Source organism: Parambassis ranga, chromosome 21 (assembly GCF_900634625.1).
Source record: "Parambassis ranga chromosome 21, fParRan2.1, whole genome shotgun sequence".
NCBI lineage: Eukaryota > Metazoa > Chordata > Actinopteri > Ambassidae > Parambassis > Parambassis ranga.
Genome location: NC_041041.1, coordinates 4,696,227 through 4,829,520, shown reverse-complemented (window position 1 = coordinate 4,829,520; position 133,294 = coordinate 4,696,227). Strand labels below are relative to the sequence as shown.

Below are 133,294 nucleotides of genomic sequence, written 5' to 3'. Positions count from 1 at the left end.
TTGAAAGTGAAAAAGATACGATAGTTTCTAGAAGATTTTTATGCAGAATAGTTCAAAATGTGCTGTTAAAACAGGTGAATGTGAAAGCAAGCAAATCACAAAATCTGTGCAGCTTTTGTGGTTATGATAATATCATGGAAATTCCTGCTACTCAACATTGTCCAAGATATGTATTATGTCTGTGCACAGATATTAAAATAATTCCTCCTTCCTTAAATAAGGAACTGGATTCAAGGTTTAAGAAAACACACACCATTACAACAGCTGTTTATGCAGCTATACATATGACTGCCACAGGACAACCATTGATTTGGGTAGCTGTTACGATGTTAAGATGTGGAAATCATTGCATGAAGTCTAAAGTTTGACATATCAACACTACAGATCAGTCATGTCTGTGGATGCTCTCATGTCTGACACCACAGATCAGTTACAACAGCTGGAGTCATGTGATGGATTTCTGGTTTTATTCTGTTTTATGGCATCAAACTAAATTTTGGAGTCTATACCCTATTTTATTGTGCATTAAATATACCATAGATTATGAGATAATGTCAAACTAAAATATAGAACCGTTTTGGACAAGTATCAGTTAAAATGTTTCACCTGCCTAAACTCTCCTAAATAAATTCTGCTTCGCTTGCAGGAAGGCGGCTGGGACTCCCTCCACAGTGAGCAGATGCTGCAGCCTCCACCTCAGTGACCCGGCCTGCCTGCACTGCCTCTGCCCTCTGTGTATGTGTCATGGTCCAGGGTTAGCCCCCTTGGGGGGACCTTTATGGAAGGATGAGCTCTCCTGAGGTCAGACCCTGACCGGTCCCTGAGGGCCAGGGTTAGGGTTAGCCACACGGCTGCCATTTGCTGGCAGAGAGCCAGTCTGCCACACCAGTGACCGGCTGGGAGGGAGGGGGGGGGGGGGGGGTTGGTGGGGAGGGGAGGAGAGGGGGCACAATGAGGGGAGGGGGGAGGGGGGGGGGGGTTGGGTGCAACAGATGCCTACTGAAGCCACAGGGGACCTCCCTGAAAGCATCTTCCTCCTCCTCCTCCTCCTCCTTCTCCTCCTTCTCCTCCACCCACCTCTACTGATCCTCTCCTGCAACTGGTGGTGTCCCGCTTCACCCTCAGTGACACATATCACCACTGTCTGTCATGTGGTTTTGTACACGGGTGTTGTGGCTGACACTCACTTTCACCTCTGAGCTGTGCAGACCCACAGTTGGTTATGTCTGGTTCTGCCGCCAAAGCCCAACATCAGCAAGGTCGCAGGCTGATGTGTACATATGTGGAGATTAGACCAAGTTCTAATTAGAGTAAAATTGCTATGCTATTGCTGGAACCCTAGAGGAATCCCCCAAGCAGCCCGCACAAAGCCGATCTTAATTTCACTTTTTAAGCACAATGTGTTTCTATGAGGGGCCCAGAAAACAAATATACACTCAACCTTCCAAATGCAGAAAAATCATCACAAATATGTTGTCTAAAGTTTGAAGACAAGTGTTTTAGAGGTGGTTTTATCAATGATAAAACAAATAATACATGCAACAAAGTTACGTCTGTGTTTTCTGTGTCCTTTAACATGCAAACTGTATGTTAACACAAGCCAAACACACATGCAGAGAAAACACTTACCACACTGGGGAAACAGGAAATCGTTGAAACTGAAGAAAGAGGCAACACCTCCTACAATTTTCCTCCTTAAATGCTAATTTTGGTCATTTCAGCAGCTCAGAAAAACTTAGCACGGAGTTCCCCAATAACGGTGTTGGTGACGTTAGCCCAGAAGTTTCTTTTTAAAGGAAAAAAATGATCAGTATCCAGAAGGTAAAGCTGTCAATCCACGTGCGGGGTGAGAAAAATGAGTGTCCTGGTTGAATGTAGCAGCAATCCGAAGAGATCAGTCTCCTAAGTTCTTCCTTTTTTTTTGGTTGTAGAAGCAGAGTGCAGTGTCCTGAAGCTGCAGGTTCAGCTGTGTGACTGACACCAGATGGAGCGTAGAGCATCTACCATCCCCTCCTCACACACACACAGCCGGCTCGCTGACCAATACGATCACAGGAATCTGACCACAAACACTTTCCTGTCTTCACTGAAGCTTCTGTATACACACACACACACACACACACACACCTCCACCAATAAAAAGAGACACTGAGATGAGGTAGGATAACTCCACCCCCTGCACCCCCACCTAAAAACTCACAAACACACACCACCAGCCCATCCGCCAGCTCCAGCCATGAATGGACTAGAAGGCATGTGTTGACAATAGTGGGGAGGGTTGGGGGGTGGGGGGGCCACAAAGGAGGGCCCTCGGCAGGCAGCTGCACGCAGACACACCATGCATAGCACCATTACACACACACACACACACACACACACACACACACACATATATAGATACATGAAGAGAAAGAGCAAGTGAAAAAACTGAGCTCTGCGGAACACCTGGCTCAGTGGAGACGGCTGCTGCCTCTTTGTCACTGGGGTGGGGGGACTGGCTTGAGTCAGACAATGAGACAAATTATGTTAAAAGTAGTGTGTGCACCCTAAACAGGAGTCAGCAGTGTGTGTGTGTGTGTGTGTGTGTGTCCGATTGGAAGTTAGCAGGTGGAGAAGGAAGCTGTGAAGACAGAAAAGGCTTCAAACTAATGAGGCAAAAAAGGAGAAGCAAGGGACAGGAGAGGAAAACCTGAAAAAAATGAGAGTAGGGATTTATTGTTGACAAAATGGGTACATGTTTTTCAAAGGCCTGACTCACTCAGAGCAGGGGAACTAAGAGAATCAAAGAGTGGCTGTGTGTCACGCTGGACTTAAACAGTTCCAGGCAGCAGAGCTGGAGGATTCAGTAAAAGAGTGTGAGGACATTAGTAAACAACCTGTTACGAAAGTGAAAACTTGTCAAACGGTGCGTCAAACACCAAATAAAACCTCACGACGTAAAAGAAAGGATGATTTGTCCACAAAATCAACGTTTTAATGGGCTGAAAGCTGATGTGCTCATAAAGACGGGCCTTTCCTGTCCTGTCCTGTCCTGTCCAATAACCAGGTCAGTATTTCATGTCATGTGTCTTCTGTCCCCTGTAGTTTTGTGCTTGTCTCACTTAAAGGGGAGTTTTATATGTGTGTATATATATGTATATATGAGCTCCTGTATTTATATACAGGACAATGCTCATACAATTATGTAAAATAGTCTCATAATTTTGTGCACTCATACATTTTTTTTACTACCACAGGATGAAGTCTGTGTCAGGAGGTAGGTGTAGGTGTAGTGGTGGTTCAAGCTCCTAATGCTTCATTTTGATGAAGCACAATCTCGTTTTCAGCTCATGTTTGAGGTTTGGCATTAAAATGCAGCTTCTTAGGCGTTAGGGCAGGCATGAAGGACAATTCTCAATCAAAAGCATTAGTTTCAAATGAGTGCTGCCGGTTATGCAAACAGGATGACTCAAGTCAGTGTGAACAAAACATCGATCCACTTAAAATTCTGTGGTTATTTTACATATTGGGATAAGGCTGAGGTGCCAAATTCTGTGCTATCCATTGAGATAACTTCACTGTCAGTTATGTGTGTCATGTTTCCAGTTTAAGAGACAGTTTTTAGGCAGTTTAAGCAGAAAGGAAACACCTCCTGACAGATATGATAAGGTCCTGTTTGTATATGGTGAATCCTTGCAGGTGTGTATTTCCTGGCATCAGCTGCACCTGCTGCTCACGTGTCATCACACTCAATATTAAGCCTCTTCCTCAGGCGCTGTGCACTCGTTCGGCTGAATGTTTTTTTCCTTCAGTGTTATGTACCTTCCTTATGTAAACAATAATGTATATTTAACCTTTTTTTATGTGCATTTTTTTTCTGCTGCTTTCCCATCAGGCATAACTGCACCCACAAAACACACACAGCTCAGCATGCTCAGTAAACATGGACTGAACAAGCAATCGTCTTTTTAAAAAACATGAAATCAATAAATCGTCCTTTCCAGGTTGAAAAGCAGCCACACCCTTTTCTCCTGAAACCCCACATCATGCAAATCTACTGGCTGAGCTTAGTTCCCATTTACCTCACAAAGAGGATCATTTAATGAAGGATTGTAGTAAATATCATTGGTTATGTATATGCAAATCTGCACAGTATCTATTTCACCAACAGCATCATGTGCTAAGACCTGTTCTGGATTGGTTCACCAAACACAGCTGCAATAAATGCTATCGTCACGTGTGTTCTTTAACTACAGGGAGTTACATTAAAGGGATCGTAAATGCTTTTGTATCATATGTTTCAACACAGACAGAAAAGATTCTCATGTTCTGAGATTATTACAGTTTTTAAAATGTGAGTTTAGGTTTCTGACTTTACTCTCACATCCACCAGATACAACACAAGATTGAATTGCCCATTGGATCATGGAAACAATGCAGCTGCAGAGGTCTGAGAAACAGGAGTCTGAGGTTTGAGTCTCCCTAACACCACAGACCGCCCTGTTTTCACCCATTGTTAGGTTTTGTTTTTAGGATTTGGCCCAAAAAAACTACAGTTTAGGGTCAGGAAATAGACACAGAGTAAGAGGTTAAGTGAAAGTCATCTTAAAAAGCTATTCATTAAACAGTTCTGAGGTGAGTCCCCACGAACACAAAGAGAGACCAAAGAAATACACACACACACACGTTCCCTTTCCAAGAACTGAAATATAGACCTGTCTATAGACTACCAATCTGTGTGTGTGTGTGTGTGTGTGTTTCTTCTAAACTTTCACCTGTACAAGATCTTTCAGATGCTGTTTTTAGGAGGGTTCACTATTTCTACCTCCTGTCAGGTTACCTGACAAAACTGTATTTTTGACAAAATAGAAGATACAGAAAGCAGAAGCAACACAAAGTACACAACTGCACCACACTTAATGATCTTCTGCCGGCACAGGAGGTCGCAAAGTAGTAAAAAGACAGAAACCATACAGCTGAGAACTTAGAAAGAAAATGAATGACAGCTACAAACCAAAACTATCCATGTAGTTTGGATAAAAATGTGTGTGTGTGTAATCAAACATTACTTAAGTGCATTTATGTTGCAGCCATTTTACTTCACTACTACTTTACTTTATCAGACTGCTGTTCCTCTCCAGCCCCTGTCCTCCACCCCCTCCCCCTTTACCCCCTGCTCCTCTCTGACTCTGCACTGACTCCTTAATTGGGGCTCAGCTGACAGGTTTCCCCCCCTTGGGGAGCAGGATCCATGTGGACCATCTGCTTCTAGTCGCAGGATGAACAGGTGTCCTGCTCCCGGCTGCCTGCCTGCCTGCCTGCACCTTACCAGGCATCGTCCAGTGCAGAGCGGCCCGGGCTCGCAGAGTCTAGATGCTGTTTAGAAAAGATGGATCGAAGGACGTTTGTTCGACCTGTGAGGTGTTTAAACTTAAAGGTTTAAATGAGCTTAATGAGCTTTTCTGTTCGTTTTATTATTAATGTTCTGAAGGGAAATGATCTTCTGTGTCAGGTTAAAGGTTTTTTGGAGTTATGTGAAGATTTCAGGGGTACTGAACAGGTCTAGGAGACCTAAGAAACTATAGAAGAACATAAAACACCTCCGGTCTGAACTCAACCACACAAGGTCACAGATACATAGTTTACTACGTAAGCAATCAATAATTTTGCCCACTTTGTGCTTTACCAACACAGAATCGGTTAATCAATTGATTTCCAAAATGTCATTCGTAGACAAACAAAGTCCAAAAATAGAGGTTTGAGTTGGTGTTTGGTTTGATTTACAAAATATCAAAGTGACACTCAGTTGAGGACAGCTTGGAAACATGTTTAACAAATATGAATAAGGATGAATAAACAAGTGTTACTGTTTTAAAAAGCACATTTTATGGATAATTGTATGTGACTCTGGAGCCTGGCATTTTATAATTTTTCAGTTACCTGAAAGTAATTATAGGACTGGCAACCCCACAGATCAAATATTTCTTCCATCAGATCCATAATAACGTTTATTTCTGTGCGATTGTCTCTGACGCTGTTAGCAACTATGTGTGCTTATCTTCTATTGTTTCTGATAAGTCTGAACTGCTGCTATTATGCAGCAGTGATAGCACTTTGAATATTGTTAGGTACTATGAAGATGCACAGGTAAACCAGACAGAGGGATGGATGTGGAAGTGGCAGCAGCAGATATTCAGCCAGCACACTGGATGATAATCCCAGGCAGCAAATATTACACCAGCCCCTTAACAAGGCCAGAGGGGTGGATACAGCAGGGAGAGCAAGCAGCAGTCCAGCTGGTATCAAGCCACACAGCCATAATGCTTTCCTTACAGCCTCTACACATGCTCCTACCTATGGAGAGGGACGTCAAACACACTAGATGAGATTACATGGTGTGTGTGGAGGGGGATGGGACGGGGTCACTGAGGACTTTGAAGGCACAAAAGGTTAGCCTTAAGGCCAGTGACCTCTGGGTCACTTAAGGAGGCAAAGAAGACATGTTAGACCATATACACACACACACACACACACACACACACACACACACACACCCACCACCTGCTGTTTCCTGTAAGCTTGTGTTTGTAGTAATGGAGATGGAGTGATTCAGCAGCTACACAAAGCACAACACATTGCTGAGATTGAGCACATAGCACAGGCCAGATGAAACACTCCGCGGCAACTCAGTGGAAGTGGAAAGATTCAGTTCTGTTTAAGCCAACATATACCAACCATAAAAAGTGATTAGTGCAGCCTTTCTTCACCAGGAAAATGTAATATGACACCCATATTTCAGTGTTTGGAAATGGAACTTGTGTATATGTTTATCTGGCTGCATCTCCACATGTTCATAGGAGTGGTCAACAACGGTGACCATGTGATAAGATCAATTTTCGTTGTAAAGCGTGTTTAATGTTGTGAATTTATGTGTTTTATGATGACCTTTTCCTAACCCCTTACCTTGTCTTTAATGGTTAACTGCAAGTAGAACTAAACCTTAACAGTGAGGGGAAACAAAACCACAGAATCCAGAGTAAAAGCCCACCACAGTGCAGGAAGCCCTTCCATCCTCAACCTGCTCACTGGAAGCTTGGTACTTAGGTAAAATTAGAAGTGCTACATCAACAATCCTACTTAAGTTAAAGTCTTAAGTACTTTTGAATGTACTTAAAGTATTACAAGTAAAAGTACTCGCACAATAAGATGTCTCTCAATGCAAATGTAGCTCCTGGTGATACTTCTGCCTCTACAGATGTCTGTACTAGTAACTCCCTGCCAGCAGCTCTTCTCTTTGAGGCCGACACAGAATGCTCCACCAATCGTTTTTGGGCCCTCTAAGTTTAAATATATCTTTTAAATACATCCACAGGTGGTTCAGCTCAGTGCAGGCTGACTCCCGATCAATGTTCAATAGTAAGGTTAGCCGCAGAGGATAGGAGGACAGGGACAGTCTATCTACTGCTGTGCTGCTGCAGCTGATAGAGCCGCCTGATTGGTTCAAACTTCAGAGACAGCAACACAATCTATATTTCTGTGTAGATCGAGGAGACATTTTGCAGAAACTGTGTTCATAAAATGTAACGAGTAATGACATGTAGTCGAGTAGAAAGTATAGATAAAAAATTTAATGGAGTAAAAGTCTAAAGTATGCACTATTATTTTTACTTAAGTATAAATACTTAGTTACATTCCACCACTGACCTGCTTCCTGACACAACTTTAGCGGCTGTATGGATGACGGCAGCCATGTTCCACTACCAAAACATAATCATCATAATAAGTGTCAAATCTGGCAACAGTATTATCAATCAATTAATCAATCAAATGTAACATCATGTGACAACAATAGAGAAGGATTGGCAGTTTACAGATAGAGCTGCACTGATTATGGAAAATATGGACTTTGCATTTTGTTTTATGTTAGGATATTATTTGAATCACAGTGAGGCAGGCAGGCACACACACACACTCTCTCTCTCTCTCTCTCTGTCACATATGGACACATAAATTCACAGCTTTCTGGTTAAGTCATGATAGATCGCTCCCACAGGCCCTGGCCTATTGAACATGTGTGAGTCTGTAATGAGTTTTAGCAAACATGCACATTTATATATATGCTTGTGTGTGTGTGTGCAGCCATGTGTTTGGCTATGTGCAGGTGTGGGTGTGACATCAGGGCGAGTGCCGGGTCAGGAAGGTCAGAGGGGGACAAAAGCATGGAGCAGCTCCCAGCTGCCGGGCCAAACGTCATCCACCAAAAAAAAAACCCTGCCCCTACCATCCCCCTTTCCTTTTCAATGGGAGCGTGCCGCGGCACTGCTTCTGCTGACACATGCTCATTTACACACACACACACACACGTCCAGCTTGACAGTCCACAGTCATGTCTAGAGCTATCGCTGCAGCAGGCAAAGGGGGGTAAAGGGCACACAGGGACATATGCAGAGCATGCATGGATGCAAATGCATATCACAGACCAGCCCAGTCTCATCCCGCGACTCTGAAGGTCTGATGTGAGTTGAAGCCTTCCAACAACTTTATACTGTTTCATTCGAGGGCTTGAACGTAGGGCTAACGGACTTGTTGCAGTTCCATAGGAGACATTTCATAGCTCCTAGAGCCAGCTTCATCAATACAACAGTGTTCTCATTAGCCAGTCATTAGACAGACTGGAGCAAATTAGTTAGAATAACAAACACAGGTAGAATATTAACAGAGCCCACCCACAGAGGTCTCAGCCACAAACTAACCTGTGTTCTCTACCTAAACTGCTGCTTGGAGGAGCTGTCAAACTTGAACTTAGGGCCCATTCACACTGGAGAAAGTCATTCCAGCTAGAGAAGGATTGTATCTGGATAGTCTTTAAGCTGGATTCCATGTCGCTCCGCGTGAACCGGAAGTAGCGTGTCGCTAACCGGACGTATCATGTTGCTAGCCGGATTCGCTATCTGCATTTGGCTAGACCCACCTCCATTTGTGGTATTGTAGGAGTAGTGGATCTGCTCCACAGGCCGTGTTTCTGCTACACTCGGTGATGTAAAATCACCTGCTTGGTACATGAAGGTTCTTTCTTCTGCTTCTCTCTGGGTAAAATTAGGCCCTGTTCACACTGGAAAAAGTAATTCCAGCTAGAATAGGGATTGAGTCCAGACAGCCTTTAAGCTGGATACGACCTATTTTCAAATCTGGCTAGCACACACTTGTGTCCCCACTCAATCCGGCTTCATCCAGCGTGTTTGCTGTCCTCCAAACCACTAGGTGGCGCCTCGTAATATACAGAGTCCGTTCAGGCCGCGGTAGGGCCGCATGTACGCATGTGTCGTGCATTTTTTTTGTCCCGTGTCGCGCCCCGTGAACCGGAAGTAGCACATCGCTAGCCGGATTCGCTAGCCACATTTGCGTTCACACCTGAGCCACATTTGAGCCAATCCGGCTAGATCCACCTACGAGAGGTGGATCTAGCCGGATTGAAATCAAACTGGATACAGCGGATTCGTGGTGTTCACACTTAGACAAAAAAACATCTGGATACATCTGGATGCAGCCCTAATCCCGCTTTAGCCAGATTTATTTCCCCAGTGTGAACGGGGTATTACCCTTTGATTGAGTAAACACAAACATGTCACCGCACGGCGGCTTCAGCACAAATACCAGTGAACCATTCTAGAGGCTTATTGCTCTGGGTCATTACTAGAAACACATCTCCTCTCCTCATCCCACTCATCATGCTGTCATCATAAAAAAAGTGCAGGTTGTCGTGTGCTAAGCCAGCATGTCCAAAGCCAAATTCCTTGTTGCACAGTCAAGGCGTCCACTTTGCATATAATCACAAAGAGCTCAGAGAGTGTGTGTATATGTGTAATTTGTTAAACTAATAAAACTACATGACATTTAAACTCACTGTTAAATTCATGTTGACTTTCCTGTTAATACCATAGTAACATTTTACTTCCAGGTAATGTGCTGTTGTTGCCTCGGAATGAATGTGATGATCTGTGGTGTTACATGTTTGTATGACTTTACTGTAAACCTACACAGTAACGGTTTTGTCTTGAGCATCTGCTGCACATACTTAAATACACAAAGTTAAGTTGATTTATGTTTTTAACACATGAAGCGTGAACAAAAACAGAATTGAAAACTCACCACTTACTGTTAAACGCCTTCCATCCTGTCTTAAACCTCCAAAAGGTCAAAAGGTAACTTGACGCAGTTGCTGCTGAAGTAGTCGATGCTTTCTTTGTCTGTGTGTGTGTGTGTGTGAGTGATTGAGAGAGAGAGAGAATGCACAGTTTTTCCTTGGACATGGCTGATGTCCCCACCTAGTGGCCATAATCTGCATCTACCTGCAGCCACTTTATGCTTGTCTGCATGTTTACTACCAGCCTATACCTATAAATATCATTTATATCAGCTTCCTCAAGTTCATGCATAAAGGTTATCTTGTCATATGGTGCCTTAAATATTTATTTAGTGCCTTAAAAGTTTATTTGGCAATTTCTACATGATAGAAGAAGGTTTTTACCATTTTAATAAGGCTGAAGACTTTGAAACTTTTTGATTTTACTTTGATTCTTTTCTTCTTCTTAGAAGAAGTGCTATTGGTGCAAAGTAAAGGTTTGTGACTGAAAGTTTTCAGAAACAAGGACATTTGTCTCCCTCTACTGGAAGACAAATGTCAATCTGCAAAGTCAACAGCACTGTTTCCAGTGGTGGAGGAATTACTGAAGCTTGGTACTTAAGTAAAAGTACAAATACCCAGCAAAGACCCTCAAGTAAAAGTAGAAGTGCTACATAAACAATCCTACTTAAGTAAAAGTCTTTAAGTACTTTTGAAAGTACTTAAAGTATTAAAAGTAAAAGTACTCACACACCGAATATACTGTATATTATTGATTTCCATTGCATCTGAACAGGTTAAAATAATCAAACAAATGATCTAAAATGGACCATGTGTAGTTAATGTACATGTTTAGTCCAGAAGCAGCTATGGACAGGTCTGTGTGTCATGAGGCAGGCTGTGGGCATCAAGTGAACAGAGAGGCTGCTAATAAAAAACAGACATTCAGCATTTTTACTGTGTGAGTATTCCTGCTGTAGATTCATGTTATGATTCATGTTAATCAGACATTAATGGATGGACCTGTGTTAGCAGACAGCAGCTAACTAGTTAGCTAACTGAGCCAGAGCACCGGCATCATGACTGAGGCTCATTATAGAAACACAGCTGGCAGCGTGACACCACCTCCATGCAGAGTCTGACCTCACATCAGTCCAACTGTGTTCATAAAATGCAACAAGTAACTACAAACACTGTAGAAATGTAGTGGAGTAGAAAGTACAGATAATAACTACAAAATGTAATGGAGTAAAAGTATAAAGTATATAATATTATTTTTACTTAAGTAAAGTATAAATACATAAAAATTACTTAAGTACAATAACAAAGTACAAATACTTAGTTACTCTCTTCATTTCTTTGTTTCAAAACAACACAAAAGAAGTCTTAATCTGTACTGAACACAAAACACAGTCTTTATAAGCTGTCACTATTATTAACAGAGTTATTGGACATAAACAGAGGTATAAAACATTTATTAAATAAGTCACTTTTTGCCAGGATGGAGCAGGAGTTCAGACTTCCTCACTTACATAACTCTGAGCATGGTCCTGTTGCAAGATGCAGAAACACATTACTCACAATGCTTCACTTTCCAGCGTCTTTGTTACATATAAATACAACACATGCCTTTAATTTTACTACATCTGGATCTTTTTATCTCAAAGTCTGAGTTCGAAGTGCTCTCATACAACAGAAGACTGTGCATATTTCCTGGCAGGTGTAGCTGGCATCAGGTACCGCACTCTCTTCCAGAAGCGTGACTTCCAAGACAAAGCGTCCGGTGATCCCTTCGGCCACTTAAGCGGGGGGCTCTTACGAATCAGGTGCTGCAAACCCGGGGGAAGATGTGTGTATCCCTGCGGTCCAGTCTCTCCCAGCTGGATCAATATCACACACATGTCCCTCTGGACCAGTGCATGATGGAGCCCCACCTGGAAAATTAACCACATCATCAATATGCATTTCTTCAGTCAGATATTCTTCCTGGAGCTGAGCTGCATGTTGATTACAGATTAATCAACTTATTGTGACTCAGACTCACAAACACAGAGGATAATAACGTCAGTTTTTTTATTGCTGCTCTGCCCTAATTTTATCCATCTGTCACTCATTACTCAACCCTTGTGTGTTTAGTTGGTGTGTGTGTGTGTCTGGCGGCTCCTTATTCTGCACATTAACAACTAAACATTAACAATATATATATATATATATATATATATATATATATGGCTGTGGCTGTATATATATATATATATATATATATATATATATATATATATATATATATATATATATATATATATATATATATATACATATATATATATATATATATATATATAGAGAGAGAGAGAGAGAGAGAGAGAGAGATGGCACACATTAACTAAAAAATGCATTAGTGTAAGATAACATAGTGTAAGATAACATAGATGTATAAACTGTTACATAGTGTCATGATAAATGTGTTTTTCGGGGTTGGTTCCTAGTTACCCAGCAACACATGACTATCTGTTTATGGAGTAGGTAAATATTGACCAAATGTGCTGCTCATGTGTGACGACTTGATGATTCAGCTGGCATGAGCAGGGTTAAAATTCTATCAATCAAACTATTGCATTTCCTCAGAAGAAAAGTTCTTCACGACCGCACTGTTTATCAGCTAATAATCACACCATCACATTGTTTGAAAGACTTCATCTGATTAATCTTTCAAACAATGTGATGGTGTGATCACATTGGCTTTGCTGTTGCTCAATCAGCCCACCAAAAATCATGTTTCCACTTGTGATTGTAACACACAGATCACACATGTGTGTCAGGTGTTTGCGGGTGTCTCACCTGCCAGTCAAACTCTTCCATTGCTGAGGTTTGTGTGGTGGCGATCTCTGACTCTGAACCAGGGGTGAGAATGACGATCAGCCTCCTGCTCTTTTTGATGTATTCCTCCACCAGCTCCAGACGATCTGTTGGGTTAAATAAAATTCTTATAAACTCCTGTCTAGGTGTTAAAAAGAGACTTTTTCAACATGACATCAGAGTAAAAGGTGGTGTACCTTCTCCTGGTATGGCATCCCTCCCATGCAGGAAGAGTCTATATCCGGCCTTATCCTCGAGGACACAGGGCAAAGCCTTTGTGACGAATTCAGACAGCATGTCCTCAGTGGCTTTGTCCATGTCATGCGTTTGGTAGACCACATAGGCGTCATACACTCTTGAATCTGCGAAATAAAAGCCATGACCTAGTGTTTTGTTTAGGAGTTAACCCTTTTTCTTGGTTATGTTAGTGTATGTTGGGTTTCATGGTGTGTTTGATGATTGTTCTCTTGAGTTTCTGTTAGTTTTGGCATTTTGTATTGTCTGTTTCTGGTTCTGTTTTTAAAGGCTCTGTTTCCTGGTGTATCTGTGACTGTGTTCGAAATCACTCACTCACTCCCTACTCCCTACTCCCCATGTGGGGAGTTTAATGTAGGGCACCATACAGTGAACTCATTGTGAAAGCATTTTTGGACATTTCGGACATTACCGCCCTCATATTCTGTTGCTGTTAATGACGTCATTGCTGTCGTAAATTAAACAAGCCAATCTCTGCCGGCTAAACAATCTCTGTTGTCAGCTAATATAATTTGTGCCGTTATAGGCCAATAAACGTTTTATGGCAAAACCAGGTGACATAATTTTCATTCCTGTCCTTTAGCCGGTCTGCGCTATGCATGATGGTACATATTGCTAAAAGTAGTGACCATCGGATGGACACTACTTTTCAAGATGCATTGTGGGATATATTGAGGGCCCTATATGGGGTCTATAATTTCTCGCTTAGAATTCGGACAGAACTACAAAATGGCGAAGGCTCTATATAGGGCCATATATAGTGATTAGGGAGTGATTTCGAACAGCCTGTGTGTGTGTTACTTCCTCCTGTGTCCTCCTCCTTGTTGACTGCCTGCCCCGTCCTAGTGTGTCTCACCTGTGTCTCATTTTCCCTGCCCTTGTGGATTTAGTCTTTGTGTGCTTCAATCCTGGTCGGTTTGTCTTGTGTCGAGTCACGTTTGTCTCAGGTATGTTTAGTAGTGTGTGTTTTTGTTTTGGGTGATTTCCTAGTGTTGCCTGACTCTTGCCTGTTTTCGGACCTTGCCTTAGCTTTATGCCTATTGTTTATGACCTGTTTTTCGACTAGCTTTAGCCCTTTTATATTTTTGCTTCCTGACTGCCCACCTTGTCCCTAAATTAACAATTAAATAAATTTTTTTCTGCAAATGTAAGAAGGCAAAAGTCCAAACAACCCTTCCCTACCTTTATTGGGGCTGCTTGGCTGGCAGTATGGTCTGAAGAAAAGAGCCAGGTCGATAGCAAACCACTTGACCAGCACAACGGTGAGTGCGCACAAAACCAACACACATACTCCTCCAATGACCAATGGGATTATTGATTCTGGACAAACACAAGATTTGAATAGAATAGAATAGAATTTATTTGTCACATGTGATACAAGTACAGATATAAAGTACACAGCGAAATTAAGAGTTGGAGTACGTTGTGTTTGAAAGAAAATGTGTGTACACACACATCTAAAAGATACTTCTTCATATTGTTAGCAAAGGTCAACAACATTTGAGCACTGACCTCTCTGCTTCAGAGTCAAAGTTGTAATTTTTTGTGTGAAGAAGCCATCACCGACACATTTAAACTCTGCCTGGAAGTCTTCAACGGACACTTTATCGATGGTCAGGATGGCGGTGGAGATGGTGTTCTTTGAAGGGCTTTCGATCACCCTGACAGAGGACACGGAGGTTTAGTCAGATCATGGGTGTGGGGCACTGAATCTGAGATATGTGCTGTGCTTACATATTGGTGCTTTGACTGTAGCCTTTGCTCTGGCTGACCGGCTTTCCGTTCATAAGCCAGCTGGCATCGCACTTACTTTTCGCATTAATTCCACAGAAAATTGAGCAATTGAGCTTAATACTAGATCCTGTAAAAATAAAGAAGAAACACGTATTGTTTTGTAAGTAAACACACACTGAAGCTCGGCAGCATGAGTCAAAACAATGGGGCTGTTGTCTTCAGCCAGACATGTTGTGATTGGAGCAAATTCAGAAGAATGCATTACATAAGGGGTGGCAGCTTAAGGGTTAAAATGAACCCTTTTGCAGTGTCAAACAAAAACCTCAGTTGTTCCATGTCTCAGCTGATTGCTGAAGATGTATGCATTAATATTTCCTTAGATGTTTAACCCTGTACTGTCCCAAAAACTTCATCCAGCTGTGTTTACTTTAATTGTGGAATTACTTTGTAACAATAACAACCAAACCAACAATTCTTCTCCGATTGACCAACAATACCTCATTTATAACATCAATCAATTACAAATAGGCCTGACGTTGGTAATTCCTACCTTCATCTGCAAACTGCTCCTTATCGGTGGGAGTGAGGATTTGTATATCTTTGTGGATTACCTCTTCTGCAAGCAATCAAAACACAGACGTGAGTGCCAATACTCAAAAAATGTAAAACCCACAAGCAGTTGTTTTGTTGCTCATGTGGTTATGCGTGCAGATTGTGTTTAGATTCCAAAGCTGCAGAGCAGTAAGGTCACATAGCCCAACAATCAGTGTGATTGATAATCCTGGTGACTCAGGCACCCTAATGATCTGAAACAGTCTCCCACTCCACAGAAGTGTGACACATAACAGCAGTGTGACACATAAACATAGATTAAACTAAACTCACTGATAGAAGAACCCAGAAGTGCTCTTTCTCACCTGGAACTATGAGCTCCCTGGAGCCTGACGAGTTGTACTCTCTGTTATTGTGTGTCCAGGTACACATGCAGGTGTAGATGCCTTCATCTTTTTTAGTGGCCATATCAATCCACAGCTCCACATCATGCTCTCCTGGTAAGAACTGGAGGTCCTGCAGCGAGAGGCGACATACCTACATGACTACACAATGAAAACTGATAAATCTGTTAAAGATCGTGGCTTAGAAACAGTTTTAATAGCTCATATGTGCTGAATAAATTCATTTTTGTTCTCTCTGTGCTCGAGTTTGGACATAAAAACTGAAATTTAACTTCATATATTTGCCAGATACAGCGATATTTAATGTGTTATAGGAGCTGGAAAACCACACCAGGTGTGACACCATACCTTATACCAGGTGAAGGTTCCAGTGAATGTTTGGCATGTGTCCTTGACAGGATCTGGACAAAGGACTTTTTTTTTCTTGTCTGTGTTTTTAACCTTTCCATAAGTGAGGTTCAAGCTTCTTCGATGGCTCACGTCAAAGACTATGATGCTTACAGGATGATTAGAACAGGTCTTCTCTCCTGGGTTCATTTCCCTGGAAGGGGTGGGGGCATTTCAACAGAACAGCTCAGACATAAGAAAAGAACAAGCATGACAACAAGTTTTACTGGTGCATCTTACCGAACGCTGTATTCGCCAGAATCAGCAAGGGTGAGGTTTAGAAATAAGAGGGTCCCCCCATGGTAATGTACTCTGGCTTGCTCATCGGAGGAGATGGGCTCAACCTGGGGACTTGTTTTGTACCATGTGAACACTTTGTCAGGAAGATGAGGGTCTGATATACTGTAAGGCCAAAAATAAAAGGCTTCACCTTCAATAAGCCTGAAATGCTCCCTGGTAGAGTTCACACATTTAGTGTCATTTATCTCTGAAAATAGAGAAGAAGGTGATTAAACTGAGCAATTGTTCAGAGTGCAACAACAGAATTAAAGAGGTTATAACCATTTATAGCACACACATAGCCTATTGTTCCAAAGGACATTGCTTTGGGGTTCTTTTTACCTGAATAACATTGAGATGATGCAATCACCAGAACAGCAAAGAAAAGCCAGGAAGCATCCATGACCTGCAAGAGACACATACAGAGTGAAACCACACTGTTAAACAGCTGCCGTATAATTGTGCAATTCGTTCACTGTTTGCTGCCTCAGTGTCAGATGATAAGATCTTAGCTGTTGCTAAATAGGAACTTCTTATCAGAGGCTGTACACCGGAAGTTTGAAAGGACATCATGCTGGTGTGTCAGATGACATCAGCATCATGTGATGGATTAGATTAAATATACATCTTTGGTATTTTATAAATACTTTAAGTGTGCATCTGACAGACGTGATAAAGGTGCAGTTGACATTTAGCCTGTTGCACTTGAACGGCACGTGTTGGATTCCTGTACTTTATGCCAAACATATGAATCTCTTCAATAAGAATACACAACACCACAGCTGGTGAATCGTTTTGCACAGGAAGGGATGCTGGTGACAGAATCAGGGAGGACCTGCAGTTTTTCCGGCTGTCACAGAAGGTGACCTATAACACTAGAAACTCCAGAATCATACAGAAACCAGATACCACCACTGTCAGATTCTGGAAAAAAGTACAATCCGCTCAGCTGGGAAATCAAGTGTAGAAACACTTGGTTCCTTTCAGCCCTCTAAACGAACTCAGATCGTAGACTCTGCATTTTTTGTGCATATGTGAACACTCCAACCGTAACCAGACCTCCTTTGAAACTCACGCCATGTCTGCTTTATAGTCTCTTCAATCGCTTTTTGTGCTCATATGTAATTAATAACTCTATTTTCCCTATGAATGTGCAATTTAACCAGAAAACACAGGAGGAGGCAAGCATAGCAGCAGACATTTTGCTTTAAGTAAAAACTACCCAGAATTTAGTGCAGTGGGCGTCTGAGCACTCTAGAGGAACTGGTGTGAACAAAAAGAGGACTGAAGCCCCAAAAAAATCTGAACTGGACCAGAAAGAGAAGCCGGTCCTCTTTTGAGCCAGCCGTATGGCTCTACAGTGGAAACCTACAGTAAAATTAAGATTACAATATGACACAAAATACACTCAATAAAGCAAGAAAACATGTAACATAATGAGAATGTATGATGATATATGTAGAGTTATTGTAATAAATAATTAGGAAAATGAATGAGTGAAAATAAACAGTCTGACTAAAATTCCTCCTGTGAAATCTCCCCTCTGTTTGCACAGGATACACCCTGGAGCTAAACTTGGCATTGCGGACCCCTGAGACAGAAGAGAAACTATGAAAAATATGTTCTTTAATTGAGAAACTTCTTATTTTTTCAGTACTGAACAAGAGTTTAGACAAGCAGCATCGGTGTGGAAACGTGATGTTCTAACACTATCTACACAACAATCCTCAGTATAAACAAAGTCCCTCCCCGTGTGGGTTTCTGCAGACTTATTTCGGTCTGATAAGCTTCCAGCTTAATTCAACTCTGGAAATGCAAATAGGTTCAAGATACCAGCAGCAGGAAGAAAATGGTTTCATGTCATGGTATTTCTACAACTTGTGTTTCATCAAACAGAAAATATTATAATAACAACGGGCTGGAAGTTACCATGACTGAGAAAAGAGTTCCTGAATGAACTACACACACTCTGAATGATTCTGTCTCATAAAGACAATTTTAAAAGTTTATCAAGCAATAAACTTGATATCAACTCCTGTGGCTTGGACATAGATAAGACTACTGCACGTATGCTACTGCTGCAAAACAGAGAGCAGTGTTCTCCCTCAGCAAATGAATGGGTTAAAAACTCCTACATCAATTATTAACGGTGGGTTATGTCTTTATGAGGGTTAAGGAACACAATTACATGCAGGTATCCTTTGGTTTAAGTTATGTTTTTGCCACCCTGGCACATAGTTAAATGTCAAAATAAACCTTTACAAAGCGCCCCTGTATAGTGGTATAATATACAGCACAGTAAGCACACATAGCTACAGCAGTAGAGACAGAGGTGGCTTACCTTTCACTGGTGGGTTGACAGCTGCTGTAGATTCAGTAAAAGTGCTGCAGCGCCGCTCTCCTCTGTGTGGTTTTATATCTCCTGACTCTGAGCTCAGCACAGTGGGTGTGTTAGTTGCAACATGGCATTATACCAGGCATCATCGGGGGATGTCATTCTTTACCATGTAAAGGTTTATACAGTAGTAAATAGGTTCTCTATGGTTGGATCTGCATGTCTGTAACTCAGGGGATGAATTAAGGAATTCTGATTCTGAATTTTATCTTCACATGTTCTTTATATTGTCGGGTAAGATGAGGTCAGGAATGACTGTAATTGACTGAATAAACTCAGCTAAAGTTTATCTGCCTCTGTTTCATTCAGAACAAAAATAAATAAGGCTTGTTCAGCTGACAGCTGTGAATCACTGGTGTGCATTCCACATGTTCACTCTGCTCTGTGTTGCCTTGTGACTGGACATTTGACCATGGGAACCTCCATAGGGGATTAATATTCTATTACTTTATCTCTACAGTATAGTCAGAAACACTTACTCAGCAATAAAAGCCACATTTCAGGTGATATTCACATCCATCCATCCATTCATCATCTATTAACCTGCTTTGTCCTGCAGTGCAGGGTGACAGGGGGCTGGAGCCTATATCCCAGCTAACTACGGGTGAGCGGCGGGGCACACCCTGGACGGGTCACCGGTCCATCACAGGGCAACACACAGACAAACATCCATTCACACACACACAAGCACACCTATGGGCAATTTAGAATGACCAATTAACCTAAGCATGTCTTTAGAATGTGGGAGGAAGCTGTACTCCAAATATATCTTTCTGTCTTTCTGACATGGTTTGGTCATATTTAATAACAAAGAGTATAGGATTGATATTGGCTGATCATGGAATGAGGTGGGCTGGAGTGGGTGGTGGGACAATGCTGCAGACTTTCATCCACTTCAGTGGAAACTGAAGAGGTGTGGAATGACTATATATGACAGTTTATAACTACAGATGAAGAACTACAGATAGGTTACTGAAGAGGTAGTCCTGGAGGTTGCAGTTCAAAGATAACACACAAAATGACCTAACATTCATACGTTGGTGGTACCAGGCTGTGTAAATTTATATAATTTAGAGTATGTACTGACCTCTTTTATATGTGTCGCTAACAGCCAAGTCCAGTGAGATAACTGTGCATCTAAATCAATTAAGTCCCCCTCAAATCACATGGCAGAATTGTCTTAGTTGTGTTTTCTTAACCCTTTCCACCCAACAATAAAAACCATATAACTAACCATGTAAAAACAAAGAATCATGTTGCATATCAAAAAACAGGAGAAACTCCACTACAAGCACATATAAGCCATATTTACACACATCAAACATACACAACTCACCACCATGCAAATCAATTATCAGTCGTCCCACTTCCCCCTTTGTCATTGATAGCTCTCTGATACTTCAAGTCACACAAACAACCAAGGTGTCATATGAAAGCTGAGACTTTCACAGTTCACACTGTTACATTTGTATTTCTATATTATGAATATTTGGTAAATTAGAATATAAAGAATATAATAGTAAAAAAATCACTAGTTTACCGCAATAAACAAAAAAATCTGTCTTTCCTTTGGACGTTTGTGATGAAAAGTCATATTTGAGATCAATAAATGCTTGGTTCAGATAGACCAACATGTCTGTATTTATTCAAGACTAAAATATTAGGATTAGACATTTCTTTTGTTTGTGGAGGACTTTTTTGGGGGACAATGGTGAGTCTAGCACAAATATTGGTACTGCCCTTCAAATGTTGGTTCTGACTTTTTGATAGAGGTGTCAATCATCCTAATCCACCCGTCTATTGTGAAGTTGTGAGCCTGTATAACTGTATAATTGTCGAGGCATTACCTGCAATATCTAGGCAATGTGGATCTGCAATATACATCTTTTATAATCTATAGATGTTATACCAATAGTGACATAAAAGTGGAATATATTGTTTGGTTCATCAAAACATTTAAATTCCAAGTTCATTCAAAATTTCAAGTTTCAAAAATTCCGTCTACATAGGTCGGACGAAACTCTGTAATTTTGTTTCCCTTTCTTAAAATAAAATTGAAACTTGGCAGAGATAATGTACACAAGCTTAGCTACAGCTTGATATAACGTTGGTGCTGCAACTGCATCGTTTCAAGAAGATATTCATTGTAAAAATGTGAATTTTCAACAGACAAGAACGGAATTTATTATTTTATTTTTGCTGTGTGCCATCTGAGCAAGTCTCCCAGGTGTTATGACACCCTTTATTATGACACCAAAATTATTCATTGGTTTAATGGTTGCTGAGATATGCTCTATTTATTTTGGGCATGTCATTTTCAAACTGAGTCAAGACACTGACTAAGCACATGTGACAAATCTAGACTGAGACTGCCCTGACTAACAATACCTGAGTCAAACACACAATACGAATTCATCTGTAACCCTGGAGTTAGTAATCTGCACTGACAAAAAGAAATGCTGTTGAAGGCTATGATGCGTCATTATGGAATTGGTCATTTTGTGGTCTTTTCTTCAGGTGACGTTTAAACCAGCCCTGTGGCCAACCCTCACCACTTCCTGTAGAATACCTCTGCTCTCATGTTTCCATTACTGGAACCATAGGCGTCGCTACCATTATATCAGAGGGGGACGTGTCCCCCCCACGTTTTAAAACGCTGTTTCGATTGCTCGTGAAAAACTCCGTTCCACTTGGTTCATAAGAGAATAACCTCACCGCTGAAATCCACCCCATGTCTTCCTGGTTACCACAGCGCTGCAATACCGTTACTATAGTAACGGACCTAACAAAGCCAGTGGCTTTCTTTGAGCGAGCGTAAAACACCGCAAAGAGAACCGTCAGTGCTGGTCGAAGCTGGAGGAGGTGACGTCAGTGTCATCCCACAAAGTAGGTTGGTGTTAAATCAACTTAGAAAAGTTGGGAGGAAGCTGCTGTTTACTTTCAGTTACAGTAGACGGTTTTATTTGTCTGATGACATGTTGTTGCCTTTTCTGCTCCCTCCCCACACACAATGGACATGAGGAGATTCCTAACAAAGACACGGAGAGTTAGAGTTGTTTTCAGCATTAACCCATGTTGTAATAAGGGCCAGGTTAGCTCCTGTTAGCCTGCAAGCTTCAGCCTCGCCGAGCCAGTGCACATAGTCACCTGCTCCTATTCTTATCAGCAAGAGTAAAATACATGTGATGGACCGTCAGGACACAGTGGGGCATTATATGAACAGGGAAACACTGATGTAGCAGATGAGGCAGGGCATCATTATAAACACATCCACAAGGTTTGTATTTTTAGTGTTTCAGTATTATCTGCATTAAGCAGTTTGGTTCATTTTTCTATGGGATTTGCCAGTTTTTTGTCTCTGTAAATGAGAGAAGGCCTCAGATATGGAGGCTGTTAGTGTAGTAGCACCAGTATGTTTGACAAAACTGTTGTTTCACTTGGAATTAGTTTCTGTTTGTCACCGAGTTTTTGTTGAATCTGTCTCTGAAATAGTCATTGTTTACTTCTGTAGGTAAAATAGTTTAACAACCTGTTAAAATCCACAGGAAATATACTGATGTACTTTTTTTTTCACCACCCACCCACAGAAGGTGTCCCCCCCACATTTTTAAAGCTTCCTACGCCACTGACTGGAACTCTTAACATGCACTACAGCGGTAGAGTCCTAATGATGTGAAGCAACCAACAATAGAGTGTAAGAGATGAATCCCCTCTAAGACATGAACATACAGTAAGTGCTGCCCATATAGAAGACTCCATAAGCAGACGACTCTAAGTGCTGCTCAAAAAGGAAACACGGTGACTGGATGACCGTAAGTGCTTTCAACAGCATGCTGTAATTGCTTTTCTGCATTTTTGCTGTGCATGTTTCTTCAGAATGCAATCTGCACAGTTCAATGGTTCTAAGGGAGTGACCTGCCTTCAGCTCCAGCACATTGACCCACAGAATATATGGGCTACCAGTGAAGTGATATGGTGAGTGGTGATGTGAGTCACCACTCACCAGTCACTACTCTTAGAGTCATAACTCTCATAAATAGATTATTTTATGTACAGGCATGTTTATATCTGTTTTCTTTTTTTACATGGAGGTCTGTGGAAACTGACTCACCTTTGGTGGCTACAATGGCAATGACTTCTGGCCTCCACTCCCACGTCTTTCAGCTCACTAAAGGTATCTGCTCAACAATAAACAACACACCAAGCTAACCCGTTTACAGTAAGTTAGTAAGTCTTGAGGCAGGGCACTGACCTTTACCTAAAAAAGAAAAAAAATCAGGTTGGGCATCCTAATAACTTAATTACAGTAGATCCTACTGCCGTCAACAGCCTATGTGATTGAGAAAAAATGTTGATTCAACCACAGCTCACAATGACGCAGTTAATGAGATGCCTGACGCAGTTTATCAATTGGATCGGAACATTCCTTTCTGTGCTGGGAGCAAGTTCAGAAAACCAATCAAACCCTGTGTAAACACTGTTCACAGGATGTCCGTAGTCACACAGACTCTGAGCTGTCTTGGTTTTATCCTCACTCAGTCACAGGAAATTATGATCCTTTTTGTTATTCTACCACACCCTCCATTTTGCATGAGATTCACCAAAAGCACAGATGTTTGAGAAGGAGCTGGTTTTGTGCCATTGCTCTCACTTATTACATGAATATATTGATCTCTTCGCAATAGACCTACAGGTTTGTGTGTGTGTTTAATCTATTATTTTAGAAATAAAAAATCTGACTTGTTCTGTTTTTAATAGGGCAGGATACTGATAATTGATACATACACCCGTCCGTCCGTCCGTCCATCCATTCATCTTAAAACTGCTTATCCAGGCCGGGTTGCAGGAGCAGCAGTCTAAGCAGAGACACCCAGACCCATATAATCAAGTGGCTGATGGAACTTTCTCATAGAACTCACCTACATGCATATAAAGACCAGTAAAAATCCATAAATGGTGGGGAAAGGGTGCATGGTGGCGAAAACATTTGGTCCAGACTTGCACCCAGGAGGATGGGATTAATCTTTGCTTTGTTATAATTAATGTTGCGGTTGTCCCTTTGCTTTCATTTGCATTTGTGGTTACATATGTTTTGTTTTTTTTCAAAAGTACATCCCAGAAGCTACCCTACACTCCGTTCTGCAAAGGATATACACCATTTTTATTTTGGCCTAAGTGGTGAGGGGTTTTGGTGCCGGTAGGTGCTAGACAGGAGGCAGTGGTAAAGTTCAAGTCCTTTAATACAAGCGGGGTTCAGTACACAGGAAGGCAGAGATGCAGCAACAGTACAAAAGTGGCTATGCTAAGGCTAGTCAGACACGCTAAGGACATGCATGGAAAAACACAAGGCTTAAGCTAGGGGTTAGACAGAGTACAAGCTATGGTCAAAAGCAAGGCCGCTGGCTGGTAGACTTGGCAAAGGCACAAGACGAACTGGGAGGGAGCGACAATGAGACACAGGTGAGATATATTGGAGGAAGGCGCACACACGAGGAAGGGGAAGACAAGACATCTGAAACAGTGATTTCAAAATAAAATACAGGAAATAATACAAAATTACAAAATAAAAGCCCTGGCTCGGAGCTGAAACCCTGACACAAGATGTGTCCATTTGTGTTCATTGCTCAAATCTCACACTTGCATGAACCAGCTACCTGAGAAATCTGACGTTTACACTGAAACCCAAGCAAATCCCCTCTAATCCTTGACAAACTAACTGGAAGTTTGTGAAGCAAGATGGGATGTTTGGTAAATTTAAGCAGAGATTAGATTTTACATGTCAACACCTGTAAAAAGGTGTACACATTGAATCATTTCTCAACACGCTGGCACAGGTTGGTCTAACAGTGGCTACAGTTATTATAATGGCCGGTGTATGTTAAATAACACATTGAATAGCAAGTTAAAAAATTGTATTTGCAAGAAAAATCAAATCAGAAATGTGATGCAAATGGAACTATTTGAGTACAGACAGCAAGAATGCTACATATAGTTTATCAGGAATTAAATAAACAAAAAAAGAGACATAAAGTAACAGGATGTATGAGGTCTGACGGGAGGAGGTAGACAAGATAAGAAAACAGGAAAACAGGAAATGTTTGTACAAGAAGGTGTCAGCCTTAAGATGTTCTGTGTTAACATGTGATAAAAGTTCAAGTATTTGCCTAACAGTGATTGATTTATCAGTGTGATAAAAATGCGTGAATTATGCAAGAAGTCGTTTTCCTTCCCCTTCTCTGCTCTCCACCCACCCTGACTGGTATTTTACTGGCTACAAAATACCGACGAGGGTGGGTGGAGACATTGTGTAGGCCCTACACCAATTCTGATTTCATCTGCAGTGGTTTTTTCTCCTGCTATAGAGGTTTTCCACCATGCTTGTGCCAAGAACTTGATTTGAACTGTTGGGTTTTCTCCATAATGTGATCTTGTAATGAGATGACTCACGACTTGGCCAAGAACTGGAGTCTCGGAAATTACCACTTGAGGCTCCAACAGCGAGTCAGTCCACATGGATTCCATGGATTTCCAGTTTTACAGGAGAGGTCATGAGTCACTGTATGTTTAGCATTGTTTCATTGAAATGTTTCCTTGTGTCTCAGGGTGTTTGACCTCCTCCTGTGTTTTGTGATTGCCTGCCCCGTCCTGATTGTTCACCTCTGTCTTGTTACCCTTGTGTATTTAAAGGTAGGGTAGGAGATTTTGAAAACTCAGTGAGAGTCAGCCAGATTTGGAAAGTAAACACATGCCCCTTTCTCTCGGAGCTCACCCCGAAGCCACGCCTCCCAATCCCATGGACGCGCATCACCTGAAGACCAGCTGCGGTCTGCACGTACCTTTCTGGTGCGCGCAGAGCAGCAAGAAAGTGACAACCAGCCAATACTCCATGCAGGGTCCACCCGGAGGATTGGCTGATGTTTTTAGCATTTTATAGCTTCCACAGATTATTCATATTCTTCGTTTTCATGCAAAACTGCCAAACTAATTGGTAGCTATCAGATTGTAAAGAGAAGTTACACTAATTCAACAAAAAGTGCATCAGAATGAAATCTCCTACCCTACCTTTAAGTCTTGTGCTCCCCTTTGTCTTTGTCAGTTTGTCTGTTAAGCTACCTGTTTTACTTACCTGTGATGTCCCCCCTGTGATGTCCCCGTCTCCAAGCTGTGGTCCCTCTGTGTTCCTGGAGCTCCTGTGTGTATTCATGACAGTAGACATGCCTAGTACAACCTGAAACAGTTATTGATGTGGCTGCGTTGAGCGACAGGTGTAAATAGCATCATTTACTGTAAGTTGGACAGAGTCTGGCACGGCCAAGATAATGAAGACCAAAGCCACCACACTGAGCTTTGAAAGAGCTCTTTAGAAAACCTGAACTTTACTTAACACCACTTCTTTATTTGCAGTAGCATCCATTTGTCAAGGGGCAGGATATGTTGAACAAAAGAATGATGAAGTTGTCAGATCACCAGTCCCAGGTTTTTCTCTGCCCTTTCTTGGTTTCCTCCAGTGGCTGACAAACTGAGTTCTGATATCAACAGCATGAATGTGTCACCCAATCCATTGCTGTAACTTTATGTCTTTCAACTTTATGATCTGTGCAAGGGAGAGCACAACCTGCTGCTCGATAGTTTGCAGCTGATAAAACCCTTGATAATGTGATGATGAATTGGTTCCATCCATCATGCTGCCCACAGCTTCAAGGCATGCCAGATAAAGTCTGTAGTCTGCTTTTCTCTCATCTCACTTCCTGTGCCCCACTTGAATTCAAATAACCTTCACCAGCTTTCAAGTAACATGGTGATGGAAATCCCCTTGAATCGACCAACACAGAGCACAGTCAGTATTAAACACAGTCCGCATCACAGCTTATGTGGAGTGTTTCATTCAGACATTTATTTGCTTTTTGAATCAAAGCATACAATTATATTACTACCAGATGTTGTGCTCATCTTGTAAGGTAGTAATACTACAAACACATGACACATGCAGTCCGTGTATTCAACTAGATTTATGGTATTTGCTGTTATGTTCCCATCAGAACTTGACTTGGAGGGGTCCGAAACTCTCCGTGACTCCTATGATGAACATGAATTCCATAAAATTAAAAGTCTACAATTTAAAGTCAGTCACTATATTATTAAGGGTGAATCAAACAGAAATGGGATAAAACTAGGATCTGTCAGTCATTACAGCGTTTGAGTAAGAGCCAGATTAAAAAGCTAAGATGAAAATGAAAACAGAAGTCATCGGATACCAAACTATACTGATGTCTGTCTGTGGTCAGTCATGGCCATCACAGTCATCACAGCAGACTTCACTTACCTTAGTCACAAAGACATATAAATGAACACTTATCACATTCAGTCTCTGCGAGTCAGTTAGCAGAAGGTAAATAAAGAGGTAGTAATGGCTATGACCTAAAAGAAGCCCAGAACGTGAGAGGACACCGTAAACAGCATCCGTAACTTGTGTGAGTGCTCAGATGATGGTGGAAAAAGAAACTGCTGCACAGCACTCCCACACATCAGAGTGTTCCAAGAAACACGCATAACTGTCCTGATGGAGTCCACATGGCTTCAGGACAAGTTCAGGGTTTTCCACTTGATTTAGATAATAGTCTGGAGTCATCTTGCAGGCACTGGTGGCATGTGGTATCTCAAATTCTTCCAAAAGTTTCTGTTTGAATGCAATTTGGTGAGTTTGTGGGTTCCAAGATGCACTTTGTTCCACTTGAGAGCTCCTTGTTTTCTCCTGATATATTGCAGGGACTCTGGCAGGCGAGTGTAATCCACTGGACCACCTTTTTTTGGGTAGAAGAGAATAAATAGGTTTTTAGAAAGGAACCTATTGATACTAAGAACTATATGAGAATATTGATACCACTCTCATTTCCATCAGGCTATTCTAAGCATCCAATTAGCTTAGCATAGCTTAGCAATAGCTACTAAGAATAGGCAAAAATCTGAGAAAATGGGTGCTAGACTCAACTGGAAATATTTACTATAAACCTATTCTAAGAATCTAAATAGCTTAGTTTAGCATAAAACACATTTATGCTAAGCTAATTAGAGTTGAGACCTAAGTGAGGGAGAACGACTCTCATGTTCTTGCATTGAATATTGAATACTAATCCAAACCTCCAACTAGCTTATTTTAGTATAAATTAGACAAGATTAAATGAGACACCATCATGGCATACATTTAATATAAAACTATTTCCAATTAGCTTATTTTACCATAAAGTCTGGAAGCAGAGGAAGCAGCTGTCAGGCATGCAGTAACAGTCCTAATTTTCAACTGCAAAAATGAGCCACCATGCATTCATGAATCTGCCTTAAAGTTGCCACTCAGTGTGTTTTGTTACCTCTGGACAAAATTAGATTAGCTCTTTCCCCATATTCAGTATTTTTCTTAGCTAAACTAATTTAGAAGCTAGGTGTGTATGCTATAAACATGTTTTCCCTTTAGAAAAAAAACCCTCAGAAACCAACATACCAAATATGACATAGCAGCATATTTCTGGGAGAATTGATGGATGTCTTTTGAGGTTTACAGCTGTAATCAGACCGGTCAATACTGGCCTATTGACAACCAATTAAAATACTTGGAAACAAGGGAGACGCGGGATGTGGCTTACTCTTAGCCATATGGGACATTTTGTAGGTTTGTGTTTATTCATGGGATGGGAAGAGAGCCTCAGAATGACCTGGAACAGACTGTGTGGAATGAACACAAGCTGTGCATCACTCCTGTGCTGATGTCAGTGTGGGTGATGTGTGTACACGAAGCAGGGAGAGGCTGCTGGGGCAGGACAGATGCTACACAATGTTTCCTTACCAGTTTCCAACAGAATGACCCTGGGATCGTTGTGGATCAGAGCATCATGGAGGCCCACTTTTTGCTCATAGCACAGCTGGTACTGGTTGTTGTGTAGAGGCAAGTCCTCCTCCGTTGAGGCGTTAGACGACAGGATGATTATCAACCTGCGGCACTGTCTCACTGCTGTAGCAATGACATCATGCATCGCTGTAAGAGAGTAGAAACCAGAAACCAGTTTACAAGCCAGATCTCTGACCATCTTCGTGCAATAGCTTTAATTACACAGGTGTTCCTGCATCCTGATCCTTTTCCTGGGAATCATAGCTCTGTGTTTTACTTTGTTCTCATTCTTTGCTTAGGTCACAGTTTTAAATGTAAACCAGATAAGTGCCTGTTACTCACCTTCTCCAGGACAGTCATCTCGTCCTCTGATGTACAGGCAGTAGCCGTGCTTTTCCTCCAGTTTCTTTGGCAGGATGTGCAGGGCAAAGCTCGCCAGGTCATCTGAACTCTGAATGTCGGGCTGGACGAAGGTCACATAGGCGTCGTAGAGCTTCCCATCTGGAGCTGCAGAGAACCCAGAATTTGTCTTCAATGCCATCCACCCACACTCGTTTTTTTCTTTTTGTTACAACTTTGTCAGATGATTGAACATCACATACTTACCTTGTTGTTTATGGAAATGACTTAACAGTTTCCTGTAGGTCAAAATGACGTCCACTTTGAAGAAGAAGAGGGCAGCAGCCAGGGCGAGAATACCCAGTGAGACAGAGAGGCAGAGCGCCACGTGTATGTAGAGGGCACTGTGGTCAGCTGGAGAGAGAGAGAGAGAGAGAGAGCGGAGTCAAACACAGTAAACATTCAGACCTGTGGCTTGAGAACATGTATAAACACAACACACTCAGGAATGATTCATACTGCGTAAATCTTTTTGTTTGTCACATAGATTTCAAACACACAAAAAAAGAAGAATACCTTCCTGAAGCCAAGCCACGCCTGTTTCCTCCCCAACCGAATTCCTCACCCAGCACTGAATGGGCACATTTAGGAACTCACGGCGTACTTTATAGATGAACAAAGTGGACTGAAAGAACACCTTGCCTCGGTCATAACCACTGAAAGGACAGGACCAGGCAACCAGTTAGTCACGGAGTTGTATATTTACAGCCTAATGTTTACACAAATATCAAGTGCTGATTGCTGCACTTGTTTTTTGAATGTCTTGGAATTGCAGCATTTGTTACATAATCTTAGTTTGGCTGTAGCTTGTGTGTTTAAGTTGCTCTGCTAACATCGCTATCTGTCTCAGTGTATCAGCTGAAACAGCAAATAACAGGAAGCAGAAACTCACTATTCTATAGTGGCGTTGAGATCGTCATCGCCCTCTATGAACGTCCTATTCACAGTCCAGTACATGAACGTCTCACCATCCTCACTGAAGCCTGTGTAGGCGTAACAATCCAGGTCTTTTCTCATACCTGGTCATCATAAAATAAACAACACAAAGCTGAAATATACAGTTCATTGTATGACGGGGTCTTACACTGCAGGTATGTAATAAAGACAGACTTTCAGATTTTTCATACAGACACACGTGGTATTTATGTGCCTCCATGCAGCATGTGTATGTCAGTAAAGTGTGTTACTTGCCTACTGTAACCATGAATACTGTCTCCTGAGGCTTCACCACCTGAGGCTCTGTTAAAACTGGATCTGTATCATAACAAAAAAAAAGAACAGAGTACAATTACTGGTTACTATAGCTGTGACCATACAATAAATCAAAACAGTGTGGGAAGGAGAGTGCACGAGGATCGATCTCATAATGCTAGGCCTTCTACAATGTCTGATGCCCCTATAGAGAGCTATAACATAATACATACCGTACTCGACAGTCAAGTGGACGCTGTGTGCGGCAGTGTAATTCCTGCCATCCAAGCTAATGTCTACCAGGCAGGTGTATTTCCCAGAATCACTCTCTGAGACAGCCGGCAGCCTCAGGAGGCCTGTTTCATCCACAGAGAGGGGCTGCAGTGGACGGCAGTCCTGTGCACGAAAACAAAGTTGTTTTTCATATTCAAAGCCAACATAATTTAATAAAACAGCAGATATTACATTAGACTAGATCCCTGTCTCTGATATGAACAGGAGGGGGCAGTGTTTCATCAATCAAGGAAATATAGCAGAGCTTACTCACTGAACTACCTACCACAGCAAGGCGTAAAGTGGTTTCATAGACCACCACACTTTATTTGTGGTTTCTAAACCAAACCAAAGATCACCCAGTTAGATGTCATCATCGAAGAAGCTATCAGCTAATTTCATCCCATCCAATAACCCAATTAATAGGCAGTTATCATACCATTACATTTTGGTATCAGCTGCTTGTGATCACCCTTATCACAGTTCTCCTCTGCTGTCTGAGTTAAAGTGGAAGTCTACATATTCACATGTTTGCAGTGATGATAATCCACCTTCTGGCCTCCTACGTGTGGTCATTGTGTCCCTGATAACATAATCATTCAATGGACTGACAGCTCTTAAATGCAGTGCATGTGTACCTTCATCCACCGTGCGGCCTTTGTGGTGTTCAGTTTGAAGATTTCATTCTGTTTGCAGGGAAGACTTCCGCTCACTCCCTCTGAGATGGTTATGTACTCCAATGTGTCTGGACACTCTCCGCTGGACACCAACACTGCAAACTTCACCGCCAAAAATCCAGACTCATCTCTACAGAGACAGAGATAGACAGTGGAGACAAAATTATTACCCCTTCTGAAAATGACATTTTCACATTTATTTGATACCAGCCTGGAGTCAATCTCTCATGGTCCTCCAGATGTGATTTCTACTGGCATGGACCCTGGTCTTTATCACTTTTCTCTAGTTACACACCAGAAGAGACTTATGCATTATGCTGGTTGTCAAATTGGAAGAGGACCAAGACCCAAGACTCTTCTTTTGATAATTCCTCTTATGACACAATGGATTTTGTTTAATTTCTTTCACTTTTACCATGGTGTTTTTAAAAATGTTAAGGCCTAACATCACTTGTTATGTTGTGTGTTACTGCAAGCATCAAATCCTGTAACAGATTTCCCTTTTTCCATACCTTTTCTCACAGGTGTAGGTTCCATTATGAAGCATCTGTACAGGTAGAAACCACAGTAATCCATCCCTGACTTCCACTCCACTGGGGATGGTCTGATTGCTCCTCTCTCCTCTGCTCCACATCACCTTGGAGTGAGCGTTAGATCGTGGACACCTCAGCAGTAGGAAGTGGCCAACACTGACATGGTAGATCTCTGTCTCCTCCCTGTGGCCTGAACATGGCATTGCAAAGGGAGTCCAGTCATATATCAGTGCCACAGGGAGTTAATTTAAGCATTGATAATTAGAAGAATATAATCAGATAATGTAATCCATTCACATTTAACACAAAACTACAGTCTCCATCTCACCTCTTATATTCATTCATTTCATAAATGAATCATCTAGCTAGAGCAAGCGTGAAAAAAATTCCTAAAGTTATGAAACCAAAACCATGGTGTATACCACATTCACTATACAGTGTGAAATGACTGTTACAGAAACAGTTCACTGCATCTTTTTCTCCCCTAAAACCCACTTAGGCTAGAGTCAGTCAAATGACAGTTGCACTTAAAGAAAAAAAGACAATTACAATATTATATTTATATATATTATTTTTATTTTACAGTACAGTCGGGCACTTATATTCAGATGTAGGTTGTGTGTACAGTATATAGTGTAAAAGTTGGCTATTAGTCTATTGTATTTGTATTAACATGTTTTTATTTGAGTAACTCGTTGGGTCTACTTTCTATTTATTTACCTGTTACCTGGGTACCGCTCAATCAGTGCACACTCGCTCCATTGGTTACGCCTTAGCTCATTAGGTGGCTCTGTGAGCATCTTAAGTGAGATAAGTTCTGTCAGACTTCGTTAAGTTCGCCTCCAGGAAAAGATTGGATGTGTTAATTCATAGAAAATACCCTACATGCTCCAAACAGACATGTTTTGACCGGAGAACTGTGCAGCAAAAACAAAACAAGAACTACGCAGCCGCAGTAACATGATGCTAGCTAGCTAGCTAGCTAAATGCTACCCTAAAGACACTTTCTCGACATGGTCTTGTCCAAAGTTGGGATTGCTAAAGGATACAAACGTCGAAATAAGACGCTGGAGATATGGACCCTATATACAGAGGACCACCATGAATAAACACAAGGTAAGACAGCGGATAATAACTTTGTGTGTAAATTGTTGGCATGCATTCAAATGTTTGCTAATAGGCTAATTGACGCAAGCAGGTAGTTAGTCCGAAACTTCGGTGTTTGTTTTTTAAAATATTTATTTTTGTGTCATCCTCAAGTGTTTTCACAACTCCCCATTGTTTTTTTACGCAGTTTATTTATTTGCATTGTTTTTTACAGCAAGCTTTGGATTTAAGAGAAATAATTAGTATAGATATTGTTGAAGTGATGTCAGGCATGAAGATTGGATTGAAACTTACAGGATATCAGTTGTGGTTTATGAGAGGAAGGAAGGAGGAAGGACTTTCTTGGTAAATGTGAGTAAATCATGTATTTCAGTTGAGGTGAATGTAGATAGGGGCTGATTAATGTGGAGTCTTGTCAAGATCCTGTGTGTCCTGTTCAGATATTCTTTGATCTGTCTGAAAACCTTTAGTTTGCCAGTGTCTGTCTGTCACAGATGTTAGTCTGTTATCATCAATATATACACTCAACAAAAATATAAACGCAACACTTTTGTTTTTGCTCCCATGTTTCATGAGATGGACTTGAAGATCTAAACTTCATTCCAGATACACAATATTACCATTCCTCTCAAACATTGTTCACAAATCTGTCTAAATGTGTGATAGTGAGCACTTCTGCTTTGCTGAGATAATCCATCCCACCTCACAGGTGTGCCACATCAAGATGCTGATCTGACATCATGATTAGTGCACAGGTGTACCTTAAACTGCCCACAATAAAAGGCCACCCTGAAATGTGCATTTTGTTTCTGCTTTATTGGCGGTCTGGGGACTCAGAACCAGTCAGTATCTGGTGTGACCACCATTTGCCTCATGCAGTGCAACACATCTTCTTCGCATAGAGTTTATCAGATTGTCTATTGTGGCCTGTGGAATGTTGGTCCACTCCTCTTCAATGGCTGTGCGAAGTTGCTGGATATTAGTGGGAACTGGTGCACGCTGTCGTATACGCCGGTCAAGCACATCCCAAACATGTTCAATGGGTGACATGTCCGGTGAGTATGCTGGCCATGCAAGAACTGGGACATTTTCAGCTTCCAAGAATTGTGTACAGATCCTTGCAACATGGGGCCGTGCATTATCTTGCTGAAACATGAGGTGATGTTCATGGATGTATGGCACAACAATGGGCCTCAGGATCTCATCACGGTATCTCTGTGCATTCAAAATGCCATCAATAAAATGCACCTGTGTTCTTCGTCCATAACAGATGCCTGCCCATACCATGACCCCACCACCACCATGGGCCACTCGATCCACAACATTGACATCAGCAAAGCGCTCACCCACACGACGCCACACACGCTGTCTGCCATCTGCCCTGAACAATGTAAACCGAGATTCATCCGTGAAGAGAACACCTCTCCAACGTGCTAGACGCCATCGAATGTGAGCATTTGCCCACTCAAGTCTGTTACGGCGACGATCTGGAGTCAGGTTAAGACCCCGATGAGGACGACGAGCATGCAGTTGAGCTTCCCTGAGACGGTTTCTGACAGTTTGTGCAGAAATTGTTTGGTTATGCAAACCAATTGTTTCAGCAGCTGTCTGAGTGGCTGGTCTCAGACGATCTCGGAGGTGAACCTGCTGGATGTGGAGGTCCTGGGCTGGTGTGGTTACTCGTGGTCTGCGGTTGTGAGGCCGGTTGGATGTACTGCCATATTCTCTGAAACGCCTTTGGAGACGGCTTATGGTGGAGAAATGAACATTCAATGCACGAGCAACAGATCTGGTTGACATTCCTGCTGTCAGCATGCCAATTGCACGCTCCCTCAATGCTTGTGGCATCTGTGGCATTTTGCTGTGAGACAAAACTGCACATTTCAGGGTGGCCTTTTATTGTGGGCAGTTTAAGGTACACCTGTGCACTAATCATGATGTCAGATCAGCATCTTGATGTGGCACACCTGTGAGGTGGGATGGATTATCTCAGCAAAGCAGAAGTGCTCACTATCACACATTTAGACAGATTTGTGAACAATGTTTGAGAGGAATGGTAATATTGTGTATCTGGAATGAAGTTTAGATCTTCAAGTCCATCTCATGAAACATGGGAGCAAAAACAAAAGTGTTGCGTTTATATTTTTGTTGAGTGTAGCATTGCATCGCTGGCTGCCTGAATGAGAACTGATTAAACCACTTTATTGCCAACAAACCAGACTGAGGAGCTAAAGCTGAGTCACATAAAGTTAAATATATCTGCTTTAAGATAAACTAACTCCAAAAAGATACAAATACAAGATGTAACACTGCCTGCCAGATTTTCCTATGCTACATCAAACACATTAGTTTGCATTTGGCTTGCGCATGTTGTGAAACTCTGTGGTAAACATCTTCCGTCTCCATCAAACATTTTGTACTTTTTTTATAAACAGTTTTTTTTAAGAACCAGGCCTTCCTGTCGTCCCCTGAACCACTGCTGAAGACACCTTATAATACTGGTGGCTATGTGAGACGTGCGCAAACACACACACAGGCCATGTCAGTTAAAAGATCTCTCTAATCTAATCTCAGTCTCTAATCTCTGCAAATTTAGTTTAGGTTAAGAGCGCAAGATGGATGGGAGGACTGCCAGGCAGTTGTGGTTATTAGTGGCGTCTCTTTACTCTGTCTATGACTGCAACAAGAACTGTAGATCAAAAGGAAGCCTAAGGTGTGATTTACTCAGCTTTCCTTGCACAGCTGGCTATTTACTGAACAATTTCCTTTTTCATGACGTCTTTCAGGTGCTGTAAGAGTTTCCTGGCGACTCAACTGTTAAATGTTTGCTGTCTATGACCTATTTAGTCTGCAATGGCAGGCGCTTTAAAATAAACCACAGGCTGCACAACTTTAAAAATCAACATCTGTCAAAGGTCATTTCTTGTCGTGAAATGAGGCAGAACGGGTTTTAAAATTGTTGCTGTAAGACAGTGTAGAGAGAAAACGGCGTAGTGACAGCTACTGCCGACAGATAATTTATGTCAATTATTAATGTAATTGGCTAACTGTCTGGCTGTCGGTGGGAGAGCACTGAGTAGCTAACACTGGCTAGTCGCTCTCTTGTGGTTTTGTTTAAGAGTTTTGACTTATCCACATATTTATGATGTTTATGTATTTATTATACCATCTACTATAGGATGTATGTAGAAACATTTGCAATGTTGTGGTGCTACATATGTTTAGTCATGTCATACCTTGTTGTATCTGACAAATGAAAAGTCCTATAGTAAGCAGATCCGTCAGGTGTTATTCTCGTTCATAACTTGTTTAACACGTTATGAACAACAGCAAAGTTGCCGTACAAGTTGTGAGTGGTTACTTTCGGTTTGTATCAAGCAAAGCAAAATATGTTTTAGGAGCTTTGACTGTATATTTTTCTCTCTTTACCAAGTTGTTTACCAACAGACTGCCAAGTTATTTCTTTGACTTTTGAAGCAGTACTGAAACTAAAACTCCTCAGTCATCAAATATTGTTGCTCAACTGGACCAACAAAAGATAAAGTGGAGAGTAGCTGTGTGTCACGCAGTCAAAAGCTGGGTTTGTTCTTTGAGACGGAAGATTTGTTAAAGCACTTAGAAGACCTTTGTTAATCAGTACTCACTGTGTACAACAGATAATGCCAGAGAGAGCAGTGCAGTCAGAAAGCACACCCGGCCAGCTGTTCCCATAATTCTCATCTGTGGGATTGGACAGGTTACATTTTACTAAAGTCCTGTGTGATTTCTCCGACATAGTTCATGTCTCAGCCAACCTGACCTTCTGCAATAAATAGCGTTTCTTGACACATTTCCTGAGGGCTTACTCGAACGGCTTCCCCTAAAGGGAAGTGAGAGATACTGTTCTCATGGCTGACACAAGGAAGTCTCGGCCAAAACACTCCCAGTAAAATCCCAGAAAGTTCTTCTGATTGGTGTTTGAGGTGTAAAAGGTCAGCTATGGAGCTCTATGTATGTTTTACCTCAATCAATCTTTAATGTTTTTTTCTTTTCAATACATGTATCCTGCAGAAATACATTTAGAAATGCACATATAGACTGCAAATTAAGTTCTACAATGTATGCAAATTATAAAGTAAAAGTTAATGAGCTCCTTTGTCACTTTAATTAAGAGCATGTGTCATTATTTAAATAATATACAACGGCAAGCATACATGATATAATTATTCAAATTAACAAAAGCATTCTCTGTTACCGTAGATTTTAAATCAAAGGGCAGATTGAAATAATAATTCAATAAGTGTTAAGACCTAAGACACAATGCCCTGGGGATTAACTACAACACTGTCAAGTCAATGTGAAAACATTACTAACATTTCTACACACTAACCACAAATAAAAAAAAAAAAAAAAATCATGCTGTACAAGTTCCTGCTGCCCTACTGAATAAAACATTGTCCAAACGGTGACATAAAGTGTGGAATTTCTTAAAGGTCGCCATAGGAAATATCAGACTCCAGTGTTATTTTGGAAATAACATTATTTTGATGATAATCTTTACTTACCACCTCATGCTATGACAGCTGCTTGTTACTTAAACTGAACCTCAGATGATCTGTGAGGTTTTCCCTACCACTGTCTGTAGAGCATTTCAAACCGTTCCACATAGCCCTGCATGAAATTTCCACTCAGAAAAAAAAAGAACCTTTTGCTTTGCAGTGTAGGTGCAGCGCAGTGATTCATCACTGGTAACAAGAGCTGTGGTTTGAAATGTAGGCCACCTACTCCCATTTGCTTCAGACGTGAAATATCTGGACTTGTCTTCTTTACAGTGAGCATCTTCCTTAAAACAGATGTTGTTACATAGTATGTTTTATGATATTTATAAATGTAAAGAATGGTTTAGCTCAGTCCTGCCCTTGTGTAAAGTAACTGTAAGTGTTTTCTTGTAACATTGACTGGCCATCAGCATCACCATCATGATCTAGCCATTGGTTTTTCAAACTGTTTAGACCATCAGAGTAGCAGTGGGGCAAGCAGGGATGCTGAACTTCCTGTGTAACAGGTGCATTACCCACTCCCAGCCTCTCTGCCTTGTATAACAATGCGCCCAATGTGCCATCTCCAGTGGCTCCTTTCAGTGTGGAGGACTGTTTGAGCGCATTTCACGTTTCTAAACTTCATGGTTAACCAATCACTAGCAATTTTAGCTAATACATATCTGCATATGGAAGAGCCAGAGCCCCTATTGAAGTTGAAGAGAGGAGTGATCAGAGAGGCATCATGATTTTAAGTGGTTGAGCTGGTTTTAAGGATATGTATCCGACAAGTGAAAGGATGATAGCTTGCTGGATAAAGTGAAACACAGTATTATTTAAAGAGGTCAATAGCTGGTGAATGTTTTTCAATTAAAGGTAATCAAGGTAGGGGTGTGCCATCTAAGGCGCCTCACGATTCGATCTGATTACGATTCAGGGTGCGACGATTCATCGATGTATCTTGATTAATCTTTTCAGATAGATTTGTTTTTCTCACTGTCTAGCTACTTGTAAAACAATGTGTATTTGTAAATACCATTATTTGAGGGTAAACCCATTCAATCTTTTCTGTATTATAAAACACAGGTGACATTTTTTAACATAAAACATGTGGCTTTCCCATAGAAAATAGAAGACTTCTTAACCAAAAACACACATTTGATTTCACACATGTTTGTAAAAGCGCATTTAATACATAAGTAAATAAATAACTAATAATAATAATTAGTGCTAATTTCTGTTTAGCGCCAGACTGCAACAAAAGTAATTTCTCTAACACACTAATGTGCCACGGCACAGGAGCGGATCCTCTGTGAGACAGGAAGTTTTAGCACGGCAGTACTGTAATGTGAACGTGACTGAAATGTTTCTACTCTGCAGCTTTTAAACCTAAGCGTGTCATTAGTGGCCGCCATTTTTTGGTCTAAGTCTGAGGTCTGCTCCTAATCTCTCCGTTGATTGATTTTTGAAGATTTATTAATTGATGCTGAATCATCACATCGCATGCCAATTAATCTATGAATCGATTTATCAGCCCTAATACAGTTACCACACAAAGCAGCTGATGTAGTTTATGATGCTGATGAACTGCACTGCATGTGACATAAGACAGTAAATTTCAAAGCTAATGGAAACAGGCTGGAACTTGTTTTGCAAGAGTAAAATATTTTGCAGATCTGTGATGTAGGTTACTTTTGTAGGTCACTTGATTGACTGTGAAGGGGGTCATATTGAAGGCACGAGCATACTAAACATGAAAGATGTCTTCCAAACATCATTTCCTTTACTTTTTATTTCTTGACAAAAATCAAGGTTTAACACAATTCTGTTAAACTTAGTTTATCCTTACACAGGAGGGCATTAGACATATTGTGATGCTTGGCAGTCTATTATCAGTTTGTTTGGAGCTTAGAGCAAATTCAAAGTGAAATGTCAAATATTCATTTTCAGCATGATCAAAATAATGTTCACCTACCTGTGTGCTTCCACACTTAAAGACAATATTTAAATTAAACAAGAATAATACAATTATACAGGGTTTCCCACAGAATATTGGATAGTCAAGGTGGTGACCGGGGGCAGGGAATTTCTTTTTCTCATCCATTACTGTACATTGGTCAAACCCTAAACGAATTAAGCCTATCTTCAAACACTTTACAGGAGTGGCATGTCTCCTTTAAGAAACTGGTGAGTGTGTGTGTGTGTGCGCGCGTACCTGTGAGGGGGTGAGCGTGCGTGATTGTGCATGAGAGTGTGTGTGTACGAGGCGAGAGAGAGGTTGTGTGCCTGTTAGTATTTTGTTAGTGGCAGGAATTAAATGTACAGGTTCGGTGGGACATAGTCAGGGTGTCGGGCATTTGTTGTCAAGATGGCCGCCCTAACTATAAAGCACTGCAGGAAACCCTGTTATGTTATTATAATTCAATTTCTGGCTGCAGATCGCCACAGTTCCTTACTCAGTAGATCTTTAACAGTAAATAAATGGCAACACATTTAATAACAGGTTCACAGTTTTCTCCTTGAGCTTTTTAAGAAAAATATATTGTGCATATATACATTTGAATTTTACATATGTACATTTTCTACACATGATGACTTGGTCTGTACAGTGCTTTTTTGTCCATTATTATTTATCCTCCTCCTCTCAGAGTCCAGTGAAACTGGGAAAGCCCAGACATATTGATGATGTGCCAATGAGCTGATGTAATTTACTCTTAGATCAACAATTCTTCTGGCTCTCTTTCATCAGTAATTTTGATTTTAACACACAGTGCACAGAATACAATGATAACTTTTCATGTAGTACACAGAGGAAATGTTCTTACAGGGGTGACAGTGTAGGCAAAGTACCTTCTTTTGTACCTGTGCACCTCACCACCTCTTGGGCTTCTGGATTGTGTTTGTGTGAGGTTTACTACCATATACACTGGTTTAGCTCTCCAGCTTTATGTTAAGCAGAGCAGTTTTCTCAGGGTACACCTCCCTCTTGCCCCTGACGGGCATATAATACCTCATCTCCTTCCAAAACTTGGAAGAAGGAGAGAGGGATGGAGACAACTGTGAGTCTTTTCTGGCTTTTTCTTCATCTTCTTTCTTCCTCCACCTTTGCCTCTGAGTCTGGTTCTTCCACCAGCACACCGCCCCCTGCTTCTTCCTCAGGTGACGCACTGACTCTGGAAAGAGGGCCAGCTGAGCTGGGGTGATCTCTTCCAGCTCAACCAGAATGACCTGAAAAGTAGTATAATGGTTAGAACCAGATACCATTGTTAGTATATTCAGAAATATGCATTGCAGGGTCTTTTTTCCCACCTTCAGAGATCCCTCCAGCAGCGCTCTGTGCATTGCCGCCATGCACTCAAACTGTTGCCTTGTGTCTGGAAAGGCTTTATCACTGTCATCAAAACTGCTGTCGCTCATCTTGCTTCCGTTTATGTCACAGTTGTCACTACTTTTTGAGATGTTGTTATTATTGGTGCTGCTTGTGCTGCTTGCGTGTCTTTTTTTGGTAAATGTGGAGGCAGTGTAGAGCAGCAGGAGACGGCGACTGGCTTGTATGTTCTCCTCCACTGAGTCAACTATGGCTGCAAGAGAGGAAACAAAGAATAGAGAGACTTAAATCAAGCAATCATCAATACAATGGTTATAATGTCTAAAGTTAAATAGAGGCTATATCAGTGTTTCCCTTAGATTTACAGCTCTGGGGGAGGTGGAAGGGAGGGAAGGGGGGGTACCCAAACATTTGCTTATGTGATTTAAATGCTGGTTCATAACTTGTTGAGACAATAAACAATACAGTTTCTACCACGTTTGTAACTTACCCTGCCCAGGCATGCTGTCCCGACCTGCTATAAAAAGTTTGTAGCCACAGGCCTTTTCCAACACTTGAGGCAGTGTGTGAAGGGCAAACATCTCCACTTCATTGCTGAATCCAAACTCACAGGGTTGTGGGTATGCCACGTAGGCATCATAAAGCTTCCCATCCATGTCTGAGAAAGGAAATAAGAACTCATTAAAGAAATAAATCTTAAGTGATTGTAGAGGCTGAGATATGGCCCTGAAGGCTCTTTTAGGACTTGGTACTAATGTACTTGTGGCAAAATGTTATGGGTGTTCCTCTGTTGCATAATCACCACATGGTATTTCGACAGAAACAGCAGGTAGCATTGTGGTTAGTTAGTTTCCTTTGTTTGCTTTTGTACTGTTCACACAGGCAGTGAAGAAAATGGTAGAACTTAAGACTCTGCGAGGAGTGTGTGGGTATTTTATGTATCATGAAAGGTGAAAGTGTCACTTTAGGTTTTTCCATGTTGGTGCTTTTTTGCAAGTTGACCGCAGTGTTACAGTACATACTGTGTTCAAATCACACCTGATGTGGGATTTTACCTTTATTTGTATAGAGGACTGGAAATAATCTCCTGAACAACAGCACAATGTCGATCTTAAAAGTGTAGTATATGAAGACAGCGATGACAAAAAGAACCATCACACCACCAAGCACTAATCCAATAGGAAGTGCAATGTTTGGATCTGTAGAGATAAAAACACATTACACACATAAAACACATTACACATAAAAACTTTGACTTTGACACCTTGCATTCATCAAAAGCATTTAATACATAAGTAAATAAATAATAATTAGTGCTAATTTCTGTTTAGCGCCAGACTACAACAAAAGTAATTTCTCTAACACACTAATGTGCCACGGCACAGGAGCGGATCCTCTGTGAGACAGGAAGTTTTAGCACGGCAGTACTGTAATGTGAACGTGACTGAAATGTTTCTACTCTGCAGCTTTTAAACCTAAGCGTGTCATTAGTGGCCGCCATTTTTTGGTCTAAGTCTGAGGTCTGCTCCTAATCTCTCCGTTGATTGATTTTTGAAGATTTATTAATTGATGCTGAATCATCACATCGCATGCCAATTAATCTATGAATCGATTTATCAGCCCTAATACAGTTACCACACAAAGCAGCTGATGTAGTTTATGATGCTGATGAACTGCACTGCATGTGACATAAGACAGTAAATTTCAAAGCTAATGGAAACAGGCTGGAACTTGTTTGCAAGAGTAAAATATTTTGCAGATCTGTGATGTAGGTTACTTTTGTAGGTCACTTGATTGACTGTGAAGGGGGTCATATTGAAGGCACGAGCATACTAAACATGAAAGATGTCTTCCAAACATCATTTCCTTTACTTTTTATTTCTTGACAAAAATCAAGGTTTAACACAATTCTGTTAAACTTAGTTTATCCTTACACAGGAGGGCATTAGACATATTGTGATGCTTGGCAGTCTACAATCAGTTTGTTTGGAGCTTAGAGCAAATTCAAAGTGAAATGTCAAATATTCATTTTCAGCATAATCAAAATAATGTTCACCTACCTGTGTGCTTCCACACTTACAGACAATATTTAAATTAAAACAAGAATAATACAATTATGCAGGGTTTCCCACAGAATATCGGATAGTCAAGGTGGTGACCGGGGGCAGGGAATTTCTTTTTCTCATCCATTACTGTACATTGGTCAAACCCTAAACGAATTAAGCCTATCTTCAAACACTTAAAAGTGTAGTATATGAAGACAGCGATGACAAAAAGAACCATCACACCACCAAGCACTAATCCAATAGGAAGTGCAATGTTTGGATCTGTAGAGATAAAAACACATTACACACATAAAACACATTACACATAAAAACTTTGACTTTGACACCTTGCATTCATCAAAAGCTTGCCTGTATATGTCGTCTTTGAGTGGCGAGGGTTTACATGGTCATCGTTCTACCAGGAAAAAAAGTGTGATCTTACCTTCATTGACATATTGCCAATTTGTGCTATCAAGTAGTTCAATAAATCAATCAATTATAAGAAATAAACTCTGGTCTAAAATATAATCATTATAAATGCAGTAAATATTTTGGACTGCAGGAACTAGTCTAAATAGCAATATGGCCGGCAGACATGCCTTGACAATTTAAATAATCAAAATTGTATTTTTGAAAAAAATGTATTTCTCACAGTTTTTACCTGTTGGTAGGAGAGTAAAATATCCCTCGGGAAAGCCCCGTGCACTGTATGCTCGGCAGGTGTAGTTTATATAGAAATCCTCCTCCCGTAGCTCAGAAAACACCAACAGCTGCTGAATCCACACACCTCTCTTAGGAACATCCTGGCTCCACATACTGTTTAGGACATGAGATGAGAACGATGTGATGCTACTGCACAGTAGCCTCTTAATCAATAACATACACAACATGGGTTTCGGAGCTAACCGTAATTTTGGTGTGTAGATGCGGTCAGAGGGGCTGGTATTGTAGAGGAGCCCGTCTTTGACCAACCAAAAAACATCAACCATGGGTGTCCCAATACCTGGGACAAACACCAGGCACTCCTTGCTAAAGTTGGACCCTAAATACACACACAAACAGTAACACAAATGATAACATGATAAAGTCCAAATTTGCAACAAAGATACAAACCCCATGCTGATCAAGTGGCGCACCCTTGTGGTCATATAAATAAATGCAGTTTTCACAAGTGTTACAAATATACTTACCCATCTGTGCTTTGACTATTTCATTTGCTGGCTTATGTACTTGGGGAACCAAAGAGTACTCCTCTGAAAAAGACATGCAAACTTAGCAGTTTACAACAAGAAGAATAACATAATAATCTCAGTTTAGTGTAATCCTAGCTTTTCTGCTATTAGTGTTAATTGTTGGAGTCACTCTTTTATGCGTGAAGCCCCAGCCTTGCAAGTATTTATAAATGCTTACCGTTAACAATTGCATCAATGGTCTCGGACACGGATCCTGTGATGCCACCGAGGGTGAAAGTGAGAGTGCAGGTGTACGCACAGTTGTTTTGGGATTCTACCTTACTAATCGTCAGCTTAGTCAGATCCCTGTAGGTGTACCTGCCTGGTTCATCCTCTATAAGGTCACAACCCTATAAGGTGAATGGAGACATAGAAATTAAGATTAAGAAAACCTTTATTTGTTTTACAATGGGGAAATTGAGATATTGCAAAGGCAGAGAGCAGTGAGATAATATTTAGGATACAGTAGCAGTAAAAATAATATAAGTATAAAGAAATAAGGTACAGTATAAAAGTAAAGAGTTGTGATAGATTATACTATAGACTGTATAAAGTAATGGATTTAGAGTGAATATGTTATAGTCAATAGTAATAATAGTTAATAATAGTTAATAATTGTTCTTTGTTATTACTTACTGTGTACCACCTGAGGGTGGACGTAATGTTGTAGCTTTTTAATTTACTGATGTAGTCCGATAGAGGGCAGTGCAGTGTGTCAGAAACTCCTTTTGTAAGTTTTTGTTCAATTTTTCTAGGTCGTTCACACTTTCCCGCTACTGGGAGATCCACTACCAGCTTGGTGGCTTGTGTGTAACACTTTGAAGGAGTTCTGTTGAAACAAATAAAGTAAAAATTTACTGAATGAACACATAACTTCAAATATGAATCAAATATATGTGCTATGTGTACAGCACTAGTGCAACATTTTGTTGCCAGTTATAAGCTCATTTTAACACTGGGAAGCTTTTATTTTGAAAGCATCCTGGAAATCTGTAAATTGCTGAGGACTTTTATTTTGAAAATCAGACATCAGTCAAATGAAAAAATGATATGCTACTTTATGGACGGTTTAACTTTACAGGTGAACTTGAGTCTGTTTATTTGTGACATTTCTGACTTTCTTCTGGTGTTTGCAGCATACCTGAGCAGGCTCACGTATTCCCCCTGATCCTCCAGCGTAACATTAAGAAACCACAGTGTCTCCCCGCGCACCAGTATCAGACCGGTTTGGTTAAAAATTTCTTGCCCTGTCTTGTTGTTGTACCAGGTGATGTTGTATGAAATATCGGTAAAGTTGAAGACATCTGGAGAAACCAGTGTGCTATTCAGCATAGCCGTATCCCCAGGAACAGAGAACACCCTCTCAAACTGGACTTTGTAGTCTGTGCAGTTCTCTGTAACACACACACACCCAGTGGAGAATGGTAATATATTCAGATATTCAAAGGCAGATAACATCGGTAACTACAGTCTACAGAAATAACTTGCACCTCTCTGTCCACAAGAGGGTGATAAAGGACTTCTAAAAGCAGACGTTACATGACCATGTAATGTGTGCAACAGACACTAGGTGTAAAGGGCATATTTACAAGTACAAACAAGCATGGTGTCATGGTAATTTAAACAGTACAACTCCGCTCACCTTGTACAAATCCTGTACTGATCCCACACAGCCCAAGGAAAAACAGAAGGGATCCCAGTGTTGAACTCAGGCCCATGGCTGAAAAAGACAAACACACAGAGAGCCGGAAATGAAAATACAGGAATGAGTGAAAATGTTGCTGGAGAAGAGGTAGAAAAACCATCTGAAATGAGAACTTACTGGGACATTTCTGTTCGATGTCACTGACAAGTCTCAAAACAGCAATAGTCAGCAAAACCAGCTTCTTTTCCTTTCAGGATACACTACACTGCCCACTTTCAGTAAACGTGTGTCTTTCTCTTCCTCTCTCTTATTCCCCCTTCTCCTTTCTCACACTCCTCTCTCAATCTCTCGCCCTCCGTCATACAAGTGACTCATGTTCTGGTATTTAGGAGTCAGCTAAGACAAAATGCACTGTAATGCACTGGAACTGGGAGGAGGCCTAGTATTCCTGAAAACATGTAAGCTTTGCCTGTAAGTCAGTGGACACTGTAAACCCCTCAGGAGGAAAGATGGTTTCCTCTTTGTATGAAGGAAGAACACAAATAGATATCCATACTGTGAGTGTGTGTGTGTGTGTGTGTGTGTCCTAGGGGATTGATGACATTATGCTTGTAGTATTTGTGTTTCTAATGTGTAACATTTTGTCTGGCATTATAGGTGCAGATTGTTTGGTAAGAGTAGGCACAAAACAACCCCCAAAAAAACACTCAGCATGTGGTTGGATAGAGCCCCAACCCTAAAATCTGCTTGGCTGTCCCTTGCATAATGCCACAGGTGGGCAATTATTTCTTTTCTGAGGGCCACCATTGGATTTAAAACTAATTTAAAAAAGGAAAGAACAAAACAAAAAAAAAATTCTGAAAGTTGAGTGGGTTTTTAGGAGCTGAAATATGTCAGCCGCAGCACTGCGGTCGCACCCGAATGCACCGTGGTTTACACGCGCATTACCGTACATTTCAGCATAGTCGCGCACCTCATTTTAAGGTGCAGCAGGAAACAGCGGGTGTCATTGGTAATGCTGTGCTTAACAGCTGATTTTTGCTGCCTTGGTCTAAGCACTCTCACAAAAGCACACCTTATGTGAATCTAGGTGCAAAAATAGGTCAGCTGTCACAACTCCAAAAACAACTTTTGGTTTGGACAGATTCCCAAAATAACAAATGACAATCAAGTTGATAGTAAAGTGAGTGAGTGAGTGACACACAGTACAATAATTATTTGTTTTGGGGAAAGCCATCAGAGGATACATGCCGGTTATGGAGAACAAAAGAAACCAGTGGCCAAATGGAAGAAAAACATCCCTGTTTCCAGAAGAAAGACAAATCTTTCTCTGGTCACTACTGCTGCTTGAATCATGACTAGTACTAGCTAGTATGTTCCACCTAACCAGAGCTGTAGAGTCATCTAGGTGGGCTGCAATTAAAACATGTGACTAAACCTAGAAACAGACATAGACGTATTTGAGTGTGCACTGACTCAGTGTCAAGTGTTTCCCAAATATCAGTGACGCTAACGGAGATAGAGGGCCAGTCACGTGCTAGCAGTTCATTTCCAGACTTCTCCCCCAAATTCTCTACACACATCAAGCTTGGTGTCAAACGGAGGAGACTCTTTATCAGATAACGAAACCACAACTGTCAGTTTGCGATGTTACAATGATGAATGCATCTAGCTAAGCAGGGGCCTATTCTGTGTTTTGAATGGTTGACTGGTGGATCTATTGATACATGTGGTTTATTTTGCAATTTTCAGATTAGATGGAAGTTTGGCATATTGCAGAGTATTTTAATTTTGAATAAAAGTTACATTTTACAAGCATGGATTTTGCTCTGTATGAAGCAAGATGATGGAACAACCAGAATTTACATGTATGTTTAAGATAAATCGGGCTGATTTGAAAGGATCCTGAAGCATAAGTATAAACTTCAAACCTGAGTTTGTGTTTTTTTTCTGTGTTGCAAACAGGAAAATAATCTAGAACACAGTAGCCACAAATTAAGTGAAAGTGCTGTGGGCAGAAGAATGAGTACAAGGGAAAATACTTTAAACCACACTACCCACATCCCTCTATCTCACAGACCTACTGCTGAAAAAAATACAGATGGAAACAAATCTTTTTCGTTGGAGGTACTTTGGCGGTTAAAAGGGGGTGCACTTGAAGTGCTGCAGGTGCTTTGGCGTAGTATCAGCTTGTCAATTCGTGCATTCAAGCATGCTTGTTTTTTCAAATCTGTATTTAAAATGAGACTTATCACAGATTTAAAAGTTTTAGGATAAGCTTTGTTTTGATATATTATTCCAAGTCACTTTAGAAATCATGAAAGAAAAATAAACTTTGTTAAGGCACACCTTTTAGCCTTTAGGAGAATTTCAGTTACGTAGTTTTTTTTTTTCCCTGGGACAAGCTCAGGCAGAGAGGAGCGTGGGAAGAGCATAGTCAGTTCAGCAGGCCATGATATCACTGTTATGTGGGAGAAGCACATGGGAGCCTGAGGATAACAGAGTGGCTGAGTCACATGGAGGTGTAAATTGTCTGCTTTTCATCACAACCGGATGCCTACCCTGAAGGTGTGAATGGTTGAATGGCTGTGCAATCTGTGAACAAATTGTGCTTTTCTTCGTGGGACGGATAACACATTTTACTTAACCACAAACACACGCTTAGCGTGCATTGCTGGTAACCTACTAAACCCCCGTCAGCTAATGGAAATATTGATTCCTGACAGGAAGCTGTTAACAGAAAATATGTTGCCACTGCCAAGATTGTCATGTTGATAGAATGCCTGTCTATTTCTGGCATGTCTAGTTCTTGGGAGAAAGTTCCCCATAGTTCAGTTGGGATATAGGAAAATGCTTCCTGTACGCATGTAGTGCCTAGAGTTCTTCTCTTTTCATTTGTCATTCCCTGTAATCCAGTTGCCTACATCAGGTTTACAGTTGTCCTTGGTTTGTTAAAAAAGGGTACAATTTAAAGACATTCAGTTAAATTCTTTCTTTTAATACAAATAATTTTCTGCATCAAAGTCAAGCATTGAGATTGGGGCACAAAAGATTTGAGCTACTATGTCAGATTGGGAGTAAAATCAGCTCAAGATAAGAAGAGGATGTGTTCTTTTAGAGCGCACAAGGCTGCAGGAAAGTGTGAAACGTTAATGGATATATCATCATCAATGTGTTTATCTTCTCCAAGGAAGGAAGCATGGACAAAGAGGAGGGTTACAAGGAAAAGGGAATTGATGTTAACTTGAAATGATTAGATGTTAGAGGCTGCTAATCACATTATAAGCAGGGTGTCCGCGGGGTCTTAAAAAGTATTAAAAGTTGATAAATCAATTGTGGGAAAATTAAGGCCCTTAAAAAGTATTGAAGTCTTAATCCCATTTCATGAGGTATTAAATTTTATTGTGATTCAAGCTTTGACTTTAGAAAGTATCCATGAATATTTATTTTCCTCTTCGCGATGTCACCCAACGCGAAAAAACATCTGACGTTGTGCTGGTGCGACCAGCTGTTAAGAGGGAAATACATTCTCCACGACTCTCCCTGTGGTCCAACAACAGACACACGTCAGGCTCATCTCATGGTCTAAACCAATCAGACGGTGAAGGGCAGGACCCCGCATGTGTGTGTATACATTTGCAGTCAGACCGAGACCGTCAGAACACGGACATATGCTGCGCAGAGCTGATGCTGTGTGCTAAAGCTTGTTCCATACTCCACGAAAACAGAGAAATCTGTTCATGTTCTCGAGGTGCTAAGAACAAGAACAAAGTTCGTTTCGGCCCGGACTTTTTGAAACGTGTGTGCAGAACTCATACGGCCCTGTCACTGCAGCGCGCAGCGCACACACACACTCAGACAGACAGACAGACAGGGTTTAAAGACTTTTCGCTGCTGAACAGCAGAAACCGCAGTTTACGTGAACATGCAGCGGAGGAGGAGGAGGTGGGTACTAAGATGTGGTGCACCTAAATTTTGTGCTGGTGCACCTAAGAAAAAGACTTGCACCAGTGCAACCAGTACAAAAAGTTAGTCTAGAGCCCTGCCCATACTGTCCAAAATTTTGATCATGATGTAATAAGTTATTGTTCCCCTGAAAAGGACACGAACTCCCCTGAAAGCCTACTTTGAGACATTTAGGGGACCTCTGAGATATTGTCAATTCTTGGGTCACAGGTTACAGACTGGATTTTCTGTAGAGTCGGGTTCCTAAAATAAATATAGTAAAACATGCAGTGCATGTTTATTCGCTGTCTAATAACCACAATGCAGTGTTTGTTGCCAACCATGAGAGGCGGGCCTACTTAATTCACTACGTTTTTAGCGTTACGTTGCCTCTTGAATTTCTCGGCTCACACATTGAGACCCACACATGGCTTCACCTCACATAAATTCCTATAAATGAGTCAAAGGCAGACTACTGTGCACTTCCAATAGCTTCCATTAGCAACCTATTAATGACTTATTTACTTAATTATTATTTACCTAATTACAAATTACTACTAATTTGAAAACTGCCTGAAGGGAATCAATATACCTACGTTAAGTTTAATGTATTCAGCTTACCTCAACTGTTAAAGATGTGTTCCTAACAACAGCTTAAAGGGGGCAGTTTTTAAAAAGTCTTAAAAAGGTATTGAAATTAACCTCAGGATTCCTGCATATACCCTGATAAGATACATCTGGCAAAACGTGATCCTGAGACAGTGTTGGGGAAATTGCTTGCATGGCAGAAAGCACACAGAATCTGTTGGGAAATGTGGCTCACAAACTGAACACGTTTATGCAATGTTTGCTTTCAATGCAACAAACTGACAGAAGGGAACATGTGTCTTTTCTGTTTGCATTCACTTAAGTGGTGGTTGGGTGTGTTGACCTACAAATCTGCTCAGTCAGGTGAACTTTGTCCATCTGTTTATGTGACAGCGGCTGCCACGCAGACTGAATAGTGAGGATACATCCAAGGTTTTGACTTTAATAAACATTTGAAGGTAATGGTTTTACAACCTTGCTTTATGATTTTTACTAGGGCAAAGATGACAGATCTTCAGAATGAAAGATGAAACAATCACTGTGAAGTTAGAAGTGTTTTAGTTTGAACAGTGATTGAATTCAGCCTACTGAGCTGCAAAGTTCTGAGTCATCATAAACATACAACTTCAGATCATGATTCACAGACCCAACAAATGTGGCGTAACAGCAGCAAAGTGTCTTTTCACCCACTGTTTACACAAACACACTGAACACATGGAGTACTCTAAAGTCCTGGCAGGAAAACATCGCAGGCCTCATAGACCTCATGTGATCTGATTCACTATTTGATCAGTTGAAACCAGAGTTGAAGACCACCACATAGCGGTACAACAACAACTGTATGTCCTTGAAAAATGCAGTATTGTAACTCATTTAAATGTATAGTTCTCCACAAATTCAGTGTGGAACTCTTCACAGTCCTGGTTTTAAACTCATGCTCATACTGCGTACTGTACTCTGATTTGGATTTGGACTTTAGAGACTCTTATACTCAGTACTTAACTGCATTTAATGTAACTTGATACCCTCTGGCACAAGAATTCCTTTGGGATTAATAAAGTTTTATCTTATCTTATCATAATCTTTTCATACTTTGTCTTGTCTTGTCTTGTCTTGTCTTGTCTTGTCTTGTCTTGTCTTGTCTTGTCTTGTCTTGTCTTGTCTTGTCTTGTCTTGTGTGACAGGTTTAGGTTTTGGTAGTTGAACTCATCAGCCCTGTCTTACCCTTTAGACACCCTTATGGTATTAGGAAACACAACTTAAGTGTAACTGGTTCATGTTCCTAGAGTGAGGGAAAATTGCTAAGCAAAGCAAAAAAGCATTTTTTTTATGAAGTGGAAGAGGATGTGATCCCAAATCACAAGTTGAACGGGCGAGGCAAAAAGCAGGGGCAATAAAAACTATAATTATGTAGTGTTAACAAACATACAAACAATAAATCAAAATAGTTCCATGTATGTCTGTAGGTGTGTATGTAACCAGGTTTGGGCAGGACATTGTGTGCAGTGACTGTGGCTGCATCAGAGCCAAAGTAGGGGATCATCATAAAAATACTGAATATTGGTGCCAATAGATTCAATTTCTGGTGCTGATTTTAGTCAATCATCTGCAGAGTGACTCTATTTTCCCCGTTTTGTTTTTAATGTAGTCTGCCTCTTTTCCCTGCACCCACATGTACCTGATATTTTTCATGCATTGGCATTTGTACCCTTTTTTTAAAAAAAAAAAACGTAAACCCCTGACAGTAAAAAACAGATCACGACTATTTTCTCTGCTGAAAGGAAAATCCTCTGATTCTCATGTCCTCTCACTATATCAGTTTATTTTTAACCATCTCTGGGAAAATGTATTTTAAATTAACGAACCAGTTTCAGGAGGCACAGGAAATCGGAGCAATTACTGCCCTGCTAGGGGAAAAAAATGCGTGTGAATACTCTAATTTCAGTGACAGATTTCATCTATCAAGGGAGGAAGTTAGATAAACCCATGTCACGTTAGAATGACCTTTTAATGACTGGTCTGCGTGTTGGTCTGTACTATCCTTGAGCCGCTGAGTGGATGGCTCTGCTTAAAGATAGCCCGTGGGAGGTTATCAAAATACATGACTCATTTAGCACTAAAAGGGAAAACAATGGGAGTTACCCTTTCCTGCATTGAGCACAAGAACTAGAATGACAGAATGTGATTTTTGTGGTGAGAAGCTGACAAACTCCTGGCAGGCTTATTTACTGTAGCTCTGATTTTTTCCACCAAGGCTTTTTGTAAAACTGCTAAACTGAAGTAGATGTGTGACTGAATGTGGGTGCAGCAGCATGCATTAGGGCATATATCATGGGGGGTTGCATTTCTACTTAACAAACAGATTTTTAGACCAATTCTTCCCATCGTCAAAGGTGCACATTAATTAAGATTTAATTTAATAAAGATTTGATTTTGTGAAGTGATTCCCGCTCTTTAATTACAGAAAATCAATTTGCTCTTATGTACATTTCCATTGGTTATACAGGTAAAAAAGACATTATTGCTACATTGATGTATGTATTTCATTCATAGTTAGAAACATGTTATAGAATTTTAAATGTGCACATAGAAGGAAATGTTTCCCCTAACTAAAGTAGTAAACATTCAAACCCCCTAACCCTATTTTCCCTCAAACATCAGGTTAAATGGACTTAAGTGGCAAAATTAGTTCAAAGCAAACAGAATATATTGACTTACCTCAGAGACAGCGACACAGACTGAGGAAGAATGAAAGAGTTGAAACGGCACACACCAGAGCGAACAGAGGAAACCTCACCTCTGACCTTTGTAGACAGAGTGAAGTCTCGACCATGCAGCTGAGCTCGTGACTCAATAGCTCAGTCCCACCTCCATGGCACGAAAGCACAAACAACACAGACAAAGAGGAGGAAGAGCTTGTTTGGATTGCACCTATCACCTCTCTGTACACCTTCCTTTGCATTTTAACACATTGTTTAACAATCAGAAGAATGTCCCCCTATCCTAAAACATAAAACCAGCCTTAACTAAATATAACTCCTGTCAACCATCAATAAAGTAACTGAACACAATTTACCAAGCAGCTCCAACTGTAATTTCACCAGTATCTATATATTCACTTACATATAATTAACTTACTAAAAAGAGCCTTTGGTTACTATGTGAATGTGGAGTTTACATTTTTTGTTTTGCAAAATTCGTGTGAATGTGACATTTTCAAAAAAACCATTTAACAACTAAAACCACAGTTTAAAACCAAATATGAAATATGAATGGAGGAATCCCCAGGGGACAGAGCATGCATCCAGTTATGACTCAGTCATAATTCCTCAGTAAATGTCACATTTACAAACAGAAAACGTGCACCAGTTCATAACCACAGTTGAGCAGTTAACCCAACACCCGAGCAGAATCTCTATTCTCTGTCTCATACCACATCTCTCACCACAACTGTGCTGGTGTGATTTGTCAGGAAAGAACTGTGCTTACTAACATATACACATACGTGTTGCTGTTCAAATACAAATACATAGGTTTACATTTTTAAAATGCACACTTGCATTTTGTTTAATGGAGCAGAAAATGCATTGCATTGCTCAAAAACCAGGGTATTAGAATCTGTCTTTTTTTTTAAATGTCAGGACTTGTGGAAAAGTGTGAGTGTGAAATTTGGAAGAAAAGCGTGGTGCATTCCTAACCCGGCGTTCTGAAACCATCTTGGCAAACACAGACCTGAAGAACGAATCCTAAGCAGAGTGCAGATGTCTCACGGAGACTGTGATGTCAGAGCTTATACAACTTATCCCAGGGCTTGGTTATAATATGGTTTAAAACAGGAAACTCACCAGCCGAATGTTGTTCCAGTCCCCCTGTAAAGGCATCCGCCTCCTCAGCTTACATGAAAATTCTGTAAAAACATCTTTTCTTGAAAAGAAAAAAAAAATGTGAATCTCAGCTCAAATGTGTCCTTCCAGCTCTGGCTTCCTCTTCTGCAGAGACCTCAGCACATGTTGCAATTTCCTTTGCACAGATCTTTTGAAAGCCAGTTTATGTCCCAATATGTTGAGCAATAGCTGGGAGGAGAATGGATCCTTCTTACGCGATTTACAGCATAAACATGTCTGAAAAAGATCTGAAGTAAGCACTTGTTTTTCATTGAAAAAAACAAAACAATTTGATAGATGTGTCTGTGCTGTTATTAATAATCAGTGTCCCTTCCTGTTCTGTCAGTTTATTAATTTTTTTATTTATTAATCCCAGTCTGTGCACTGCAGCAGCCTCCTATTACTCTTATTCATAAGGTTGTCATGCTGTGACCTCTTGTGGCTGCACAGCTTGAAATCAAACTACATGCAAATAATGCACTAAAGATCCAATCCTTGGAACAGGAGAAACGTTTGTGTGAAATTATTCTATTTAACTTTTTAATCATCTGCTTAGCACATCTTAGTTGAACCAGAAAATATCTGCTGTGTATAAAGAACTCGCTTCTGCCTGTTTCTGCATTGTTTCGAAGTGTGCCTCAGAGGTTAGGGAGCTGCCATGGGTGGAGTTTGATCTCTATAGGTTCCCCTTAATCAACAATGTTTCCTCTTACAGTCAAAAGACAGGTTGGGTAATACAATGCCTTTTTGGGTGTTGTTGCAGAATGCTGCAGAATGTTTTAAGGTATAGATTTGTGCATTTTCAGTAGGACTGTGTGTTATTTGTAGTGACCATATTTTCCACTATTGACAAATGATGCTGATCTTGCAAATGAGGTGCTTTAATTGGTGTATGATCCTACCATCTTTCTTTCTTATTCATCTCAATCTCAGTCAATTACTGTGGCTAATATGACTGTTTTAGGAATACCTGACATATCTAGCTGCAAACCCACCTCTAATCTGTGAGAGGCCAACTATCTAAACTCTCTAAAGTCACGTTAAACATAACAAAATTACACAAGTTGTATAGATATTTCTCTGTGTAAATCCCATTTTATTAGATGTCACACACAGATAACACAACAATAATAACACATTCTTTTTACAGCAGTGATTCAACAATGTATTATTTTAGGTTTTTTTTATATGTTTGGTCAAATACTTTTCTACAGTACAAAAGGCTTCCCTGAGTACACTCATATCGGTGTGTATACATACATTTTGTTGCAGTGAAAGGCAACAATGATGCTGTAAAATGAGTCCAACTTGGCAAACAATATTCGGAGAGTTATTCTGAGATTATGTTCAGTGAACAAATTGTGGACTGCAGTTAGAGGTGTGTTTTTAAATCTTTGCAAAGAGTATAGCTGAGAATTGGACCTAATCAAATATTTTCTAAATGTCTCTACTATTATATAAAATAGATAAATGCCACTTTGGCAGATATAATATTTACAAGTAAAAGAGGAGTTAACGACCAAACACAACGGACATGACATTCTGTGCACACAATGCATGAAAGAATGATTTGATGTAACAAAAGAAAAATACACTAAGAAGAGGTTTTTGTTTGTGAAGGGAGTGTGAATGGCAGCACAGCTAGAAGGTGCTGCTCTGCCGAGCCAGAAAATAATCCATTTTCTTGTTCTTTTTAGGTTTGAAGAGGACATAGATGAAGACCGAAACCACTGCTAGGAAGCAGGACATGCCCACGGCAGCAACAACCACCCATGTGAATGTGTGGTCTGTGAGAAGAGAGAACAGAACAGGTACATTTAATGTTTTAAAGGATAATTCCAGTTGTAAAGCCTCAGTAGGACTTTTGCTCATAAGCCACTCACCTTCTAGTTGAAGCTTTGCAACAACTTCTTGTCTACCTCCAGTGTTCTGAGTGACACACTTCAGCTCAGTCTGCTCATCTTCTTCTGTTATCACTGCAACAACTAGCCTTAGCTCAATCTGGCAGCGCTCAGACACCCTGGTTACCCTGGAAACGTTGAGACAAACATCTGTTTATATAACTGAGGTGGATCACATCAACGAAAACTCAAGTGCATGTGATCATGAAATAATTTGAATATTATTTGGTGAATTTTCTGATAAATTTTGTAAATATTTACATTTTTGAATTGCATTTTTTCCTCCTTCCTAAATCTTAAGTTTAATCCACCATTTTATTATAAACATAGTGATTTGACTACATTTACCACTATGTAATCTTATTGATTAGATTAACAATTACCTTCTTCCTCCCTGAATAGCCCGTCTCTCGAGGTACGATGACTCCACTGATTGGCCGTTTACCAGCCACATGACCATAGTAGAATCTGCTATGTGACATTCTGTGAGCACCTGGCAGAAGATCTCCATTCCTGAACCTAAAATGAACCAGAGGTAAGTCTGCATTAGACATACACATACTCAATCTGTGTAAAGGAACATTTGATTTATAGGGAGTATTTGTATTGCTTACCATGAGAACTTTCAACAATGGTTCCATTGAGTGGGGAGACAATCACAGGTGGAGGAATTAATGGAGCTAGAACATAAAAAAGGGACATTTTAGAAATTAACTAAGTTAAAAAAATATATTTTACAAAGCATGGAAAATAGAAACTCACTGTTAGCAGTGTTGCTGCTGCTGAACATTGGGTCAGTGTTCGTGGAGAGTTCAGGCACAGTGGTGGTGGTGGTGGTGGTGGTGGTGATTGGAGGGTCTGTACCTGGAAGACACACAATCATCCATCAGCTCTTAAACTTACAGCAACAGTTGGTTATATTTATAATTTTTGACAATAATAAGAATCCATGCCAGGTAACATAGAGGTAAGAGTTTTTGTGGAACTGTCAGGTCTTAGTCAAGTTAGTGTGATGCACCTGTTTAGCCAGTAGAGGGCAGGGCACACTAATAAGTTGTGGAATGGGATAAAAGAACCAGCCTCCACAATTGTGCTTTACATCATTCTGCAATAGGCACAGACAGACATTGGGCTTTACCAACCTTGCACATTGAGCAGTATGACTCTGCTGACTGTGTACTGCTGGTCGTTGATGAGCACTCTGAGGTGGCAGGTGTAGGCGCCTGCATGGGATCGCTTTATGGCAGGGATCATGAGTTTACCTGAGTCTCGGGCTGCCTGGAGAGTAGTCGGTGTGGAGTCCTGTCAGGGAGCAACAAAGTGTATGACACTTAGAGAGGAAGCAGTAAGGCATGGCCACAAGCAGGGCTAGGTTTGAAGTACTGAATTACTAAATAAGGTGATGATACTACCATGTGTTCACTCACCTTGTACCACTCTATTTGTCTGTCTGTCTTGTTGAAATAACTTAGAGATGGACACCTCAAATCCAGCTCTTCTCCCACTTGGGTGAACACTGGGTAGGATAGTTTTTCCATGTCAGCAGCAGAGGACTCGTACACATATAGCTCAATACTTCCGGTTATACAGTAGGTTTCATTTCTGGGGATAAAAGTGAGGACAAAATGTTAAAGCACAGAGGTTGTTTCCTATCTTGGGCAATATAGGAGCATTTCCTGCTATATAATCTTCAACAAGCAGTTATAAAAAGCACCAAACTAAAGGTGAAACGACTTTTAGTTCTACCTGTAAGTGCAGGTGTATTCCCCAGAGTCTGAAGCGTGTGCTGGGAGGAACCACAGCTGTTTGTTACGCTGCTGGACACGTCCTTCACCCTGATAGGTCGTGACCTCTGTCCCATTGTTCTTGGTGATAAGGTACTGTGCTGAAGGAAGGGCAATGTTGCGGGTTTCAAGAACTCTCATGAACATCGGAAAGTAGAGTATCACCGCCTCGCTTTCCACTCTGAATATCTCCACCTCTGGAGACACCAGGTAGCATCCATCTGCAGGGGAAACACCATGCAAATACTTACTACAAGGCCCAACGTTCTTAACAAAACAAAACAAATAGACAGTGTCAGGGAGTGCCGAACAGTAATCATGCTCACCTTTCATAGGAAGAGGAGGTAATGGAGGTCTTCCATTAACACATTCAGCAAGGACGGCTCCAAGTATTAACGTCAGGTAGACCATGATGGCAGTCTGCAGGGACACAAAAGTCTGAAATAAAAGATCCTCCCACAGAAAGTGTAGTGATGCCCGAAACACAGTGGAGTCTGAGAAAGCTAGGATTGTTCAGGCGATGTGAGTAAGAAGTATTGATTTAAAAAAAAAAAAAAAAGGCTTAAAGATACGAAGAAGAAAAGGCAGCTTTTCCTAAAATATTCTTCTGGGTTTTCGTCGGTGTTGCTTCCTCCAGAAGTTTAAATGTTTGGTGACATTTTGGCTTTATTTAGGCTCTTTTGTAGGTTGTAAAACTTGTGATGTCACAGGTGACGTCATCCATACGCTTTGACACTCCCCGTTTTCCCGCCTCCACTCTCGGTCAAATTTAACTACAGGCGTTTACCAACAGCACCCCCAGAGATGAGTCACATTGGGTGGTGAGAGGGCACTGACAGCAGAGGTCAGCAATAGTAGTAAGGTAGTAAATTTAATTAATTTCTTTGGCTTGAAGGGATTTTAGAATATATTATTTCGGCTAATGGTAGAGTTTAGTGATGTGGCTGCTTGTAGCATATTAAATGTAATTTTTTTTGTTTAACTTAGTGTACATAGAAATAATAAGAAATTATTCTGATATATATTTTAGCACATTTTAACTTGGTACACTATTCTGCATTATGTCTCTCCTGAGTTTTATTCCTCTTGCTTATTTTTAACACACAGTTAAATCATCATTTTTATGGAAACTAGCCGATTTTCACTTCTGCTTCCCGGTGCCTGTGATTACAGGGATCAGCTGACTGTAGTGACCACTTTAATATGCTCATATACGCATCCACCCGTGATGCATATTTTCCCTGATATAGTCTGTCAGTATGTCATCAAAGGGCAATCCCATTCATAAACCCTGGGAGTGTCACTGCTGAATATTTATACACGAGTCATAATTTTAGGAATTGCATGAAAAACTCAGCAGTATTAGAATAGTATTGATTAAAACTGTAAAACTCATTGTTGATGAATAAAAATATATTTTTGCATATAATATAATTTTTTTTTTTGCATATAATACAATGAAAGTCAAAATGTATCTAGTTTATCTCTACGAAGAGTATTTTACAATATATAATATAAAATCACTGCAGAATGTTTTTTATTTTTATGTAATTTACATACAGTATTTTGATTAATAAAGTAATAAAATAAGAATTGCTTAATTCATAGTTATTCTTTAATAATAATGATTATTGCATTTCTTAATTAATGATGATAATATGATAATTATATTTTTGGTAAATACACTAAATTTGCTCTTACCTCTACATACTGTTGTATACTGAAAGTATAAAAGTATAACTAATATACTGCATTCACAAGTAATACAATCTTTAAATTTAGTTTATAATAAATATTATGAAATTATCGGCCAATTACATTTACAATATTCAGAAATATATAAATATTTTGTACAAATTTTCACATGTATACACAGATTTGAGCATTTTTAGATTCATTTTAATACATTGTATATGTAAAAAAAAAATATTTAACAGCATGTATGCATTTAAAAATGTATATTAATGTATTTTTCTATAAACAAATATGAAATATTGTAGTCTAAAATACATATAGACAATACTAATAGTAACGTCTAAATAAAAACACACATTTCACTCAATCCATATGTTAATTCATATAACACATACAGTGTGTGTGTGTGAGTGTATGCACACACACACACACACAGCAGTACAGTGTACTCACGTTGTACAGGGGGCTGTGCTGGTCCCAGCAGTTTGACTGTGCTGACAGGCAGATGTAGTGACAGCATGGACTGCAGTAGCAAGTGATCGGTTTTCTATCGGCTCAGGGGGAACCTGTCTTTTCAAGGTTCCCACCCCTCTCAGTTGGAAATTTCTCAGGTTTCCCAATGTAACATGGTGTGCTGTACAGCTCACCACTCACGTCTGCTGACTTTACACACACATACTGCTATGCAGAGAAATATTCACAAAAAGATGTATTGTTTACAACTGTTGTGGCTGTTGCTCTCTATGCACACTTACACACAGTAAGGGATGTGCATTAAGCCAGCTAGCTGAATTTAGCCATGCAGACAGTTTCGGTTAGTAGCCCAGTTTTTATTGTTGAGACTAGCACAGTTGAGGTGTGTAGATCTCCATTGCGTTTGTAAATCATTATTTGATTAATAACCTCAGACTGAATACCTCCTGGCTTCATATCTACACTTGACGTACACATGAGAGTAATAAAGATACAGGATATCTATGATAGAGGCTAAGTTCCACCCCTTTGGTTAACCACAACATTTTCAATGACACCAGACATGCAAATATATTCACCCGTGACCTGCTTTCTTTACTATAAACAGTCAAATGTTGCCACCTGCTTGGTTTCAGAGTGATTGACTGAGTCATTTGGCCAGAAGTCTCATTATTTGTAGCCAGGAGGAGTAGCATGGCTCACAGTCTGTGCTGACAGCGGTCATACTGTATTTCAGTCAACTCTTTTCCTGGTACATGAGCATGTAGCTACACCTTCACCAGTGCCTGTGGCATTAGACAAATCAAGGAGGCGTGAGATGCAGTTTTTAGACGAAATTTCAGATACTTCGTCCTTCTCTCTGTGAGATAAATATTATAATATAATATTATAATATTATAGTTGTATTATAAAACAGATACTATTGGTAACTAAAGATATTCACTTACTCTCAAAAGAAGCTTTAACTTTTAAAGATGCTTTCAAAGTTTTGTTCTAACAATTTTTTTACATGCAAAATAGCTGTATTAATATAATATAAGGGTGCCCTGACACACGACTTCCTGGCTTTGTGTAAATGTCTAGAGGAGTCTAGGGAACAAACACACTCTGCTAACGCTCCCATTATTGTATAAACAACAGTTAGAAACAGCTGTGTAATGGTAGTATGACTCATTGTTCTGATAGCTCCCTGCGTGGCAACTACAGCTTCCGCCATCGTGCATTCCTGTGTATTACTCAGTGTGTTGATCTGCGCTGGGCATTTTCCACTATAGACGTATGACCACATCTTACACTCCAGTGATGCAAGGGGGAGAATGGTACAGTTGTCATGGAAACCTGCATTTGAATATAGAGGGCATCTAGGAAAGGCAGGAATAGACTGCTTTATTTATATTTGTCTTCAGGCTATTAATGAATACTTACAAACAAAACTAGTAAAGTATGTAAACAATAGCCACGTGGAGGGTCTTCCGGTTTGTGTATATCCAAAATAAAATGTGATGCATTTGTTTGTTTTTTAGCAAATACTTGGCATCATCCATATTTCTTTACTCAGTCAGTACTTCCTGTAAGTAATTGTATGCTGATTTTCACATTTAGACAAGCAAACGTTGGATCTTCTCTAATACAGTGCCTGTAGATTTAAAGATCTATTAAAGTGATTTTTTCCCCTCATAGAAAAAGTAAAGTACATCCCTGGCCTCCAAATCCATGAGACTCATCCTTCAATCAGTATAAAATGAGCAGAGACCAGGCCTGTTTCATACAGGTTAAAAGGTGACCAACACAGAACATGCTGTCCGTGTAACTCTAATGACTGGCCACTGAGAAAGCAGAAGGTGTTGCGCATTTTAGGAATTCTCTCTGTCGCCTCATTATCTGTGATATCTTGATACGCGATGGAGTGAACAGTCCTGCTTTGTTTTTCCTTCTAGGAAGGACTAACACATTATACCGTCAACATCGATCAGTCTTTGAGAACTGGTAGTTTTAGAATCTTCGTATGAGTCGTCTTAAAATCTGCATATTTTTAATATGGGATTCCCTGTTTAAGGAGATTATCCGCAAAATACACAGAATTATTCATAACCAAATTTAACAAATCCCAGACTTCATAGATGTTTAAGCAGAGGTGACTTCTTACCGTTTGACTATTTATTCCTTTCTTATAATTGCTTTGAAGAAATGTCATCAAATTTGGCAGAAATGTTCACTTCTTGGCCACAACTCCAAATTTATGCACTATTTATGACAAGATTGAAAACATACTGATCATATATTATTACTGTGACATAATGACATTTAAAACACACTTGATCATTAATATTTATTAAATACGAATCAAATTCATTCAAAGCCAATGAGGAACTCCATGCCCAGCTATTTAGATAACATTAATTATGAATCAACATCAAGGATGCCAATAAAGCTTCCAACAGTTTAGCACACTAACCTATTAAATTTAGTTGTTTTTCACCACTAGGGGCGCCAAAGCCTCCAAGCACAACCTTAAAAAAATCAAATTCAAATTTATGTGCGTTCTATGAGCTGACGTCAAGATAGAAATGCTGTGTAGATTTTAACAACTGTGCAATTAACGAGCTCTTCTATGAAACTACTCAGGACAACAAACTTCTCAGAGCTCGTTACATAAGACATCCTCAAAAAAATAGTTATTACTTCTCTTTTTAGAAGATCTCAAACATGCACTCATCTTGAGATCAGACATTCAAATACCACAGGATGGCCTCAACAAATATTTAAGACACTGATACTGTTTTTTTTATATATGGCCCTTAATTAGCACTGATGTTATTTTGTTGTGAATGGATGATAAATTCATAATTTCACAGTTTTGAGTTTTGGACAGACCGGGGTCCAATTTTGAAAAACTTTCCGTGAACGTATCCGTACAACAAATCTTTTGAAACAGAACAAAACATGCAATTGATGAATGGTTCAGTTAGCTAACAGGCGTTACAAAATGTCTCTTTTCAACATGTTTGCACGTGTGTTTAGGGAACAAACAGCAGCTGGAGACAAACTCATTTTTTTAAATTTACTTTTAAAGTTTATTCAAAGAAAAAAAAACAAAAAACCTTCAGGAAAATACATGACTTCCTGTCATACACAGAGAGAGGACATAAGTTAGAGTAGCATGGCAGAAACAGCAGAGGAAAAACACGTCGCCTCACGTCCAAGCCTGCAGGGAACGTAACTGTAAATGTTTCCATGTTCAAGCAGCGTTACGTGAATACCTGAAATGAACAACATGTGTGTTCTTCATTGTTTTGTAAGTAGGTTAGTTAGTGGGGGCAGGGGAGATGGCGAAACAAATTGAAAATATCCAATAAAAACTGGGCTCAAAAAGCAGAAACAAAGAATTAAAGATGCATATGCTTTAAACATAAATACCGTGATGCACATTAGTGTTAACAAAACATTGCCTCTGTAAACATTTTTTCCACCTAAGGTGAGTGTAATAATATTAAACCACCGCAGTCGCATAATTACGTGTACATAGACTTACAGAAACTATTGTTAAGCGTCTCAACTAGGTCTAAAACTTAAGAATACACAATGCTTCAAGTGACTTTTTCAAAAACCAAAAAAAAAAAAAAAAAGATTTCCAAGTAGTGGTTTCATAACAATAGGTTTACACATTTTTAAATGCTGCCTTCTTGGCACTTTTTGAGTCGACGTGCGACTGCGTTTTCTTTTCAGATATCATCCTTTATTTAGCTCATTTAGTATCGATAATAACCACAAATTTTTCATGAAGTCAATACAGCCCCTCATCAAGGTCTTGATGCAATAAGAGACACACACACTGGGTACTACTGCACACACAGACCTCAGACAACAGCACTGGGGTCCAAACAAGCTTCTCCACACAAGTGAAGCAAAAAGTCTGTGACATAAACTAGGTGACTGACGGTAACCTTTTCACATGTTGATGCACTGCTCGTGTGTGCGTTCGTTATCGTCAGGAGGGGAAAAAACAGTCCCAGGATGAACTTGTTTGGACTCTTCTTTGCCCCTTTTTTTGTGTGTGTGTGAACAATGTGCAATCTTTGAGAGTCGCTGTAGAAACAGAGGAAAGTCCAGCGCGGCAGGCTGTCTGAAGGACATCAATGCTGCAAGTTGCTGCTCAGTCTTTCACATACAGACAACTTAAATAACAGCTGGAGCAGATAACAGGGGCACCACACAGAGAAAAGAATTCTTTTCCGAAAAAAAAACCGGGGCTTTCCGTCGTCGTCGTTTCTCTACAAACAGCCTAGCAGGGATTGAAGTTTGAGACTTAACAGTAACACTGAGAGTCGGACTGTTGAAAGTTTATGTCCTTAGATTGTAAAGCGTGTCTGACGCCCCTCAGCTCTTGCTTCGTCACAGATGTGGAAAAGGTTGCAAAACAAATACAGAATTAAAAATATCTACACCTGGCGTAGAGGCTCTGCTGTTGCAGCTTTCAGTCATTGAAATTGAACATCTAGGATTGATCACTTGTGACAAGATACAAAGCAAAAAAAACAAAAAAACATCATCTCATGCCTTGGACCACCACACAGTAATAAGTCTTTCTACATTCTTGACACTTAGTGCATTGCATTCATACAAATGATATAAACAAAAGGTGAAATGAGTACTGAAATAGAAAAGAGAAATCCGCCTCCTGCGCTGAAACCAACCATCCGTTTACCTCAATGCCACATAAACCCAACCAAATTTATCAATGACACTAGACTCTTCAACCACACACATACTAAACTTCTTCCTCTACTTATCACTCCATTATTACCCATTTTTATGTTATGTAATATCTCACTATTCACAGCAGTTCAAGTTTCTCAAGTTGTCATGTTTGACCAGTGGAGGAGAAAACATGACAAATGACACTATCCGGAAGCGTAAATGAATTTTATTGTACACAGACACCTTTTATTTCATTTGATTTTTTTGGATCACACCCACATCACTTTCTCCTTAAACAAACACACCTCACATTTCTGTGGTTTTGGAGTAAAATCAAGCAAACTGTGGAGCGTGGGTGGATAAATGTTTAAAAAAAAAAAAAAAAAAAAACGGTTAAAGACATGTTTAAATCCACATAGTTACACTTATCTTCGAGGAATAATAATAATAGTAATGATTCAAAAATACTATTCAGAACCCCATCTGCTTTATCATCCCTTTCTGTCTCTGTCTCTCTGTCATCCCCCCTTTTTTTTAAAGCACCTATCCGAAACAACACAATACCTCAACCGCACACGCTCCCTGTTGAGTCCTATCTATTAGACTTACGGTAACACCTTAAACATTAGGTCCCCTCATGTCTGCTTGTCACATTGACGAGTGCTTCCAGCTCCGGGGGTTTTACATTTCGCCCCTGGCTGACCAGTCTCTAACTGGCATGTCAGCAGTAAGTGGACCAAACAGAAGTACATTTACACACACTACTGTAGCATTAATACAACAAACTCTTACCCCACACAGCCCCAGACTCATAAGAAAGATCAGAGGGCGGGAACACCGGGGCAGAGGGGAGCTCCCTTATAAGAGGCAGACCTGCAGAAGGTAGTAGCAGTAGTAGTAGTAATAGCGGTAGCGGTACTAGTAGTTAGAATGACCTCAAGCTTACTGACCAGCCCAGGAGCACAGAAATGATGCAGAGGTACAAAATCTATCCCAGCACCAAGAAAACACAGAGAGAAACAAAAGAGCGTTTGCCCTCTTTTCTTGAATTCACATTTGTTTCTGCTTCCTTTATATTAACCTTTGATTTAGTTTTGTACGCAGTCGTCACTTCAGCTGTTTCAGGAGAAGCGACGGCCTGACTGGTTGTCACTGTGCCGTCGTAGGCAGGCTCAGAGCAAGGCTTCAGCTCCAGAGTGAAGCTGAAGTTGTTGTTGTCGACCGCTCCAGAGGGCTGGTTGGTTGGTTGTTGTGTTGTTGTTCACTTTTGGTTGTCCAAGGGCCGACAAGACATCAATGGTGGGTTCTGAGATCCAGTGTTAGCAAGGGTGAAGGACAATGAGGAAGATGAGGAGAAGGAAGGAGAAAGAGGGCGGGGTGTGGACCTCTACCAACTGAGCAGGTTGCTTCGACCCAGAGTCATGAAGTAGACCTGGCTAGAGCCTCCAGACCGCACAGAGGCAAAAAATACCTGAAAAAAAAAGAGACAAAAAGTGGAAATGTTACTTCACCACTATATACGCTGTGACAAAATATGCAAATGATTAAAAAACTGAGCAAGAAGGGGGATCCCTATACATTCCCATAAGTGACAGTTCTCAATAGATCATGTCGTTTCCTGTACAAGCCGTCAGAACACACACACGCAAAAATCTTGTCTATAATGTTATAATACATCTTATTGGTCCAAAATCCCCAGCAAGGTCCAAAAACAGAAGAGAAACTACAACAGTCTGAAGTAGCTTCCATAGCTGAACCAACAAAAGCTGTGCAACTGAACGTGACTTCAGAAAACCACAAGGAGTTTCAGTTATACCCGATATATTTGATGTAGATTTGACTGGATGTGTCTCTCATCACAGTGAGTCATTTTCATTGCAATTTTTCATGATTAAACAGAGCAGTAGTGCAGCATTGGCTTAAAATCTGTCCATCCTAATGTGTAGATTTTATTTCAAAGGAGCCATTAGCTGTAAAAAATGTGTGCATGTACCAGGGTTGGACAATGAGTTGGGCAATATGCATGCAAAAGTCTTCTTGTGTTTAAGGATGTTTGCTTATTTTGTTTATTTTTAGGACTCAAAAAGCAGAATATCTTGTTGAGTTGCTTAAAGATGAAAGTGAGGTCTCACCTTGTCATTTCTTTCACAGAGGAACTTGAGTCTCTGGGCTCTCTTGTGCATGAAGACACCATCCAGATGGCCAGTCTCCACCGAGCGGATCTCTATGGCCTTCTCCCCCCATCCCATGATCTGGTTGGAACGAATGTAGGCTGGACAGAGGGATGTAAGTTAAAATAGTGATTCATGCAAGTGAACTGAAGCATAAGTACAGTAAGAGTAGAATAGTAAAACACTATTTAAGGAGTTCTGCGGCTAAACGCTAATCTAGGCAAACTTAAGGCGTACTCACCCACTGAGGTGGGCATCTCTCCCCACTGCAGGACCACGTCCTTGGTAATACGTCCATAGGTGTTGACGTAAACACCCTCGTCCTCGTAGCACACCAGCAGCTCAATGCCGTCAGTATTAGGCAGGATGATGATTGCATGAGACTGGATATTGGTCTGAATCTGGAGAATATGAAAAAAAACACAATCAGCATAGATGAAACCTGAAAATCTTTTCACACAGCAAACAAACATGTACGTGTGGTCTTACATGTGTAGGCAGGTAGATGTCGTAAACAGCTCCGGAGTCAACGTCCACAGCGTGGAAGCCTGAGCATGAGCCATAGATGACCTTTAACCTTTGCCCTTCCTCCACAGTCAGGTCAACCAGCAGGGGCTTGTGCACCAGGTCACCGAAAGACTGAAGCACACACACATCAGAGTAAATATTTGCATAGAGATGCTCTCCTTGTTGATCCACACACACCACAAAAAAAAAAAAAGTTTACCTTGAAGGCCATGAACTTGTGGTAGGGTTTGGGAGCCCAGGCGTAGACCTCCACTGAGTTCTTCAATGCCAAAACTAAAAATTTGATTCTCTCGTATTTCACTGAGGAAATAAGAATTGAAAATATTAGATGTAGAGAAGCACATTTGTGATGTTCAATACATTGCAGGAAGATTCGTCGATGTAAAACAGTACCAACAAGCTCGTTATCTGCCTCGACTACTTTCCCCCCTTTTTTTTCCAAAGCATTAAATTTTAAATTTAGTTTTGTATAGTAACATTTAAACATGTTTAGATGCAGTTTATATTGAAATGCAACTTGCTACTGCTAGGTGAATTTAAAAAGATTTATTTTTTGTTGTACAAATCTCTCCAGCATGGCTTATGCGTGGCATATTGTCACACAGTTAGTGTTTCAGATGCCGACTTGATTTTTGGCTTTGCAAAGTCCTGTACTTTCCACAAGTGTTGGTACAATACATTAATGGATACGCATGAATAAATCTCCTCAGCAGGAAACGTGTTTCTCGACAGACAGCTCTGTTCAAGAGAGAGGGTTTTCCAACAGGAAGTGCCAGTCTTTGCTCAGTGACACTAAAAAAAAAAAAAAAAAAAAAAAAAGACATTCTGAATTTTAGACAGGACAGTATAGCTACATGCCCTCTCAGATGTTCTTCCTGCATTCTTACTTAATCAAGGGCTTTCCTTTATCATTTATCGTACATATGAAACAGCGCTGTATCATAGACAGAGACTGTGATGAAATACCCTGTTTGAATCTCATGGGAAACGAGGATTAATGAGTTGCATGAGGTTGAAAGAAGCATAAAGTGAGAGGTGGTGATTTAAGTTCAGCAAATGATAGAACTGAACCAGGAAGTTGTGATTTATATGGCCACAAACAAATGCAATGTTACTTACCGACTTTGTAGTGGACGCAGCCTTCAAGGTCTCCCACTGTGGTCCAACCTTGTTTCTTCTCCACCTCAGGGTCATTGTGCAGGATCTTATTCCTCAGCCAGGACAGGTAGTACACACGGAGCTTGTTCTTTTTACCTGTAAGAAGGAAAAAAAGCAAGTTTACCTCCAAATCTCAAACGATGACAACATATGGAGGCCGTTTCTCCATATTGTCAGTGAGACTTTGACGGAAAATCCAAGTCTAAAGTGTGTTGACCAAAAATAATACACAAAGTGAAAACAAACGTTTTCACTTCCTCAGACTCTTTGGACAGCTTCGCATTATAAAGCCTGTCCTGCAATTATTCTTAACTCTTAGTTTTGCATGATGGATTCTTTATTGCTGGTCAGAAAGCAATAAACAAAATGATATTGCAAAAAATCCTCGTTGGATTTTTTTCATCCTGTGTATGTGCTGTGTTTTGCAACATGTCTGCAGGCTGTGAGTCAAGTGGTGACAAAATAATGTGCAAGAACCATTGTGTTTACAAATGAAGACAGAAAAAACTCTCATCCCCCTGTTTTTTTATTGTGCGTATTGTTCTAAATGTAAAGAAAAGATACTTTGGAAAAAGTCTTTAGAGAACAATAACCTGCTCAGATTCAGCTGGGACAGCAGCATAATAGAGGACTCTTTAGCTATCATCTATTGGCAGCTGTTTATCACGGAAGTAGCTGTAACTACATGCAACCTGTTCAGTGTGTAGATCTTCTATTTACACTGTTTCCTAGTAATCCATATTACATAAGATGAGACGCGATCAGGATGTGGTGAAGTGGTCTTAGAAATGATTTGTCACTTGGGGGAGGCATGGGTCGATGAACACAGCACACACATTTGGTAAGTTTTTTTTTTTTTTTTGTTTTTTTTTTCGAGAAATAGACGTATGTGGCCTTTCCTTCCATCATGGAAAGCTTAAGTGTGTGCAAGTGTTACATAGAATGCACACACATGACGTGGTCTCACCCAGCAGAGGTTTACTCAACATCCGCTCAGCTGAAAATATCTGTTGTGACACTTCTGGCTGTGCTGCTGTGTGTGTGTGAGATTGAGAAAGAGAAGAAGTAGGGCTGTGGATGCACTTTCAATCTGAGAAATCTCAACATTTTACCCCTATGGGATCTGGAATGCTTTTTGTGTTTATTTGCTGGAGTGTGTGTGTGTGTGTGTGTGTGTGGGCATGCACTAAGGCCAGGAAGATAAGTAGACAAAACATGTTGATACACACAAACCTCCAGTTTAATAATTAACCCTAACTACATTTTTTTTGAGTGTGTGTTTGTGCACAATCATCTGCATGCAGGATTCTGTTGTGAAACGTGTCCACTGTGTTGTTCACTTTGTCTTTCCTTAGGGGCTTTTTGTTTTTGGCAGTGCAAAGTATGTGTGCACACTCTTATGGTTGCATGAGTACCTGATATAGTGACGAGGACGTTGAGTCCCTCCAGGACATCCATCTGTTGAAAGCGCCGTCGGTTGATCAGAGGGTAAACTTTCCCCTGACCACTGCGATCCAGCAGCATCAGCCCGCTCTCTGTTCCTACCAACAGGTTCACCCCTGCAAACACACACCACCACACTGCTGACATCCACTACAACTTGTATGTACTGTAAGCTTTAACAGAGGATGTTGCCACCGTGTGGTGGAAATTTGAATAGCTACAACTTTAAAAGCTTTGTAACAAATTATTTTTGGCATAATATACACTAAAAAAAAGTTAATAAATGAGGTGTATTAGACATAAATGAAATGTCTGTGTCTTTGTCCGTACCCCACAGTGCAGCACACAGGATCTCCGAGTTGAACCTCTTCTTATATTTGCGGATCTCTGGTGTGTCACTCTGAGGGCGAGTGTTGACCGGGTTCACGTTGACCACAGAGCCCTTCCGAGACGGGTCTGCTCTCAGTGCCTCTGCCAGCCGGGCGTCATTACCGTAGCCTAAAAGGTCAAAGGGAAGGGCTTAGGTAGGACGGTGTAGGATGGTGTAGGATGTAGAGTTTACCGGGCAGGGTGAGGGTCATTCACATGGTCAGCATTAGAGAGGGCTATAAATCTTCCTAATCTGTTTTGGCTAAATACAGGATTGATTACTCAAATTTAAAAAGAAAAATCTCTCTCATTCTCTCTGCCTCTGCTGCTGTAGTGGATTTCAACCACATGTTGGAATCCAATCTGGTCAAAGTTTTTAAATGCAGACTGAACGATCTAGTGTAATTAAGGAGCCAGAGTCTGGTCAGCAGCTGTAGCAGGTGAGGTAATGGCTCTGCAGAGCAAAGTCCTCAGGATTTGGCCTCGATGATGGAGGAATGTTGATGATGGGAACAGGAGGACTGCTGTGATAAGGAAGCGCTGTTTGTAAACTGTGGCTGACAAACTCTGTGACCTCGTCCACACTAACAAACACATTTTACACATTCAGGCTATTTATTCATAGGAGTGGGACCTGACTTTGACTTTGCTCTGCAGTGTAACTAGATTTGAAACTTTGAAATATGATTAAACAACGCCCAGTTTTCATAAATATTACTATTCCACCTTAGCACATGCTTTTTCAACCTCCAGGGACAGAATGGCACTTTTAACAGCAAACATCCACTCTGATCTGTTTGTATTATGTATGTATTACAGGTGTATGACAGCTCAAACCTACGCAAGGTTATCACATTACCTGATACATTACTATATGCCGTATTTTCCGGGCTATAGGTCACACCGGAGTATATCGCACCAGCCAAAAAATGCGTGATGAAGGAAGAAAAAACCATAGATAAGTCGCACCGGACTATGTCGCACTAGCGGGCCAGCATAAATCACTACGTTTTTAGCGTAATGTTACTTGAATTCCTCCTAACTTAAGTGGTGCGGCTGCAGGGCATTGAGAGTGAGACACACATATTTCAACAAGTCCTCACGCGGAGAAATGATTAGCTTCACCGCACAGAAACTCCTGTAAACATCCTGTAAATGAGTAAAAGGCAGACTACTGTGCGCTCATATAGCTGTCTGGAATTAGCGACATATTGACCACACGCGTCACCTATGCTCAGAATGCAAAGTGTGGACAAGCAGGAGGTGGAAGAGAACCCAGGAGAGGGACAGAACAGCTACCATTATATTTGTAATGGGACATCAGGACACAAGGCTAACTAATATATATATAAGTCGCACCTGAGTATAAGTCGCATACCCAGCCAAAGGATGAAAAAAAGTGCGACTTATAGTCCGGAAAATACGGTGGTAACATTAGAATAATTAATAATAAAAATAAAAATTATATATTAAACAAATATTGCATTTGGATGTATAGATTATCTATGGAATATATCATTGTTTAATTTCAATTCAGTTGGAACCCTGTTTGACTCCTAGGTATAGTTGGGGTGTAGTTAAGGTTGCTGAGTTGTGATGAGACTTACCGACATTGTTGAGGGCGCTGCCGGTGGATGGAGAGACTTGGAGGAGGCGTGGGTCAATGAACGGCGTGAAGGAGGACGAGGACTTGTGTTTCTGCATGTTGTTACTAGACTGGCTCTACAGAGAGACAGGGCTGGAGTTGGAGTTAGAGCTGACAGAACATCACATTACTGAATATTTGAAAGATATGCAATGTAAACAATAAAAAAGACAAACAGGAAAATTAAGGTATTTCTGTATGTGTTGCATGCAAATGCAATGGGCATTCGATCAAAGGGTAAAACTATGAATACAAACAAAAAGGCAAAAAACGACAAAGGGCAAAAAAACATATCAATATTGTTGACAAAAGAACAACACGAAAGGGTAAAAGTGGAATTAAAAAAGTGTTTCCATGAGGAACATACTTGCCGTTGCTCTGCTAACTGCCCTGTGTGCTATGATCTATTGTCTGGGGAATGTGAGAAAATGACTGCTGAAAAAAGGCAACATGAAGGAGTTCTGTGAGATTTTAATGTTTAGGGGGTTACTTGTAAAACCACAGATGCCTCAGAGGACACAAAAAACAGCCTCAAACCAGAACAAAAAGATCTCATGTGGTCATAAATACAAAATTTGCTGAGGAGCCTACAGGGGACTACAGCTGTAAAACTATCAACTACAGGAAATGTTTTTTATATATTTATTTGTACTTCAAGTCTTTCACTCGTAAAAAAAACAGATCTGATGACTTCTGCCAGCAAAAGGGGGAAAATGGTCATGGAAACTGAGCTTGAAAAAAATACTGCCAAGGGCAGCCAGTAGAGGGCACCCCACCCAATCCAGAACAGGACACCCTCATTATGGCCAGTTGAACGTTTTATGTATGTTAGCTGCACTGAAATCTACTCTGCTGTGTTCCCTTTCATGGAGGGCCGTACTGATTTGGGCCTCTTTTCAACTTTACACAAGATATGACACCCCCGAGTGGGTGTCTGTGTCGGGGCTGGGAGTCATACCTCTGCCAGGATGCTGAGCTTGTCCAGGGGACTCTGGGGGGACATGGAGGAAGGACTGGCAAGGCTGGAGGAGGAAGGGGAGTTGGATGCAGAGGAGGAAGGGGAGGAATGGTGGCTCTGCTGGATCAGGTCTGGGAGATGGTGGATGCGACCAGCAAAGCCGTTCCTCTCCGAGTGCTGTGTGGGGTGATGATGGTGGTGGTGGTGGTGGTGGTGAAGATGGTGGGGGCTGGGTGTGTGATGGACATGGCCCGGGCCCGATGGCGAGCCGGGGCTTGGGGCAAAGCCTACGAGCAGGCCAGGGGTCTGCGTTTGACCCGGGGCGGGGCCCAGAGTGGGGCCTGCGCGCTTTCGGTTGTCACCTGTGCTCTGGAAGTAGAAAGAGGGGTAGACAACTTTGGGTCTAGATGTGTTCCTGATGAGTTCGGGAGAAGGGAAGGTGTTAGCTAGCGCAAAGGGCACGCTACAGTGGCTATTCTACAGGCGGAAAGAAATCTGGTGTTAGTAGTCAATTACATGCTAAAATAAAATTCTTGCTGTGTTTATTTGCACTACAAATATAAACTTTGGTACTAACTGCACATGTAAACTGATACTTTATGTTAAGTGTTAAAATTTTAACATAATTACATGGATAGAACATCTAAAACAACTCAAACAAGAGTCTAACTGTAATAAATTCTAATGATTGAATTGTGTATGCGTAATTAATCTGTTTACAACTTGTGCAAAGCCTCTACTTTTTTAACACTTCGTTCCTCTGGTATGGCCTCGAAAAAGAAGCAAACATAAACAAAACACAACATGCAAATAAAATGGAGAAACACATGAGGTATGAATGAACAAAATACACAGTAACAGAAAGTGTGTAGTAAATGTTTGGTGTTTTCATCCCCTTTCCAGCCAGTACCTGTCTGACAATCAGTGTGCTGTCTTTGCACGGCATGGAGCCCGCGTCGCTCTCGCCCTCGTCGTGGACGATCATGGTTTTCACCGACTCCGTCTCACCGTTGCTCAGCCTGGAAGAGCTGCAGGAGAAACAAAAGAGTTGCTCAGTTAATGCAGTATGTATAGCGAGGAAAAGAGAGGGTGTGAAGTTGTGTACATACACAGCCCTGGAGTCCTCAGGCCCAGAGGTGGACTCCTCTCCTGCTTCTTGATCCACCTCCTCATCGTCATCTTCATCTGTGGTGTCCGATTCTTCACTAGAAGATGAATAATCCGTCACCTTATTTGGCGGGCGAACATCATCCACCGCACGCAGCTCCTTGGCCAGAGCCGTCAGGTCCTAAAAAAGTCAGGAGGTGAAATCTGGGTCAAAGGTCATAAATAAGTCTCCTACTATTGTCCTTTCTTCTTCTCTGTATTACATATGCAAGATGTTAGCTAGGTGCTACAAAGGGTTAAGTAGAGCAGGAAACACCGCTAGAGAGGAAGAGTGGTTATGCCAGCCAATGAGGAGCAGCGCAGCCAAGAGATGAAGCAAGGAAAGAGATGACTGCTGGATGCCCTTCAAGCAACTGTAGGTAAGGTTAGTGGATTAATTCTAATAATGAAACAGTTATCAGAGCTGCAAAGATGGAAAAACAGAGTAGAAGAAAAAGTTAATTTTTTTTTTAGGTTAGAAAAGGCATGAGTTAAGATGGCCGCCACCAGTGCAAGGAAAGCAAACAATAGGTGCAGCCTGTGAGCTCAATCCAAAGATAAGAAAACCGTTTCAACCACTGGTGTGAAGATCAGATGGCACAGTTCAGGGCGCAGGGTAAGCATCATTCCAACACACATAACAGAGGAATTTTCCCTTCAGGCCTCAACAGAATCATCACACACACACCTCAGATACCAAACAAACCCAAAGCAGCATCTTGTAATTATCAACAAACACACAGATCTACACCTAACCCTATCCGAGCTACTGAGCTAGTCCGCTCTAGGTCGAGTCTCACCGCTGGTTTGCCCGGCCTGACCAAGTCTCTCCTCTCCTCTGGTTTTTTCCCAGCATTCTCTGGTCGCTGGAGGGGAGAACCCTCCGATTTGGAAGAGGCTGAGGGAGGTGGAGGTGGAGGTGAGACTGTCAGTTTATTCTATAAGGGTATATGTTAAAATGTGTGTGTGTGTGTGTGTGTGTGTGTGTAGATCTTTTAGTTCATTTGTCCAAGTTTTTAAAAAGCTGCGTTAGTTCAGCGTGTGTGTGCACTCACTGCGGGCCCTGAACCTCTCTCCAGAGCCACAGTGAGAACCGGGCTGAGAGCTGGAGTTACTGGAGCTGCTGGAGGAACTGGAGCCTCCGCTGCCGCTATTACTGGTGGGTCTGGGAACCAGTTTCTCCACTCGTTCCCACAGCAGCCGCGGTTCTGCTGCACTGCAGAGGCAACAGACACCAGAGTCAAAAAAAAAAAAAAGTGATACGAGTGTTCAGGCAGAGGTAAGTCTGCTGCAGGTTATTTTACCCATCTGCAATAAATCTTTGCAATAATTTTTTTTTCATAGAAAGCAACAATAATATCACATGGTACAGCTACCTACATTAGAAATACTGGACATTCACACCTAAAGACAGCAAGGTTAGACTGCTAGCACGATTACATAAACCCTCCCACACAGCTGTACAGACACCAGCAGAACAGGCAGACTGATGATGTCAGATCTACAAACAATAGATCCAGAGTCTTTCAGCAAGTCATTCTTTTTTTTACATCTTTTTAAGTGCATAGTTGAAAAATAGCACATTTCCCATAAGCTCCACGTTAGCGATGAGAACTTGGGGATCTTATTTCTGGCAGATTTGTTTTGCAGTATGTAAACATAGAATTAAATCAAACTCCTCTTATGATATGTCTGCTCTTATTCATCCAGGTCATCATTTCCAAGAGTTTAAATCGAGACAAAAATCTTTCAGTTCAGTTGCCTCGATTTAAAACTCTTGGAAATCCTCTTAAGATAGAACTGTCCGAGTCCCACAGAGCATATTTTGGGTCCAATTCTACTCTACTAAATTTTTGTTTAGCTTTAGTATCCTGTGCATTTCTACATGTTGTAGATGAGCCATACCTCGTCATACCAAACCCACTCTGAAGAAACCCTCCCTAGTCTGCTTTTATTTTGAAATGTGTAAATTTCCAAACCACAAGCCTTATTAGAAGCTTTTGCACTATAGAGAGCATTAGGACAAAAACAAAGATTACTAAAAACAGATGAACACACTCAGCAGGGATAAGACCATTTACCTGGCAGGGCTGCGGTGTACGGCATGGCTGCCGTGTGGGGTGTTGCCGTGGTGATGAGGCGAGTCTCGCCTTGACAACACTGGAGACCTTGATGTAGTCCTGACAGGAACCTTTTTATGATAGAAACAATGACCAGCTTATACATAAAACACACTCTGCAAGTATGAGTGTGTTTGTTCAGCGAAAGCACAAAATAAAAACATATATAAAGCTAACATCACCGTCACTGACTGGCACCATTCTCATCCAAACCTCCACAATCATTGTTACTCATGAGTTGTGCAGCCCTAATTTTGGGTTCCTTTTCACCTCAAAGTATGCTACGTTCGATGTGGTACTTACATACTTGCCAAATTTCACATTTGTGCTGCAAAACAATGTTCTAAACCAGCCTCACCGCTCCCTGTAAACCCGTCATTTCTCCCTCTACACCCAGAAAACTATGTGAAGCACAACTGTCACACACTTGCCACGTTTTTCCCATAATGAGCCACATGCAGAACATTTGGTAACATCAAAGCGTGGGACAACACAGCCATGCAGGACAAAGGTCTCAGCCACTGTTCAGTCAAAATGGAAAGATTGTGCAGTGCTGTTATTGATGGGTGAATCCTGTGTTTCTGACTCCTGTGAGGTCCATCATCGTTTACCTGATGCTTTGTAGGGCTGTGACTTGGCTTGGCAGCTGTTCAGTTTACAACAGACGGTTTCTTTTTCTGTTGGACATCTAACTTTGGCTCTGTGGACTTTTTTTAAGCCTGACAGCCCACATGTGTGGGCAGCCTTTCCTGTCTATCCTATACTTAGCCAACACCCTATACATTTCAAGGGGAAACAATACTTTCTAAAATCAAGTCTTTTGCTTATGTTTCAGTTATTTTTATATTTTTGTGGGTGTTAGTAAAAGTATAAATCTGTGTGGTGACAGAGGAAAAAGCAACATGAGACACAGAGACTGTCTCAACTTGTCTCAGCCAGCAGTTTTTCTGAGTTAGAAAGAATTCTGATTTCTTCACACTGAATCATATTTCAAAGAAAAGAGGCTGCTTACAGAGAGCTAAACAAATATTAATTCATGTTACTGCTGCTAGACTACACCAGGAGTCTTCCTTCCTGTCCTTACCCTGGGCGGGACCTCCTCTGAAGGGGCCGGCTCATGGGGCCTGTGCTGAGGATGTGCCTGTGGGTCAGTGCGTGCAGGCGTTGTTGAGGAGGATGATGAGGATGGTGATGGTGATGGTGAGGATGATGGAGGGTGATGGTGGTGGGGTTCATGGCTGTTGTGAAGGTGGAGATTTTCAAAGCTAGGGGCGAGCGGCTCGTTGAAGGAGTGTGACCGCGACACAACGGGCGGAGTGGTAGCGGAGGAGTTTGACGAGGCCACGCTGCTGCTGCTCTTTAAAGCAGCGAGATGGGAGCGCACCTTCCAGACGACAACAACAACAACAACAAAAAGAGAAACACATCGGGGGAGCACGGGTCAGTATGCATGCAGTGTACACAAACAAGGAAGGAGGAACAGGAGCTTAAGGGCTTCTTTAGGGGTTAGGTAGATGGGAGCCAACATGAAGCTTTAACATTTGCCCTTTCAGATATGGTCATTTAAGTCCTTGTCATTGTAAATACCTAAACTCAGCCTTGCATGGATGAAAATTTGAGACTATAATTAAATGATGGAGTTAATTCAGAGCTGTTAAGCAGAAGGGAGAAGACGTGTTTAATCCCTTTCAGAGTATTTAACCTTTTGCTGCTGTAGCCTTCATGTTAAAATTATGACATTAAATTCAGTCCGTCTGTGAGGAGCTTGAGAGATTCTTCATCTCAAATACCATCGAGAACCAAGGTTAAGAAGAACCACTATAAAACAGGGACATCCACCTATTTCAGTTAAGCTTCAGTGCCACATATTTGAGCGTTACTGTACGGCTCCAAGTCTTTGCATAGCCCCTTAAGAAGCCACATTTTTAGAGTGCCAACAGGAGGAGAGACTCACAAAATAAACGCACTGACATGTTACAACAGTTGTGACTCAGGCTTGGCAGCCAAAGTTTTTATCAGAACCCTGAAGTATCATAACCTAATGGCAAAAAGCCAGACTGAGGATTAGAAGGTGTCATGTCACGCTGTTGAGTTGTGAGAGGGACACGGGGGAAAACAAAAAGACACAGTAACAACAACAAAACACAAAAAGCCAGTGAATGGAGATGTGAAGCTCAATGGATCCTGAGACAATTGTGAAGTCACACTTCAGCCACTCTGTCGCCCCACTCTTTTTTCCAGAAAAAAAAGAGCACAATCAAGGCACGGGAACATGTATTTGTAGTGTCCAAAAGCACATTTAAAATCTTAATGTTTTTACGACCTATAAACTGTCTGGTATTCTGGCGATTGCATAACTCTGAGAAGAACATTCAGTGTAAAATCAGGCACAGCCCCCTTTCACACATTCATTTTATAGCTCTAGTATTTCAGATTTATATTTAAACGCTTTTCTAAACAGCCTGCAGATCAGCTGAACAAGCTCAGATTTTTTTATTCAGCAACTGTTGATCGCAGCTGCGTCCATCGTGGCTTCTTAGTTGTATTGAAGAGTGCATATATATATATATATATATATATATATATATATATATATATATATGAAAATAGATTGTTTTTCAGACCCAGTCATCTGGGAGGTCTTTAAAAGTTTCTGACTGTGAAAAGTAGGACGATGTTTACGATTAATGTATACCTTTCAAACCTACTTGGAAATCCTAACCCTGGTTGAGCTACACTAACACGGGGCCTCAGGAGAAACTAAAACCAGTACCAACGAGTACCAAGCACAGAGAAATTAAAGTATTAAAAAGGCTGCCATGCAAACATACATATAAGCAGGACCGCAATAGGCCAAACAAACATTAAAAACATGCATCTTGGATCCAGGATACCGCAACGCACCTACACCACAACCACAATCTTCACCTAACCTTATCTTTACTCCTCTGAGGTGTGTTTTTTGGAACAAGGTTTAAACACCACCTCTGAGCCTGATGACTCTGCTAGGAAACTGATTAATCCTCTTTAAAATTACAGTTTTACCAGTGAATTACATCATCCCCCCCACTTTACCACGTTACAGCATCGCTTCTGTGTAATTTAATCTATGTGACATATTCAAAACAGATTGACTTCAATGGACTGTGATTATTCATGCTCAGTGGGTTCAGGGCTTTGCAGGGAAACTGACTAATCTGCATCTGAGTCAGCCTGCTGCAGTTTATGGTTGCCCATGAATTATGGATGTTTTCAATCCACACATTAAGGATGTACAGTACATGGAGCAAACAGAGCACCACGCAAATACTTTCAGATAAACACACACACACACACCTGCACCCCTGTGGAAATAAAGTGATGGTGAGGGTTACACGCTTTGTGAGAGAACCTTTGTTCAGGAGGACGACCTGTCAGTCAAAGAGTTGATTATATAGATGAAAGGTTTTTTTTTTTCATGAAAACTTTGATGCACAATTAAAGCTCTTTTGTCTGAAAATGAAAAATATGTTGTTAGCTTGGAGATTTAATGCATTTATATTGCTTAACAAGGAAAATTCAATAGAAGTGATGACATCCTCGGCACTGAGCAGCAGCAGACAGTTGAATCCATTATCCAGATGAAACAACCTAAAATTAGTGCAGCTAAAGACAAAATCCAAGAAAAATTCTTCTACATGACGACATCGGTTCATTCACCGATGGCCAGTCCCTGTGGGAAATCTGTGTGTGTGTGTGTGTTCTGACATGTTTCAGAAGTTTGTGTAACCAGGTTAAAGCCAGATTATATGGATAAAATCCACATAAATTTCAGAAGATGTGGTCACTTTTGTGTCAAAATATTGATTTCATTAGCGTGTGTTGTTGTGTAATTAAGTGTGGGGGCTTGTGTCATTCTAATAATCACCTCTTGAACACTTACTTCATTAGCTCACTTATAGATGATGTATCTACATGCACATGTCCAAAAAATACTCAATAATATTGGGATTAACCCACACATCTAATATTAAAAATGCATAATTCAGATTGACATAACAGATTATGGGGTTGGGGAAATGTTTATATTTGGGAAAACTGTGGAATCAGTGCAAGTGAGCCTGTTCAGACAAATTTAAAATCAAACAACCAGATCAGAAAGTCGTGTATATGAAGTAATAACGCAACAGTTATTGCAGTTTCAGCAGTATGAAAATGAAAACAGCTGCAGGAGATGGCAGTTCTTTAACCAACGTGTTCAAAGGACGACAGGCACCTGATGCCACGCAGACTCCTCATATGACTGTGCGCATGTTTACTTTATGGTTGGAAGAAAAAAACAACCCGTCAAACCCAGGGTGCAGCAACTACGAATGCTGCCTGTTCGACAGCTCAAGAAAAAGAAAAAGAAAAGGTTGTCATGGTTACCTGTGGCTCCACAGGCCGGTGCATGGCAGGCGCCTCAGACGCCGAGTTCCCATTAGGGTATGAAGACTCGGATCGTGGCGGCACTGGAGGCTGCTGTGGTTTGGTCTGAGCCGACTGGGGAGAGCCCTGGATGTTCTTCCGATATCGCTCATCAGCCTGAGGGGAACACACACACACACACACACAGATATTAGCGGCAGTTTGAGAACAAAGGTTAATGTGTGTCAATACATAAAGAGGCGAGTTGTAACAGCAGCCATTAGTCGCTACGGTTTGTTAGTTTCCTCCCACAGAGAAGAAGCAGATCAGAAAGTCATCTGCTGATACAGGCACACCAGCAGGAACAACAAAGCGCCTCCTCAAGGGCAGCAGTGTTATTGTTGCCACAAGAGTCCCACATCCCTGCTAGAAGGACGGCAGCAGCAGAAGAAGTGTCATGCATTTTTCATGTGGCGAGAAAAAAAACATTCACGGTAAAAAACAGAAAGGTTAAGACACACAGAGGTCCAGGACACTCAGCTGTGTTCAGCAATGTTCACAGTGTTTCTTCATCAAGTGCACCCTCATAGTTCACATTTCCTGCCCCTGAGGCATGTTGCCACAGATTTGTGATTACAATGATATAATGCCTTAGACGACAGCCAAATAATGAACCGAGTTAAATCTGGATTATCCTTTAAACATGTCTAACTGAATGTTACAAACATCTGCTGCTCACTTCCAGTGTCCATCTTTGAACACGGCTGCCTCTGTTTAAACCTCCTGTGTTTGCTCTGTGACGTGTTTTCAGATTTGATTTGTGTTTTTTTTTCCTCCCTACCAGGCTGTAAAACATGGATGTCGGAGTCACACTGAGGACTAATGAGGAGGCTCATTACTACAGTAGATTCATTAATATGGTGACAAAGGCTAATTAAGGAAGCAGGCTGCCCTGGCTGGGAAGGAGGAGGTGTTCAGGTGAGCAAAAATAAACGACTATTTTCCAGAATTAGATTTAAAAAAAACACATACAACACCAATTTTGAACAAAAATGTATCAACGAGCTTCATAGTTTGGGGGTACACTGACTGGATGTTGGTCACCTGATGCTTATTGCTTGCAAAAAAGTGGGACACTGTGTTGTGATTGGGACTTTATCAGAGACTTCTCTCTGATAAAGCTCCTGCTGTAGGTCCTGTATCATTGGAGAATATTTGTATCATGGACCTGTTTAATTATTAGACTTGAGAGACCAGAAAAAAAAACTAGTCTACAAAGCGCCCATTCATCCCTACACCCAGAGCAGTGGGAGTGAGTACACACAAGCAAAAGGAAGCATTCTACAGCAGTCAGTGTGACGGCACCGAGTTGCGAGGTTCACCTCTCTGACTGGCTCAGAGTCAGGGGCGGGGCCTTGGAGGTCAGCCACAGGTAGCTTGGGTTCTGTAGTTTTTTCCAGACTGGAGACTGGACTGGGCTGTGTCTTCTCAGAGTCAACGCCCTGCGGTTGTTTCACAGTATCCGGTTCAGAGGGGGGCTTTACCCTGTCGGGTTCAAGGTTCTGTGGGGGTTTGGGGGTCTGCTGTTGTTTGCTACTATCCAGGTTCTGGGTTTGCTGTAGGGACAGCAGGTAGGCCTGCTCCTGTTGCAGCTGTCTCTGGAGTTTCTGGGCTTGTCGCTGCTCCTCGAGCTCCCGCCATTTATACTCCTGAGTACAGGGAGGGTCAAGTTGAACCAAAAGCTACTGAACAGAAAGAAGCTGGGACAGACCGCCCAGCAACTGTAAGTGTTTCAGGGATTACCCAAAAATGATCAGGGGTAAAACTTGTCATTGATGCTGCTTCTATTTACATAGAGACTGTTTTGTGTGCCAAAGATCATGAACAGTTTTCATAGGACAAGAGCCAATATAAGGCTTTATCTTCTAGTGGCTTAGACAGGCCTGTCAGGTTAGAGTAAATTCTGATCTAAATCTTTTGGATTGGAAAAAGTCTTTGTGCCGTCTTCCTTAAAATCAGCATCAGAGTGCATCACATAGGGTTAAATTATGATATAATGCACGATAAGCATAATGCAGCCTGTTATGCTACTACATAAAGCCTGTCATCCTGGCTGGTGGGCACTAACGACAGGGCCAACACCCATAGACGAGCAAAGATTGCCCTTTTTTTTGTTATGTTCTTAAACTTTTGCCGGTCCTTATTATGATATGTCATTCTATGTACGTAGTTGTCTCCATAGTGAGGCTTCAGGTAAGACTTGTGGTTGAAGCTCCAGCCAAAAGTGAATCATTTTATGGAGGGTGTCACTTTTTTGAAAACGTACTGCTCAATGTTTCCTAACACTAATCATTATTACACAGTTCTTAAAAAAATAACTGTCCCACCGTACGCCTGTTAAACCATTTAACTTCAGTCAAACGTACTTTAACCACTGAACCATTATAACTGCACCCATTGGCATGAACTGAGGTTATTTATAGGAAGAGGTTATTAAATCCAAACATTTATTCTCTTCAATCTTTTTTTAAGCAAATGTTCGATCATGATGTAAAGGAAACTTGTCGAATATCACGACTGGTGAGTGTGCAGAAACCAGAGAGCAGTGAGCAAGCGATGGTGTGAAACTGGAAGCGGGGATGTGATTTGTCACATCCGTTCTTTATGAGAATATCCTCTGTAACCCCCCCTGAGGATCTGAGTCCTTTAAAATAAAAAAACATCAAGTCATACAACAACATCTGGAATTAAAAAAACAAGGGAAACCCTTCTCTTCCTGCTGGATGACTAGCTTCCTGGTGACGACATCACCGTCACTCGGGGCCCCGTAAACATCCCGGGCTAAAACCTGAGAATACTTATTATGTTTAGACCTCAACTTTTAATGGCTCCCGTCGGATCTATTAAAATCACGTTAGTTCCAGAATCTGATTTAGGTCAGAAAGGAAGGTAAACAGAATCAGAGGAATAATAAGTACCTACATTATTATATTTAACAACCTGAAAGCTGTGGAAACATTAAAATAAAACCATCTGGGGCTTTGAAACAGATGGAAATATCATTTTAACATAACATAATAATTGGGCAGCACTCACCAGTAGCATGGCCTGTTCATGGAGGAGCTGCTGCTGCAGGATCTCCAGGTGCCTCTGCTCCTCCTCTAACTGACGGCGGATGTACTCCTGTCAATCAAAAACTTTAGTTACACGTCCGGCAGCAAAGAAAATTATAAAAACCAGAGCAATGAACTGGTACCTGCTCCCGGTCGGCCCTCCTCTTCTCCTCCTCGGCCCTCCTGCGCTCTTCCTCCTCTTTGCGGCGTCGCTCCATCTCCTCGATGCGCCTCTTCTCCTCCTGCTCACGCCGGCGCTGCTCGCGCTCCTGCTGCCTCCTCATCTCGCGCTCTCGCCGTTGTTGCTGTGCAGGTGGAGGACACAGGAGGCCAGTTAAAAGAGAAACCAGCTCTCTGTCCCCGTTATGATATTTTTGTCCAGTCATGTGAGACGCAGAGCTCATGTTTTCTAATCAGGGTGAGACTAGCTGCTAAATCAGACTCAGAGGTGTGTGACCTACGGGAAACATCCGTTAAAAACACTCAAACTGTATGTGTGAAAGGTTACTGGGGGCCAAACAGTAGGGTGTTGTTGTGCCTTTAAGCCAGCAGCACACATGCAAGTCACAGCTCAAGCCAACAGCTGTGTGATAAGAATGCATCAGCAGCACTCCTCCTTGAAAGCAACATTATACCAGCTTCATTTGTGAGCAAGCGAAGGCTGAGGGGAGCTCTTTTTAGTGGAATCACACCGGGTTTTCTGTGTGAGAGAGCCCATTGATTATCACATTACAAAGCAATATTCTTTTGGGAAACCTTGGGCTGTGGAATGCATGTGAACAGCCTGAGAGGTCGGCCCAGCCTCTAAATATCTCGGAGGATCCACCGGTCCACAGTGGCCACACAAAGGCCCAGAGGATCCACTGTTAATGTCCCGGTGTCATACAGAACAGGTCACCATTTCCCAGTGAAGTGATCGGGCAGCTGTCGAGGATTTGAAGGGCACACCAATGTGACTTATTGGGCATGTGTTATGGGCTGGTGAAGAGCAACTGTACACAGCAACAGATGGCTGTGCTGTTGTGTTATTATTATTATTATTATTATTATTATTATTATTATTGGGCATTATTTCTTTAATTTGTTCTTGGCTAAAATAAGAGAACATGATGCTGCTGTCAGTAGCCAGCAGGCCGGCTGAGCTGAGGGCTTAACACAGAGGTGGGTGAGTGTTCAGACCCTCGCAGGTCCCTTGACTTCTACTGCACAGACTGTTTCCAACATGGAGTCTTATTCCAACATGGCAGCGCCCATAAGCTGAGGTTTTGGTCTCCACAATGGGTGGAGGTGGAACCGTGTTGTCCGTCTGTTATACAGTCACAGTCGCCACCGGTCTGAGTGGAGTAAATATAAATACAAAAACATCAGGACTACAGACATTCATCTGAGGCCTGGCAGGCAGTGTGGGTTTTCTAACACTTGGCTCTGATTGCAGACAGATGAAGAAACAGCCACACAGCTGTGGCTTCAGAATCATTACGCATCATGTTTGTACAAATTCTGCGCTCAGCATTCAGGATTCCAATGAGACAGGAGAGCACATGTACAGTGGTATTTATCTGGCATGGCCTGAGTTCAACTGTCTGATTCATCAGCAAGCACCGTCATGAATCAAAAACACAGCCCTGAGCTGTGAGAGCTGTGGGAAAACAGGAGCAGAAATGATCTCTCCCTCCTCTTCCACTGAGACTTTACACTTGTAGTGAGGTGTTATGAGTTTCCATTTTTTGCCTACCGGCTGTTAGAGCTTGTTTAAATTTGCCTCATCTCTTTTGTTTCTTTCCAAAGACTTTAGTTCAGTCTACTCCTGTCCAAATTCATAGTCATCTCTTCCTCCCTGCACTCCCCTCTCTCCTCTATCACTGTACATGCTCCTCTCTCAGCTGTAGGAACTGCAGCTTGACTCATCCAGACACTAATAGAAAAGGACCACAGCTCAACGAGATAAGGGATAATTACAAAAAGGGGTTTTCAGATTCGTTCTCTGGGGGACACCAATTAACTTTTTTTTTTTTTTAAACTGCAGCCTAAAATTGATTTTTTAATGTGTAATTTGTGAAATTATCTACAAGAAAATCTAACCACTAACCCCTCAAGTCAAAAGTCTAAAATCTTATTATACCAATATAATGTACACACACATATAAAGTGCAATCTAGATCCCTGTGGGTGCTCACGCTTTCATAGATACACAAACAAGTGGAGGACCAGAGCGGAGATGGAAACAAGGACACTAGGGGACTGATAACAGAGAGAGTTATGAAACACCACCACCATTTCTTTAAACATTAAAGTTTTGACTCAGAGGCAACTGAAACTAATGCAGAATCGTATAAACAACTGATGAGTGAAGAGTTATTACTCACAAAACAGAGCAGACAAGATCTAAAAACTCCTCATAACCCAATTCTGTTGCTGATCATTTTTCACTTTCTGCATATCGCGGGTAAATTATTTAAATGTTTGAGAAAGCTACGAAATGTATATTCAGATTGCTCCTCAACGCTTCTCATTGTTGTAAACCTGATGATGTCATCTCAGAGGAGAGTCTGTCCGGCCTGATGAGGATGTGTGTACAAAGCTTCATGAATAACTCAGGTGCTTCCCTGCCAGGGGGTTATTTTTAGTCCTCTCAGAGTAACTGCTGGGAGGAATTATGCTTTAATAATACTGTGTATGTATATATGTTATATGGTTTTCAGCAAACACTTCTGTCTGTCCTTAATCTAAGTCAGATTTTAGCAGCGTTAGGTAAAAACCACCTGAGAGAAGCTGAGGCAGCTTTACATCTGGCCAAGCGATAATTTCGGGACCTTTTTGTTTAGTTAATTTTCCTGGACTGCTGTGTCCATTCACTCAGCCAGGGCAGACGTAATTATAGTATTAGTATAATTATTGGGCAATAATTTTAATAACCACCTCTGCTTTCTTTCCAAAGTAACTGCTCAGACATTAGTGGTTTGTTTTATGTCCCCTTGTTGGATTCTGTTCCATTGAAATCACCACATCCTTAAAACAATAAATCAGAAGTTATCATAACTCATAAAACCTCCTCCTCCTCCTCCTCTTCCTCCTCCTTGTCTAGGTCATTTATGGCGGCCCTGTGCTCACCTCCTCAAGCCGCCTCCTCTGCTCCTTCTGCTGCTCGATACGTTTCTGCCTCTCAGCCAGCAGTTGGCGCTTGTACTCCTCCTGCTCGCGCAGCTGCTGCTCCTGGAGGAGCTGTTGGCGGCGCAGAGCCTCGGAGCGCTCCTTGTTCTCCTGCTGCAGCCGGATGAAGTCGCGGCGCAGGGTGGACTCACCGGGAACATTGACTATGGAGCTGCATTAAACACCAGATGAGACCCATGAAGCTGGTATGTTGGCTTGTAGACCGTGAAACACACTGCACCCTGTTCCTGCTCTTTTTATTTATATGCTTCTCTTTCCTATCTAAATCATGGTAGTGATGGTTACCTGGGTTCTCCTTCTTGCTCAGATGCTTCCTCCTCCTCTTCTTCACTACCACTGTATTCATACTCTGTCTCATCTGTAGAGAAGAAGGTCAAACATTTAGCCTGATTTATTTAAATGTCTGAAACAAGCGATGATGTCAGTGCCCCTCCTCACCTTTCTCGCCCCTCTTCTTCTTGGTTCGGTCGATGTGGTCTTTGAGCTGGATGCGGACCTGCCTCTCGTTGGGCTGATCCCGAATGAAAGGGTGTTTCAGCAGCTGCTCAGTGGGCGGGCGCTGAGTGTAGTTCTTCACCAAGCAGCCCTCGATGAAGCTGAAGAACTTCTTTGACCTATCAAGGCAGAAAAACGTGGTAATGTTAGAAGTAGAGGTAACAGGGGACAGGAGATATATAAGGAGGACAAATGTATCGCACCATTTTTTGGACTTGAGTCGAGGAGGAGGGTTTCTGGGGATGAGGAAGAGGGCTCTCATTGGATGCATATCACACAGAGCTGTAAGGAGGATGGATGAGAGGTTATTGTGATAAAAACGGAAGATAGTTAAACAATAGAAGCTTTAATACTTGAATGAATAATGCAGAACAGCAGCTAAAATACACCAGTGATAGCAGACTGCTTTAGGTCAAAGCTTACTTACGGGGAGCCCCCTCAGCCATCTCTATAGCTGTGATGCCACAGGACCAGAGGTCACTCTGAAGGACAGAATGTGAGATTAGTTCAGGTGTGCAGATTTCAAAGAGGTCCTATTTTTTATCTCATGGGTTTGAGAGTAACATCATTTCGATCTTCTGTATGTCCTGTACACTGTCCTCACCCTGTAGTCATAGGTAGCATCAGGGTTTTCATCACAAGCGATGACCTCTGGAGCCATCCAATATGGCGTCCCAATGAAGGTATTCCTTCTGCCTACTGTCCGGTCCAGCTGTGCACTCACACCAAAGTCCACTGAAGGCAAAAAAGAAGATAAGTTAAATTATAAATGGTTCAAAAGGAGGAAGAGTGTCACATATTCGGGCTCATCTTGTTGTCCATTTGCAAACACTGTGAGACAGTCCTATGAAAGCAAACTAAACATGCACGAGATGCATCGTTTAAATTTCAGCCCCAAAGCTACAGTAAATAAAAGATCCAGTCACTCACACTGGGGCTGACATTAATTTAAATTTGACCCACTCTCTCGTCACGCTAACATCACAACAGGCGAGTGTAAAAGGCTGAGATGCTGCTCTGTTAGACAGAGCTCTTTACTGTGGGTCATACTGTGTGTCACAGGACAGCAATAAGCGAAGAGTTTGGAAGATCACAAGATCAGGCTAATTCATCTTACTGGGTTTTAAGCCAAGTAATGAGGAGGTAACACCGTCTAAGACAGGGGTGGGCAATTATTTTTTTGCGAGGGCCACATAGACTTCCATAAGAAAAGCAAAGGGCCACATTAAAGACACATGCGGGCCACTTGTAGCCCGCGGGCCATGCTTTAGCCCAAGTCTGGTCTAAGATGTGTTATAGGTTTGATGACAACTAAAGCCTAAAGTTAGCCTTTTATGGTCACAGACACATGTATGGTCTATGTAGCATATCAGGGTAACAAAGATGGCTCTGATTACAAAAGGTCCTCTACTTGTTAAATATTGCCTAAGTACAGATAAATGAAATGATAAAAGTGTGCGTAGTCGTCACTAGCACTGACTTAAATCTGGGACTGCTGTCCCTTTTCAGTGCCATCGCAGGTAAGGTGAAACCAGCTCATACCCAGTTTGACTTCAGCGTTTTCGGTCAGCAGCACGTTTTGTCCCTTGATGTCACGGTGGATGACATGATGAGCGTGCAGGTGAGCTAATCCCTGTAGAGACAAACAGGCAGTTAAAGCGACGTGTCATTTTCTTTCTGTAAAAACTCGACTTCCTGCAGGACTACAACATGAACACATCCTGCACAGGTTGTCAGTGGTGAGCCGACTGACCCTGAGGATCTCTCGGGAGATGTAGGCGATCCAGTCCTCCTTCAACGAGTTCCCTTTGGTGTTCTTCACCAGATCTGTGATGGACCCGGCGCCACAGAACTCCATAACCAGCTGCAGAAGAGGAAGAAAGATACTCTGAGAACTGTGGAGATTTATACGCACACAAACACCATCATTCTGCAACCTGATAAAGGCGCACTGCAAAGGAGCATTGTATCATCAATTACCACTGTAACTACTTTCAACAAAACTGTTATCAGCTTGTACTTTGCATTTCCCATTTGTGAGCCACCAGTCCTGACCTGAATGCAAATCAGCTGGAGAGCTGTGCAGCACAAAACACTCTGAGAGTATCTGGTAACAGGAGCTGGTGGAAGGAGTGAAAGACCAGTGGAAAAAAAAAACTTTCAGCATGTCGACCCCGTGCAGCGATTGAGGCAGGAAGCAATGTGGCTGCGTGGTAATGTGGTCTTAATGTGAAAGAGAAGAGCATTAGCAAAGCCCCCCCGGTGTACCACAGAGACCCATCAGCTTCTTCATCAGCTGATGTGATGAAGATCTCATGTAACATCTTCACCGCTGCTCTGTGCTCATAGATGGAGATCTTCAGAGCAGAGCAGCTATGTCAGTTAAAGTCATTACACTGTACTTAAAATTAAATCTTAACCACTGTGATGTCATCCGCTGGTTTGTGGAGTGCTGTTTTGCAGCCTTGAATGTGGCTGACAAACAAAATGTCTGTTTTTGTTTGTAGACATACAGGAAGTCAGTCATACAGGGGAAAACAATCGAGGCACAGGGGATCATCATGCAGCACGTAGACTGAAGTTGGACCTGGAGGCAATGCAGGTAAAGTGCCTTGCCCAGGGACACACAACAATGACTAGGGAGGAGTTGGGAGCGAACCACCAACCCTAACAAAAGTCTTCAGCATACATTGACCTATTTTAGCCATTCAACTATCAAAGTGTTCATCTCACAGAGGACATTCCGGGTTCAAGTTTTTTTCAAAAAGGTATAATATTTCAAACATTAAGCAATTTCGGTGTCATTTTTAACATGGGAGTCTATGACAGAGCCCTTCAACGAGGGTCATCTGCCAAATGTATCTCCACCTACAGATTTCAAGCTACAGACTCCATTTTAGTTTTAAAACGCTCATTAGATGCTGCTCTATCAAACTTGTATTCAGAATGTTCTAATTCCGAATTGTTTCCGCACGCCAGGCTCTCAAAGTTGGAGTGGTTTTTGAGGTCTCCTCTGCTGTTACCATGGTGACAGGCTGACACACAGAGGCATACAAAGCTCTGAATTGCTCTGATTCTCCAGCAATTCAGAGCAATCCTTCACATCAGCATTCAAAGCAATGCTTCAGCTGCAGCAATCAAACTTGCATTTTCTTCAGGAAATGCCCTTTTCTAGTTTTATCTTGGTGCACTACACCACATTCTTTAAGCCTCTAACTTAGCTACCGTAATTGAGCTAAATTTTTGGGAACATGTATTTTCCCAGGTTAAAGGATGACACCCTCAAACAAACACATAATATCCATTTGTGGTATACACACACACACCATATGGCCGTAGAATGAACTGCCCGGAGCCCCTCCCACGCTTTGCCTCTGCATTGTGCATTACTTTTTAATGATCACTAAGCTGCTGGTGGTTTGAGTGGACTACGCTGCAGACATGCTTTACAAACACTTTACAGTGCTGTTTTTTTCAGGAGCGCAGAACATCATAATCAATATGAACATGATACATATACAGTATATAACACACTCCGTCTGTCTCACCCACACACAAAGCATGAAGCCATAACAGCAGGGGCTGTAAAAGGGGTCGTGGAAGCAGCTGTAAAAACAAACACAGGATTGTGTTGTGGAGTGAGAGTGAGATCTCTCCTCTCCAGGAACAGTGGAGCTGCAGGCTCATAAAACGAGGTAATCCTGCCTTCAACAAGCCCAGCTGCTGTAAATCTCTCCCGCGGCTCTCCTCCTCCTCCTTCTTTTTGCTGATTTTGTTTCTCATTCGTTTTATTCATTTCCTTCTTTGATTTGTTGTGTCTCTGTGTTACGCTCATTGCCTTTCTAATGTGAGGATCATCACAAACTAAACTAGATCACTGAAAGGCGGTCGAGAAATTTGGCTACTTTTGACTACAAAATCTGATACGCACAGGTGATGGTTGGCTGCAAAACTTCTGATAGTGTAACAAAAGTCAACGAGTAAGGGCAGCAGTGGTTCAGTGGTGAGCAGGGTTGTCCAATAACCGGAAGGTCGGCGGTTCAACCCCAGCTCCTCCCTAGTCATTGTTGTGTGTCCTTGGGCAAGGCACTTTACCCGCATTGCCTCCAGTGCACTCACTGGTGTATGAATGCGTATGAATGAATCGGCGGTGGTCGGAGAGGCCGTAGGCGCACCTTGGCAGCCACGTCTCCGTCAGTCTCCCCCTGGGGAGCTGTGGCTACCACTGGTAGCTTACCACTGCCACAGTGTGAATGTGGTGTGAAAGAATAATGCATCTCAATGTAAGCGCTTTGAGTGCCTGCCCAACAGAGCAGAAAAGCGCAATATAAGACCAATGCATTATTATTATTTTGAGTATGTAAGTTTCAGGTGAATTTAACCATTAATCGTCTGCTAAACTCACCCAGAGCTGATCATCGTGGCCCGGCGGACTCTTCTTGATGAAGGCTCCATAGTAGGTGGCTATGTTTCTGTGGTGGGAGTACTTCTTCAGCATGTTGATTTCCAGCTTAATTTCCTCCTCTTCATCCTGTGACAGTAAAGAATCAGAGGAACTATTAGGTTAGGTGGAACTAGTTACATGAACTAATGGAGGAGACCAAAACAAACAATATGTCTGTTTTTGTTTGGAAAGGATGGGAAATTAGCACCAGACAGTCTAACAGGTTAATTACACTTACAGTGGCACATTTGTAGAGGGCCCTCTTTTATCCCTTATTATATTATATCTTATAACTTTATCTTGCTACAAACTGCCAAAAAGAAATCTGAACAGTGAGAGCTGGCAGAGCAGAGACATACATTCATGGATTTGATGGCGTTTTATGAAAGACAGGGCAAAACAAACAGGGTGCAAAGCAGCCTAATAAACAGATAACACTCCAAACAAACATGCGGCTACAGCCTGAACCCGACACGATAACGAATCTCTCCCTGTCACACTCTCAGGATATTACAGTCGGACTCAGACACATAACAAGATGGAGCGATTATTTCTCAATCAACAAAGCCGTGTAACATTTATTTGTTAGGTGCGTAGCTTCGGGCGAGTCGGCGCATTTGATCTCACAACCCCACAGTGGCTGACATGACATGACATTTTCACTGTTATTACAGCCGGTCGATAAGCAAAAGCTGCAGCTGGGACTCTTGAGCAAACTGCTGCAGCCACGTCGTATGTTTACAGAGGAAGAGCTCTCAGGACTGGAGAGGAGAGGAGGATGTTTCTGCATGTGACATTTTAGCACTTTGTAGAACTGATGGTGCATTTTTTTTTACTATCCACAGCTCATGTCCTGTGTTCTGCCAGGCTGCAGATTAGCCAAACAGTCAGTCAATTATAGTCATGTGACTGTTAGCCCCAAGTGAGTCGGTCGTGGATTCTTAGTTGCTCTGAGGAGTGCAGAATTTTTTGGTTTTTGACAGAATCTTATTAATACAAACTGAATACTGTTTAACTCGCTGCTCTTTCCTCCCTGTGTTACATAAACTTGCTGATCAGTGGCACCGTTTATGCAAACACAATCACCTTTTCTCACGCCGTCTAAATAAAGATGTTGGAGGAATCACATTGCTGTTAAAACAACAAGAAGCCTCAGGTGACTTTCAGGCAATTACAAAGCAGAGCTTTGTGATAACACAAAGATTCTGCACCATGTAACAGGACTGAAAACACTTACATAAGATTATTAACAACAACATCATGGTGGAGTAAGATCGACGTTATATAAGAACACGAAGCATGTTAACCATTGGTCTTAACTGTAATAACTGTTTCTTCTGACTGTTGAGTTAATGCTGCCTGACGACTGTCACAGTATCCGACCTTTATATTTATCACTGCAGGTAGCTGCCTCACTCGGCAGGCTGTCACATTCACTTGCCACTCGTCATAATGGATAAGACGTGTGTGTTTTTTATTTTATTTAAATAGGATTGCTGCTAAACGTCTTATCGAGCTCTCCAGCCGCAGAAGCAACAGATGACGGACAGCCGATGACTCCACTGACATTTTAGAGTCAGGCCCAGAGGTCAAAGGGCAAATGTGCCAAACATAAGCAGCGTTTAAAGATAAAGTGACGCCTTCAGGTCTGTAAATGTCTTTTAGTGTGAAACACAGAACACCCAGCAAACACAAAGTCTGGTCTGCTGAACGCTGAAAGATGGAAGACACTTTCAGCTGTCAGTCATTCACAGAGGATCTTCCACACAAGTGTGGAAACATTTTTGCACTTAGAGCTGTCAACATCCACAAAGCACCGACAGCAACCTTCCGCTGCTTCACATGTCTGTAGAGAACAACTTCAAGTAATGCTAAAGGTTGTCCTCCATCTTTGTCTCCTTCTTCTTCTCTTGTCCTCCTGTCTCCTCCTCTTACTGTCTGCATCTTCCTCTCTCCCTCTCTCCACATCCCTTCTCCTGTCCCTTTTCCCTTCAGTCTCTTGCTCCTCATCTTTCTCTTGTCTCTTTCTTTTTCTCCTTATTGTCCCTGTTCTTCTTCCCTCTCTGCTCTTTTTTCTCCTTTTACTCCCCCCCTGCCATTCTTCTCCTCCCTCTCCTCCTTCTCCTTTGGTCTTGTCCTCATCTTCATTCTCCGTCTCCTCCTCCTCCTCAGTCACCTGTCCTCTCTGTGTCCCTCTTCACCTTCATATCCTCCTCCTCCTCCTCCTGTCTCGCGTCCTTGTCATGTCTGCCCCCCTCCTCACTCTCCTTTCCTCCCCTTCTTCTTCTTTTTTGTCTTACCTCTTCTTCTGCACCTCCACTGTCTCCTATGTCCCTTTATTCCCTCCTTCTCTTTCCTCCTTCTCTAGAAAATCTATGTCATACTTTCTATATTTCATATTTACTCTCTCATTGACATTTCAGCAGCCTGCTCAGCTTTCCAGTTATCCATGCTGAACTTCTTCTTCCTGACATGTAAGCAGTGTTTATCACGAGGAAAAAAACAGTTAGTGCGTCTTTATTTATTGTTGCTTCAATTTGTTCAGGCTGCTTAAAGACTCCAGCAGGAGCTCCGACTGTTGTAAAGATGACAGGGTCAGTCAGTCAGACTGCCAATCCCCTGAGTCACTGTCAGTCCGCCAGCCAGTTGGTTACTGCTGCGGCCAGGCAGCCAGTCATTTAGCCAGGCAGCTAGCCAACCAATCAGTCACAAGGCCAGCAAACTGGACGGCTGGCCAGCCAGTCCCTTCTGTTAATCCACTCATCGGTAAGCCAGCAGCCACCCAGCAGGTGAGCCAGCTGACCTGTCACTCAACCAGTTAGAAAATTATATTCTGTCGTAAATCAAAGCTCACAGGATACACACAGCGGTATCATCTATGGTCAACGGAGCATCCCGTCGCCACAAAATGTCGGCCATGGAACAAGTCAGAATAATTACAGAGGCCAGAGAGGAGGAGGAGCAGGGACATTCTTACACTTTATCCACCATAAATAAGAGCTTAAACAACAGCGGAGTCACAAAACATGGGAGTAGTTGCATTCCTCCGATGGTCATGAGAAAATGTTTCAGAAGTCTGAAAATAGGACGCAAACCACAGTGATGTCCTGAAAACAGTAAAAAAAAAATGATGACAATAATGACATATTTGGCTTTTAAATTCTCTGCCCTGTCTCAGTCTCAGCAGCAACAACACAGGAATGCACGCAAACAGACACACAAACCAGTGTGTGTGTGTCAGAGAGATAGATGGCCGACAGCAACCTGGTTGTCAGGATACAGCTGCTTCACCGAGGACACGACATCACCCCATCTCTGCCTCTCCACCTCGTTTGTACTCTGCACATTTATTTTGGACACTCTGTCCCTCCCGTCCTTGCAACATCACTTTCCATTCTTGTCTTCTATAATGACTTTAGTCCCATGTTCCATGTATCCCATCATTACCACACCTCTCTCTCTCTCTCTCTCTCTCTCTCTCTCTCTCTCTCTCTCCCCCTCTCTGTGTCTGTCCTTCACTCCGTCTGTCTCACTTTTCCTGATTTGCAGTCAGACGTTCCAAACAAGGCGTCCTGAAGCTACTCATTATCATTCCGGGCATGAAATCGTGGGGAGACACGATGGCGGCCATATTGCTGCTAAAGAAGCGAGAACCATGACCCTGGGGGGAGTGGACAGCCGCAAAATGGAAGCATAATGGAAAATGGAGGCCTCGACATGTCTCTAGCAGGCAACATGGAACCCAGAGGGACGTGTGTTAAACACTCAGAGTGTTCCTGTCATGTCCGTCTATTCACATCTGAAGGAGAGTGACGGGGAGACAAATCCCGTAACGGATAGAAATTTCATAGGACTTCTGCAATTAAACATTTTTGAAAATGTTGCCGCCAGTTTGGCTCATCCAGGCTAAACAATTATACAATTTTGTCTTTAAACTAAAGGTAACGTCACAAGATCCCCACAGCTACAGCATCATACTACATGCAAGTGGCCTGAAAGGTTAGGATCCTTTATAGTATAGTATAGCTAAGATATGGATTAAATTTCATTCAATTAGCCAACCAATTATGGACCAAACTACTGACAAATGTACCAGGAGCTTGATATTTCCACACCTTGAAAATGACCACTGTGTACAAGTCAGCCATCTGCATGTCCTCTTTGTTGTTGGGAACATGATTTGTTGCCATGGTAGTTGAAAACAGCAGAACTAAAATGTTTGTAATGTCAGAAATATGTATGTTTGAACCATACACTTTGTGGACAAAGCTTCTGCGACTGTCACCCTAGCTGTTTTACATCTCTGTGGGGGGCTCCAAACATCACCACAGTCTGCCTGAACTCCAATTACAGGCAAAGAGGTGGAGTGTGAATGGAGCTGAGGCAGGTGGGCAGTGGTGGAAGAGGGATGTTCTCACTGTGAGTTGTCACTTCCCTGTCCCAGTCACACCCATAATTTTGACTAATCTTAAGTCACTGTACAAAAAGGGAACTAATTTATTCATGGAGGTCAATGGGGCCTCTAGAGGTTGTGAGGTGAACTGCAGTTTTTAACACCCCTGCATGGACGGACTGAGCCTGGGACGACGCTGCTTGGTTTTAACCCAAGTGTTTGTTAAAGATTATTACACACACTGACGCCTAATATAGAGTTAAAGAAAATGTGTCTAGTGTGTTCCATCATTCTTCAAGATAAACATCTAATGCTGTGCCTTCCACACCTTCCCACTTTTCACTTTCACACCTCTGAGTGACAGGGAGCAGTGGGAGGTGAGACGCAGACAGCTGACTTGCTTTATGTGCCTATTCCAGCTCATGTACAAACATTTCACACAGAGAAAGAGAAAAGGCGAAAATATGGCAAGCGAAGCGAGTAATTCCCTGAGGGAACCGAGAGGTAGAGAAAAACATGCTGGCTGTGCTCTTTTTCCACTAATCAAGATCGATTTTTTTTTCCCCAATTGAATCGTGAATCCTGCTGCACGTCAACAAGCAGCACTGTGAGAAGCAGAACTGCTGCAGATACATTTCTTTCCGAATCTTTCCGATGCACTATTAGGGACAGAGATGACTTCACTCTCTCAGTCAGCACTCTCGTGTTCGGTCTCATTTCACAAAGAAAACAGAGGTGGAGGCTGAAGAAACATGGTGATGGATGGAAACAGGAAGCAGGGGGCACAACAGACGAGCACGAGGACCATAACAAAAAAAAAAGAGGAAGAAGATGGATGGATGGATGAGAGGGAGGAGAAGCAGGATGAGAGCAGTGAAGAGAGAAGCAGGCGAGCAGCGACAGCCCCTCCTATAATCCCACTGCACTTCAGCTGAACCTTCTCAGAGGAGAAAAAAAAAAACATTCACCTATTTTTTTTCTTCTCATCTCATCTGAGCTCTCGCTGTGTCTAAGGTTTCACTCACTCTCTTTCCATTCTTACAGCTCCATTAGCACCACAGGACAGAAATATTCATATAGTATATGTAGTTGATAACACTTCCCTAAGGGCAGAGGCTTTTTGGAGCATTGTTGGAGACGTCTCTCTCTTGGTGAGCATCACGTCAGACGAAACTAAATTGTCTGAATCATATGTGTATAAAGGTAAACCCTGCAAACCTGCACCAACATGCACCGATGTTACCACTCCAATAAAACACACACAGTCTCTAACTTCATCGAGCTGGAGGCGACAAACTGTAAACTTTGTAAACCTCTTGTTCGCTGTATGCTGCAGAGAAGAAGCTATAACCTGCATCAGAGCAGCTCACTGGTGTGAGGAGCTGAATCAGACATAAAGAGGAGCCTCAGCCTCATTTGCATCATTTCCTTACAACCAATATGATGATGACTGCCAGTTCATCCAATCACCTGCTGAGCTTTTTTTTTTTTTTTTTTTTTGACCTTCCCAGTTTTATTAAGGATGTCCAGGCTGGTTCTGTTTGAAAACAAATTAAAACAGCGTCTGGTCTATTTGGATTTTTCGGACCTGAAACAAAGCCACACAACAAATACAACACCCCGCTGAGCGTGCCATGCTATCACAGAAAGCTAACAGGAGGGTTACAAACAACTGATGCCTTTGTTTTCCTGTCCATGTGCAAACAATGACATCATCCATAAATGTCCCTGAAGTTTTTAAAGTTTTAAAATGTTTTTCCATATATAGCAATTTTTAGGTGCAATATGCCGGGATCATGTGGATGTAGCAAAAGTGTTAATATAACAGATATTCCATTCTGACATCAGTAAGGATTTAATATTTAACTTTTGCAGCTTGCTTTTCAAATTGTTTACAAGGGAAATTCAGCTCAGATTCAAATTAATTTTCTATCATGACGTCTTGATATCAATATTGTATGTAAGCCTCATCCCTCCTCATCCTCTCTCCTTCCCCTGCAGCTCGTGTCCGTCCCTCTCCCTCCCTGCCTCTCTGTATGTGGAACAGGAAGTGGTATGTGGGTCAGAGCACATATGCTGAGATGTTGTCAGGGATCTGAGAGTGGACACACACACTCGGAGGAGAGACGCTGTTTAACTGTTTGGTTTTTGTGTCTGTGGCACGTGAGTGTATGAATGCTCCTCTCACACACGCACATATATATAAATGTTATGTGTGTGTGTAGATCTCGAGTTTTTCCAATGCAAACAGCTTCCTCTGCTCGGCCGTCATCTTTGGCGGGCGTCCAGACACACAGTGTTTATTTTAGAAAACGGCTGGACCGTGTGGAAAAGGGATCACTCCGAGGATTTTGGTGGAATAGAGGAAGAAAAAAAAGGAACTGTGGAGTCCTAAACTCCCCACATGTGTATTTCTCCTCAGTGATTCAGCTTGTATGAATACATAAACATATTCCCATCAAATGTTCCTGATCCTCCCTCACTTCCTCTCTTTGATGCAGATTCCTGCAGATCACAGTCAGACACACACTGAGCCTCTGACGGCCTTTTCAGGACCGTGAATCTTTCAAAAATAAGAAAGGTCATCGGGCTAACTGTGAAAGGCTTTACATTTTATTTTTCTACTTATTTCCCTGACAGACTGCAGTGGTCATTCTTTCTCCTCGGGGGTGAATGACCACTGAAGTCCACGAGGGGTGTGACGAAGGGCAAAAGACTGCAGAGTGGCAAATATTCAACAGTCTAAAAATAAAAAGCTGCCAGAGAAAATAAAAGGCGAAACATATGCTGCCAGTCTGCGCTAGCTGCCCTCCTTTCAGCGTCCATTAGCCTCGAATACATCAGAACAATCAATGAATTGACAGTAGCACTGCAGCAGCTCCTGCTGCAGAGGATCATTAGTCACTTCTGAACCTAAAACCAGAAACTGAACACGGAAACCAGGCTTCAGAAACTCCTACATACTCCTACCATGCACACCAAACTGTTATCATGGACCCCCTGTGTGTCTGCAGTGTCCCTCTGGTCTGCTTTTAGTTGCTGATTGATAGTCTATTGTGTATTCTGACATTTTATGAACAAATCAATAGAAAATGTCCGTAAAATATTCCACTTCAAAAAGCCCATTGATTGCTGTGGCAGGATTTAAATAATCATTTGTGTTTGTCGGCTTCCTCTGGCACCAAAACAGCTCAAACAAAGAGGTGCTGGTTCCCAGCAGGCGAGGCAAAAAGCTGCTCAGGGCCCCCAGCAGTGGCTGTGCACAGTTTGCATTCACAGTGGAGAGCTTCCCTGAGGGGGGCCCACACCTTCTGTGCATGTTTAATGACAACAAAGGGCAGAAAATTAAGGAAGTTTTGGACATTGTATGGAGGCCATCCCATATGAACTGATGTGCTTTGGGCCCCAACAGACTCTAGTCTGGGGCCTCTGCCTCAGCTGGGTGGGAGTCCCTCAAACTGGAGGGACACAGTATTTGGCCTGCAGGTGGTGAAGCCTTGACACTTCATGGCATTGATTTAAAGCTAATGTGCAGCTTCTGTTTGACAGATGCTTCATCTTGAGCTGCAAGAACCCAGAAAGAGGAGCTAAATAAGACCTTCCTAGAGATTTCGCTCTTTTCAGTCCCTAAAAAACAACAGGTATGTCCTCCAGCAGTTCCTCTGGTTTTACAAATTTCTTTCTGGTTTTACAAATTTTTTTTAATTTGACAGGATTGAACACTGTCACCTCTCCAGGCTTCTAAAAACTGATCTAATAAGAACTGACTTCACCCACCCTGCCCTAAAAACAGGACTTCACATGCAGACTTTGGAGACAGAGCTGGAACAGCAGGATCCTCAGAGACAGACAGCCCGATCCCCCTCAGTGTGACGGTTATCCCAGATTAAACTTCTGCTGATACGCTCATTCCTCCTCAAGACGTCTGCAGGAAATGCTCGAGCGGCCTCAAACATTTCTTTTATTGTCTCATTTAGAAATTGGTCAACGATGAGTAACGCAAGGAAAACTAGGCTGCATGTTTAAAACACAGACTCCAATTACACGAGCAGAAAAAAAAGGGCCTGTGGGTCCAGACACAACTTTACAGCTCGAAACATTAACACACACACACACGCAAATCTTTAAGTCTTTAAGATTATTGGCTAAACTGCCTCCCAGGAAAATCTGTGGAGCTTCAAACACAAACTCCATTTATCCAGTAAAGAAGAAAAAACCCTATTGGAAGCTGTGTGATTATGAGGCTGACTATTTTTAGAGAGGAAATATTGACAGGAGACTGCAGAAAGGGGGGGAGGGGGGGGGCTAAATATGGGATCAATTCCAAATCTGCAGAGTACAAAAAGGGTTCACACACACACTAATCAATCAGAGATTTCCTTGTGTTTACTTTAAACTGTCAACTCTGAGCTCAGCTCTCCCAGATCCAGTGTGAAGCACTCCTTCAGATTTGAGGGCATTTTTCAAACATCCATTTTTTTCTTCTCTGAGTAAAATGTTGATTAGTTCTACAAATTCCAAATCTGCAGAAGCTGTTCTCTGTGGCTTCAGTGGTGAGTCTGGAAGCTGCCGTTTCCACTCATAAACATCTGAGTCATCAGTACAACCATTTTACTTCATTCATCTCTCCTTATAACAGAGACGTGTTTCAGATTTGCCACAGATTACAACAAGCATGCAAAAAGTGTAGCATCAGTTTCACCAAAATAACAACCTGACAATAATACACGAGGTTCCAATCACTTATTATTGTCATTTTACATCCATCTATAAATACATCTGATTGGAAACTTTGTGACTTCATAATAATAATCTGTAGCGTATCTTCAGCATACATTGACCGATTTCAGCCATTCAACTATCAAAATGTTCATCTCATAGAGGACATTCTGGGTCAACTTCAAGTTTTTTTAAAAAAATTATAATTTGTCAAATATTAAGCAATTTCGGTGTCATTTTTAACATGGGAGTCTATGAAAGAGCCCTTCAATGAGGGTCATCTGCCAAATGTATCTCCTCCTACAGATTTCAAGCTACAGACTCCATTTTAGTCCTAAAACGCTCATTAGATTCTGCTCTATCAATCTTGTATTCAGAATTTTCTAATTCCGAATCATTTCCACACGCCAGGCTCTCAAAGTTGGAGTGGTTTTTGAGGTCTCCTCTGCTGTTACCATGGTGACAGGCTGACACACAGAGGCATACAAAGCTCTGAATTGCTCTGATTCTCCAGCAATTCAGAGCAATCCTTCACATCAGCATTCAAAGCAATGCTTCAGCTGCAGCAATCAAACTTGCATTTTCTTCAGGAAATGCCCTTTTCTAGTTTTATCTTGTTGCCCTCTTTTTGGTTTAGAGGCAGAAGAGACCTCTTTCTCACTGCAGACATCTTTGTTTGTCACAGGTAAATTAGTGTGTCTCAAGCAGCCATGACAGTGTCATCACAAAAAGACTGTGTTGTTTTATTTTTGCAGATTAGCAGTGTGGATGGAAATCTGCCTAACGACAAACATCAAAGTGTAAACTGACCTCGGTGACGTCCATGACTTTGATGGCTGCCAGTTGTCCCGTCTTAACATGTCGGCCCTGGAGAAGGAAAAGAGAACAGAGATGAGATGAGGATCTTTTTCATGGTGATTTAACAAACTATGTCTCTATTGTTCAGCTCAGTTACAGGATGACCGAAGCACCATGTGACATTTTTTATTTTAATTTTTCAGTTTGCAGCGAGGACAAACACATGGCTGAATGAGCTGATGGTAGGAATCAAACTGCATTCCAGACAATAGATCACAGAGTCAACATACAGGGTGAGGCGGTCATAAAAAAAAAAAAAAACACAAACCACATTCACAACAACTGATTTGCTTCTACAATAGTGTGGAGAATCGCAGGCGATGAGCCGAACCTTCAGCTTCACTTCACAGGCTGAACGCAGAAATCCCAATTAGCCTGTAGCTGTAACATTCTGCACGCATAATCATCATATTTATTCAGCATTCAGTTTATATGATTTCAAAATAAATTTGTATGTTTTGTTTTGGAGTTAAAAATATTGATTATTTTGACTTAAACTGAAGCGAGTGCTGATCAAATGCCTAACAGAGCTCTATCTGTTCGTACGAGTGCAGGATGAGTCATCAAACCAAGAAATGATCATACCACGAGGACTTAAAGCAACATCATGTCGGGCTACCATTCAGCCAAATACATACAGACATCTAGCAATAGCCTGAGCTAATTATGTGACGATCCAGGAAACTATGAGTGCAGCACTTGTACTGGCCGATCTGAACCTATCCCATTAGCTTGTCTAAACAAACTAGCAGCCTGTAATGTTTTAATTTAGTCACTGTAATCATTGTGTTTTCACTAACTGAGAAAGTGGGTGCAATCCTTTAAGTGTGTGTCATGTTTGCAGCCTGTGTGAGTGTGTGTGTGCATGTGTCAGAACTGCCAGGCGATTGGGTTTCCTTTGTGACAGCGACACCTGAGCCGCCGGCACCTCTTCCTGAATGAGCCGGTACGGTCCGCAGTCTGAGTGATGAGAGATTAACCCATTTCTGGTTTTAGCCAAAGGGTGTGTGTGTGTGTGTGTGTGTGTGTGTGTGCTGATTAAGAGGCTGAATCTGTGATACAGAAAGAACTGTGTAACAAACAGTATTTGTTCAGACACAAACGTTACTTAACACAACTGGCTTGACTTCCTGTGATCATAAGAGTTTAATCCCATGACCAACAGTGAAACCTCGTCAGTCCATGTGAAATCATCAAAGGGCTGCCGGATGACCCCCTCACATTTTTTTTCAAAAACTTCACATCATCACAACATTGTGCCTTGTGCCTTATTGCCTTGATAGAACAAAAAACTTCAATGACCTCACAGATGTGCGGCTGTTTCCATGCAGTGTTATCTTATCTTCTCATGTGATACATCTGACACTCTGCGCAGGCCGGTGGCTAACTTCTTAACTGATGTTGTTTTTTTAGCTCTAAGCTTGTTATAAATCTGCCAAATCGATCAGTTTACAAGTATTCTTTAAGCGTGAATGGATGTTGATGTCTGTGTTTCCACCTCCCTCCATGAAAGTCTGGCATCCATCTTACTGTAGCGCCGCTGAGTCACCGATTCTACGTCATGACGCACACATTCACACACAGAAAGTATTTCTGATGGACTGAAACACACACAGAACTAATGAACGCACACAGACACACACACACACGCCTGTTCAGTCTGACCTCAGCGCCTCAGTTTGAGAATTTACGTTTATTTTCCTCAGAGGACGACAGACCTGCCACCTCAATACAACCAGATTCAGCTATGTGTGTGTGTGTGTGTGTGTGTGTGCATGTGTGAGGATGTCGGGTACCAGCACATTTCAGCTGACTGTGCAGTTTTGTAAAGGCTGGTTTTATTCATAATCACACAGAGAGAGAGAGAGAGAGAGAGAGATTTTCTCCAAGCATTCTTAATGGTGCACATCATTGTTACCTCTGTACACTGTGGGGTACACACACACACACTACAAATACTCCCACAACCACACACTTTTACTCAATGTAGTAGACACACACACACACACACACCTTGAGGCTAACATACCATAGCAGCTGCTGTATGGACAGCAATGACATCATGACAGATGTGTCTTTTTCTTTACTGAGGTTTAGTTTCATGAGAGTGAAAAAACACTTGTGACGGCCACCAATACTAGGAAAACTGTGTGTGTGTGTGTGTGTGTGTGTGTGTGTGTGAGTGTCCATGTGTGCATGTGAGAAAGGTGACCTCAGAACACAGACTGTAGTAATTACAGATCCCCCCCACTACCTCCAACCACCGACACGCAGACAGCCATACAACGGTTAATAGATGACATCATCTTCTTCTCCGGTTCCTTTGTTCAAAAACGAGACATAGACGAGACACACACACACACACACACACACACACACACATACCTGGCTAATGTATAAGAAACAAAAGGACAGATCATTTTGCTAGAAAAACAGAACCAGCCAACAAACCTCATCATCTTATGGGTTTTAGTTTCACACACTTTGTGGCCTCACTTCAGGCTTTGTCTGGGGACAGAGGCTAATTGCTGGGATGCAGGAGACAATGCTCATTGTTTAGTGAGGTGTATCCATAGCAACAGATTTTTTATTTAAAAAAGAAAGACTTAATCAACAGTGAATCTCAGACTGGGAAAAGCAACACCCAAGAAATAATATCCATCCAAACTACTGCTGAGGCTGATGAAGCATGTATTCTAAAAAAAAAATGCAGTTCCTCGTGCAGCCACTAGAGGTTGACTCAAAAATTCAATTAATCATTCACTCATTTTGTTATATTAAGACATCAACTGCTTTGAGTGACAGGCAGGTGCCAACTCACAGCATGAAGGACTCACTTCAGAAACGTGTGCTTGATGTTACTCTGGTTCTCTGTATATCGTCTATGATGTAGTAACACTGCTGGTCGTTGTCACTCAAATCACACCCTCACTCCAGACTTCATTCAGGGGAATTCAGGACTTCACAATTCAGTAGTCACAATACTTCACATATAACAACGTGGAAAAAAAGCAGGTATTTTCTAGTCATTCTTGTATAATGCAGTCATTGAAGGTCTCTGTTAACACCTCCCAGCTGACTCCATTCAAACATGATATAATGCTTCTGTCATCCGACCCTCCCATGACCAGCTCTCTTCCTGCCACCGCACTCAGTTCAGGTCTCTGTGTGGGACCTGAGGTCTCTGTGTGGGACCTGAGGATTCTGCTATCATGGAAAAGCCTGCAGGTGCTTCAGAAGTTTAAGAAGCACGATTTTAATGAACTTTATTTAAGCTAAATTTGACTAAACTTCTACATCCCTGCAACAAAAAGAAGCACACGTGGATGTTAACCAGGCGTTAGTCAGCTGTGGAAATGCTCGGTCAGCCTGAAGGTGCGGTTCAAAGGGTGCTGAGGAACATTTTACTTCAGGGCATCACTGACTCACTCTTTGTTGCTCATGTTTGCAAACATGTTAGGGGCGGCCGCTCCCTCTCAGATCTCCAGCTCCGCTGATGTCAATCGATCTTTGTTTTAGTGACACAACACTAGCAAGCCAATGACTCAAAATGTTCAAACTTTATGCGTCACGTTTTAGTGTCTTTCAGCTGATTTGTTTTGGTTACAGTTCCGCTCACTCCTGCCGTCATCGGCCAGCTTCAGAGGCACAGATAGCTGTTTTTTTAATGGTTAAAGCAAGACTATAGGCTAACAATAAGGCATCCAACTGTAAAGAAGAAGAAGAAGAAACTAAGAAGCTGGACCAAACCAGAAGCAGAGAAATTTAAATGTAAAAACCACACAGTGATGGTAATACTGTTGTTTAGGATTAACCTCTGTGGCTGTCGTGTCGAAGCCATTTGTGTTTACATGCTGACAGCTTCACAGACTTCCCGTACAGAGGTGCACATAGCAGCCATTTAAATAAACAAAAGCAGGCAATTAAAATGACAATCACGGAGTAAAAACAAGCCCCATGACAGACGTTTAGAAATGGCATGGTCACTACACAGCCTGACCTTTAAAGCTTCCTTCACTCTCTCTCCAATCAGGCAATCAGGAACCGCCCAGGCTGCCGACAAGACCTTTAATGAGGTTCCTTACTCAGACAAGTGGGACCTGACCCCTGAGTTCATAAGGTACAGCTGCCATGATCTTTTAGCTGGATGGCCCTCAGACTCAGACTTAGACTCTAAGGAGGGGGGGGGGTGTTGAAAAGCAGATGCTCTACTGATGTACATACACAGGATGTTGAGCTCAACAGTCACTGTGGGTCCCAAACACAACGTATCAGGTAAACAGGCATGTAGTGTGTATAGTGTGTATTTATACTGTGCAGCGTATACCTTTAGTTTTGGTTGAATGTAAAATATATGCCCAACAAGACTAACTTCTCTCGTATGCAACAAACTTCTACGCTGTTTTCTTGGTTACCATGGTGATGAGTCTCAACAAACTTTAAATATGAAACATGCACACGGCCACAGGAGGGCGCTCACTATGTAAACACAGATCATTTCTTCTCATTTAACCACTGCTGTCATTTTTTGGTGAAGCTCAGTTAAATAGTTAAATCTGTGTGTGGTCATTAGTTCTATTCTAAATCTTTACATTTCATTTTTACACTTCTGTTGCGGCTGGTTTCTTTTTAAAAGGCTGGAAATCTGAAGCCAGAAAACATGGGACGTCTGAAGGACGACAAGTGAGAAGAGGAAGGACAGGAATGAGTGTTAGAGGGTTTAAAGAGGAGCAGAAAGAAGCCAGGACAACAGAGTGTGTGTGTGTGTGTTCAGTAGATAGAAGCCAGAGAGAATTAAGACAAGGAGGAAGAAAGGGGAACTGTGTGACTTCCCCCCAAGGAAATGCCAGGGGAGTGGAGTCATTACACACTAACACACACACACACAAAATAATCTGTTGTCGGCACATCCACGTACAGTAGTTTGTGTTTATGCTAAATGTGGCTGATTCCGTTGGGCATCCAGAGTGTGTGTGTTTGACTGCACACATCACCGTTTTTGGGACAAGGCGTCCTTTATGGTGCCCCTCTGGGCTTTGAGGCATAGACAAGGAGCCAGGTGCAAGCTTTGGTACAAATACACACACACACACACAGTCACATGAACTGATGCACAAAGAAAGACAAACACACAGCCACTGAGAGACCCATTCTGCAGCTCAGCAAGTGTTAAAGCTCACTGACTAAGCCTTTATTGATCAAGCTAGTGAAGCGTGTAGATATGAAAATGCTCCTGATCACCGTCGTGATGACGGGTTTCCAGGGGTGTTAGCTGCATACTGAACAGACTGAACACACACACACACACATACAGAGACGGATAGAGGTCAGATTACGACCAGATATTTATACTGTTAATGTACATTTTTCTAATTATTTAGTCAATAAAATGATGGAAAATTTAGAAAAATTATAAAGAATGACGCAAATGAGATCTCTCTCCTTTCAAACGACACCTTTTAAACATGAAGTTTTAAGCCATAAAATATTTAAGCATTCCTTCCTCTTCTTCCTCATTAAGATTTTTATCCACACGTTTTTCTGGATTAGGAAAATCCACATCATGAATATTTTGTAGTTTTTTTTGACTCAACTCTTTCAAAATATACAAATGTGTATATTATAGTTTATATCGTCTCTCTCTCTCTCTCTCTCTCTCTCAGTGATTTAACATATTTACATGTGAGGGGGAATCTCCAAGTGAAATTAAAGAATCATGAGAACACATTCAGTCGCATTTTACTGCTGATGCCTTCCAGACATGATGAGCTACTGTGCGTGTGACAACACATGCACAAAACAATCAGTTAATGTGAAAATCTTAGTGTTGAGTCATGTTTTCACGTCACTAACGGCGGACTAACGCGACGACAGTGACAGCACAGAGGACAAATATCTGTTTCTGAGGGCGGATCGTTTTTACAGTTGGATCATGAGATGTGTTTGTGTCCTTCTTTGTCCTCTCTTCTGGTTTATCTGTAAAGTCACAAGTATTCAGAGGTTCTCACCTATAAAGAAAAGGGAGTTGAGATGCTAGTCTCAGTTTCTGCTGCTGCTTTGAGTGTTCAAACAGAGAGCTCTGTGTAAGTAGGCCAAGAAAACAGCCTCACTCTGGGGAGCCACACAGAGACAGACAGAAAGAGAGAGTGAGAGGGAGAGGCTGGTCAGAAACTATTGATCACCGTGCTGCAGAGGAAAAACTAGAGGAGTGCCTGCTCCCATCGCTACACTAATAAGCACCATAAACACCTGTCCGGCGATCAATACAGAATTTTACTATCCGTAAATTAACGTATATCTCTGCTTGTGTTGCAAGTTAAGGAGCAGATGAACAGAGAGAGGAGAGACAGGTAGTAAGAGAGGGAGACAGGCAGCGTTGCATAGTTGCTGTAATTAGATCTAGTTGTAGTAAGGGGGTTACATTCTGGGCACGGGTGCAACTTTCCATAACGTAATGGGCTATCACCCCATTTTTAGACACACGGGGAGGACTGGTCGTCGTTGAAATGGATATCACTTATAACCAGACTGACCGACCACAACATCAGGGCTTTTCCAGAGTCGTGCAGAGGCTGCTGTGAAAGAGCCGAGTCTCAGTATCATCGGGGCAAAAATGTCTATTTCTTGCAAAAAAAATTTAAAAGACAGAAGTACTAATTCTTCAAAGTTTAAATCCGAATCTGCTTCACTTCGCAGATGTTAAAATGGTTATGCCTCAGGTTTAGGTTCAAAGTGACAAAATGATGTGGAGATGCTGCTGCGTTCTGTGATTCTAAAGTCCGAGGACGTCTAGACACGAGACGAGCAGACATCCTCTCACTGTTCCTTTCATCGTGACATTCCTCCATCAGCCCTCTGAGCCGGGAGGATCAGCAGGGAAAACACGATGGAGACAAAGGCAGACAGCGAGAGAGAGGGAGGAATGAAGGAGATGGAAGGTTTGTTCGGCCCGATTCAGGCGATGAGCGTTTGCTTCATTTCAGTTCTGTTTAAGAAAAGCAGCTTTATCATTTTAGAGTCAGAAAAAGTGAATTCTTAGCTCGTACTTTCCCAGAAACGGAGCTACAGGTTTGCTGTAGAAATGTAATGTAAACCATCCTGTTGCTAACAGAACATTTTTGGAGTTGACTCAAAACAAACTTGAACAAAGGTGCAGGTCCTAAATGAAAAGAATATAATATAAATCAGGGAGTCACCTCCTCCTCGCCTCATCAAACTCGGTCTCCAGGTCTGGATGGAGCCCACATAAAGCGGCTGAGTACACTGGAGGAATTAACTCGCTGTCGGACGCCATTACCCCTGTTGTTACTGAGACACAACACTGGCTCCGCCTCCACATGCTGTCCTCCCTTGTCCAAAGAAGACACGGTCGAGCGACCGCTGGAAGCTCATTATTCTCTCTCAAAGGCTCATTAGTGTTGATCTTGGCTGACTGGGGGATGCAGAGATATGAATCAGGGAATCGTACACTATTAAACAAATCCTGTTAGAGGAGGCCTGCTCGGAGGCTCAGGATGGAGCTCAATAAACGGATGGAACAACGCAAGATAATGCTTTTCGTTCATTAAATTGAACAGAAAAGAGAAACGATGTGGGTGAAAACTTTGTTGAACTTGAGTTCAGCTAAACAATCCTCAGCATGATGACTGACGATCGACAGTACCTGTTTTAGCCATGCTAACTGGGATCTGGCTCTGAATGGTCTCCAGAGGTTGTCATCTTACCTTGACCTGCCACCACCAGGTACTTGGCTATGATGGATTATGATGGACTCATTCTGACTGGACAAAGGTTTTCATGTTGATGAGGACTTCCAGATGTCAAACTGGACCAACATGCTGGCTTGTTTTGGCAGCTTTCTCATATGCCAACCAAATGGGCTCCTGGAAATTTGCATTAGCAACCAAAACATGAACTCTAAGTGCTGCAAATGAGATGCAAAACCAATGCATACAGAAGCAATGAATGGGAAATCAGAGTATGAGGACACGCACCATGATGCTTCTAAGAAGGATGCAGAACTATAGTTAGAGCTGTAATCGTAAAAGTTTGACCCGACCCGAGCCGAGCACGAGCCACATGATAACATAATTTATTCATGTAGGCTATAGGTCACTTGAAAGCTGGAACAAACAAATAAAATAAGTCCTCTGTGACATCGAAATAATAATAATAATTGAAATTCATCACAACCACAAGCCTGAGCCCGACCTGAGTCTGTGTAAAATGATAGAAATTCCCAAGATCTTCAGCTCTAACTATAGTCATGCCTGGACCTTTGGTTTCCATAGAGGTAACTATATAGAGAGTTTGCATGTAGCCCGTGTTCCTGATGTACATTTTTGGGGTGAAAACAACACACTTCAGACTTATTTTTAAACTTTAAACCATGTAAGCCACTCTGAGTGCAGTCCGAGCAGGGTGTGAACCCTGTGAAAGACACTCAGCCAGCCTGTGGTTAACAGTGACAGAGAGGAACCATGGCATCCTATACAGGCTGAATATTCAGGAACAGAAGCTGGACACTGGTAACATAAACTACTCTGTCTGTTTTTGTTCTTTACTTGGCTCCCGGCCCTCTGCAGCTTCCTCAGTGACCCACAACTCCCACGATCATTCTTATCTCCAGCCTGGCTTTGACAAAACCTCCACCCACCAAACTCCACATCAGACGGGAGGCTGTGCATGTTTACGTCCCAGTTATAAACAGAAGCAGGAGTTCATCACAGGGACACTCAGAGGTAAAACCTTTTAAAAGATGAAAATCTGATATATCAGAAATCAATTATAATCAAACAAAACCTCCACAGAGTCTGTATCTGAGGGTTTCTGGAAATCAAACAGCTCATCTGCCTTCTACTGGTGTGACTGTGTGACCAACAGCAGATTACACTACTCATTTCTTTAACAGAGTTTGGGGATTAGAATACCCTCGTGTGCCACTGTGGGCTCCAAGCCTAATTTCTGAAAAACAAAAATGCAAATGATGTGATAAAAATGAGCTCTGACACAAGAGGGAAGTAACATTGTTGAAGGAAGGCTGGCTAATCCACAGGACACAAAGCTGCTTAAATCCAACCTGGAAACCAATGCTGAGCTTAATCAGAGCAGGGCCGTGCCAGGCTAAAGTGTTTACTCCATTAGCTTGTTAGCAAGGGTCAACCATGTTTTTAGTCTCTACACTGTATGAAATGTCTTCACTACCAGCCAAGAGATTGTAAAATGAGTCAAACAGAATGTATCTGTATTGTAAGTGATATGGAATGAACTGAAGAAAAAGTATAGACCCCATGCTAGAAATCAGAAAAACACTCCTGGATCACCCAATCCAATCCAATTTTTGAAAGGAAAGAGTAGCAGAAGGGGCTTGCAGGAACACAAGCATAACCAGATGCTGGGAATTTGTCTTTGGAAACTGTTTGGAAAGAGCAGAAATGTCCAGAAACTCTTGGCAGGTGAACAGTAAACTCATTAAAGTAAAAAAAAGCACCTGTAACTGCTCTGGTTCCTTTTAGTACACTGAATGGTCAGAGGAACCACCGCTCAGATACCTGCAAAGAGCTTGAAGCTGGGAACATAATAAATGATAATGAATATCGGCCCAAGTATTGTTTAAATGTCTAGATCAGGTATTGTATAATGAGGCTGATGCTACATCATGCTAGCGGTAGACAAACACATGAAGTAACCACATGGACAGAACCAAAGCGTCGGCTGTTATGGAGCAGTAGCAAGCTTGAAACATCTGCAAAGGAAACGACATCAGATCGGTATCAGGTAACAGCCAATGTGCAAAGCCCAGGTATCAGCATCATTATAGGACTGAACAAGTTGGATTGGTTCATCCCGCCTTCATGCTAGGAACGACAACTCTTACAATGATCCAACTACCTCCTGAGGAGACCTTACTGATGATGGCAACGTACAGTTTACTCCAATGATTAGCAGTATCAGCGAACATGAGCCAGGCTTTCAGGAAGAAAAGTAACTACTTCCTGTAGCCAATCATGTCTCTAAATACTTCGATATGTCTCTTCTATTAAAAGTGTACAAAGGTGTGCACGAGATCTTTGAAGTTATCTTTACTGCAGAGGCACCAGATAAAAGCCACGATTTTAAATCAGTGCTTCTGTTTTTATGTATCACTGAAACAAAGCCATCACAAAGCATCAAAGCAGGAACCGCCTGGCATCACATGGCGCCGGCCCGCACACTCAGCTGCTCCATCTGAGGGGAGGAAGCAAACAGAGTGGAAGTGCAGCATGTGCGTGCGATCGGCCATGTCAGGAACGGCTCGTTTTGATGACACGCGTGTGCTGTGGCGATCAGCTGTGTGTGCACCGGCTTGTCCCCGTTTGTCTGCGCTGTGTGTGTGAAAGAGGCCGGTGGCCTACTTTCCTCCAGCCGCTGATGCAAGATGGCCACTCCTTCAGCAATCGAGTCAGACTCTGTACAGGCTGTGGAGGCAGACAAACCTGCACACTATGATAAGATATTAGATATTATAGTGATTAACTGAAAAGCATTGGGCTGTAAACAGTATAGCATGCGCTGTAATTGTGGGTATTTTGCATTGATTCAAATCCAACAGAATCAGCAATGCGCTCGCAGTGTGTGAGGCTACCTTTGCCAATATGGAAAATGCTGCAGGGCGTTTGTTAAAGTACCTCTGACTATGTGTGTGGCTAGGGAGTAATGTGCTCATTCCCATGATGCATCAGGCCCTGCAGCAGTTGCAGCTCCACCGAACACTGCATCACCATGGAAACAGAGCAAATTGTGACAGCGAGAAGGCAATGGTGTGTGTGTGTGTGTGTGTGTGTGTGTGTGTGTGTGTGTGTGTGTGTGTGTGTGTGTGTGTGTGTGTGTGTGTGTGTGTGTGTGTGTGTGTGTGTTAAACAGGGGTCAAAGTTCAGCTACACCATCCTCTGAATCCATATCACCCAATCAGGAACATCGCAGCCTCACACAAAAAGAAACACCTACACTCTGTAACTGTTACATCACTGACAAAAAAAGATTAATTTTTTTTACTGGTTTTTTGGTTTTGAGAGTTTTCTTAAGTTTGAATATCCAGTTAGACCTTAAAAATAAAAAAAAAAATCACAATCAGCTACACCTGGTGTGTGACACATGCATCATACACAGACAGGGAAGTAACTGCTGTGAAAATATAAGTGCGTCATCATGTCCTGCTTCTTGCATGAATGTAAAATTTAAAAAAAACTTCCAGTAACACCAGACAAACACCGTCCTCCTCTCTGCATATTAACCCTCAGATTCCCCCTCATCATGTCATGTTTTCAGTCCCTCTAGGCTCAGATTTCACCACAATAAAAAAAGACCCAGCACATCAATAGAAACGGCACAATCAGGGCTGGAAGGAACCAAAACGTGTATTTAGGGTGGTGTAACACACTCGATCGATTCAATCAGAGTTTTCTTGTTGCTTTAAGAGACTTTTTGCGTTTTTACAGAAGTTATTTATTTTGTGACACATAGCATTGAAGTTGTAATGAATATATCATCACAACTTAGCTTAGATTTGGCTCTATTTTCCCAATAGAACAATGGTGCATTCAAGTACGGGCAAAAAGACCAATGATTCTACCAGTTTTTATGATGAAGAGGCTTTGAGCTTCTTCCTGCACAGCAAATCAAGATGGAAACTAATGATATGCAACAATGACATAGAAAAAAGGGAAAGGGTGATGCCCCTGCAGAGTGTAATATATAGATGCATCTGACTGTGCAAAACAGCTAGGCCCGGTTCCAAACCAAACCCTGGCTCTCTTGATAGATAGTGCATAGGGCACTGCAGTGGGAGAGCTGGCAGATGAACAGAATTCTCTGAACGTACAGACGGAAGGAAGGGAGAGAGGAAAGGAAGAGAGAATGGAAGGAAGACATCTTCAAAGAGTGTGGAACTGTGCCAAGCTTCAGAAGGAAACTGATCGCTCTTCTCCAATTCCTGCTCTGTCATTTAAAGCAAACCGTCCGGACCGTGCACCCCTCTGCAGCAGTCAGTTTCTAAGTCATGCTCAGCTTCACCTCCGACCCCCTCCAGACAGGAAGCTGCCTCCAGATCAACAGACAAAGTCGCAGGAAGTTGATGGTTTGCTGTTTAATGATGCCACGGAGAGATTTTATTTTGCACAATCAGAAGATTTGGATTTCCTGCAAAGATACAGACAAAACCAGACCACAGCACACAGAGGCAGGGCGATATCCAAACCACTGGAACTTTCTACACTGGCATTTTTATCACCTCTTCAAAGGCCGGCGAGGGTAATGAAGGGTTTTAAGGGGGGGGTTGTGGGTGGTGGCTCTGACTCTGGTAAATATAGGGTCCTGCCATGGCGAGGAGCGAGGTCTGAAGGAGGTTTCACATTCACAGGGAGCTGTAATAAAAGAGAGCGGCTCTTTTTTCAGTGCAAGGAAGGGTGAGGCGCACTTAATTAAGACAGAGATGTTTTAGCCACCAGTGAAAACACACAGCTGAAAAAAGAAAAGTGGGGTGGCAGGAAGGCGGGCAGGGGGGCATAGACGGGAAATTTTAGACTGAGTGTTTAACACTGGCTCTCTGTTGTAAGAGAGACATTCCTTCTCATGGTTCTCACATCTAATGTTTACAGGGACAGAAAACTAGAAACTCATTTTGAGATTGCCTCAAAAGAAAAGACAGAATTTTATTTAAAATATGAAATCTCAACAAGTAATCAATTAATTTGAGCTTCCATTTTATACACATGAAAAATAATCTACCAACTAGAAGGTAGGAACTTCACAACAACCCTGCACAACAAGTTCCTCTCTGCTTACAATCAAAAGTCCAAGTTCCTGCAGTGGAAAAACACCACAACAACATCCATTCTGGCCACAGAACTACCAAAGAATCTGTTTCAGGGTCGTCTTTCTTTCAGTGCATCTGAGTGGCTCTGAAAAATGCAAGGCGGGGCTCAGCACTGATTAGTAAGACTTAACATCGTGGCGCTTTTCCGCATAACTCAGAGGTAAACAAGAGAAATTTAAAAACAACAGGAACAACAAAAAAAACATTGAAACATAGGGGAAGAGATTGAAAGCAGAAGTGACAAATTAAGGCTCAGACACCACAGTGGAACTTTGCACAGATGGATGAGGAGGTTTGAAAATAAAACACCTGTATACTACAGTATGATTCATATGATGCACTAGATGAGAGGTCCAGCTTAAATACGGTTTGCAGACAAGACTGAGATATGAAGCCTTTAAACACGTGTCAAAAACTGCAGTTCCCTCCGTGGCCTCTGGGAGCTGGCTCCAAAAGTAAGTCAATCCCCATAGACTCCTATTTAAGAACTATAACTTTGCATAAATAAAAATGTGACCACTCAGAGTGACAAGTAGGTTCATGATGCTTACAGATCCACGCATGCTCCGCTTCTTTGCCTGTATTAGGATTAACCAGGAGTTTAGGCAGACTCAGAAGCTGTCACTATGGCAACACTCAAAGCCTTCCACAGTAAAAAAAAAAAAAAAAAAAAGGTAATTTGTCTATAAGGCTACACTGATCCATGCCATGTTGGACACTGCTTAGAGAATCTGCTGATGCCAAAATACCAGTATTAACTGCTGCTTTGATGTCAACCAATCAGGGAAAAATGTCCAAAGGTCCCCATTTAACCACTTTTCCCTCTACCCTCATGAGATAATCAGGCTAAGCAGAACCATCCATGTGTTCAAGATAAGCTAAGCAGCCTCTTGATTTCATTTTTTAAAGGTAGGAGGAGACAGGGCGGCTATGTTGGACCTCTGAACGAATCAAGCACAAAGAGGGTTTTCTGCACGGCGGTCCTTGTGACAGCCATTATGAAAGGTCGCCATATAGACACCAAAGGTCGCCGTACTAATGGTGTGTAATTTCTCTCTTCAAAGTGACCCCACATACCAACTTGTCAACAAAGATAGATTTAAATGTAACAACCACCCTAATTTACCTGAGAGTCAGCCCCACTGGAAATACAAATAATCAGTATTTTTTTTATTTAAAGCTTCATTTCTGTGATTAGACACTGCAGAGCTGCGTGACCTCATCCACAAGGAACACTTTTCATTCTCAATCATATTAGGGCTTAGATTGGTGAAAAGACCTTTGTAGGAAGTGAAAACAAAGAATTATGACCACACAACTGACTATTCAGAGGCAAGGAAAAAAAGCAAGAGGGTGAAAAGGCTCCTTTAAAGAACCAAAGAGCTAAATGAAGCACGTAGCTGCGGGATTATGAGGAATAAAGAGTAATTCAGTCAAAGCCTAAAGTCAACAGTATCTTTACCAACAGTGGCTCAGTCCTGGATGAGCTGTGGGAGCTGAGGGAGGAATTGATTTGGCTCAGATTAGCTGCTGCTGGATAAAGACACACCAGAAACACTAAAAACTCTGTGTGGACAAAACTCTCAACATATAGACACGACACTCGGATTGTACTGTGCAGCCTTTGTTTTCAGGTGACTAATATTTGGTGGGTGGTTGAGCTAATAATAGTTTGTCGCCTGCTGACCTGGATTCAGCTCCACCCAACCTCTTCCTTCTGTCAACACAGCGGCAATTTGACAGGTACAGCCGGCGAGCGAGTGAATACCAATCATCCAGAGCACCACTATAAGGCTTCATTAGTGTGTTTAAGATGATGTGCAACAAGTTAAATTCAATTTTATGTTCCAAAACTGACTCTTCTTCTCTTATTGCAGCGTCCATGGGCATGGTCATGGTCAAACATAAAGTTGTATAGCGGCAGCAGCGGTAGCTCCTCCTCCCTCTCAACATACTGACCCACAATTCAGCTCAGTGCTGCCACATTCTATAAATAGAGATTTAACCTACAGCAAGAGAGGGGGAGAGGGAGGGAACGACGGCAGGACGGCACAGGGAGATAAAGAGGGATGAAGGCAGACACAAACATGCACAGAGAGAGCTCGTTCCTGTAGATGTAGATGAATTTACTGAAGGACAGCCTCGTTTTTAAGGGGGGTCCTAAAACTGGGACCCAATCAATCTGTCCTCCTCAGGGTGCATTCGTTACAGAGGTGATTCCAGACAGACAACAATTATGAGAGGAAAAGGCTGTAAATGTCGTCTGACTTATAAAAGGCACAGTAAAAAAAAACAACAACAACAAACGCAGGCGGGGGAACGTGAAAGCGTCCGCAGCAAGGTTAAATGATGCAGAGAGCAAAGACAGGGCCTGACTTTATTTTAAAAGGGTGTTCATAATTTTATACAGACATCATAGTAGAAATGTTTTTTACATGCAAAAAAAAAAACATTATTTTGTTATTTATTTAAAGAATTTCACCAAAATAAAGTGGTGGATTCTAACTATAGGAGTAATAATAATAATACAAGACATCAACAGTTTAGTTGTTGAATTAATTATTAAATATAATATTTGATTATTAAAATAAGTATTTGGAAAAGCAGCTAAGCCCTTAACTTTGTGCACCATGATTGACATGTGACCCAAATTCCGAGAGCGTGTTCCAAAACTGCCCTTTGATTTAATTGATATAACTCAATACCAGAAACTATAGAGCCGAATCAGCTCCATTACATCTGACAGTCCAGCCAGTCATCTGTAAATGAAGAGTCCAATACACGATCTCGGGGCTGCAGAGCGAAGACAGTTACAGAAAAACTGTTCTGCTCTGGCTGATAATCCCCACAGCCAGGCTCCTCTCGTCTGACAAGACAAACCTGACGCTGAAAAAGCCTGGTATGATTTATTCAGCGAGCAGGAGGAGAGTTGGGATTACAACAGTGGAGGAGAGGACAGGCTGGACCCTGAGTAGGCCTCCCACTCAGGTGGGCTTGCAGGAGGCTTGCATCATCTGCCTCTGCCTTTTTTTTTTTTTTTTTTTTTATTAAATCCTCAGGTATGATGTCACCCAGCCGCTTGCTTGCTGCCGTCCCGCCTTGAACCCGTGTGGCGTGATGGGAGGGCGTCCTGGCTGGCAGCAACACAACCGTCATGTCCGACAACAGACACGCTCCCCGCCGAAGGGCCCTTCATCCAGACGGTGAGCCACAGACCAGCTGAGTCATTATGAGTGTAAACACGGCGAGGCGATTCTAAAAATGCTGCTAACTTTAAGTGCCAAAGACAATCTAATCTTACAAACTGGTTCAAGTCTCACATCGATCAGAGCTGAAGCTGAAACACCAAACACATCATTCAGATCATTCCATCAAAACCAAGAGACCAACCAGCGCAGCATCACTTCAGCCATTAACGTGTCCACAGAAAGTATTTCCTGTCTGAGGCCTGCAGAGCTCATCAGCTGAGCGGCCAAAAATAACCAGCAATCCCAACATGCCTTGCAAGTTACCATGGGATCAAACAACAGAGGGGGTGGACACACAGAAGGTTTGTTTTAATCACATGGTGGAGGCAGAGGAAGAAGAAGAAGAAGAAGAAGAAGAAGGGGTGACAGCGGGTAGACAGGACAAGAGAAAGAGGGGAGTGATTACAGAGCAACGCCATGATGATAACAGAAAAACAATAAGCTCGGTGTGTGTGTGTGTCCAGAGGGATCTTAAATTTTGTCCTTTATACGACTGAAAATGTGCTAAACATGCACGGATACTTTCACTACTTGTAAATGTGCACACACATTCAAAATACACACACACAATCTTTCACTTGTAGCGGAGTCAGGTAGAGTCAAGCTTATTTACAGCCAAAAATCACAAGTTATTCTCATTGATCCTGTTATTCTCCAAACCAAAGAAGTAAAAGTGTCAAACTGAGTTGTTTCCTGGTCATCAGCGGGTTGTTTCCTATAAGGTTCATTTGGTTTTTTTTTTTATATGACCTTGCAAAGTGTAAAGGAGGACCCTGAACTGTGTGTATGAGGCAGGCCAGAGGTAGGCCGAGGTCTGCAGGGCAGAGCACAGACGGCGGAGTACTCGAAGTACCCATCAGCACCTTTCATCAACGCCGCTCACCCCTCCAAGGAGAAGACAAGTGTCTGACAGAGAGCAAAGTGGGTGAGGAGAGGTCTTCATTGCAAACACCAAGGGAAGAAGAGCAGACAGCAGTGTCAACACAGAGGAAATGAGATTTTAACATGGTTTAAGAAATAAAGTGCCACGGTCACCTTTTCTCTTCACCAATTATTACCTGTCAGACTTTACAGACGTTATACAGAGAGGGACACTGATGGACACTGATGGACACTGACTGTGGGGCGGGGCCCAGGAGGATGGCCACAGTGTTAGCTGCTACACACTACCACCAACTAAACGCTGCATCACAGGTGTAGAGTAGTTACACAGCTATCCGACGGCCATTTTGTCATGTCACTGCAAGCCTGGCAAGCTAACCATCAGAAGAAATGTATATTTTCCCCTGACAGGAGAGACCGTGACAGTTATTTCCTCTGAAAATGATGAATAAGAGCACCCAGGTTTCCTATTATAATACACAATTTCAGTGTCTAAGCACTTTTTTATGCCAGCTGTGTGTTTCAGCCCAGATATCATCTCAGGCAGAGGAGAAATACATATTCTGTAAAAAGAATAGATGAGAAAGCAGAGCGGCAGAAGGCTTTATATACTTTAAACCAAAGAAAATCTCATGTGTAGGCTGTAATGCAGAGAATAGGCAATCCATCCAGACAGATGAAGAGGTGGTCAGACTTATTTCCAAAGGGCACAGAGCCGAAAAAACTCACACTCATACTCACACACCTTTTTATTATTAGGCCGATGTCCCGCTGCAGGGACACTTTTCTCAGAATGTTCTGATTTCATGCATCACAGCTCTCCTCCTGCATTTTTCTTTGTCTTACAGTCAAACAGACATTAAATGGAGCGTGATTGATACGTTTGCGGTCTATAAAGTGCTTGAACTTATTAATCACCCATCATGTGCCTTATGCATGTATTAAAGCCGTCTTTGCATCTGAAGATGTATAAAAACTGCAGGATGGAGAAAAAACTGGAGAAATGCTCTGATGAATGTCTCAGTGGGAGTGCTCACACACAGGTGCAGCAGCCAGTATCACTGCCCAACATGTCCGGGCTTGTTCCTTGTAGCCAGCTGAGTGTTGGTCAGGTTTGAAGAGGCAGAATAGAGTCAGTTATGGATCAGGTGTTGTTAAGTGGCTGAAGCCGACTCTGTCTACAGCTCACTGGATGGTGAAAGTCACTTTGTTTTAAGTTGCTACCACACCTGTGGTTACACAAGAAAAAAAACACTTCCTGACACAGCAATGAATGTCAGAGAATGGTAGGACTATCTGTACAAAGACACGTAACAACAGGAGCACACACTCTGCGGGTACATCTAAGCAGCAAACTCAAGGGACGAAAAATGAAGCCAACATGGCAGCGCAAAAAAAAAAAACGGCAGTTCCTCAAATGGCCACTGGAGGCTGGCTTCAAAAGTGAGTCATTTCTCATTTAACAGCAGAAATATATATAATTACAGTCTACTGATTTAGTCTTCCCCCACATTAAAGGTTAAAGTTAAGCATTATTAGGATGAACTGGGAGTCGGGCACTGCCAAGACAAGATGGCGACATCCGAAGCTTTAAAACTTCTGTTCAGGAAACCTACAGGTCCATGTTCACGTACCGTCTATGGGTGTATCTTTGAGAAACTGATCCAGTCCTGTGTTTGTGTAAGTTTAGAACAGTGTCACGCTTCTACACAATGAAGCTCTGTGTAGTCAGACTTTTTCCTCGAAGACAGTCGAGGTTTCAGTCGAGCAGCTAAACAGAAGAGAACATCAAAACCACTAGAAACCGGAACTATTCTAACTAATCTGGTCACCTCATTCAGCTGGAAAATACTAAAATAATGCACACTATTCAAAATGTCATAAGAAACTGATGGTTTTTTTACAAATCAACTTGCATTATCTGTACCTGCTAGAGGTTTTATACATGCAGCAATTACAATAATTTGTTGTGACTAAATGTTTCATCAATATGGATCAAATACGTTCCTCATTAATGCCTTGTTCTACAAACATAACGACGTCCACACCCACAGCAACAGACAAACAGACGCTGCAGCTCTGCTAAACACTTTCCAAACCAGTCTCCACGGCAACCTGGTGAACAGAGGATGGTCGCAGGAAGGGGTGGGGGGCAGTGGGTGTACAGGCTGGTAGAAAAACGGCAGTAGGCGGGCATCACTGGTAGATCTGACCTCACAGTGACCCCTGTACCAGCTGCTGTCGACATACTCAGAGGGGCAGAGCGAAAAGCATCCAACAGCCCAACGCCCACAACAACAACAACAACAACAACAAAAAGGCTTCTTCACAGGTGGCGTGTAGATAAGAAGAGTGTGTGAGGATGTGTGTGCAGAGGTGAGAGTACAACTGAGCGCAAGGCTGGATTTGCCTTTGTATCATATTTAATTCATTGCTGATGATCTTGTGGTATATTCAAGGAAATATAAATGTTTATAGTGTTTGAAATTGCATGGTAACACAAACAGACCCACAGTCACGACAGCATCTGTGAGACACACAAAAAAAACGGCATGAGCTGCAGCACAGAGGACCTTTTATCAAACCCTCCAAAATAAAACACATCAGTGTCGTGACTGAATTCAGAAAAGTAACAGGCGCTATTTGTCGCCCATGATGCTCCATCATCTTCACCTCGCAGGAACGAATCCCTGCGTTTGGGCAACATTACAGTTGTATAACCATAACAGGGACTTCCTGTACAGATCTGTCTCTCTCCTGACAGCAGCCTATGTGTGTTTTGAAACCCTTCAGCCCTCATGGGAGTTTGCACAGTCTGCCCGGCTACAGGAGGAAGTGCTTTGAGAAACTCTGGCCCAATCAGAGGTCTGGGTTCCGGTCAGCTGGCTGAGACTCATCGCTGTGCTCCAATAGCAGAGCAGGGTTCGTGGTCAGGTGACAGCACAGACCGGCTCACAGTGTTTTGAAGCAGATGAAAACAAAAGCTAATGAGGCTGTCAGTCGGCCCGGCCAGCTGCCTCACTGCGTGTGTGTGTCTGTGTGTGAGTGTGTGTGTGTGCGGAACTCCAGGAAACAAAAACAGGATTTATTATCTATTTAACTGCAGCAACAAGTGTGTGTTTTGTGTGTGTAATAATGGAATGAAAGATAACAGAAGGATGGGGTACGGAAAATTCTATTAACATTTCTAAGATGATAAAAAAGTGTTTAATGTTATAAGCTAATAGAAGGCTACAGATTCCAACCTATTAACATCCAGTGTATTCTGTAAATATACAAGGCTAGCAGGACCTACCCTAACTCGATTGATCACCTCCAGAGTAGCTTCACTGTATTTATATTTGTGATTTTAAACACAAACTCTTTCCTCAGCGATCTGCTCCCAACAAGTTTCCTTAACCTTGCACCCAGGCCTGAAGGGCCCCCCCCCCACCACCCGATGGCGGCTTTGTGTTTCCCCTCCAGATGGCCACCCATACAGTACCCCCACCACCACCACCTCCACACACACCGAGTCCACCATGTCCACCCGTTTAAACCACAGAAGCTCAGACAGGCCAACAACTGTCATTAAGAACCTCGACCAGACGCAGAGTTAACTGGCCGTGTGTGTGTGTGTGTGTGTTCGGAGGGGGAGGGGTTAGAATAAGCCAACAGGAGGGACACTTGGGTTGTGCCTTTATCTGGCAGGGGCCAGTTAGTCCACTTCTTATTCAATCACCATATGAGCTGGATAAAGATCTGACCAAAGATGCGTCTCTCCAAGTAAGACACAAAAAAAACAAACAAAGCATAATGTATTGAATTAACAATCCACTACAATCCAATGGTTTACTGAACTTCAAGACGCACAATCCCTGCATAAAATGTGAAAACGTGGCCTAACGGATCATTTTATGCTTGAAAATATTAGGTTTGTATAAACGTTTAGGCCTCGTTTAGTGTGGGAACAACAGAGGGAAATTAGCCTATGTGGCTAACTCTGACTCATTTGCATTGATTAATAGACACTGTTTCTATAAAAAAGGAGCCATATCAAGTGCATGCTATCACAAAAGTGTCAAAAACAGAACAGCCCTTAAACAACTTAAAGCATGTGGTAACCCTCTCAGAACCTCAAAAAAACAGAAGTCAGTGATTTATTTGCATCAAGCACACACGCCATGGCCCACATTACAGTTAGCCTTCAGAGCAATATAGGGAAACTGAGCTCCAACCATTCACATTCTAAGCAACATAATCATATAAACAAATAGCAGCCATTAATCCGACTGAGTGTTATTATTCTCTGCAGGCTTCCTGGTGTAAAAACAACCACAATTCACATATGACTGTCCAGCAAGAATAACGCATGACAACACATATGGCCATCCACTGCCATCCATTGCCGGTGGCCATTTTGCCTCTAAACAGAGAGGCTTTCAGTGGGTGTTATCAGGCTGCAGCAGGTCACAGATAACAGAATGAAGAAGCCCTTGTATAAGATGCTAGCTACTGCTGTGGAAAATCAATAAGGGTGGAGTCCTGGAAAGAAAGAGAGAGGAAGACAGCGAGGCATGAAAGCCCGGCGAAACAGTGGACTCTCTGACAGATGCTCTGACCATGAAAACATGGGTTTCAGTGTGCGGTCATGAGTCATGATCATCTAGCTGAGCTCAGATCTAAAGGTGGAGGAAGACACGTTTAACAATAAACGTAACAAGAAGACACCTAATCAACCCAATAAACTACACATCACCTTCCCTTTAAGACTGACCACAGCCTCTTCACACACTCACACACACAGGTACAACCACACAACCTCAACTCAGGTCACAGTTTTATCCTTGTCCAGACATGACATTAGGTGGATGAGACTGAAAACATAAACCTGGCAGAGGTAGCAGGCCATTCTTTGATATAATATTGCAATTCTTACTGGAAATTAGCTTTTTATTCTGAAATAAAGGGAACTAAACAGAAGAGGAAGCAAAAAAGGAAGTAGAAGAAAAATGAGTACCAGTAGTTGTAAATCACATTATGAGTGTGTGGATATATCAAAATGTAAAAACTGTGTTACATATGGAAAAATATTTAAAGTTCCGTTTTGATGTGTTAACCACTTCCTGTTGATGATAATCAGTAAGCTGTGGGTAATCTATGCTACATATCAGTGAATAAAATGACACACTCAGCATTGAGTCACCAATGTGGCTTGTTTAACTGGGGTGTATAGCATCAGAGGAGAGACAAGCACCTTTTCCTGCAAGAAATCATTTATCAAATTTGTTGCTTAAATCCTTAAAAGATAATTAGCAAAAAAACAAAAATCAAGCTTGGTCTATTGGCTGTTTACAGCCTCACCTGACTTCCTAAAGCCTTTTTGTTATAGATATGGTGGAGGGAGAGGGGGGGGGGGGTCTATGGATCTGGTTAAATATTGGTCATGTGACTTCTCATCTGGGTGCAGACACACTGCCTGACAGCATTGTGAACCCATTGCAGCCAGGTATTACAATAAAATGTTGTGTTCCATTATATCATCTCCACACAACAGACAGAGAGATACAGCTAATAACCCCGACAAGCCATCTGTCTGCATCTCATCAACACACAAAGCTGAGTGTATTATATAACGACAGCAGCAGACATCAAACCAAAACAATAAAACAGGGGCAAATGAATTTTGCATTTTGCATTCAGCATTTTGATCTGTTACATACATTCAGACACAAAGAGGAAATTAGTTCCTAATTGGAAGAACAGAAAATGATTTTTAATATCTTTCCCTCCTCTTTATCCTGATCAACCCTAACCTTAATTCCCTCATTTTCCTCTCAGCGTGTGCCATCTCATGCTGAAGGATTAAAGTCTCCATGGTGCCTTCCATCAATCCCCCCCCCCCCCCCGCCTTCTTCTCATCCCAAACCTGGTCACACATGATCAGGGTGGAGGAGGAGGAGGAGGAGGAGGAGGAGGAGGAGGAGGAGGGATGCTCAGGAGCTAGCTGCTGTTTTTTTATCTTCTCCTCTCAAATCCTCATTTCAGAACCTCCACTGCTTCATCCAGACTTTCATCTCCCGCTCCTCTTTTGGATTCAGCCTGACCGTTACATTCCACACTGAGGATGGGCTCTCCGTGTTCCATTTTGTTCATAACTGTGCCTGAGAGGCTGGGTGGATTGGAGGACGAGAAAAGAGGAAACAAAGAGCGCTTCTACAGTCCACAAAACTTGTGTTTAACAGTGCGTCTCAGGAGCTGAGAAAGCTAAGGCTCTCACTGCACCGTCACTGCTGACTAATGAATCCAGAAGAGACTAAAAACACAGACTAAAGGTGCTGCACACAGAGCAAGGGAGCTTAATGATGATTAAGATCTGAAATATTCAGGTCAGGCATCATGATCTGCTCTAGGAAGGTGTGGTGGTATTGAAGTAAAATCATATGTTTGGGACATTTTCTAGACCAAATCCACTGTCCCCACTTGTTGATGGGTCAACTGCCTTGGCTCAGCCCATGCAGACCATGTATCACTGTGGAGGCCGCACCGGTCCACCGGTCGCTCTCCTGCTTGCTTCCTCGCCGACTCACGAACAACACCCTGAGAATCTTGAACTTCTGAACTGAGATTGTTAAAAGTGTGCACTGTTATCTGTGCATGTAACTGGATTACAATGGTCTTAAACTTGGATGTGCTACCTGGAGCGTTCTCCAATAGCTGTAATAAAACAACTTATCCAAGCCTCTGCACATTCCTGTGTGGTAGAGAACATGATCATCTGTACAGAGGTCTCCTGTCAATGCTACATCCTCAATATGATAAGGTGCAAAATGTCAATGCTAGCATGCATGCACTCATCATAATCATAAATTCCTTGCTGTTCTCTGGTGAAAAATCCAGAGGAATGAAAGGTTAGTCAAATCATTTTTAAATGTGTTTCTCTGTTGGTAACTGTGCACAAATGTCAGCAATGATCAGGCCCACAAATATTAGCTAAAGCCCAGAAATCTCATCCTGAATGCCTCCACAGAGAGTCACCAGCAGCAGCAGCACTGCATCAGTCCACACAGTGAGCATCAAAGAACATGACCCAGATACTGGCTGAGGCTCTGAGTCTTATTTTTAGCTTAGCTTATAGCTAGCAGGCACAGTTGGCCACTGCTAACAGACTCATTAACAACAGTACAAAGAATGTCACCTCTGTGTAAAATAAAAAATAACGACTTCTGGCAATAAATCCTCTGAGACATGAATTATTGCTGTAAATAGCCCCAAAAAAAGGTAGCAAGCGAATGTTTCCAAGGCTCTGGTGTGTCGGTGAACATGAGGACTCAAACATACAGTGGAAACAATGATTGATGTGCAGCCTTTGTCGGGAAAAGACACAACTTCTCCATCACAAATCACAAATGACAAAGAAGTGCAGTTCCTTTTGCTGCTATCAGCGGCAGAGCTTCTACTTCTGCTTTGTGCAAAGGTCGCCGTGGACACCAGCCGCTAAAGCTGGATCCATACTCCGCGAGACAAAGAGCGGAGAACGCACTCCACGGGTGGTAAGAGATACAAAAAAAAGGTCTTTTCCGCACTGAGGTACCATACTCCGCGAGACGCGTGTGTGCAGAACTCCTCATACGGCCCGCCCACTAAACTATAAGGAAAGACTTTACTGAGTTTTTAACACACCACAAGGACTTGTGCCATGGCAAGAGGGCATTATACAGAGAGGGTGCCTGCAACAGCGTGAGATGTCCGGCGATGAGTTGTGAAAATGCGACATTAAAAGTAACAATAGCAAAGATTCAGTGTTTGTGCCTTTATGACCACATTTGCACATCTACTGTGTTCCAATGTGCCTGCGATACTTCAAACTGTCCGGTGATGAGCTGTGAAGATGCGACATTAAAAGTAACAATAGCAAAGATATACAGACATTGTTAACGAGCCTATTATGCCCGGGTATGTAGGAGTATATAGAATGGTAATAACAGTCACCATATATGTGTGAATGGCTGTCTGGAGTTATTGGTGACAAATCACCCTGACTTGCCTTTCTTTCTTTCTTTTATTGCTCATCATGCAAAACCAGTATGGTCTTATCTAAATCTGTTGAATCAGTGCTGTTTATACACCTATATACCTGGAGAGGCTCTTGCGCTTCTCCACTTTCATCACGCCCACAATAAATTCCGACCAATCACAGCATGGTTGCCGCACAGCCTTGAAAGACAAAGTTCGGCCCGGACCCTGTGCACAGGAGTGCGGATCAGCGGGCGGTCAGAGACAAAAAATGACGTCATTTTGTGGGCGTAACGTCTGCAGGGGGGAAAAATGTCTTTGTCTCGCGGAGTATGGATCCAGCTTTAAGCTCCCGGTTGGAGACGCAGCTCCGCTCGTGCTGTTGTCGGCCGTGGCCGTGCTTCACTTCCTGTGCTGTGAAAGGTCACAGCAGACACGGCTAACATTCCAGTTTGAATAGCCGGAAGGTTGGTGAGCCAGTTTTGCATGAGTCTATTCCTTGTGACAGCTTTGTAGTTCCTCCGCTTTACAGAGCACAGACCGGACTATAAATAACTCCCAACAGAACTGGATTAAGTCAGAAAGCAATAGAAACTGAAGAGGTGTGTGATCTGAGGACTGATGTATATGTGTGTTCTTCAGTTCATGCAGCTGACAGACAACATCTGTGTCTTTTAGAATAAATTAAGCCAGCCAAGATGGAGGAAGGTGCTGCTGAAATAATGAGTCACAGGCCATGTTTAGATGACTTCTAAAACTCAAATATTATCATTTTCCCAGTGTTCTTCTCAACAAGCAAATTGAAAAAAGGTTCATCACATGTTAGGCAATATTTCTCTGTCTTGTGTCTGTATGCCTTGCTCGACATTTAACATTTAGTACTGAATATTTCATATATAAAATCCTCCTAGCATGAGCACTGACAGATCTGCGACATGTCCTCTGAGGGACTCGCAGTGATGCTGCTCTGCTTGGCTGATGACAGACAACTGGAGGAGCTTGTTGTCAGAGAAAAACAAGCATCTTTTCCTGTTCTAAAAAGCAACAGAGACAGAGGAACTGAAACTTCTCCGAACCGCTGTTTTCTTCTCTCTCATCTCTCTTTTAATGGTCTTTAAATTGATCATTTTAACGCTGATGAATCAAACACCTTTGGGTTTCAGATTATTGATACATTTTGAAAATTGATCGCAAGTTGCAACACTGCAAAAAGATCCTCTTTGTATCTGATAAAAAATTAAAGGCAATCAGATCTAAGAGGTGCTAACACACCTCCTCTGCTTCCTGTGAAGTCAATAAAAGTATAACCAGTCATGCAGCATGCAGTATACTATATAAAAGGCAATGAAGGGATGCATCTATTCAGTGTTTTCTGTTGGTGTTTGTTTTACAGAGAACCCCTCGGTGGCACATATAATATCTAAAGTTGGAGTTTCCCTGCTGATCTACAGGAAGGCTCCTGGAGAAATCCTCACATACCAGTGAAATGGCAGGTTAGGAAGCTATGATTACACTACATCACACCAGAGGAGGGGCGGAGGCTGCATGTCCCACCTCCTCTGATGGACTCAGTTCCAGTTCGCTTCCTTCATTTCTTATATCTCCATTTAATTAAAGACAGTGATGACTTTATTGCCCTGTCTGGTTTCACTGCAAAGCTTCAACATCTCATGACTGAAACTCATTATGTTGTTTTTTTGTTTTGTTTTTTTCCTTCAGAGCAGAGGCGCCCAAATTCTTTCCTATGAAGGACCAAAATAATGAGTCTGGAAGGAGAGACAGTCACCACAGCTGTAAATGAGACAAACTCTGAATTTATATCTGTACAGTTAGCTATTTTTTTGTATGTAGCATACATTTTTAAATAATAATAAGAGGAGAGTGAGCTAGGGCAGCCCTGCACTTTAGGGTAATGAGAGGGTGGAGCCTTTCTGGACAGGAGGTGTACACTGGTGACACATGTCCAGTCCATTACACAGCATTTTATCCCTGCATGCATGTATTTATAGTTCTGTAGCATCCAGATGTGTAATCTGTGTAATCTCTGTGTAATTTGCATATTTTTGAAATGTTATTCAGACAAATCTTCATCATCTGTATGTCCACCTAACCAGTGGCACTCTCTGCCCCACATATCTTTTACCCGGCCGCGCAGACATTTCATGTGTGACAGAGCAACAGGAACAGGGCTGTGGTTTTTTCTTAATCTGGCCATCACAGCTACTTCTCCTCACTGCACTGATGACTTCCGCCCATTTCACTACTTCCTCACAAACATCCACTCAATCTCCGCAGACACCCATGACGATGCAAAATAACAAACTCTGGCTTTTAAACCAAGAAATTGATGCGTTTACTTGTCGCAGTTTTTTTTTTTTACAGGCTTGAAGGCAGCATGTCATGCAGCAGCGAGGCTGCAACAATCAAAGTCATAAATGGGTTAAACCATTTCCTCAGAGAGGGAGATTCCCAGCCCCACATGCTAAGTGTGGTCTGAACCCCAGAGAGGTTTAAAAATTACTCTTGCCTCTTTTCTTCAGCTTTCATTTCAATTTTTTATCCTAGTCGCACTGTTTAATGGAAACAGAAACACGGCGACCCCTGACCTACTTATTCATGGCTGCTGTGTTGTGTTAGCTAATCTACTTTATGGTTGGGGGGGGGGTCTTTTTCTAGTCCTATTGAGAGCCAATATTCACTTTATAATGCACAAATTAAGGTAAATTTCACTAAATTAAACTATTATTTTATATATGTAAAAAACAAAAACCATAAAAACCATTTGGGGTGTTTAAATGAACAGTGAGGACTTTCAAGAATGCGTCTCCCTCGCATCTATTTCCCCTTTTTTCTCTCACACCCTCTCTCCTCACCCCCCCTAACTCCCCCTTTCTATTTTATTTTTCCATCCCAACAGCTGCCATCGTTGCACACAGCTGCAGTCACACTCTGCAACTATCCACTATCCTGCAATCACCAAGTGTTGAGGATCAAGTGCACATGTGCAGACCCAAACACACACACATAAATACGCATACGTTTTTTGGGTCAGACGTTTGCTAGCCAGACGAGGAAAGAAAAGGTTCATCTTCACTCAAGCCTGCGTGGCACACGTGGTTATGATTCACTGAATCCTGAGGAAATAAACTCAAAATGTCAAGGTTAATTTGTGCTGCAGCGCATCTGAGCATTTCCACGACCACTTGTCCCTCACTTTAATGAAACGTTTACAAACACTCTCATCCTGCCCCTGAGCCACAAAAATACACAAACACAAAAAAACTCAAAGCAAATCAAGATGTTATTTCTACTAAAATATGACCAAACGCACCCATTGTGCCTAATTATGAGGAGACAGAGTGTGTGTGAGTGTGTGTGTGTGTGTGTGTGTGGAGTAACAGCGGAGCAGAGGCTCGCCTCGGGGCTGGCCTCATTGTCCATGACGATAAAATGTGATTCAAAGTGACACACGTCTCGGCGCTGGAATCATTCAGTGCTGCTGGTCACTTGTGAGATCCTCTGAGGCAAAGATACAGTACGAGACCGCTCTCTGGACACCAACGCCATATTGTAAAAAAAAAAAAAAAACAAGGGAGGTCCTGCCAGCACGGAAACACGTGTGAGAGCCAGTGGCAGCAGAATTCATGCTCAGACTCATGCAAATTTAAGATTATAGGAGTAACAGAGAGACTTAACGATGAAGATTTAACATCTTCTGGGCTCATTTTATTGCAGCATTCCAGGCTAGCAACACCTCCTCCAGCTGCTGTACTGTGGCAGGATGTGACGTTTCATCTGCCACCTAGCTACGAGAGCACCAGCAGACAGAACTATGATGCCACAAGCTTTAAAAGAACATAAACATGCAGAAAAATGTCTAAACTTAAAGTAGAATATTTGTGTCAGGACCATATGATCCTGTAAATCCTCCACATCTGAGACAAGGACACATCTGTGGTGTCCTTGTCTACAAACATATATAATCTACCCCTCTTTAAAGTCCAAAATGGCCTTCTCATATATATACGTTGTAATTTCCTGGAGGACACCATACAGTGTGCATTTACCATGATGAGCCTCAGCCTATAAATTGCAGAGTAATTTTATGCCACATAAGAAGCAGAAGACAGCTTGAAACATACATCTGCATATCGTGTGTCAAGAATCTATTTGAGTAGCATGACCACAACGCAACTACATTTCAGACACATGAATACACACACAGTGGCAACACAAAGACTCACATCAGGAGGCAGTTTAGACTTAAAATCTATGGACAAGGTACAAAACTTCAGCAGATGTAGCCTGAGGATGAAGTCGAGTCATTTGCAGATTCCACTGCTTCAACAGCTCTGACTTGTCTCCAGCTGTGTATCGTCATCGTGAGGCGACACAGCCTCCTCTGGGGCTCCTGCACTAATGCAGGCTTCTGGGTCACAGGGCAGTCGCCATCCATGTTGTATCAAAGGCCCGCTGTAAACCTAATTTAATCCATATTTTCCATTTAAATTCTAGATGTTGTGTCATACAAGCAGCGCTCAGTGCTGAAGCCTATAAATAACGATGACCTACATGCTCCACAAACCTCAGCCAAGGTGTTTCTTCTTCACTGAAAATCACAGTAGCAGGCGGCAGCCACACTACCTGCTTCCTGCCTCTCTTCTTCCTCTCAATCAACAGAATGTAGATTTCAAAATAAAAGCACGCTCTTTCATCTCTTTTTTACCAGGCAACAGCAGGAAGATGTCGCTGCGCCTCTCTGACAGGCAATAAAGGTGTTAAATCTGGGATGCACACGCACCAGGTCTCCATCAGATGCCTTTTCCACTGACTGTGTGTGTGTGTGTGTGTGTCTGTGTGTGATGGGATGAACAGGCCTATCCCTAGTAATGCAGCACAGAGCCACTCCAGTAAAAAAAGCCTGCCGGGCAATGGTGTGCACAAATGCGCAATGAAACACCGCCCACCCAATGGCGCACAAGTCGGTCAGCGTGGTTTAAAGCCTGTCATGCACGGATTGGGTTTTGCCTGCCTGATCAGTGCACTATGCGAGGAATATTTTACTAGGGTGTGGATGAGGAGGAGAAGAAGAAGAAGAAGAGGAGGAGGAGGAGGAGGAGGGAGGGGCCTCCTTAGGACCAAAATAGGTGGGATGATGTTTGCATCGCAGAAATAAAAAAATAAGTGAATGGATGGGAAGCAGCGAGAGGCCGGAACGCTATCACGGAGATAATCCAGTCCAGACCGCACCGGTCCCGAGCGAAGGAGGGGAGGAGAGGGGAGGGGGGGTGTTATAATAAACGTGTTCCTGAGAGGGGAAAATACATAAATGCATGTTTGTGCTCCAGTTTCCGCCAGTGCATTCACACACACACACACACAGATGGAGGCTCAGACCAACCTTGTAGACTTGTCCATAGGTGCCATTCCCGACCACTTCCACCAACTCGAAAATCCCAGCTGGATCCTGGGATGATAGAAGAAGAAGAAACACACTGATTATCAACGCGCTCGGTCCATTGATCCTCCTGTAGTAATTTCAGTCGGGTTCGTTCGATGTATGAACCGGCTGCGCCCGCTCGGCCTCTCATGCCAGCGGATATTAAGACAAAGAAAAGCTGCTGCAGGGCTGTGTCAACATGCTGTGGATGTGTTTTCTGTCTTATTTCTGAATGTGACACACACACACACACACTCACCCTCAGGGATGCCAGGTCTATGTCCACCAGACTTTTGGCCGGGGAGTCGTTCGCCATTTTCGTAGAAAACCGGTGATCAATGAGCGGTACAGCGGCGTGTTGTGAGTCTCCTTCAGGCGGACGTGTCGCGTCTCATCCTCGTGTGGTTTGATTTTTAATCCAGATGTTGATATTTTCTGTCCAAAGCGCGTTTTTCCCTCGCTGTAGTCCCAGACAGAAGCTCCGCCGCTGCTACATACCGACCTACTGCCGGAGCTCTGCCTCAACCTCAACCCCGCTCTGTCCCCCTCTCTCTCTCTCTCTCTCTCTCTCTCTCGCTGTGTGTGTGGATGTCTCTCTGCCTGCATTCCCCGCCCTCACAGTCTGTCCATACGTCTCTCTGTCCCTCTCTCTCTCTCTTCACTCCCCGCCCCCTCCCGGTTAATCTCAATCACTGTGAGTCTCTGATTTGTTTTTTTTGGAGTTTTAGTTTTTATTTTTTTGTTAAATGAATTTTGTCCCTTTGTGCTTTCCGTCTCTTCCTCTTCTCAGCCTTTTGTTGTGTGTGTGTCTCTCTCAATTAGAGCATATGAAATGGAAACAGTGATAAATATTTCAGGGCTGCTGTCATTGCTGGTATCCAGAGAGGCTGCATTATGTCCTGCAGCCATCGCTCTTACACCCCCCTCTCCCTGACTCCCCTGCTGCTGATGGAGGTATCAGCATCCTCCTTTTTTTTCAGATCCGGCTGAAGATAA

At 42.0% G+C, this 133,294-nt stretch overlaps 5 protein-coding genes and 1 long non-coding RNA gene across 11 annotated transcripts; 1 reads left to right on the top strand and 5 right to left on the bottom strand.

Moving 5' to 3' along the window:
* Window positions 1-11,517: 11,517 nt before the first annotated feature.
* On the bottom strand, window positions 11,518-19,021 carry LOC114426775 (interleukin-1 receptor-like 1). 2 transcript variants are annotated; one of them, XM_028394404.1, is made up of 12 exons: window positions 18,914-19,021; window positions 16,915-16,978; window positions 16,534-16,780; window positions 16,255-16,447; window positions 15,868-16,018; window positions 15,501-15,566; window positions 14,951-15,077; window positions 14,729-14,877; window positions 14,399-14,536; window positions 13,159-13,323; window positions 12,944-13,068; window positions 11,518-12,036 (listed from the first exon to the last, which is right to left on the bottom strand). In XM_028394404.1, the coding sequence occupies exons 2-12, from the start codon at window positions 16,973-16,975 to the stop codon at window positions 11,788-11,790; spliced, it is 1,671 nt and encodes a 556-aa protein (XP_028250205.1). In that variant the 5' UTR covers window positions 16,976-16,978; window positions 18,914-19,021; the 3' UTR covers window positions 11,518-11,787. The 2 variants fall into 2 exon arrangements, with proteins under 2 accessions (XP_028250205.1, XP_028250206.1); XM_028394405.1 differs by lacking the exon at window positions 18,914-19,021 and having other exon boundaries at window positions 16,534-16,644; window positions 16,724-16,780.
* Window positions 19,022-26,839: 7,818 nt separating this feature from the next.
* On the bottom strand, window positions 26,840-37,605 carry il1rl2 (interleukin 1 receptor-like 2). Its single transcript, XM_028394575.1, has 13 exons — window positions 37,572-37,605; window positions 37,065-37,071; window positions 36,672-37,011; window positions 31,900-32,110; window positions 31,349-31,517; window positions 30,671-30,833; window positions 30,438-30,500; window positions 30,139-30,265; window positions 29,763-29,902; window positions 29,454-29,600; window positions 29,190-29,354; window positions 28,806-28,994; window positions 26,840-27,768 (listed from the first exon to the last, which is right to left on the bottom strand). The coding sequence occupies exons 3-13, from the start codon at window positions 36,745-36,747 to the stop codon at window positions 27,593-27,595; spliced, it is 1,626 nt and encodes a 541-aa protein (XP_028250376.1). The 5' UTR covers window positions 36,748-37,011; window positions 37,065-37,071; window positions 37,572-37,605; the 3' UTR covers window positions 26,840-27,592.
* A 1,713-nt stretch (window positions 37,606-39,318) lies between these two features.
* LOC114426035 (interleukin-1 receptor type 1) lies at window positions 39,319-53,201 on the bottom strand. The gene is made up of 12 exons (XM_028393152.1): window positions 53,046-53,201; window positions 45,792-45,869; window positions 45,291-45,543; window positions 44,786-44,978; window positions 44,328-44,499; window positions 44,108-44,170; window positions 43,824-43,959; window positions 43,579-43,733; window positions 41,928-42,071; window positions 41,363-41,530; window positions 40,854-41,125; window positions 39,319-40,772 (listed from the first exon to the last, which is right to left on the bottom strand). The coding sequence occupies exons 2-12, from the start codon at window positions 45,865-45,867 to the stop codon at window positions 40,476-40,478; spliced, it is 1,929 nt and encodes a 642-aa protein (XP_028248953.1). The 5' UTR covers window positions 45,868-45,869; window positions 53,046-53,201; the 3' UTR covers window positions 39,319-40,475.
* A 2,393-nt stretch (window positions 53,202-55,594) lies between these two features.
* On the bottom strand, window positions 55,595-60,134 carry LOC114426886 (interleukin-1 receptor type 2-like). The gene is made up of 10 exons (XM_028394567.1): window positions 60,045-60,134; window positions 58,223-58,316; window positions 57,859-58,117; window positions 57,540-57,714; window positions 57,255-57,414; window positions 56,875-56,976; window positions 56,727-56,792; window positions 56,496-56,631; window positions 56,095-56,240; window positions 55,595-55,998 (listed from the first exon to the last, which is right to left on the bottom strand). Exons 2-10 carry the CDS (start codon window positions 58,305-58,307, stop codon window positions 55,853-55,855), a joined length of 1,275 nt encoding a protein of 424 aa, XP_028250368.1. The 5' UTR covers window positions 58,308-58,316; window positions 60,045-60,134; the 3' UTR covers window positions 55,595-55,852.
* Window positions 58,696-70,093, top strand: LOC114426890 (uncharacterized). Of its 2 annotated transcripts, XR_003669400.1 has the most exons (3): window positions 58,696-58,758; window positions 66,915-67,049; window positions 69,976-70,093. It is a non-coding gene; the product is annotated as an uncharacterized LOC114426890 (long non-coding RNA). The 2 variants fall into 2 exon arrangements; XR_003669399.1 differs by lacking the exon at window positions 69,976-70,093 and having other exon boundaries at window positions 66,915-67,706.
* LOC114426881 (mitogen-activated protein kinase kinase kinase kinase 4-like) lies at window positions 63,668-132,839 on the bottom strand. 4 transcript variants are annotated; one of them, XM_028394557.1, is made up of 32 exons: window positions 132,558-132,839; window positions 132,260-132,325; window positions 101,833-101,889; window positions 91,872-91,997; window positions 89,220-89,330; window positions 89,009-89,099; window positions 88,071-88,201; window positions 87,894-87,948; window positions 87,670-87,748; window positions 87,410-87,585; window positions 87,257-87,329; window positions 86,912-87,122; window positions 83,944-84,105; window positions 83,784-83,870; window positions 82,070-82,396; window positions 80,709-80,864; window positions 77,386-77,685; window positions 76,263-76,372; window positions 75,237-75,397; window positions 74,982-75,079; window positions 74,145-74,323; window positions 73,946-74,063; window positions 73,036-73,404; window positions 72,040-72,154; window positions 70,394-70,561; window positions 70,036-70,179; window positions 68,582-68,716; window positions 67,662-67,762; window positions 67,424-67,573; window positions 67,176-67,335; window positions 66,896-67,035; window positions 63,668-66,234 (listed from the first exon to the last, which is right to left on the bottom strand). In XM_028394557.1, exons 1-32 carry the CDS (start codon window positions 132,612-132,614, stop codon window positions 66,151-66,153), a joined length of 4,497 nt encoding a protein of 1,498 aa, XP_028250358.1. In that variant the 5' UTR covers window positions 132,615-132,839; the 3' UTR covers window positions 63,668-66,150. The 4 variants fall into 4 exon arrangements, with proteins under 4 accessions (XP_028250358.1, XP_028250359.1, XP_028250360.1 ...); XM_028394558.1 differs by lacking the exon at window positions 77,386-77,685; XM_028394559.1 differs by lacking the exon at window positions 82,070-82,396.
* Between the last annotated feature and the right edge of the window lie 455 nt (window positions 132,840-133,294).

Bases quoted from the DNA above. Each gene is read 5' to 3' on its own strand.
- LOC114426775 (XM_028394404.1), bottom strand. From the start codon at position 16,975: ATGGATGCTTCCTGGCTTTTCTTTGCTGTTCTGGTGATTGCATCATCT. The intron at 15,078-15,500 runs GTAGGAATTACC...TTATTTTTACAG, and splicing joins GGAGCAGTTTGCAGATGAAG to GATCTAGTATTAAGCTCAAT. The intron at 13,069-13,158 runs GTACACCACCTT...TTAACCCAACAG, and splicing joins GGATGCCATACCAGGAGAAG to ATCGTCTGGAGCTGGTGGAG.
- il1rl2 (XM_028394575.1), bottom strand. From the start codon at position 36,747: ATGAGAATTATGGGAACAGCTGGCCGGGTGTGCTTTCTGACTGCACTG. The intron at 30,501-30,670 runs GTATGTATTATG...GTTATGATACAG, and splicing joins CCACTTGACTGTCGAGTACG to ATCCAGTTTTAACAGAGCCT. The intron at 29,355-29,453 runs GTAAGTATGTGA...GGTTCTCTGCAG, and splicing joins TCATTTCCATAAACAACAAG to CTCCAGATGGGAAGCTCTAC.
- LOC114426035 (XM_028393152.1), bottom strand. From the start codon at position 45,867: ATGGGCCTGAGTTCAACACTGGGATCCCTTCTGTTTTTCCTTGGGCTG. The intron at 44,500-44,785 runs GTAAGTAATAAC...TTCACCTTATAG, and splicing joins CCACCCTCAGGTGGTACACA to GGTTGTGACCTTATAGAGGA. The intron at 41,126-41,362 runs GTAAGTTACAAA...CCTCTCTTGCAG, and splicing joins GGACAGCATGCCTGGGCAGG to CCATAGTTGACTCAGTGGAG.
- LOC114426886 (XM_028394567.1), bottom strand. From the start codon at position 58,307: ATGGTCTACCTGACGTTAATACTTGGAGCCGTCCTTGCTGAATGTGTT. The intron at 57,715-57,858 runs GTAGAACTAAAA...TTTTATCCCCAG, and splicing joins GAATACACCTGCACTTACAG to AAATGAAACCTACTGTATAA. The intron at 56,241-56,495 runs GTAATTGTTAAT...CAACGTTTCCAG, and splicing joins GCTATTCAGGGAGGAAGAAG to GGTAACCAGGGTGTCTGAGC.
- LOC114426881 (XM_028394557.1), bottom strand. From the start codon at position 132,614: ATGGCGAACGACTCCCCGGCCAAAAGTCTGGTGGACATAGACCTGGCA. The intron at 72,155-73,035 runs GTATGACTCCCA...GTCTCTCTGTAG, and splicing joins AGCTCAGCATCCTGGCAGAG to AGCCAGTCTAGTAACAACAT. The intron at 67,763-68,581 runs GTAAGTAACATT...TTATTTCCTCAG, and splicing joins CTGCGTCCACTACAAAGTCG to TGAAATACGAGAGAATCAAA.